A 140,000-nucleotide genomic window follows, 5' to 3' on the forward strand; every position below is an offset into this window, starting at 1 on the left:
GAGGTCTCACAGCACAAGGTTGTTTCTACAGACTCCATGAAAGAGGTCTCACAGCACAAGGTTGTTTCTACAGACTCCATGAAAGAGGTCTCACAGCACAAGGTTGTTTCTACAGACTCCATGAAAGAGGTCTCACAGCACAAGGTTGTTTCTACAGACTCCATGAAAGAGGTCTCACAGCACAAGGTTGTTTCTACAGACTCCATGAAAGAGGTCTCACAGCACAAGGTTGTTTCTACAGACTCCATGAAAGAGGTCTCACAGCACATGGTTGTTTCTACAGACTCCATGAAAGAGGTCTCACAGCACAAGGTTGTTTCTACAGACTCCATGAAAGAGGTCTCACAGCACAAGGTTGTTTCTACAGACTCCATGAAAGAGGTCTCACAGCACAAGGTTGTTTCTACAGACTCCATGAAAGAGGTCTCACAGCACAAGGTTGTTTCTACAGACTCCATGAAAGAGGTCTCACAGCACAAGGTTGTTTCTACAGACTCCATGAAAGAGGTCTCACAGCACATGGTTGTTTCTACAGACTCCATGAAAGAGGTCTCACAGCACAAGGTTGTTTCTACAGACTCCATGAAAGAGGTCTCACAGCACAAGGTTGTTTCTACAGACTCCATGAAAGAGGTCTCACAGCACAAGGTTGTTTCTACAGACTCCATGAAAGAGGTCTCACAGCACAAGGTTGTTTCTACAGACTCCATGAAAGAGGTCTCACAGCACAAGGTTGTTTCTACAGACTCCATGAAAGAGGTCTCACAGCACAAGGTTGTTTCTACAGACTCCATGAAAGAGGTCTCACAGCACAAGGTTGTTTCTACAGACTCCATGAAAGAGGTCTCACAGCACAAGGTTGTTTCTACAGACTCCATGAAAGAGGTCTCACAGCACAAGGTTGTTTCTACAGACTCCATGAAAGAGGTCTCACAGCACATGGTTGTTTCTACAGACTCCATGAATGAGGTCTCACAGCACACGGGTGTTTCTACAGACTCCAACTCTCGCACACGGACAGCTCAGATCTTTGCCTACGTTCTTAACTACTTCCCCTACGGTTACTGCACTTTTCAGTAGAACCGCCGATCCAACCAATATGCCCATAAAAGGGTCCAAGGACTGAGAGATACAAAGATCTCCATATATGGGCACAGATCCGTTTTACATCACACTGACACGCATGGACTTGGTCCTACTGATACTGTTCTCCATATATCAGGGATCTCCATATATGGGTATAAAAGGGAAAAGGACAGAATTAATTTGCAAGTGTGACCATTGATGACATCAGGTATGTCCATATATGGGCATAAAGGGGATTGTATGATGTCAGACGTCAGACTTTTCACATAAATTATGATCGAATCAAATAACATATGAACATCACGAGCACATTAGCTTCAAGAGGACCTACATGTTGATTACAGACACACCCATTGGGTATGGCAGGGGTATGCAGCTGCCATACCCTGGGTCCAGGGGGGGAAATAAAAGTGACTTTTAAATATAAATCCATGAATGTCTCTTTGTCTATCTGTGCTGGTTATTATGTTGTTAAATTACAGTACAATAACTACAAATGCAACATTTAACATTAAAGCTGCAAGCAGCGATGACCGGGCCCTCGCAGCTCTACCCACGTCACAATGGGCAGCAGCCAATCAGAAGAGGGGGAGGGGCTAGTTTAACCAATTAAGCTGAAGGACTCTTAATAAAGCCATATGACGCCACCCACACGTCTGTACGACAAACAGTTCATGAGATAAAGAGGCACTTCCTGTTTGGCGAAGGGCACTTCCTGTTTGGCGAAGGAAGCGCCTATTATGGTTAAGGACTCTTAATGAAGTCATATGACTGACACAAGCCACGAGTCTGTACGACAAACAGTTCATGATTTATAGAGGCACTTCCTGTTTGGCGAAGGGCACTTCCTGTTTGGCGAAGGAAGTGCCAATTAAGGTTAAGGACTCTTAATCAAGTCATAGGATGCCACTCATGCGTCTGTACGACAAACGGTTCATGATTTATAGAGGCACTTCCTGTTTGGCGAAGGGCACTTCCTGTTTGGCGAAGGAAGTTTGATGCTTCGCCACGGGCACGCCGTTTTACGAAAACTCACGATTCGCACAACTTTTCATCTTTAAGGTGTCTTGAGTATGCCGAGCGAACTTGAAGTTGATCCGATTAACCCCCTAGGAGGAGTTCGTTAAAGTGCGACCTGTGAAAACGGCCAAAAATGCGCCAAAACGCCACTAATTAGTCAAAACGGCTGACTTCCTGTTTGGTTTCGGACATGGCGCCAAGACACTTTTTTGTGAGTCCGGACATGATACAGATGTGTACCAATTTTCGTACTTGTAGGTGAAACCGTATAGTGGGGCTGTTGCGTTGAAATTGTGTAGGGGGCGCTGTTGCGCCATTAGGCCACGCCCCCTTTAATTTTTTTTTAAATACGTAATTTCTTGCCACTTGTGATGTGTTTGCAAAGTTGCGCAACTTTTGGAGTACATTTTGCGCCTCAAAAACGCGATTCTTTAGGGGGAAGAATAATAATAAGAATCTTTGCAATTACAATAGGGTCCTCACACACTGTGTGCTCGGGCCCTAATAATGGTCACTTTAACAAGGTATCAGTAGGAGCGAGATCATTCAGCGACCGGGTCGCTAAATCAACCGACCGTGCCGCTAAAGCGACCGACCGGGTCGCTAAATCACCGACCGTGCCGCTAAAACGACCGAAGGGGTCGCTAAATCACCGACCGTGCCGCTAAAGCGACGGACCGGGTCGCTAAATCACCGACCGTGCCGCTAAAGCGACCGAAGGGGTCGCTAAATCACCGACCGTGCCGCTAAAGCGACCGAAGGGGTCGCTAAATCACCGACCGTGCCGCTAAAACGACCGAAGGGGTCGCTAAATCACCGACCGTGCCGCTAAAACGACCGAAGGGGTCGCTAAATCACCGACCGTGCCGCTAAAGCGACCGAAGGGGTCGCTAAATCACCGACCGTGCCGCTAAAACGACCGAAGGGGTCGCTAAATCACCGACCGTGCCGCTAAAGCGACCGACCGGGTCGCTAAATCACCGACCGTGCCGCTAAAGCGACCGACCGGGTCGCTAAATCAACCGACCGTGCCGCTAAAACGACCGAAGGGGTCGCTAAATCACCGACCGTGCCGCTAAAGCGACCGACCGGGTCGCTAAATCTACCGGCCTGCAGTTTTAGGTCGGTAGATTTAGCGACCCGGTCGGAAGATTTTGCGCCCCGGTCGACCGACCCGGTCGGTCGCTTTAGCGACATGGTCGGTGATTTAGTGACCCGGTCGGGAAGTTGCGTCGGCAGGTTAGTTTAAGGTTACTGAGGTTAAGTTTAGGGTTAGGGTTAGGGTTAGTAGCCCGGTGGTCGGTGGATAAGCGACCCCGGTCGGTGGATTTACCTACCCGGTCGCTGGATTTAGCGACCCGGTCTGTGGATTTACCTACCCGGTCGGTGGATTTAGCGTCCCGGTCGCTGGATTTAGCGACCCGGTCTGTGGATTTACCTACCCGGTCTGTGGATTTAGCGACCCGGTCTGTGGATTTAGCGTCCCGGTCGGTGGATTTAGCGACCCGGTCCGTGGATTTAGCGTCCCGGTCGCGCTGCGAGGCATTGTGAGCATGTAGATCTTCTATTTTCACAATAGAACCGTGTTATACAAAATGTAATGCCTCTTTTCCATGAGGACTCCCATCTTTGCCATACCCTAGCTTTTGCTGAACTGACGCCACTGGTCCCAGACGCTCACATTGAGCAACACCTCACTGTTTCTATGTCCCAGACGCTCACATTGAGCAACACTTCACTGTTTCTATGTCCCAGACGCTCACATTGAGCAACACTTCACTGTTTCTATGTCCCAGACGCTCACATTGAGCAACACCTCACTGTTTCTATGTCCCAGATGCTCACATTGAGCAACACCTCACTGTTTCTATGTCCCAGATGCTCACATTGAGCAACACCTCACTGTTTCTATGTCCCAGACGCTCACATTGAGCAACACTTCACTGTTTCTATGTCCCAGACGCTCACATTGAGCAACACTTCACTGTTTCTATGTCCCAGACGCTCACATTGAGCAACACTTCACTGTTTCTATGTCCCAGACGCTCACATTGAGCAACACTTCACTGTTTCTATGTCCCAGACGCTCACATTGAGCAACACCTCACTGTTTCTATGTCCCAGACGCTCACATTGAGCAACACTTCACTGTTTCTATGTCCCAGACGCTCACATTGAGCAACACTTCACTGTTTCTATGTCCCAGACGCTCACATTGAGCAACACTTCACTGTTTCTATGTCCCAGACGCTCACATTGAGCAACACTTCACTGTTTCTATGTCCCAGACGCTCACATTGAGCAACACTTCACTGTTTCTATGTCCCAGACGCTCACATTGAGCAACACCTCACTGTTTCTATGTCCCAGATGCTCACATTGAGCAACACCTCACTGTTTCTATGTCCCAGATGCTCACATTGAGCAACACTTCACTGTTTCTATGTCCCAGACGCTCACATTGAGCAACACCTCACTGTTTCTATGTCCCAGATGCTCACATTGAGCAACACTTCACTGTTTCTATGTCCCAGACGCTCACATTGAGCAACACCTCACTGTTTCTATGTCCCAGATGCTCACATTGAGCAACACCTCACTGTTTCTATGTCCCAGACGCTCACATTGAGCAACACTTCACTGTTTCTATGTCCCAGACGCTCACATTGAGCAACACCTCACTGTTTCTATGTCCCAGATGCTCACATTGAGCAACACTTCACTGTTTCTATGTCCCAGACGCTCACATTGAGCAACACTTCACTGTTTCTATGTCCCAGACGCTCACATTGAGCAACACCTCACTGTTTCTATGTCCCAGATGCTCACATTGCGGTGCCTTTGTACGGAAAGAGGAGCGAAAGGGATTCTGCTGCAATTCCGAGAAGATTGACCTTACAGATGACCCCGAAAATCACAGACCAGGCTCAATCCCACCAAAGCCTCCACAAGCTGTTATGGACCTTTCCCTTGACCAGAAATGTGTGACTTCTCATAAGTACTTCGGTAGGCCTTTTTGTTTTGATTCTCAGTTAAACTGGGCCAAACAAGTGGATTCTCTTTGTTCCCTGTCTTAATCTGCGCATGCACTTCCTGAGAAGGATAGATACCTTTATTATCCCAAGGGAGAAATTCAGTTGTCCAGTTGTAGCATATCAGTATACAGTATTTACAAAGTTACAGAGAAGTAAGAAAAAAGATAGATAAGAGGAAAAAAAGAGCAGTGCAGTACCAATAAAGAGAAGGTGCATCAATAGAGGGGGCGAATAATATATAAGTATATATACATAAAGTGTCTTACAAAAAGAGACCGTAGCAGTCAATGATAGTTAGTGCAACAAGTATCTCACTGACATTGTTAAACAAAGCAGAAAGAAACTACCAACACAACCTAATAGTGCAAAGTCAAAAATCAGTGCGAAAGAACAAAAAAAAAAAAGCAGCTCAGAGAAGAAGAAAAACTAGGGAGCGCGTGTCACTGCAAGACGCACATGAGCATTGAGCACTCTCCCTGGAAGGTCCTTAGGGGTCAAAGTCAATACAGCAATAGTTCCGTCAGTCTAGGTTAGGAAGGAAGTCCTTTTCAATCGTCCGTTATGTGTCTCGTTGTACAGCTTAAGGGCAGCCGGTACAAAAGATTTTCCTAATCTCTCACATCTCCGTCCTGGGTAGGTAAAGCGGTCGTTTCCTCTCTTACTCCAGTAACTGGTGATCTCTAGATGGAGGGGGTGAGAGGAGTTCTCCAAGATGGAATCTAGCTTCCTCACTGTACGCACCCTGGTTACTTCCTCCACCCCCTGCAGAGAGGACCCAACGACAGAGCCTGCTTTCCTGCTTTCAAGGCTCAGGGTCCATGGGGTGTTGCTGTTCTATAAGGCAAACATGGAATCTGTCATCCAATTATCACCACCTGGTTTGTTAATCTGTCCGTCAAACTCAAATCCCAACTGCAAAACCTAGTCAAGAGAGAGGGCTGGTAAAATCATTTGCATGCAGCCCCCACGTTCTCTCAAGGAAATTTTTGAGAGGACAGCGATGATCCACATAGCATCCTCCAAACAGAATATGAGTTGCTGCCATCCGGTAGACGGTGCAGATAACAGATCATCAAATTGCAAGCGCAACAGATATAAATTCTTTGTTCCACTGCACTCAATAACAGATAATGAATTACTGGGGGACGGGAAACCTGTATGCTAGGAGAGTGCAACACTGTGACACTCTGTATGCTAGGAGAGTGCAACACTGTAACACTAGACTGTATGCTAGGAGAGTGCAACACTGTAACACTAGACTGTATGCTAGGAGAGTGCAACACTGTAACACTAGACTGTATGCTAGGAGAGTGCAACACTGTAACACTAGACTGTATGCTAGGAGAGTGCAACACTGTAACACTAGACTGAGAGTGCAACACTGTAACACTAGACTGTATGCTAGGAGAGTGCAACACTGTAACACTAGACTGTATGCTAGGAGAGTGCAACACTGTAACACTAGACTGTATGCTAGGAGAGTGCAACACTGTAACACTAGACTGTATGCTAGGAGAGTGCAACACTGTAACACTAGACTGTATGCTAGGAGAGTGCAACACTGTAACACTCTGTATGCTAGGAGAGTGCAACACTGTGACACTCTGTATGCTAGGAGAGTGCAACACTAACACTCTGTATGCTAGGAGAGTGCAACACTAACACTCTGTATGCTAGGAGAGTGCAACACTGTGACACTCTGTATGCTAGGAGAGTGCAACACTGTAACACTAGACTGTATGCTAGGAGAGTGCAACACTAACACTCTGTATGCTAGGAGAGTGCAACACTAACACTCTGTATGCTAGGAGAGTGCAACACTGTAACACTAGACTGTATGCTAGGAGAGTGCAACACTAACACTCTGTATGCTAGGAGAGTGCAACACTAACACTCTGTATGCTAGGAGAGTGCAACACTGTAACACTAGACTGTATGCTAGGAGAGTGCAACACTAACACTCTGTATGCTAGGAGAGTGCAACACTGTGACACTCTGTATGCTAGGAGAGTGCAACACTGTAACACTAGACTGTATGCTAGGAGAGTGCAACACTAACACTCTGTATGCTAGGAGAGTGCAACACTGTAACACTAGACTGTATGCTAGGAGAGTGCAACACTAACACTCTGTATGCTAGGAGAGTGCAACACTAACACTCTGTATGCTAGGAGAGTGCAACACTGTAACACTAGACTGTATGCTAGGAGAGTGCAACACTAACACTCTGTATGCTAGGAGAGTGCAACACTGTAACACTAGACTGTATGCTAGGAGAGTGCAACACTAACACTCTGTATGCTAGGAGAGTGCAACACTAACACTCTGTATGCTAGGAGAGTGCAACACTAACACTCTGTATGCTAGGAGAGTGCAACACTGTGACACTCTGTATGCTAGGAGAGTGCAACACTGTGACACTCTGTATGCTAGGAGAGTGCAACACTGTGACACTCTGTATGCTAGGAGAGTGCAACACTGTAACACTAGACTGTATGCTAGGAGAGTGCAACACTGTAACACTAGACTGTATGCTAGGAGAGTGCAACACTAACACTCTGTATGCTAGGAGAGTGCAACACTGTAACACTAGACTGTATGCTAGGAGAGTGCAACACTGTGACACTCTGTATGCTAGGAGAGTGCAACACTAACACTCTGTATGCTAGGAGAGTGCAACACTAACACTCTGTATGCTAGGAGAGTGCAACACTGTAACACTAGACTGTATGCTAGGAGAGTGCAACACTGTGACATTCCGTATGCTAGGAGAGTGCAACACTAACACTCTGTATGCTAGGAGAGTGCAACACTAACACTCTGTATGCTAGGAGAGTGCAACACTGTAACACTGGACTGGAGGCTCTTGATAGCTCGTAGCTCAGGGGTAGAGAAACTGTTATTATAGCACAAGGGTTCGGGTTAGGGTTAGGGTTAGGGTTAGTCAGTGGCACGGACACATACAGAGATCTCCATACGGGCATAAGAGGGACAGATACAGAGATCTCCATATACGGGCATAAGAGGGACAGATACAGAGATCTCCATATATGGGCATAAGAGGGACAGATACAGAGATCTCCATAATGGGCATAAAAGGGACACAGACAGACAGACAGATACAGAAATCTCCATATACGGGCATAAAAGGGACGCAGACGACAGATACAGATATCGCCATGCAGTAGCCTATATGGGCATAAATGCACACAGGCAAACAGATGGTCAAAACGGGTTCTATGACAACAGGTATAATGGGCAAAGCATTGCGAATGACATTTATTTCCTGAAATATTTCCCTTAAATCACGCTCAGTTTAGTTATCCAGACCAGCATATGGCCTGACATGTAGTGATTTTCATCTCTGTGGACGCTCGTATCGTCATCTTTAAAATAGTGCATTATATTTGTAAAAGAAAGACGATCGCTCACGGAGTTCTTCTGAAGTGCAATAATCTGCCGGGCAGACAGGGGGCAGTAGCTACTTCCGAGGTAACCGCAAGCTCAACCAATCACAGACGTCAATTTCACCGGATGTCTATTTTTATCAGTATGGGTACTGCAGTTCTTCTTTGTGCGATCTTTATTAAAACGTGTTTTTACTAAAACTAGAGTGATTGCATACATACTCGGGGGTTCTACAGGAGCATATAGAACCATTTTACAACCACCAGCCTAGTGGTAAGTGTTCATTGAATTGTTACGACTTCGGGGCTGATAATAAAATCCCCTATGGTGAAAATGAATGGGCATTTTATTTCCGACACCCTATAAAAGCTTCACTTTTTTTCTTCAATTACGAGTTAATAATCCCTTCGGAAAGGATTCTTTTTTGGTTTAGTTGTAGTTTTGTTGTTGCTAGGTTAAGTTAATTGTTGTTGCTTCCGTCATTTATAATTCATCAATTTCAGTTTTATGTGTATTGGAGTTTACCCAACTAGTATTTATGTGTATTGGAGTTTACCCAACTAGTATGTATGTGTATTGGAGTTTACCCAACTAGTATTTTTATGGTAAATATTGAAAGTACGGTTTAAGTGGCTTGTTGTTGATTCTGTTTTTCTTTTCTTAATTTTTTTGTGTACATTTTCTTAAGTGTGTGTGTTTGTAATACAGACAGATAATAATTATAATTAATTATTATTATATTATTATAATAATAACCTCTGACAAAAAAAAAAAAGGAGCTGGGAAGATTTGAAGGAAATCAGGAGGCAGATGGATGGATGGATGGATGGATGGATGGATGGTGTAATGTCATTACACCACATGTGCGACGCCAGTAAAACAATGCGAACATGCATCACCGTTTTTTTTTTTTTTTTTGCTAAAGGCCTCATTCCATAGAAAAGGTGGACGATTATATATATTTTTTATTTAGCCACTGAGAAATCGACATTGTGTTTTACAATACATAATGCTGTTTCATGGCTGGTTATGAATATCACTCCTCACACGATCATAACACGGTTTAAACTGGAGCTGCACTTCTGTCCGGGCGCCGGCAGAGGGTGCCGTTAATTATATCAGAAAATCGCACTTGTTGATGGCGACGTCACCAGGAATGCTGGTTGGTCCCTCTTGGCTTGTCGATGGCGACGTCAAGTGGAACGCTGCTCCGTGATTGGCTACGGGCGCAGTATTGCCCGATCTGCTGGCGCAGGTAATCGACACGTACACGGTAATCGCTCAGCGTGTGTTTGGATGATTATTTATTACCATAAAAAGCCTTCTGTTAAACTAAGGTGACATCGAACCCTCCACACACACACACACACACACACACACACACTACTGTTGGTTTTGGTGGGTGGTTCAGAGGACTGTTTTAGTTGTGGATCTTGATTGCCTTCTCCAACAAGGTGTAGCGACTTTTCTTTGGAGCCTTGTTGCAGTGGTCCAACCCCAGCCAGGGGACAAATTGATAGGAGGAATAGTACGTCTTTGGCTGAGCCTCAAAGTCCTTCAGGTCGATCTGGTAGTCGTCCCCAGTGATGTACTTCAGAGTAGCACAGTAGCCCATGATCGCAAACTTGAACTTCTCAAACTCTTTCTGGTGGACGTCCAACGTGGTCTGAATCCTCGCCATAACCTCGCGGAACGACTCGCCCTGTCTGATCTTCAGCAGGAAGGGGACTCCGAAAGTCTCGTAGCTTAACTTGTTGAAGTGAGCGACTCGAATCAACATCTCCTTGTCCTTGTCCAGGTCTGTCTGGTCTACTGGGATCTCCTCGATTCTGAGGATTTGAAAAGAGTAGTGGTAATAGTTGTTCAACTCTGGATCATCTAGCCGTTTGTCCTCCTGGTACACTTTGTCAATCTTATGATGACATATCTCCAACAGTCTGAGTTTCCCAGAGCCTTTGTCTGAGAGATCAACCGATGTTTTACACTGGTTCAGCAGGTCCCTCACACAGCCGTCCTTGTGAGGGTAGAGGCTGATCTCCTCCTCTCTGAACTGGCTGTCCAGCCAGGTGGCCTTGAAACGCCTCCTGTTCTCAAAGTCTGCGATGTTCACCTTCAACCGCTGGTAGTAGAGTTTGTTTGGCTGTCGTAGGTTGAAGGACTGTTGTTGCAGCATTGCTTGCAGCATTCCCTCAGGGTTATATTTGATGGGGCTGTACCCGTCCATACAGAGTGTGAATAACTGTAGCATCATGCCGTCTGTGTTCAACTTCTGAGCTACTGTCTTCACCATCGTCATTTGGTTCATACGCTTGGAGAGAGTGACCACCAAGCCGGGGTCACTGGGGTTGGTCTTGTCACAGAAGGTAATGTCCACCCGGTTGTAGACGTCCTGGAAGTAGTCCTTAGCCGTGGGCAGATCGCTGCTGTCATTCTCGGGGTCGTCCTTCTGGAAGACGATGATGACTGTGTCTTTTTCCACAGCCTTTTCCACAGCCTTGTCAAGAGAAGAATCATATTTCTGTATCTGCTTTGTTAGGCCGGGCCTCACTTCCTCATTGACGATGAGGCTCGTCTCCTCCGGAAATCCTGCTCTCTCACACATGAAGGGGAAAAGCTCTCGTATTTTGCAGGATTTAGGTGTGCAGACATGTCCACAATAAGTTATGCTTCTGGTCTGGGGATCATACATCTTCAAGAACACCATGTAGTAACACCCTTTGTCAAACTTGGGTAACGTGGCCCCACAAATCTCTGGATCCACCGTCTCCAGAAATATTGTCCAGGTCTCATTGGAGCTATGATGATAATAATCGCTATCGCGGTCACTCAAGGATTCCATCGACCTGTTGAAGTCGTTCTTGTCTAGCAGTGCAGGACGTCTGGTTTGGGACATCATCTTCTTCATGGACCACAGCCTCATCTGGTCCTGAGGAAAACCATTTGTCTGGGAAAGGAGCTCAAGGAACTCCTGCAGCTTGGAGCTCTTCTGCACCCTCAACCTTTTGTAGTTCACCTTACTGCCGTCATACATGTCATGACCCTGATGACCGTAGAACTGGTCCTCTGTCACCATCTGGACCTGCATGTAGAGATGAGCCTCCTGCAACTCCTTCCTCCTCTGCTCCTCCACCCTCATCTCCTCCTGCAGACGTTCCACCAGCTGCTGGGGGATGTCTGAATCCGTCACCGGCTGGAGAACCTCGGCGAGCTTGGACTCGCGGATGTACACCAACATGTAGGCGCTGGTGCAGTGGCGAACCGAAAGGTCTTCGTCATGAAAGCCGTAGTTGCGTTCTGTGGCTTTCTCTGTGCTGCACTGAGACACCACATCGTCATCAAACTTATACCATTTCCCGTCTCCTTTGGGGTTGAGATAAACCACATAGTGTCCTCCGTGGTTGTCCCCGCTGTGCACCAGCACCGCGTGCAGGATGTAGTTTGCCGGGTCCTTGCAGTCGGCCTTCTGGAGAAACTCATCCAGAGGCAGCCGCTCCGGGAACCCAAACCTGTCGTTTATCTTTTGGTTTTGGTCGGTCTGCGGGTCGTACATGAACCTCATCAGCTGCAGGTGCAGAATGGGAGGGAAGGTCAGGAACTTCACCCCCTTCTCTGCTTCCTGAAGGCCGTGCTCTCCTGCATCATATTTGTTGTCTCCATCCAACTGTTCTGTCGCTACGTAGTCTTTGAACGACTCAAAGATGTTCTTCTTTCCTTTGATGCTGAGCTGGATATCATAGTAGTCCTCTATCCTCTCTGAACCGTAGTCCACATGCTTACACTGGATGAAAGAAACCATCTTTCCTCTGAAGAGCTTGGGGATGGTCCCCTCAACACAAGTGCCTTTCATTGTGTTCTCTACGTTGTCCAGGAGCACCCTGCACAACTCCTGGACGTCATGTTGCAAGAAGCTGTCTATTGTGTCCCACCCAAAGGACTTGGTGAGTTTTTTGGTGCTGACGGGCTTGTCGCTGTGCTGCAGCTCATAGAAGACCCTCTGCAGGGCAAGAGGAATGCTCTTGGACGAGTCATCCCCCTCTGTGGGCATCAGGTACACGGCCCGTCTTAGCTGGTTGCTGAAGAACAGCGTCTCCAACAGGCTGTTCATGTAGCAGGTTGCTCCCTGGTTCTTCAGACCCACGTAGCCTGTGTGTTTCTTGGAGTCCCAGCCAACTCCGTGAGGGGCCTCTGCCTGGAAAGAGACTTCAAAAGTGACTCTGTCATCCTCAATCAAGCCCTTCGCGGGGCGAAAATTCTCCAAGTAGAAATGAACGCCAACCTTCTTAAGTTTGTTGGAGAACCGAAAGTCTACGGTGTAACTGAGGGACTCCTTCTCGTCTTTGTGGTTGACGATCTTAAACGTGGCCTGGACTTGGCACGACCAAAACTTTGAATCAGGCTCAGCACAATGCAGCCAGACACTGACCTTGGGTTTATTAGACCAGCAAGACGGCGGCTCCAACACCAGGTTCCAGCCAAGGTTTCTGACCGAGACGGCCGGGCCGCTTCGCTCTTCCTCACCGTTGCGGAATTGGCTGAAACGCTCCACCACCAGGTGGAGCGTCGCCTCCGACCGCCAGCTGGTGTCCTCCTCCTCCTCCACCCCTACCTCCATGGCCTGCTCCTCCACCGGGCTTCCGTCGTGTGCGTCGCCATCGCCTCCCGCCACAGTCGCATTCCCACCGTTGACAATCGCCTGGCCGACCGGGACCGCCGGCGGTGCCTCGGGGTCGTCGACCGACACGTTCACGGCCATATCCTCAGCGTTGCTGAGCCGCTGCTGCTGCTGTTCGGGATGCCGGTTGTCGCTAGCGGATGGCGGCGAGGCTGCTGTGGTATCGCTGATGTCCTCGACCGTGTGGTCCAGGGTTGCTGCTTCACTGGGCTGATGATGCTGTGGACAGAGCGGTGTGTGGCGACAGGGCGGCATGCAACTCCAAATGAGGGCCTGCATTTCGGCGGCACACTTTATGGGCCGACGAACAACGGGACGTCATAATAAGTAAACCGTGTGATGTGGCGTTATGTCACGGCCCGACGCCCAAATATGGCTCCATCTCCGTCTGTCGACACACACTCCCCACAGCCAGGGTTGGCGCCTTATTTGGGCATGACTTGGGGGATGGATGTCAGCCGGGTGGACCTGTGTATTTGGGCAAGACTCCACTGTGACAATCGGCATACAACAAGAGATGGACAAATCTACGGCCATATATGGACGAAGCAACGCCCATAGACGGTAAATGAAACCTGTTTAGCAAGCTTGTTTATGCCGCCATCTTTCTACATCCTGTCCTGAAGATGGAAATGGAACCGGGATTTTTTCAGCATTCTATTGGTTGGGACAGAGGGGGGGGGGGGGGGGGGGGTCAATACATGGACAATGCGAAAAACACTGATCCACGCGTTTGTCTTTTCTCGACTAGACTACTGCAGTGCACTTTCCTCCTTTTATCTGGCCTGTGGAAGAAAGAAAAGCGGCAGAATACAACTTGTCCAAAATGCAGCAGCCAGAGTTTTAACTAAAACTAAGATGAGTGTTACTCATCTTAGTGTTGCACTTTTAGTGCACTTTGACTGGATTGATTTAAAAATGATTTTACTTGTTTATAAAGCTCTCAGCGGCCAGGCTTCGTCGCACTTCTACGACTGCCTGTCTAGAAAACACCCCTTCAGGTCTTCAAGCGTAATCCTGCTCCATGTGCCAAAAATTACATACAAAAAAATACGGTGAAGCAGCATTCTGTTTTTACGGGCCGACCGCCTGGAATAAACCCAGGTGCACCTTAGACAGGCCGTCTCTGTAGACAGCTTCATAGCACAGCTCAATACTTATTTCTTCACTTTTTTGCCGATTTTAAATCCCTATGTTTTTGAGTGGTGGTAAACCGCTCCATAGAGTGGCTGTGCGTGTGTCTGTAGCCACTTTTCCTCAGCGTTTTGCCATAGCAATGTGTTTTCCTCAGCATTTTGCCATAGCAATATGTGTGTGTAGCCATATTACATCACATTACATCACCAGTTACATCCTAGACCTATCTGTTGCCACTTTTCCTCAGCGTTTTGCCATAACAATGTGTTTTCCTCACCAATTACATCCTAGACCTATATCCTAGTCTTTTTCCTCAGCGTTTTGCCATAGCAATGTGTGTGTATCCTGTATTACATCACCAATTACCAATTGAAGACGTTATGCAAGCACGACCACCGCTCACTTCACATTGGGTGTGATTTTTATTTTATTTTGTTATCCATATCCGCAATGTTTGGAAAATGTTCTGTTCTCAGCCTCTGGTGATAAAGCCGCCACATATTTGCATACTGGGCCCCGATTGGTCCCTCACCGCTTCGGACATCTCGAAGCGGTGAGGGACATACAAGGAGTTCCCAATGAAGCTACGTCCACCTAAACCTAACCCTAACCTCAGTACGCTGGTGAATGCTAACCTGGTGAATGCTAACCTGGTGAAATGCTAACCTGCAGACGCTGGTGAATGCTAACCTGGTTTCAGAATGGGGATGTTTCGGAAAGGAAACGCGTCTGTGTTGTCTAAACTCAACGTGTCGTCATGGCGTCAGAACAGACAAATCACAGTCAGCTGCACAAAAGGGGGCATGCCCATATATGGGCATATACTGATGACATCAGGGATACACAGATCTCAATAGTATGAGCATAAAAGGTACTCTCCATATATGGGCATAAAAAGGACAAGAACTGACAGGTACAGAGATCTCCACGTATGGGCATATCAACATGTCCACCTACCGTATGGGCATGTAATGATTTCAAGGATCTCCATATATGGGCATAAAAGGAACAAGAACTGACTGATAGAGATCTCCATATATGGGCATAAAGGGACAAGGACTGATAGAGATCTCCATATATGGGCATATCAGTCAGATCGCCCGTGTAAAGTCGGTGTGAGGCCGAGCCTCTAGTCGTTGAGCGGTGCTAACCGCCCCTACATCTGGCTCTGTGTGTTTGTCCTGTGGCTGTCCAGACTGCGATTGGTCAATACATTGATGGGGTCACACTGGCAGAGTAGTCTACATCTTAGACTCTAAACAAGGAACACACTAAACAAAGTCCTACTGATAACGTGGATCCACTCGCACGTTCCTCCACGGCATCAGTCTGGACGTCGGCCAATGGGGAGCGAGTAATCAGGAAATGAACAGGCCAATCGGTGACGGCGGTTCACTGTGGAGGAAGGCGTGAGTGAATCCAGAGCGTTGTATGGAGAGTGGCGACACTTGCATTGCACGACAATGCATTTTATTGTTAATTGTGGCACGTTTACTAACATGCCAAGTTTAGCTGCACTTGAACAATCGTTCCAGGCTGCCATATCCAGCCCAAGAAACCATAGAAACCTGGGTAAAAAAATTACAAAACTTGTTTTTTTCAGACATTGTGAAAATAGCAGATCTACATAGCATGTAGATCTGATATTTTCACAATAGAACCGTGTTATAAAAATCAAACCTCGGTTCGAAGTGAAGCGGTGAACTTTTATTCTATATGTTCTAGAGTTATGAACTCTGTGATCTATACATTCTTTATATTCTGAATGAATTAATGATTTTATCTGGAGGGCCGAATTGTCATGTGAAGCTTGACCAATCCTCAAAGTATCCAATCATCAGACCGGGACGGACACTACACACATACATATGGACGGACGGACGTACGTACGGACGTACGTACGTACGGACGGACGGACGGACGGACTGACGGACGGGACAGGACAGATAAAACCTATTCATTCTGAACTGAAATGGCCATATATGGACATGGGACACACATTTTGCTTTTTGAAAAAGCCTATTCATTCTGGACTGATATTCTGGACGTACAGGACAGAAAAAACCTGTTCATTCTTGACTGGAATGACCATATATGGACATGAGGTGACAGACATTTTGTTTTTGATAAAAACCTGTTCATTCTGGACTGGGATGACCATATATGGACATGAAACACACATTTTGTTTTTGAAAAAACCTGTTCATTCTGGACTGAAATTACCATATATGGGCGTGGGACACACAAAGCCACTCATTGGAAGCGGCTTTCACCGCTTCAAAAATGTAATACTTCTTTTCCATGAGGACCACCATCTTTGCCATACCCTAGCTTTTGCTGAACTGACGCCACTGCACTCACATGGTCACACCCAATAGCCTTGACACCATAATTGGACACGGTTGGTGACCACGGCGTCACCAACGCTCCACAACAAATATTTATAATATTCAGAATTTCGGCTCTCACGGATTCTGACACTCAGATTGTTCTCCATTAGGCTCTTCAACCATCGTCTAATCCCCCTTCCAACCTCACCACCTTCACAACCTTACCACCCAACCACGGCATCCAGAGAGGCAGTGAGCAGCAGCTCAGCCATGGAGCGAGGAGGGGACACGGATCAGACCCCAAGAAACCCAGCCGTCGTCCGGGCGACCGCCATGGGAGAGGACGGTCGTCACGGCGGCCAGCAGCAGCGGCTCAGCAACGCTGAGGATATGGCGGTGAACGTGTCGGTCGACGACCCCGAGGAACCGCCGACGGTCCCGGTCGGCCAGGCCATCGTCAACGGTGGGAATGCGACCGCGGCGGGAGGCGATGGCGACGCACACGACGGAAGCCCGGAGGAAGAGGAGGCCATGGAGGAGGAGGAGGAGGAGGAGGAGGAGGAGGAGGAGGACACCAGCTGGCGGTCGGAGGCGACGCTCCGCCTGGTGGTGGAGCGTTTCAGCCAATTCCGCAACGGTGAGGAAGAGCGAAGCGGCCCGGCCGTCTCGGTCAGGAACCTTCGCTGGAACGTGGTGTTGGAGCCGCCGCCGTCACCTTACTTGTCTTTTAAACCGAAGGTCAGCCTCTGGCTGCAATGCGCAGAGCCCGGTTCAACGTTGTGGTCGTGCCAAGTCCAGGCCACGTTTAAGATCGTCAACCACAAAGACGAGAAGGAGTCCCTCAGTCACACCGTAGACTTTCGGTTCTCCAACAAAGATAAGAAGCGTGGCGTTCATTTCTACTTGGATAATTTTCGCCTCGTGGAGGGCTTGATTGAGGATGACAGAGTCACTTTTGAAGTCTCTTTCCAGGCAGAGGCCCCTCATGGAGTTGGCTGGGACTCCAAGAAACACACGGGCTACGTGGGTCTGGGTAGGGTGGAGGGGCAGTGGAGGAAGGAGTTGCAGGAGGCTCATCTCTACATGCAGCTCAACATAGTGACAGAGAAGCAGTTCTCTGGTCATCAGGGTCATGACATGTATGACAGCAGTAAGGTGGACTACCAAAGGTTCAGGGTGCAGAAGAGCTCCAAGCTGCAGGAGTTCCTTGAGCTCCTTTCCCAGACAACAGGTTTTCCTCAGGACCAGATGAGGCTGTGGTCCATGAAGATGAGGATGTCCCAAACCAGACGTCCTGCACTGCTAGACAAGAACGACTTCAACAGGTCGATGGAAAACTTGAGTGACCGCGATAGCGACTATTATCATCATAGCTCCAATGAGACCTGGACAATATTTCTGGAGACGGTGGATCCAGAGTTTTGTGGGGCCACGTTACCCAAGTTTGACAAAAGGTGTGACTTCATGGTGTTCTTGAAGATGTATGATCCCCAAACCAGAAGCATAACTTATTGTGGACATTTCTGCACACCTAAATCCTGCAAAATACGAGAGCTTTTCCCCTTCATGTGTGAGAGAGCAGGATTTCCGGAGGAGACAAGCCTCATCGTCTATGAGGAAGTGAGGCCCGGCCTAACAAAGCAGATACAGAACTATGATTCTTCTCTTGACAAGGCTGTGGAAAAGGCTGTGGAAAAAGACACAGTCATCATCGTCTTCCAGAAGGACGACCCCGAGAATGACAGCAGCGATCTGCCCACGGCTAAGGACTACTTCCAGGACGTCTACAACCGAGTGGACGTCACCTTCTGTGACAAGACCAACCCCAGTGACCCCGGCTTGGTGGTCACTCTCTCCAAGCGTATGAACCAAATGAAGGTGGTGAAGACAGTAGCTCAGAAGTTGAACACAGACGGCATGATGCTACAGTTATTCACACTCTGTATGGACGGGTACAGCCCCATCAAATATAACCCTGAGGGAACGCTGCATGCAATGCTGCAACAACGACAGCAAAACAAATTCTACTACCAGCGGTTGAAGGTGAACATCGCAGACTTCGTTTAGGTTTAGGTTTAGGTTAGTTTATTTTGGTACCATTTCAGACAATTTATACAATGCATACAGTAGTTATTAAGCACATTCAGAACAGTCCAAAAAGGTCCAAAAAGGTATAGGCGGAAGCCGTAGCTTATATTGCCTACCCCATTTAAATTAAAATATCAAATGTTAATATTATTTGAATTTACAAAACTGAAAAACAGAAACAAAAACTTTTAGTAATTCCATTAGATTTTTTTAGTCCATAAAATGAAAAAAAAGAACAAAACAGTTCAGTTTGGCGCTATATCATGTGGCGATATGGAAATATAGCCACGATTTAACGCCAAAATCTGCCACTTAAATAGTTATAAATAATAAATAGACACAATGCCATATGATAAGTACACTTACACAAAACATACATACAATGCACATGTATATGCAATATATATATGTGCATCACTAAGACTCTGACCCACTATTGTACCAATGTTATTTTAAGTTTATGCATTTATTACTGTTTTATAATAAATGCATTAGTATATATTTTAAGATATTTTCATATTAACTTATCACTGTTTTTATATATCTATTTTTTCTTTATAATTTGTTACTTATTTTGCAATATTTCTATAATGTTTTGTATGTATTTATTATCTTGGTTTTAAACATTTTTTTGAATTTGATCACTGATGTACACATTTTCAATTCTTTATCTAAACTATTCCATGTACTTACCCCCACTACAGATATACATCTTGCTTTTGTGTTGGTTCTTGGTGTTGATCCCTCAAATATACAAGTCCCCCTAAGTTGGTACTTGGTATCTCGCACTTTGAACAGCCTCTGCATGCAGGGTGGGAGTTCTTTATGGTGGGCTTTATACATAATGATGGCAATCTTTAGATCAACTAGATCTTCAAATTTGAGTATTTGTGAATTAATAAATAATGGGTTGGTTGGTGCTAGGTAGTCAGATTTATTTATTATTCTTATGGCTTTTTTTTGCAATATGAAGATTGGGTTGGTTATGGTTTTGTATGCATTCCCCCATACTTCCACACAATAAGTAAAGTATGGAAGCATGAGGGAGCAGTAGAGTAAGTATAGTGAATTATTATTTATAATAGGTTTCAATTTATATAATATTGCAATGGTTTTTGATAATTTAGACTTTATATTTGTTATATGTGGTTTCCAACAGAGTTTATTGTCTATGGTGATGCCCAGAAATTTATGTTCATTTACTTGTTCAATTTCCACGTTATGTATTTTTAGTTTCACTGGTATATCAACTTTCCGATTACAAAAAAGAATATATTTTGTTTTACTAAGATTTAATGATAACTTATTGACGTCAAACCACTTTTTGAGAATCTGTAATTCTTTTTCCACTACACACAGAAGCTGTTCAAGATCTCCACCCGATTTATATAGGCTAGTGTTGTCTGCAAATAATACATATTTAAGCTGAGTCAATACCTCACCGATGTCATTTATATACATAATAAACAATTTAGGACCAAGTACGGAACCCTGAGGGACTCCATGTGTGATATATAGTGGGTCTGAGTCAACATTATTTGCATGCACATACTGTCTTCTGTCATTCAGGTAGCTTTCTAGCCACTTGCTGGCGACTCCTCTAAAGCCATACCTCTCCATTTTTTTAATAAGTATTTTGTGATCAATAGTGTCGAAAGCTTTTTTTAGATCGATAAAAACCCCCACAGTGTACTCCCTGTTTTCAATGCCAGTTGAAATAGCCTCTACAAGTTCCGTTACTGCCATCAAGGTGGACCTATTTGACCTAAAACCATACTGGTGATTGCTTAATAGTTGGTGCTTGTCAATGAAGTGATCAAGTCTTGCAACAAATAATTTTTCTAATATCTTTGAAAATTGAGAGAGCAGGGAGATGGGTCTGTAGTTTGTAAATTGATGCCTGTCACCAGTTTTATAGATGGGAATGACTTTAGCCGTTTTCATTTTATTGGGAAATATACCTGCAAGAAATGACTGATTACATATATGTGTTAATGGTGCAACTATGTTTTGTATTATATTCTTAATTAGTATCATGTCAATATCTGTGCTATCAGTGGATTTTTTACTTTTAAGATTCTTAACAATATTTATTATTTCATTTTGATCTACACTTTTGATGAAAATTGAATGTTGATTTTGATTGACTAGCCTATCCTTCAGGCCATCCCCATCCCCCGGCTCTTTTATATCATTTGCAAGACTTGGTCCTACATTAAAAATTCATTAAATCCATTTGCAATATCTTTACTTTTGTTGATAGTTTGTGTGTCTTTAATAAAGTAACTTGGATACTCACCTTTTCCCTTACCTTTTTTTATTATGTTATTTAATATTTTCCACGTAGCTTGGATGTTTCCTTTATGCTGTTCAAGTTGCTTTTGGTAATAATTCTTTTTATTTACTCTTATTATATTTACTAATTTATTTTTATAGGTCTTATATCTATTTTCTGCATCCATTGTTCTATATTTTATAAATAATTTGTATAGTGTATTTTTCTTTTTACAAGCATTTTCTATTCCTTTGGTTATCCAAGGTTTCTCGTTTCTGTAGATATGCGTGTTTTGAGATTTCCTAAGAGGACAATGTTTATTATATAATTCAGTTACAGTTGACAAAAAAGACTCATAGCATTCATTTGTATCATTTGTATCATAGACCTCATTCCAGGTCTGTCTGTCTAGGTCCTCCTTGAGGGCAGTGATGGCTTCTGGTGTTCTGTGTCTTGTTAAGGTGTAAGTGTTTTTCGTTTTAGTTGGTACATTTAGTAGATTATGTAAATTGGCAAAAACAGGAAGGTCATCGCTAGTGTCATTTATTAATAGTCCAGCTGTTATTTGGCTTTCAAAGTTGTTTGTGAAGATATTATCAATCAGTGTTGCTGTATTTGGAGTTATTCTTGTTGGCTTGGAGATAACAGGGAATAGACCGTTTCCGTATATGGTGTCGATAAAAGCTGTTATTTTATTATTATCATATGGGTTGAAAAGATCAACATTAAAGTCGCCACACACACAGTGCATCTTATTATTATTTAGTTTGCTAAGAATATTGTCTAGGTTGTGGTTAAATGTGTCTAAACAGGATCCGGGTGTTCTGTACATACAACTTACAACAATATTTCTAGATTTTTCCATGACAATTTCTACTGTGAGACATTCAAAGGTATCATCTAAGTTTGTTGTCATACTCTGCACCATACTGCATCTAAGATCATTGTTCACATACAAAGCGACTCCTCCTCTGGATTTGTTGGTCCTATGTGATGTGAACATTTCATACCCAACTAGCTCCATGTTTTGATCATTTTCATCATTCAGCCAAGTCTCTGAGACTGCGATGACGCTGAATTTTTGGTATTTAGACAGTACTCGCTTTATTTTGCCAAAATTTTTGTTTAAACTCCTACTATTAAAATGCATAAAACCTTCCATTTTTACATGTTTATATTGTTCTTCAGTGTAGTACTCACATGTGTTATTTAAATTATTATAAAAGTTATTTTCAGGGTCAATATTATGGCCAATTTCATAAAGTTTGTGTTCAGTATGCTCAAAATTTGTAAATGTATACTGTTCATACTGTCCATTTTTTACTGTACTGTCATCAAAAAATTCTTCGTCATCAATATTGGCAAATGGGAGCATTGGGTTATCCTCAAGATCTGTCATGAGGTAGTTAGAAAATTCTTACACTTCATAATGATCTCACAATGATAGTCCATGTATTCACACACCCATGTACATGAGTAGTCCATAGAATGCAGGGTGGAATTAAACTTATGTTCAAACACACACTCACACCAGCACACAGTCAGACTCCAACACTCACACCCACCAATCACACATGTAGACCTATACTTCCACACTCTTTATCAAGGCCACGTGGCTGGACAGCCAGTTCAGAGAGGAGGAGATCAGCCTCTACCCTCACAAGGACGGCTGTGTGAGGGACCTGCTGAACCAGTGTAAAACATCGGTTGATCTCTCGGACAAAGGCTCTGGGAAACTCAGACTGTTGGAGATATGGCATCATAAGATTGACAAAGTGTACCAGGAGGACAAACGGCTAGATGATCCAGAGTTGAACAACTATTACCACTACTCTTTTCACAGCTTCAGAATAGAGGAGATCCCAGTAGACCAGACAGACCTGGACAAGGACAAGGAGATGTTGATTCGAGTCGCTCACTTCAACAAGGCAAGCTACGAGACTTTCGGAGTCCCCTTCCTGCTCAAGATCAGACAGGGCGAGTCGTTCCGCGAGGTGACGGCGAGGATTCAGACCACGTTGGACGTCCACCAGAAAGAGTTTGAGAAGTTCAAGTTTGCGATCGCGCAGGGCTACTGTGCTACTCTGAAGTACATCACTGTGGACGACTACCAGATCGACCTGAAGGACTTTGAGGCTCAGACAAAGACGTAATATTCCTCCTATCAATACGTCCCCTGGCTGGGGTTGGACCACTGCAACAAGGCTCCAAGGAGAAGTCGCTACACCTTGTTGGACCACTGAGAAGTTGCTACACCTTGTTGGACCACTGAGAAGTTGCTACACCTTGTTGGACCACTGAGAAGTCGTTACACCTTGTTGGACCACTGAGAAGTTGCTACACCTTGTTGGACCACTAAGAAGTTGCTACACCTTGTTGGACCACTAAGAAGTTGCTACACCTTGTTGGACCACTGAGAAGTTGCTACACCTTGTTGGACCACTGAGAAGTTGCTACACCTTGTTGGACCACTAAGAAGTCACTACACCTTGTTGGACCACTAAGAAGTTGCTACACCTTGTTGGACCACTGAGAAGTTGCTACACCTTGTTGGACCACTAAGAAGTTGCTACACCTTGTTGGACCACTGAGAAGTCACTACACCTTGTTGGACCACTGAGAAGTTGCTACACCTTGTTGGACCACTAAGAAGTTGCTACACCTTGTTGGACCACTGAGAAGTCACTACACCTTGTTGGACCACTGAGAAGTTGCTACACCTTGTTGGACCACTAAGAAGTCACTACACCTTGTTGGACCACTGAGAAGTCACTACACCTTGTTGGACCACTAAGAAGTTGCTACACCTTGTTGGACCACTGAGAAGTCACTACACCTTGTTGGACCACTGAGAAGTTGCTACACCTTGTTGGACCACTAAGAAGTTGCTACACCTTGTTGGACCACTGAGAAGTCGCTACACCTTGTTGGACCACTGAGAAGTCGCTACACCTTGTTGGACCACTAAGAAGTTGCTACACCTTGTTGGACCACTAAGAAGTTGCTACACCTTGTTGGACCACTGAGAAGTTGCTACACCTTGTTGGACCACTGAGAAGTTGCTACACCTTGTTGGACCACTGAGAAGTTGCTACACCTTGTTGGACCACTGAGAAGTCACTACACCTTGTTGGACCACTGAGAAGTTGCTACACCTTGTTGGACCACTGAGAAGTTGCTACACCTTGTTGGACCACTGAGAAGTCACTACACCTTGTTGGACCACTGAGAAGTTGCTACACCTTGTTGGACCACTGAGAAGTCACTACACCTTGTTGGACCACTGAGAAGTCGCTACACCTTGTTGGACCACTAAGAAGTTGCTACACCTTGTTGGACCACTGAGAAGTCGCTACACCTTGTTGGACCACTGAGAAGTCGCTACACCTTGTTGGACCACTAAGAAGTCGCTACACCTTGTTGGACCACTAAGAAGTTGCTACACCTTGTTGGACCACTGAGAAGTCGCTACACCTTGTTGGACCACTGAGAAGTCGCTACACCTTGTTGGACCACTGAGAAGTCACTACACCTTGTTGGACCACTGAGAAGTTGCTACACCTTGTTGGACCACTGAGAAGTTGCTACACCTTGTTGGACCACTGAGAAGTCACTACACCTTGTTGGACCACTGAGAAGTTGCTACACCTTGTTGGACCACTGAGAAGTTGCTACACCTTGTTGGACCACTGAGAAGTCGCTACACCTTGTTGGACCACTGAGAAGTTGCTACACCTTGTTGGACCACTGAGAAGTTGCTACACCTTGTTGGACCACTGAGAAGTCGCTACACCTTGTTGGACCACTGAGAAGTTGCTACACCTTGTTGGACCACTGAGAAGTTGCTACACCTTGTTGGACCACTGAGAAGTCGCTACACCTTGTTGGACCACTGAGAAGTTGCTACACCTTGTTGGACCACTGAGAAGTCGCTACACCTTGTTGGACCACTGAGAAGTTGCTACACCTTGTTGGACCACTGAGAAGTCGCTACACCTTGTTGGACCACTGAGAAGTTGCTACACCTTGTTGGACCACTGAGAAGTCACTACACCTTGTTGGACCACTGAGAAGTTGCTACACCTTGTTGGACCACTAAGAAGTCACTACACCTTGTTGGACCACTGAGAAGTTGCTACACCTTGTTGGACCACTAAGAAGTCACTACACCTTGTTGGACCACTGAGAAGTTGCTACACCTTGTTGGACCACTAAGAAGTTGCTACACCTTGTTGGACCACTAAGAAGTTGCTACACCTTGTTGGACCACTGAGAAGTTGCTACACCTTGTTGGACCACTAAGAAGTTACTACACCTTGTTGGACCACTAAGAAGTTGCTACACCTTGTTGGACCACTGAGAAGTTGCTACACCTTGTTGGACCACTAAGAAGTCACTACACCTTGTTGGACCACTGAGAAGTTGCTACACCTTGTTGGACCACTGAGAAGTCGCTACACCTTGTTGGACCACTGAGAAGTCGCTGCTAGGGATGGGAGGATATGAAAACGTCATGCCACGATTATTGTGGCCAAAGACTCTGTGATTTACGATATTATCGCGATAATCAAAATATCCCCAACATCCATTATCCTGGGGCGGAACATTTACCAAAAAATAAAAAATACATTTTATATACTATATATATATATATATATATATATATATATATATATACACACAACTTTCCAACATCCCATCGTGCATTGCGCAGAAGTTGCACGTAGCTTCCGGCGCCGCAGCCGAGTGTGATCTACAAGCTCACAACGGGTTTCATCTGCGACGCGAGGTGAGTTTGTATGTCTGCAAAAAAAAGTCTCCAGTAAAATTCCCGCGGAAAGAGGTGGATACATATATATATATATATATATATATATATATATATATACAGGGGTGCACACAACTTTTTTGGCCTAGTACTCAGGGGAGACCCTGGAACTGTTACTTGGTCCTCATCAAGCTCGCTAGTCGTGACCCGTCCCACAGGATGGATACAAGAGGGATACATCATGGATAACTTACAGCAAAATGACATTTATTCATAAATAAAGATGAATTAACACATTATGGTGTGTGTTAGTCTGTAGAATCAGTAGTGTAGGTGAGTGGATGTGTGCAAGTATGGTGTGGGGTGTTGGATGCAAAACAAAAGAAACAAATGCTAAATCAAATGACTGCTCTCTAAGCATGAATGTCTGTACTGTACTGTATGTCTGTTCTGTAAACAACAAAACTGTACGTCTGTTTAGTAAACAACAAAACTGTATGTCTGTTCTGTAAACAACACAACTGTATGTTCTGTAACAACCAAAATATGAACTGACATCTCTTAAAACACTGTGACTGTATGTCTGTTCTGTAAACTACAAAGACAACCTCTTAAAGCACTGTCTGTAAACATTGAACCATTTATGCATCTCTTAAAGCACTGTCTGTAAACATTGAACCATTTATGCATCTCTTAAAGCACTGTCTGTAAACATTGAAGCATTTATGCAGCAGTGATATTGATACTGTAGCATAATTATTCTACAAGCTGGATATCCTCCTCATCACTGCTCTCTTGACTGCTGTCACTGCTGTCCTCATCCTGTCTTTCAACCATGTAGGCCTACTCCTCCCCCCCACCATGGCAGAGGATGTAGGCCTACTCCTCCCCCATGGCAGAGGATGTAGGCCTACTCCTCCCCCCACCATGGCAGAGGATGTAGGCCTACTCCTCCCCCCTGGCAGAGGATGTAGGCCTACTCCTCCCCCATGGCAGAGGATGTAGGCCTACTCCTCCCCCCCTGGTTGAGCCTGCGATCAGCTGTTTTCATCCAAAGTTCAACAGCTGGCTTTGGGTTAAAGGTCTCTGTTGTCATTTTAGACAGGTGGATGTGCATCAGGGCTGAGAGGCCAGAGTCTGACAGGCGGGATCTGTACTTGTTTTTTATTAAGTGTGCCTGCTATGCAATAGCAGAACACTTATTGTAATCCGCCATACTTAAGTCAGTCAGTAAGTAAGTAATGTTCTTGCAAATTTCTGCTCGTAATAACTGCCGCACAATTTACGCCACCGCCGCAATATATACATCAAAACGTGCGGCTCGGCCGGGAATGGTGTGCTATTACTTTTCTTTCCGATCCGCGTTACCATTGCGATGTAATTCGCAAAAAACGACGCCCAAAAACCCCATTGACTTAGAATGGGGGAAATTTCGGCACGTAATAACTGCCGCACGATTTACGCCACCCCCGCAATATACACATCAAAACGTGCGGCTCGGCCGGGAATGGTGTGCTATTACTTTTCTTTCCGATCCGCGATACAATTGCGATGTAATTCGCAAAAAACGACGCCCAAAAACCCCATTGACTTAGAATGGGGGACTCCGAAAAAAAACCAGAAACTTTGGCGCCACATAACTCTGCCATACTTTTGCCTAGCAACGTGATTTAAACTTTAAAATGCACACACAACTTTGGTCTTTTTCCGGCCAATAGGGATGAGCTGTAATTGATTAAGCCCCGCCCCCTCTGTAACAGGAAGTGCCTCTATAACTCATGAACCGTTTGTCGTACAGACTCGCGGCTGGTGTCATAATTTTTTTTTTTCTCAAATTTTTTTTTTCTCAAATTTTTTTTTTCTCAAAAAATTTTTTTTCTCAAAAAATTTTTTTTCTCAAAAATTTTTTTTTCTCAAATTTTTTTTTCTCAAAAATGTTTTTTTCTCAAAAATGTTTTTTTCTCAAAATTTTTTTTTTCTCAAATTTTTTTTTCTCAATTTTTTTTTTCTCAAAACATTTTTTTTCTCAAAATTTTTTTTTCTCAATTTTTTTTCTCACATTTTTTTTTCTCAATTTTTTTTTTCTCAAATTTTTTTTTTTCCTCAAAAAAATGTTTTTTTCTCAAAAAACTTTTTTTTTTCTCAAAAAACTTTTTTTTTCTCACAAAACTGTCGTTAAAGTGCGACCCGTGATAACGGCCAAAAATGCGCCAAAACGCCACTAATTAGTCGAAATGGCTGACTTCCTGTTTGGTTTCTGATTGGCTGCTGGCCTTGTGACGTGGGTAGAGCTGCGAGGGCCCGGTCATCGCTGCTTGCAGCTTTAATTCATTAATCGTCCATGACCTTAATTGGGGCCTATTTCGCCAAACAGGAAGTGCCCCTCACCAAACAGGAAGTGACCCGTTTTCTCGTGAACCGTTTGTCGTACAGACATGTGGGTGGTGTCATATGAAGAACAATAATGTTAACGTTTATGCAAAAAAATGCTAATGTTAATAACGCTAATGCTAACACCAACCGCTACACAAGGTTGCACAGACTTAGCGAGCTGCAGGCACACTTAAAATTTCTTAGAAATTTTCTTTTCTAGTTATATTTAGGTGTGAGAATCCTCTCTCACATGCAGCACTGCTCAAAGGCAGGGTAAGGGACAACAGAATGACTTTCCAAATGTTGGAGTAGGTCTCTGGGTTGCTTATCCTCACTATGTTGACCAAGTTATACACAGAGGAGGCTGCTAAGCGCTTTGCTGATTGCTTTAAACGCATCCATTCTCTTAGAGTGGAGTCTCTGTCAACGGACATGCTGGCCTCATAATTAAGTGTGCCTGCCATGCAAAGCAATGGCAAAACACTTATTGTAATCCGCCATACTTAAGTAAATAAGTAAGTAATGTCGCCACAAAATTTCGGCACGTAATAAGTGCCGCACGATTTACGCCACCGCCGCAATATATACATCAAAACGTGCGGCTCGGCCGGGAATGGGGTGCTATTACTTTTCTTTCCGATCCGCGTTACCATTGCGACGTAATTCGCAAAAAACTACGCCAAAAAACCCCATTGACTTAGAATGGGGGAAACTTCGGCACGCAATAACTGCCGCACGATTTACGCCACCCCCGCAATATATACATCAAAATGTGCGGCTCGGCCGGGAAAGGTGTGCTATTACTTTTCTTTCCGATCCGCGATACGATTGCGATGTAATTCGCAAAAAACGACGCCCAAAAACCCCATTGACTTAGAATGGGAGACTCCGAAAAAAAACCAGAAACTTTGGCGCCACATAACTCTGCCATACTTTTGCCTAGCAACGTGATTTAAACTTTAAAATGCACACACAACGTTGGTCTTTTTCCGACCAATAGGGATGAGCTGTAATTGATTAAGCCCCGCCCCCTCTATAACAGGAAGTGCCCTTCACCAAACAGGAAGTGCCTCTATAACTCATGAACCGTTTGTCGTACAGACTCTGTCATACATTTTTTTTTTCTCAAAAAATTTTTTTTCTCAAAAAAATTTTTTTCTCAATTTTTTTTTTCTCAAATTTTTTTTTCTCAATTTTTTTTTCCTCAAATTTTTTTTTTTCTCAAATTTTTTTTTTCTCAAAAATTTTTTTTTCTCAAATTTTTTTTCTCAAATTTTTTTTTTCTCAATTTTTTTTTTCTCAAAAAATTTTTTTCTCAAATTTTTTTTTTCTCAAAATTTTTTTTTCTCAAAAATTTTTTTTTCTCAATTTTTTTTTCTCAAAATTTTTTTCTCAATTTTTTTTTCCTCAAAAACATTTTTTTCTCAATTTTTTTTTTTCTCAAAATTTTTTTTTTCTCAAATTTTTTTTTCTCAAATTTTTTGTTCTCAATTTTTTTTTCCTCAAAAAACTTTTTTTTTTCCTTAAAAAACTTTTTTTTTTCTCAAAAAACTTTTTTTTTTCTCAAAACTTTTTTTTTTCTCACAAAACAATTTTTTCTCAAAAAACTGTCGTTAAAGTGCGACCCGTGATAACGGCCAAAAATGCGCCAAAACGCCACTAATTAGTCGAAATGGCTGACTTCCTGTTTGGTTTCTGATTGGCTGCTGGCCTTGTGACGTGGGTAGAGCTGCGAGGGCCCGGTCATCGCTGCTTGCAGCTTTAATTCATTAATCGTCCATGACCTTAATTGGGGCCTATTTCGCCAAACAGGAAGTGACCCTTGATCTCGTGAACCGTTTGTCATACAGACACGCGGGTTGCGTCAAATGACAAGATTAAGAGTCCTTAAACTTAATTGGGGCCTATTTCGCCAAACAGGAAGTGCCCCTCACCAAACAGGAAGTGACCCGTTTTCTCGTGAACCGTTTGTCGTACAGACATGTGGGTGGTGTCATATGAAGAACAATAATGTTAAAGTTTATGCAAAAAATGCTAATGTTAATAACGCTAATGCTAACACCAACCGCTACACAAGGTTGCACAGACTTAGCGAGCTGCAGGCACACTTAAAATTTCTTAGAAATTTTTCTTTTCTAGTTCTGGAGGATGTCACCAAGTGTGGTGTTGCAAAACTGTGGAGGTCTTTGATTTCACGAGGCCAAGTTGAAGGATCAAAAATGAGAAACTGATCACATGACTTGAGGGATTCATATCTGGTTTCAAACTCCTGAATTAGACCTCTGAGCACATCAATGTTGTCCCTGTCAGCATCCACATGTGCAACAGTCTCTTCCCTGTACGTGTCATCACTGTCAATCATAAGTGTCAACTGTCCAATAGCTACCATGAGCTCATCTTTGCATTCACCAATAGTCAGCTTATCTTGCTGGAACTTGAGGGAGAGAAACTGAAGGATCTTTCCAGTGTCAAGCATGTTGGCTAGGAAACATTGAAAACGCTGTGTGCAGACATGTTTCAGGTCACTGTCATCACTTGTAGCCAACTGAATTTGAATGGCTGGTAACAGTCTCCATATTTTCAATAGAGTCTTGTGTCTCCATTCAGACCATCTAATGTTGTGAAACTTTCCTATCTTAACATAGGCAATGCCATTCTCAACACACAGTTTCTGTAGTTGCGGGTTTAAATCAAGGGTTATCTTTTAATCCGGTTGCACCAACTTTAAACCTAGTTTTCAATAATCAGGTTTAGTTTTAAATCATCCTTTTAATCTTGGTTTTAATTTTCACTGTAAACCTGGATTAATGTTAATCCTGTTGTACCACTAGTACTTTAAACTTCGATTTAAAGGGACTACACCATGAATTTTCATTTTTCCAATTTTTATGTATTTTCTTGGTGTCCCACCAGCAACTTCTATCCTCACAAAGTCCTATTTCTGACCATTGTGTCTTTCTCAGTTTATGGGCAGATCTATGTTAGCATGTCTCAGAACGGTCCTGATTGTGAAATGTCAGATTTGTGATGTCACAAGGCCTGAGAAGGAGGCAGGAGGAGCTGGGAGAGGGTTGGGGAGGGGTGGGCAGGCCTGCTGAGCAGGAGGTGGGGAGGAGTGTGGGGCCAAAACTGGCTCAATAGCGCAGTCCTCCCACTCAGGACAAGGTGGTACTGCAGCTGAAAATGCTCTGAAAGCCAGGCAGAAATGACAGGGGCTCTGTATTCAGGAGTGGTAATTTAGCCTCAAACCTTTTCAAAAACGTTTTTGGGACACAAACAGTGTTATATAAATTATTTTTAAATGCATGGTGTAGGACCTTTAAACATCAGTAAAGGATTAATTTTAAACCTGCAGGAGAGGTTAGCCGCAAATTGCAACACTAGATTTTATTTTAATCGGATGAATCTAGGGTTGCAATACCTCCCATAGGGATCCAATGCATCAAAACAGTTTTTTGCTATCTGATTGTAATAAACAACTTCAAATTCACCTATATTGGGGCTCTATGGAAAGCTCAGAGTATCCTCTTTCTATCTGCAAAGTGTTTGTTTCATAAAACTCCACCGTAGACATGTTATGAGCTACTTTCTGTCAAGAAATCTGAGCAGACATGGTAAGTGTTGAACTTTGGAAGCGCTTGTCTTCTATAACGCCACGTCCCGCTGCCTCCTGCATTATGCGACATTTAGAACCAGGTGGCCACAGGACCGCTGAGTGACTTCCCACGAGCGCTTCTAAACTCCAGCACTTAGAAAAAATAATCACCTGAACTGAATTTCTTGATAGAAAGTAGCTCAAAACATGTCTATGGTGGATTTTTCTCAAACAAACACTTTGCAGACAGAAAGAGGATACTCAGAGCTTTCCATACAGCCCCAATATTGGTGAGTTTGATGTTGTTTATTACAATCAGATAGCAAAAAAACTGTTTTGATGCATTGGCTGCCTATGGGAGGTATTGCAACCCTAGAGGGGGGGGGGGGGGGGGGGGGGGGGGGGGGTTGGGGGTTAGATCTATAAGACTATCATACTTTGCATCAGGGAGTGATGCGCTGTGAGCTTACACATCTGTTTTGTTTTAAAGAGCGTCATAATCGTGTAAAACGGAGGTTTATAAAATGATGTATTTCAGATGAATCTGAAGGAAGATATCCCCTTGTTCACAGCACATACTGTACACATGCATGCAGCTTTTACATCACCAAGTAAACTAAATATAAGAGCAGTTAAGGTGAGACACTACAGGTGAATAGGGTAAAAAGGTTAACTAATAGCTATCACAATGAAACTTCTCCAGTTGATTACTTACATTAAGACTAAGACTTTTTATATTACAAGTTTTCTGAGATTACATCATTAGATATGCAAATTAGGCATTATATGCGCTAATAATGGCTAATTTGCATACTTTTCAGGTACATAAATCTGAAGATTGGATACAACCAGGTTCAAAATTATTGTTTCATTTTCTTGACATATTAGAGACTTAACAAATTACAGAGGGGATTTTTGATATCTATTTGTATCATTCCATAAATCAGAAAATAGTGTCAACAGGCATAAAAACCCAATTTTCGCCATGTTTTTAGTGACAAAATGTGATGTAAAACAGGCTATGAATGATATATCAACAAACCCCTCTGTAAATATCTCCAGGATATAGATAAGAATAGAACTGGAAGGTTTGGTGTATGTGGGTGCAACTGAAGTGGAGATTTATGTTCCTAAGTATGAGGAAAAACACATTTTGAGAAAACAGCCTTTAAAGATCGGACACACCTCCATCCCATTGAAACCAATTGTAACTTCAAACTCCATTTTAATCATGTTAGATTCATCAAAAATACCTGTCCTCGGTTCTGGTGACTCATACTGCCCACCTAATACGTGAGGGGGCCATGTTTCTTTGATTTATCTTTTATTTATTTTTTATTGTCTATATATATCTATATTTTATGAAAAATGTATGAAAACAAATGCTGTTAACTCGGCACCTTCACATATGAAATGAACATCTATATGAGTATTTTTGAACGTTAATTTTGCATTAGTTTGAAAGAAGGCATGTTTAGGAAGCAAAATATTAAATAATCAAATTTTTTTAAATTTTGAATTTTTACATGTTTTCACCTGCCATGTCTCACCTTAAATAATAAACACGCACACGCACACGCACACACACACACACACACACACACACACACACACACACACACACACACACACACACTTTCAACTGTCACGATCCATTTGGTTCCATTTGTACACTCTTAGGCCGGACTCACATATTATGCGTGAAACATCTTCTCCGTATCGTATGAGAATGAGGGGGGAGGGGAGATCCAATGCATTGTCAATGGAAGGTTGTTTGGTGCTTTGTCGTTGCCGTGTCTCTAGCTCAACCACAGCCTGTCTTTTGGCCAAGAGACACACGGCAACAACAACAAAAAAACAACCTTCCATTGACAATGCATTGGATCAGCCCCTCCCCCCCTCAATCTCATAAAACACGGACACGATAGCTATCGCAACTGTCTGTAGGGCGCCACAGAGTTACACTCATTCAGGGCTATCTCTCTCTCTATGTGTTTGTCAACACAGCTCCACACCAAAGCAACCTGCAGTCGCAACTCCTTGCAACAAAACCGTTGCATGCAACAACTTGCAAGGAGTTGCATGCAACTGGCCTCGCGTTTGAATTATAATTTATACGTTGTTAATTTAACTGTTTTACTTACAAACATGAGGCAGCTCCTATCACCTGTTGTCTCTGTCTCCTGTGTGTGTGTGTGTGTGTGTGTGTGTGTGTGTGTGTGTGTGTGTGTGTGTGTGTGTGTGTGTGTGTGTGTGTGTGCGCGCGTGTGTGCGTGTGTGTGTGCGTGTGTGTGTGTGTGTGTGTGTGTGTGTGTGTGTGCGCGTGCTGTGTGGGGGGAGGGGCAAAGTTGCCAGACTCTTTTGCGTGACATACAAGCAACCCAGCTTTGAATCAAAGTCAAGCCCCAAAGAAGTGACTTATTGGTCACATGATCACTCTAACCCTACATGTTATGCATTTGATGTTTAAAAATAGCCGATCTACAAGCTCTCAACACATTGTGAGCTTGTAGATAAATATTATAACAGACAAGGCTGCATATTGGACAGCCCTGGACTAACTGCTCCTCGAGTGCAGGGGAATCCAACGTCTGCTTAGTTATAATCTCATGTTAACTTTATGAACTTAAATACAAATAAATACATTGAAAAAATAAAAAACACATTTTAATACTAGTCGCTACTGATATAGACTGAAGGAATTAAAGCAGGTCATGTTTAGTTAGATTTTAACTGCTGAAATCAATAATAATATATCCAGTATTAACCTGCGGGCCACACTATAAGTGAAGGTGGGGGCCTGCATGTGGCCCCCGGGCCGCCAGTTGCCCATGTATTTGTCTACTCTACAGGGTGAAAAATGTAAGGGTTTCCAGGGCATTTTTCTAAACATGACCTGCTTTAATTCCTTCGGTCTATATCAGTAGCGACTATTAAAATGTGTTTTTTTTTTTGTTTTTTTTTGTCCAATGTATTTATGTGTTAAGTTCATAAAGTTAACATGAGTATATAACTAAATGTGTTTGAGATTAATTCAAAATGTTACATTTCAGGATTCCAATTCAAAAATAACAAAATATAATTCAGGATTCCTATTCAAAAGAAGCAAAAATAGCAGATCTACAAGCTCAAAACGCATCGCAGCGCGATGCGTTTTGAGCTTGTAGATCTGCTACTTTTGCTTCTTTTGTATGAGACACTAGATTGACAAAGTAGGACGTAGCAATATGCAATGTGGCCCTCTGGAGTGAAGATGGAAATATAGTGGCCCTCTGGAGTGAAGGTGGAAATATAGTGGCCCTCTGGAGTGAAGGTGTAAATATAGTGGCCCTCTGGAGTGAAGGTGGAAATATAGTGGCCCTCTGGAGTAAAGGTGGAAATATAGTGGCCCTCTGGAGTGAAGGTGGAAATATAGTGGCCCTCTGGAGTGAAGGTGGAAATATAGTGGCCCTCTGGAGTGAAGGTGGAAATATAGTGGCCCTCTGGAGTGAAGGTGTAAATATAGTGGCCCTCTGGAGTGAAGGTGGCACAGACTTAGCAGCTCGCTAAGTCTGTGCAACCTTGTGTAGCGGTTGGTGTTAGCATTAGCGTTACATTTTTTAACATTAGCATTTTTTGCATAAGCTTTAACATTATGGTTCTTCATATGACACCACCCACAGCCATTTCGACTAATTAGTGGCGTTTTGGCGCATTTTTGGCCGTTATCACGGGTCGCACTTTAACGACAGTTTTTTGAGAAAAAATTGTTTTGTGAGAAAAAAAAGTAAAAAAAAATTGAGAAAAAAATTTTTTTTTGAGAAAAAAAAATTTGAGAAAAAAAAATTGAGAAAAAAAATTTTTTTGAGAAAAAAAAATTTGAGAAAAAAAAATTTGAGAAAAAAAAATTTTTGAGAAAAAAAAATGTTTTGAGAAAAAAATTTTGTGAAAAAAAAAATGTTTGAGAAAAAAAAGATTTTGAGAAAAAAAAAAATTTGAGAAAAAGAAAATTGAGAAAAAAAAAATTTTGAGAAAAAAAAATTTTTGAGAAAAAAAAAATTGAAAAAAAAAATTGAGAAAAAAATTTTTTTGAGAAAAAAAACATTTTTGAGAAAAAAAAAAATTATGACACCAGCCGCGAGTCTGTACGACAAACGGTTCATGAGTTATTGAGGCACTTCCTGTTTGGCGAAGGACACTTCCTGTTACAGAGGGGGCGGGGCTTAATCAATTACAGCTCATCCCTATTGGCCGGAAAAAGACCAAAGTTGTGTGTGCATTTTAAAGTTTAAATCACGTTGCTAGGCAAAAGTATGGCAGAGTTATGTGGCGCCAAAGTTTCTGGTTTTTTTTCGGAGTCCCCCATTCTAAGTCAATGGGGTTTTTGGGCGTCGTTTTTTGCGAATTACATCGCAATCGTATCGCGGATCGGAAAGAAAAGTAATAGCACACCATTCCCGGCCGAACCGCACATTTTGATGTATATATTGCGGGGGTGGCGTAAATCGTGCGGCAGTTATTACGTGGCGAAATTTCCCCCATTCTAAGTGAATGGGGTTTTTTGGCGTCGTTTTTTGCGAATTACGTCGCAATCGTATCGCGGATCGGAAAGAAAAGTAATAGCACACCATTCCCGGCCGAGCCGCACGTTTTGATGTATATATTGCGGCGGTGGCGTAAATCGTGCGGCACTTATTACGTGCCGAAATTTGCAAGAACATTACTGACTTACTTACTTACTTAAGTATGGCGGATTACAATAAGTGTTCTGCTATTGCATAGCAGGCACACTTAAATATAGTGGCCCTCTGGAGTGAAGATGTAAATATAGTGGCCCTCTGGAGTGAAGGTGGAAATATAGTGGCCCTCTGGAGTGAAGGTGGAAATATAGTGGCCCTCTGGAGTGAAGGTGGAAATATAGTGGCCCTCTGGAAGTAAAGGTGGAAATATAGTGGCCCTCTGGAGTGAAGGTGGAAATATAGTGGCCCTCTGGAGTGAAGGTGGAAACATAGTGGCCCTCTGGAGTGAAGGTGGAAATATAGTGGTCCTCTGGAGTGAAGGTGGAAACATAGTGGCCCTCTGGAGTGAAGGTGGAAATATAGTGGCCCTCTGGAGTGAAGGTGGAAATATAGTGGCCCTCTGGAGTGAAGGTGGAAATATAGTGGCCCTCTGGAGTGAAGGTGGAAATATAGGGCCCTCTGGAGTGAAGGTGGAAATATAGTGGCCCTCTGGAGTGAAGGTGGAAATATAGTGGCCCTCTGGAGTGAAGGTGGAAATATAGTGGCCCTCTGGAGTGAAGGTGGAAATATAGTGGCCCTCTGGAGTGAAGGTGGAAATATAGTGGCCCTCTGGAGTGAAGGTGGAAATATAGTGGCCCTCTGGAGTGAAGGTGGAAATATAGTGGCCCTCTGGAGTGAAGGTGGAAATATAGTGGCCCTCTGGAGTGAAGGTGGAAATATAGTGGCCCTCTGGAGTGAAGGTGGAAATATAGTGGCCCTCTGGAGTGAAGGTGGAAATATAGTGGTCCTCTGGAGTGAAGGTGGAAATATAGTGGCCCTCTGGAGTGAAGGTGTAAATATAGTGGCCCTCTGGAGTGAAGGTGTAAATATAGTGGCCCTCTGGAGTGAAGGTGGAAATATAGTGGCCCTCTGGAGTGAAGGTGGAAATATAGTGGTCCTCTGGAGTGAAGGTGGAAATATAGTGGCCCTCTGGAGTGAAGGTGGAAATATAGTGGCCCTCTGGAGTGAAGGTGTAAATATAGTGGCCCTCTGGAGTGAAGGTGGAAATATAGTGGCCCTCTGGAGTGAAGGTGGAAATATAGTGGCCCTCTGGAGTGAAGGTGGAAATATAGTGGCCCTCTGGAGTGAAGGTGGAAATATAGTGGCCCTCTGGAGTGAAGGTGGAAATATAGTGGCCCTCTGGAGTGAAGGTGGAAATATAGTGGCCCTCACCATCATCAAAGTTGCCCACCCCTGCTGTAGACAATATGCCTTCCGGTTGGTTCCAACATTTCTAGCGGAGATGCTGCGTTTAACGGAAGTTACGTTAGGGGAAAACCAGGGAAGCTCACTTCCGGGGAAGCTCACACAGCGGAAGTTGAACGCTTTCTGCCTTATGTTTATTGTCACCAGGCTTTTCTCATGGCAGAGGAGTAAAGCTACTTTCTCAATGCTTTGACTTCATTTTCGTTGCTATGACTCCTCATAAAGAGCCCATTGATTTGACTCATTGAATACTTAATATTGCTACATATTGTGATATATAGGCCAAGTGGTTAATGTGTGTTAATGTTTTATAATAATAATCAAAATCTACAAAGTAACTAAATGTTCAAATATTTGTTGTGGAGTAAAAATGAATCTCTGAGATGCAGTGAAGTAGAATACTCCAGTTAAGTATAAAGAAGAAAAATCTCAGTTATACTCAAGTACTTGAGTAAATGTACTTAGTTACTTTACACTGCATGTCTGTAGTTCTCTCAAGAAGAGATGGATAGTCTTAAAGGGATAGTTCACTAAAAAAAAATATATATATATATATATATATATATATATATATATATATATATATACCTTGTTTGATTACCATGTCCCATTTCTGAAATAGTACATGGGTATCTTAGTGGTGTAGTGTATCTTGTACACCAGTATTTAGTCAGGTACATGGGTATCTTAGTGGTGTAGTGTATCTTGTACACCAGTATTTAGTCAGGTACATGGGTATCTTAGTGGTGTAGTGTATCTTGTACACCAGTATTTAGTCAGGTACATGGGTATCTTAGTGGTGTAGTGTATCTTGTACACCAGTATTTAGTCAGGTACATGGGTATCTTAGTGGTGTAGTGTATCTTGTACACCAGTATTTAGTCAGGTACATGGGTATCTTAGTGGTGTAGTGTATCTTGTACACCAGTATTTAGTCAGGTACATGGGTATCTTAGTGGTGTAGTGTATCTTGTACGCCAGTATTTAGTCAGGTACATGGGTATCTTAGTGGTGTAGTGTATCTTGTAGACCAGTATTTAGTCAGGTACATGGGTATCTTAGTGGTGTAGTGTATCTTGTACACCAGTATTTAGTCAGGTACATGGGTATCTTAGTGGTGTAGTGTATCTTGTACACCAGTATTTAGTCAGGTACATGGGTATCTTAGTGGTGTAGTGCAGGGGTGAGATGCCGTGGGCTCGGTTGGGCTCTGCGAGCCCACACTTCTTTTTTTCAAGCTGCACGTACGCACGCCCCACATGCCCCCACACGACCCGCGCGTGCACGCACGTCGTCAAGTTGTGTGACGCCGCGGTCAGCACAAACATTTCAGTCCCACTACCTGGTTAGCTGCTTTGCCTTTGCATAACAATACTCGGGTAGGCAGTTCTCACCTACGTCCTCATTTACACTTGTACACGGCCAGCAGCACGTTCGCCTTGCATTCTTTGCAGACAAAACGTCTCCTTTTTTGTCTCATCTGTTTACTTCACAAGAGTGGAAGAAAAACGAAGCAGTTTGTTGTTTTGTCAGAGCTGCATGCATAGCGGAGGGAGAGTTCCAAAAGTGTAAAGTCTATGTAATATGTAAAGTTATTTTATATTTTATATAAAAAAAATACATTAATTGAAACTAATTAACAATGTAACTAAAGAATAAGAAACATAGTTAGGCTACATAAAAAATGTTGTGATGTTGAATACAGTATTTCAACTACGAGCGGCAGGCATGCGTGCCATAGCATGCGTGCACACATGCGCGTGCACGCGCGCGCATACGTGACGTGCACGTGACGTCATGAATTTAGAGGGGTACCACTTCTAAAATCCATATCACACCACTGGTGTAGTGTATCTTGTAGACCAGTATTTAGTCAGGTACATGGGTATCTTGGAGGTGTAGTGTATCTTGTACACCAGTATTTAGTCAGGTTCATGGGTATCTTAGTGGTGTAGTGTATCTTGTAGTGTATCTTGTAGACCAGTATTTAGTCAGGTACATGGGTATCTTAGTGGTGTAGTGTATCTTGTAGACCAGGCCCATTGCAAGATGCTGTACTCTGTCAGCTACCGTGAGCCACCCCACGCTAATATAAATGGTAAATGGTGCATTTATATAGCGCTTTTAATCCAAAGCGCTTTACATAGATTGTGCATTACATTCACCCATTCACACACACATTCATACACCGGTGGCGGAGGAAGCCATGCAAGGCACCAACCTACTCACCGGAGGCAATTAGGGGTTCAGAGTCTTGCCCAAGGACCCTTCGACATTAACTCAGGGGGAGCCCGGATTCGAACTGGGAACCCTTCGGGATTTATACCCTTCGTGCTCTAATACCAGTTTCTCTACCCCTGAGCTATGCCACCCCTGAGCTATGTAGTGATGAGGTGAGGTGAGCCTGAGAAGGAAGGCCTAATCAGTTTGTTTTGGACTGTTTGGTGCTTTAACTTTAAGGCTATTGGGGCATCGTGATACCATACAAGGATTCCATAGTCAAGGAGGGACAGAATAAGTGCACCTCCTTGAGACTTTCGTGTTTTGCTATTGATTAGCGGGCGACCCTCTGCAAGATCAACTATTTTCACTATTCATTTGGTGGCGAAAAGAGAAAATGTTTGAAAATGTTTGCTTATAATGACGAGTTCTCAATGGGCCTGAAAATGAAGGCCAGAGGCCCTTAACTGGGCTCTAACTGGGCCCTGACTGGGCCCTGACTGGGCTCTAACTGGGCCCTGACTGGGCCCTGACTGGGCCCTGACTGGGGCCCTGACTGGGCCCTGACTGGGGCCCTGACTGGGCTCTAACTGGGCTCTAACTGGGCCCTGACTGGGCCCTGACTGGGCTCTAACTGGGCCCTGACTGGGCTCTAACTGGGCCCTGACTGGGCCCTGACTGGGCAGTGACTGGGCCCTGACTGGGCACTGACTGGGCTCTAACTGGGCCCTGACTGGGCCCTGACTGGGCAGTGACTGGGCCCTGACTGGGCTCTAACTGGGCCCTGACTGGGGCCCTGACTGGGCCCTGACTGGGCTCTAACTGGGCCCTGACTGGGCTCTGACTGGGCCCTGACTGGGCCGGCCCGAGGCCCTATCCGGCCCAACTAGTTGGCATTCATTTTAGGCCCTAACCAGTCCGAAAACGTCGGGTCAAGTATGGTCGGTTCGGGCAGAATTTGAGAACTCACATGCTTAACACAGGATTAATAAGTGGTTAATATATTACTGGTTGCATTAAACAATAAAAGGCTTGTATAAACCATAACCATAACTCACAAGCATCAATTGAAATGAATCTGTTAAAACAGTTCACAGTTGAGAACAATATGCATGAACGAAGTGGATTTGAGGTTAAATGTCAACACATTTCAGACAATCTGATAATGGTGATTATCTCTCCAATAAATGTGACGTTCTGTTGGATAGGTGGTGCGTTGAACCTCTGTCCTCATAAAGTCTTCACCAAGTCTTGTTTACACAGTGTTAAATACTGAGTTTGTGCTCTTTGGCTTCTAAACGGTTGTTGACTCAACTATCATGACATTAGTTTTGTAATGGGCGGGATTAGAATTTAAGAAGCCAGGGAAATCATTGAAGTACTAAATGTGAATGTAAAACGTAGGTAATAAATACATTATACTGAGTGTGTAGTAGTAACTCCAACCAACATTTCATGGCATGTGGGGCTACCACATGCCATGAAATCCATCTAAATGAAAAAAACCTGTAGGATTTTCTGGAAGTTGGCAGCCCTGCTCCTACGTCTGGCTTTGTGTGTACGTCCCTATGTCCCTACGTCTGTAGTATGAGACTAACATACAGTTAGTACAGAAAGTACGCAGAGACATCACAGCTGATGTCACGAACATAACCGCCCATACAAGGAGATCTGCATGTGTGTCGTGTTTGGCCTTGCAATTCAATTCAATTCAATTTTCAATTCAAAGGGCTTTATTGGCATGAGAAAACATACTTTTACATTGCCAAAGCATAAGTGTACACCATGCCATGCACAGGTGCCTTCTTTTTGTATCGAAATCCCCACAGGAGAATCTTTGATTGCCTCATATAAGAACATTGATCCAAAAATGAACGCACCACGTCTGAGATTTTTACTGAATATGGATATGAATCATCCTCGATTAAAGGTGGAAATGTACAGATTTACCCAAAGAGCAACACAATAAAAAAGAAAAGAAACCCAGCAACTACATTTCCCATGAACGCAGCTGGTAGGGAAAAGTTCAAGGACAATTTCAAACCCAAGTGTAATTTAACCCTTAAAGGAGTAGTTCACCCCCAAAATGACTTTTCTTCTATTGATTACTCGCACCATGGAGACTTGAGTTCAATAATATTTTTAGTTTTTTGTCACTTTCCAGAATCAATGGGGGTAAATTTACTATAATCACATTTATGTCTTGGGAATGTGATGAATACAAAAACATACCAGTAAGACTCCCTCATCGGGAGATAAGCGACCGTCAGGTCGCAGCGTGATTTTAGGGCAAAATGTGTAGGAGCAGTGTCCAAAAATGTGGTTGAAAAAAATCGGCCGGCCCCGGCTCTCCCGGTCGCTCCTAGCCCGAGTGACGGCATTTTATGTGCGCTGCAGTGGCAGGGGGTCCTCCACTGGGGGCGCCACCACTTTTGCATCCGTTCTGGAGCACCAGGAGTCGGTGGTCCCCGGGAATTCCCCGTGAGCAGCCCCGTTGGGGTGGTCATTTGGTCCTTTTGGCGCATTTGGTCATTTTTTACATCTGGGGGTCCCCCAGGGACCTGGAGGTCCCTGGAGCTCCGGGGGTCCTTGGAGGTTGTAGTTTGGCAGCCAAGGAACGTGTGTGCAAAATTTGGCATGGATCGGGGCAACGGTTGCGGAGATATAAGCAGGGAAAAAGTGTGACATGTTACGTGTGACAGACGGACTGACGGATGGACTTACACTTTGTGGAGGTTTTGATAGTAAGTGCGACCTGACGGTCGCAATTATTGAACTCAAGCCTCCATGGCGTGAGTAATCAATAGAAACATTTTCATTTTGGGGGTGAACTACTCCTTTAAGTGTCTGACTTTTTCCGATTAATTATATTTTCTACAGAAACGTAGGAGGGGCCCAGACAGAGCCTGGTCCTTCCATACACCAGATTCCCTCTCCCAGTCTAGGCAGAGTAGTTCCAGAGTGGTGGAGTGAATGGTCCTGTCTTTCCCTGATGGGACTGATCGTGGGAAGCTACTGGGACGTAAAGTCGGGACTTGATCAACTGGGTCACCTGAGTGAGGGGTATGATGTTGATCCACTGGGTCACCTGAGTGAGGGGTATGATGTTGAGACCCCAAAACCCTGATGAGCTTAGGCTGCATTACTGAGGATACGTCCCAGGTGCATCCATGACATGTTTCTTTGTTTTTGTTTTTTTGTTTCTGACATGTCAGGGGTTCCCAAACCTTTTTGTCTCAGGGCACCCCATGAATATTTCTTTTAATCCGAGGCACCCCTACATTATAATTTTCACTCCCAGCACCTTAAATTTATAGCATATCGTCGTTGTGGGTGGAAACCTTGTATGTCCACTGACTGAAAATAACTTTGTACTTCAAGTTTAAAATGATACTAAATATTTTTTCAAGTGTCCAAATAAATTCCAAATATTATCAAATGATCTCGCGGCACCCCTGGACTGCCGTTGCGGCACCCCAGGGTGCCCCGTCACCCACTTTGAAAACCCCTGTATTATGTTGTGCTGTCTTTGCCAAGTCGCTCTGGGTTAAGAGCATCTGCTAAATGGCTACATTGTAAATTGTTTACATCCAGGAAGCAAGCACGACTCCAAATCTCTTCACTTCTGAGCATTTTTACCGGGTGCACGGTCGAGGAAGTAACTTTGAAAAAGAGCATCTCTAAAAGAGAATACCAGCACTCACGGAACTGTCATTTAAGGCACTTTTATTAAAGTGTGTAAGTTGGCATGGCACGCCACAGAGCAAACAAACAGCGAACATTTCGGCGTCAAGCCTTCATCAGCGTTGTCTAAAGCAGTCACCGGAAGTGTCACATTTTATATTGTCCACAAGAAAGACAACTTCCCATGTCTGTGTAGGCGCATAACTTCAGACCAACTTATACCACAAGTGCAGTCATAATGCAGATTTATACAGCTCAAAATCAATTATACACACATTTCATAGAATTAGATACCAGATCATATACTATAAGAGTTCTTTGTGAAATATATAGGGGTCCACTTCAAGAAACAAACAAATTTAATTACTACAGTTCTATATCCACCACTGAGGCATATTTTGTAAATTGTTAATTGTATTTCTGATTTGAATTAAAATATTTCAAAAGAAGAAGAAAATAATAATATTATTACATGTTGCTACGGTATATACCCCCTATATATCCCCTATCCTGTACACAGTGTTTTTATAACTGATATTATTAAATGTTTTCTTTGCTTGCTATTTATTATTTATTATGTTAAATACGAAGGACTTCCAACGTAAAAAAAGACCGTAAAAGGACTTATTTGGGATGTTCCTTTTAGGCAGGCTGTTTAACTGTACTTGTACTGTGCTACATTTATATTGTATTGACTATACTTGCACTGTTCTCAATTTTTGTCTAATAAAAAAATCAATCAATCAATGTGAATATGGCCAGTCAAAACAAAATGATGCAGCGGACCAGAGGGACAAGAGACTAGTTCGGGGACGATCACGTGGCGCGCGCGCCGCCGCGGGGGCCGGGACCCGTGTCCCTCCCCCTTACCCAGGGTACATTTAGGACCTGTGTCCCTCCCCCTCACCCAGGGTACATTTAGGACCTGTGTCCCTCCCCCCTTACCCAGGGTACATTTAGGACCTGTGTCCCTCCCCCTCACCCAGGGTACATTTAGGACCTGTGTCCCTCCCCCCTTACCCAGGGTACTTTTAGGACCTGTGTCCCTCCCCCCTTACCCAGGGTACTTTTAGGACCTGTGTCCCTCCCCCCTTACCCAGGGTACATTTAGGACCTGTGTCCCTCCCCCTTACCCAGGGTACATTTAGGACCTGTGTCCCTCCCCCTTACCCAGGGTACTTTTAGGACCTGTGTCCCTCCCCCCTCACCCAGGGTACATTTAGGACCTGTGTCCCTCCCCCTTACCCAGGGTACTTTTAGGACCTGTGTCCCTCCCCCCTTACCCAGGGTACATTTAGGACCTGTGTCCCTCCCCCTCACCCAGGGTACATTTAGGACCTGTGTCCCTCCCCCCTTACCCAGGGTACATTTAGGACCTGTGTCCCTCCCCCCTCACCCAGGGTACATTTAGGACCTGTGTCCCTCCCCCCTTACCCAGGGTACTTTTAGGACCTGTGTCCCTCCCCCCTCACCCAGGGTACTTTTAGGACCTGTGTCCCTCCCCCTTACCCAGGGTACATTTAGGACCTGTGTCCCTCCCCCTCACCCAGGGTACTTTTAGGACCTGTGTCCCTCCCCCTCACCCAGGGTACATTTAGGTATGTCTGCTAGGAGACCAGTCATGTCGCACTAACTGCTGCCCCGCCACCGCCACCACCCCAGCTCCACCGTTAGGTTCTGCCCAGTGGCGTCAGTTCAGAAAAAGGTAAGGTATGGCAACATGACCGGTGTCTTGCACGCGCGCGAACAGCAGTCATGTTGCCATACCTTAGCAACAGGCATGTCATGGCATTTATTTTAAGAAGTACATTCTATTTTTTCCCCCCCAAAATGGTTTCTTGGGCTGGATATGGCAGTCTGGAACAGTTGTTCAAGTGCAGCTCAACTTGACTTAATATAGTAAACGTGCCGCAATTAACAATAATGAGCAGCTGACCTGCGGAACCTGGGAATATACTATTCTGTCAAGATGGGGAGAATAAAAGTGTGGAGAATATAATTATATCACCTTGTTAAATTTTGCATTTGTAGTTATTTTAAGGTAATTTAACAACATGACCAGCACAGATAGACAAAGAGACATTCATGGATTTATATTTTAAAGTAACTTGTATTCTCCCCCCTGGATCCAGGGTATGGCAGCTGCATACCCCTGCCATACCCAATTGACGCTCCTGGTTCTGCCTCAGACCCCGCGGGGGGTCTCGGGTCATCGATCGCTGTTACAGGTTATGCCCTCGATACACATGGTAACATGTTATAGGTTTATGCCCCCGATACACATGGTAACATGTGATCGTGGGTCAGCGAGAAATGACCCGAGGCAGAATCCACGCCATACTACTGCTCTTGCTTATAGGATATGTAGGAGCCTCTATAGATGTTATGTTGCTTCTTAGTGTAGTGAGCACCATATGTCATGCTGTACAAAGCTCTCCTGCTGCCCCCCTTCTGTCAATAAAGCCTATTCAAACCTAGTGATCGTCTCCTGAATTATATTTTAATGGCGTAAAAAAAAAAAAAAAAGGTTCTCCGACCCCTGGCCTGGTGTCCTCACAGTCAGGCTGTGATGAATCTAACAATGATTAATCTATCAAGGAAGGATCAATAGGCAGAGTTGTGACTGTGACAACAAGACCTCGGCTGCTCTTTGCTGTTTGACCGCCGATGCTGCAGAAAATCCTCCTCTTAAGGTCTGAGCACCGACCAGCAGCTACACTTCAGTGTTCTCCTCCTCTTCTGAAGATCTGACCACCAGCTACACTTCTTCCTCCTGTGAAGATCTGACCTCCACCTCCAGTGTCCTCCTGTGAAGATCTGACCTCCATCTTCAGTGAGTGCTCATGTGCGTCTTGTGGTGACACGCTCCCTAGTTTTTCTTCTTCTCTGAGCTGCTTTTTTTGTTAGTTTTTTCGCACTGATTTTTGACTTTGCACTATTAGGTTGTGTTGGTAGTTTCTGAGTATTCTGCTTTGTTTAACAATGACAGTGAGATACTTGTTGCACTAACTAGCATTGACTGTTACGGTCTCTTTTTGTAAGACACTTTATGTATATATACTTATATATTATTCGCCCCCTCTATTGATGCACCTTCTCTTTATTGGTACTGTACTGCTCTTGTTTTTTCCTTTTCCTCTTATCTATCTTTTTTCTTACTTCTCTGTAACTTTGTAAATAACGGTATACTGCTGTGCTACAACTGGACAACTGAATTTCCCCCTTGGGATAATAAAGGCAGCAAGAGCCGTTAGCCACCGCGTCCAAGTCCATGAACGCGTCCACGAAAAAAAATGGCGATGGACGCAAGGTCGCGTCCATGGACGCAAACGGCCGGCCGCTGGGACGCGGGACGCAAAATTGAACGTGGGACGCGTCCCGTGGGACGGGGGACGCAAAAGTGAACGCAACGCGGGACGCGTTTTTATGGAACGGCTGGCCGCTCGCGTCCTTGGACTCAAAAGAGGACGGGGACGCAAAAGTGAACGCAACGCGGGACGCGTTTTTCTGGAACGGCTGGCCGCTCGCGTCCCCGCCCTCGTCGTCCTCGTACATGGACGCTGCCAGGTGTCAGACGCGGGACGCGGAAATGGGACGTGGGACGGGGGACAAGGCCGTGGGACTCACTTGTAGGACGCGGGACGAGGCTGTGGGAAAGAGCATGTGGGACGCATTTTTCTGGAACGGCTGGCCGCTGGACGCAAAAGTGCTGCTCGCGTCCTTTTGGACGTCTATTGTATGTATTTTTTTTATGGAGAATTCAAATATGACCTTCTTTTTTGGATCAATGTCCGAGGGACAGCGAATGCACACCTGCCGACAACAGCCGCGGCAATGATTCCTATGCCGTGGCAATTATACCTAATCCGTGGCAACGCTGGACACACCGACTATGGAGCTGCGTCAGCCGCTGTTGCCGAACCTATCCCCCCCCCCCCACACACACACACGCGCACGCAGGCACACACACGCACGCACCATGATCAGCAGCACGCACGCATCATGACGCATGCACACACACACACGCACACACCATGATCAGCAGTGGACCAGCGTGCTCATATCAATAATGTATAAATAAATGAATAAAGTATTAAACAGTCATGTCTGCTCCGGTGGTCGCTTACCGACCTTCCGGGGCCTCCCGGTAGCCCCCGGAGCCGCCGGTAGCCTCCGCCTCCCGGAGCCGCCGGTAGCCGCCGTCACCTGCCGCTTCTATACCCGATCCGCTGGTCCATCTGCCGGTGCATCGGCGGCGGCCGCAGTGCTGCCAGAGATGGGTCTGTCTGTCTGTCTGTCTGTCTGTCTGTCTGTCTGTCTGTCTGTCTGTACCACCCTTTCCTTAGTAGCCTAGTAGTAGACCTAATATTAATAATCTGTGTCTATCATGTGTCATGTCCCTCCCTCCACCTCGCCTGCCCTCTCCACTTCTATCTATCCATTTTACGCACAGCTGTTTTGCGCACGCATCTATCTATCTATTGTTACAATTCCCCCCCCCCCCCCCCCCCCAATGTCCATCTTTTCCCTTCGTTTTTACCCCTCCCTACCCAAATATGTATAGGCTTATGCCTTATTGTATTCATTTCATTGTAGGCTATAATAGTTAACGGATTGGCGCCTCGCCTCTTATACGGCCAGAGCTACAGAGTGTCTCCTTTATTAAATAAAATAAACGTTTTCATCTGTATGTCTCATATGTGCCGGGGAGTGTATTCGCTCCTTCTGTTTTTCTTTGCAGCTAAATTAACTAAAGGTTCACCTTAATCGAATTCATCATAGATATGTTTATGTTTCAACACATGTTCTTCATTATTATTATTTAGGCATATGGTTTCTCCGCGCTTGTCATGCGTAAAATCTTTGGATTCATTGGTGTGTGTGTGTGTGTGTGTGTGTGTGTGTGTGTGTGTGTGTGTGTGTGTGTGTGTGTGTGTGTGTGTGTGTGTGCGTGCGTGCGCCGCGCATGTCGTGCAGCCTATGTTTTGGCCGACGATTTTGACCCCAGAACCCCCGCAGTGTTTTCCACAGTGAGAGAGTGTAAAATGAAACCAAACGTTACGGGTCCATTTGGTTTCATTTTAGGCCTACCCGCACAATAATTAAAATGTCCATAAGGGTCCATTATATTCCAGGCGATTGCCTGACCTGGCCAAATCAATCTATCTATCTATCTATCTATCTATCTATCTATCTATCTATCTATCTATCTATCTATCTATCTATCTATCTATCTATCTATCTATCTCCATTACATTCTCAATTAATTAAAGTCCTGCATTTTTAAGTGATGCTCTGCTCATTTAATATGTAAAATAAAAGAGGAAACTCATTATTGTCATGTTGTGAATCTCTGCTCATTTATTCACATTTAGATTATAATTTCAAAGCGATAGCAAATATGTATTCATCTCCTGTATTTGTGTCTGCCGGTATCTGCCAGAGCCGGGTCCACCTCTTAGTCGTCACTGCTCGCATCTATCTGTATTTCTGTTACAACTTCCTTTTTTTTTTATTTTTCTTATTCTTTTTTTAGCGGCCCACGGCGCCTCCGCAGGTTTTCTTTATGCGTAATAAGACATGCAATAGCCTACTAGCTCTAAAGGACCAGGTGATAGGCCTACAGTTAATAAAATAAATATATAAAGTGAATATGAAGTGTAGGCTATTGTCTGACTATATCACCATTGACAGCTGCAAGGACTCCCTGCTGTGCGTTCAAACAAACAATTAGGTTACAAAAACCGAATGGCCCAATTTTGACTTCAAAGGAGTGCATGACGGGATCAACCGCAGACAATTAAGTGGCCAATTGGGCCACTTTCTCTGTCTGTCTGTCTGTCTGTCTGTCTGTCTGTCTGTCTGTCTACGTCTGTCTGTCTACGTACCACCCTTTCCTTCCTTAGTGTAGCCTTGTAGTAGACCTAATCATAATAATCAATGTCTATCAGTCCCTCTGACCCTCTCCACCTATTTCTTTTATGCACACCTGTTTTGCACCTGCTCGCATCTTTGTAAAATAAAAAAAAAAAGGAAACTCACTTTTGTCATGTTGTGAATATCTGCCCTTAACATTTATTCACATTTATATAATAACTTCAAAGCGATAGTAACAAATATAATGTGTACATATTCATCTACTGTATTTGTGGTTGACGAGCAGGGCTTAACTGTAAATACATAAGCATGTATTTGTGGCGTTTTGCCGGGCACTGACTCCAGTGAGGCGAGACAGTGGAACGATAATTCAGCACCATGGACAGCGCCTTCGCCTATTCCATTCCCACACTGTGCCAGATTGGCATATGTGGAGATTTCTGGATTTCTGTTGTCATCAATCCCAGGCCGTAACTGGCCCAAGAGCCAGTTTTACTCTGACTTTTAGCTGGCAATACACTACAAGATAATCGGGCCCGACTGAATCGGGTAGAATTAAACACTACAGGATAATTTTTTCAGATTCTCTGACCAGATAATCTAAACACAGCAATAATAAATATTATAATTAATACAAAATGCCACGGGGTTCTGATAGCTTCGCCTTGCAACACGCACGCGCACGCATGTATGTATGTCGCAGGGACGCACGCACTGACATGCGTGCGTTTTGCAAGGCGTATTGCATTAAAAAGGATAGGCCTATTAGGCCTGTATCCATTGTGTTTATTTTATGTCCGCTCCAGTTTTATCATTGTCAGTTTTGATAAAGTCATTTTATTGTATAATATTTAAGGTAACGCGCATATTTTCTAAACCTGCTGTCTGTGAAAATAGCCTACTTGTGTGTGCGAAACGCCTGGCTACTACGGGCGCGCTGTGTGCGTCGGAGTTGTTAACCCAGCTGGTAGATCAAACAACGAGTTGATGATGGCCCATTAATTAAGCTACACCGCCAATTGGAACTTGAAAGGAGTATGCTAGAGATTACATAACTGCATGGACCATCAGAGAAAGTGACTGACGTGGGGTGAGCAGCTGCTGTTTAGCCTAATAGGCCTATAGTCACGGACGGTTCAAGTTCAAGACAGCCATGGCCTAGGCTTTCAATCATAGATAGATAGATAGATAGATAGATAGATAGATAGATAGATTGATTGATTTGGCCAGGTCAGGCAATCGCCTGGAATATAATGGACCCTTATGGACATTTTAATTATTGTGCGGGTAGGCCTAAAATGAAACCAAATGGACCCGTAACGTTTGGTTTCATTTTACACTCTCTCACTGTGGAAAACACTGCGGGGGTTCTGGGGTCAAAATCGTCGGCCAAAACATAGGCTGCACGACATGCGCGGCGCACGCACACACACACACACACACACACACACACACACACACGCAGCTCCATAGTCGGTGTGTCCAGCGTTGCCACGGATTAGGTATAATTGCCACGGCATAGGAATCATTGCCGCGGCTGTTGTCGGCAGGTGTGCATTCGCTGTCCCTCGGACATTGATCCAAAAAAGAAGGTCATATTTGAATTCTCCATAAAAAAATACATACAATAGACGTCCAAAAGGACGCGAGCAGCACTTTTGCGTCCAGCGGCCAGCCGTTCCAGAAAAATGCGTCCCACATGCTCTTTCCCACAGCCTCGTCCCGCGTCCTACAAGTGAGTCCCACGGCCTTGTCCCCCGTCCCACGTCCCATTTCCGCGTCCCGCGTCTGACACCTGGCAGCGTCCATGTACGAGGACGACGAGGGCGGGGACGCGAGCGGCCAGCCGTTTCAGAAAAACGCGTCCCGCGTTCCCTTTTGCGTCCCCCGTCCCACGGGACGCGTCCCACGTTAAATTTTGCGTCCCGCGTCCCAGCGGCCGGCCGTTTGCGTCCATGGACGCGACCTTACGTCCATGGACGCGACCTTGCGTCCATCGCCATTTTTTTCGCATCTGTCTATCTATCTGTATCTATCTGTATCTATCTATCTATCTATCTATCTGTATCTATCTATCTATCTATCTATCTATCTATCTATCTATCTATCTCTCCAGGAGAAGATGAGGAGACTGGTGGTGTCCACGTTGTTGTTCCTGTCTGCTGCGCTCAGCCTGGCAGCAGAACTGAAGCACAACAACTACTACTGGCTGGACAAGAAGGTCAAGAAGTTCGTGGATCAGGCGATCGCGACAGCGAACGGACAACTGAACTACGGCCATCTGAACTACGAAGGAATTGGTCTAATAGCAGAGGTAACGTTGTTGTATATATCGTCGTTGACGGGTGGAAACCTCGTATCTCCAAGTTTCAAATTTGTACGTTCTATCGCAAAGTAAAGCCCTGCTTCATCGTACAAGGCCGTCGCACAAAAGTAGTGAAAACAGCAGATCTACAAGCACACTGTGTGCTTGTAGATCGGCTGTTTTCACTAGTTAAATCATTTTAAAATGATAAATGCAAAACAAACGGTTTTGGACATACAAGGTTTCCACCCGACAACGACGATATGCTATATCAGGGGTGTCTATAGTGCGGCCAAATACGGCCAAGGACAAACAAGAAGATTTTTCCAGAGTATATTTCTTTTCAGGATTCCTTATTCCCTGTCGTCTCATCCTGAAGAGGTCAAAGAAAGGATATTTTATTGTATTCTTTTACCTTTCACATCAGGTTACATTTGGTAATGTGAGATAATAAGGCTGAGTTATTTGTGTTTTGTTCTGAGAACACACCTGACAAAAGGAATTAAATATTGATGATGATGGTTAAATACAATGGTTTAACCCTCTAGAGCCCAGTTTGTATTTTATCCAAAAAAAGGTTTCAATCATTTTATTTTAGCTCCCCCTACCACCTAAACATCACCATTGGATTCTATTGTTTAGTATTACAATGCCATTGGCCACACTATTTGCATATAAATACCCCCCACAGGGGCTGACATTCACACCCGCCACACCCGCTGACATTCCAGAGTTTTGACAAACAACATCTCACTTTTTCATGGAAGCTATTCCTCACAAAAACATAACTAAAATGCCTGTACTATTTTTTTGGTGATCATTAAAATGTCTAGAACATGTACATATGTTATTATTGTGAAAAATATCCCCCATATGTAAATTAGAGCATGATTTATGATTTATGGCTATAAAACCTTACAAAAACATTTTTTTTTAAAACATTACATTTTCCTCTGATTAAGACTCCTACAACACCATCTGATTTTTTAATTTTTTTTATTTCAAGTATTTCTATTTTTGGGTCTTAGAGGGTTAAATGTGATGCATGTGTACTGTATGTGACTTAGTTACGGTCCGACCAAATGTACTTTATGTCAGGAGGTGTAGTCGGCCCTTTGGTGTTTTAATATGTTCTAATGTGGCCTCCTTTGAAAAAAGGTTTGGACACCCCTGTCCTGTATTATTGTATTGATGTGTTTTTTTCTTTGCGTTGCAAGCTGGGTTGTTTTCATGGATGCAGCTTTCTTCCACAACAGATCAGAGCCTTTATTTTTTTAAATATAATATATTTATTTACTATGGACTGTGGTGGACACGGACGACAAATATTTGTAGAGCAAAGACAGATAAGAACGACATGCCATGTGTGCGTGACTGAGTGCGTGCGTACGCGTGTGTGTGCTTGAGTGCGTGTGTGCGTGTGTGCTTGCGTGCGTGTGGTGTGTGCACACCACACTTTGTGTGTAGTGTGTAGTCCTGGTCTTATAGTTAATAATAACCATAATTCATATTTTTGAGGTATTCAGGAAAGAAGAAATGAAAACATAAAAAAATAAAAAGATTGTCTGCCTCTCATTGAAAATGTCAACCTCTTCCGTCTGAAAGGCGATTTAGGCATCAATAAAATTATAATATTAATACATATTAACTCTCCCCACGCTTTGAACGTTAACGTTCGCCCCATTTTTTACAGAACCTCGATGCCAATACGGCGCTCGTTCGGTTCGTTCGTCTGATGACTGTAAGCTGATGAGGGGTCGCGCGGCCGTCTACTGTAAACACATTTTCCGCGGTGATGGTGTAAAAAATCCATTATGCGTTAGATCAACGGAGAACAATTCACTTCCTTGTTGATTTCCTCTGGCTGTAAGGCTCTGTGGCCAGTGACTGGTCTTCTTCTTCTTCAACACATAACAGGCAAATTCACATTCATTCTCGCATGACGCCGCCCTCTGCTGCCTGGCAGACCAAAGTGCACTATTGCACAATAAAAAATAATAAAAAAAATAAAAAAAATAAATGTCTGTCTATCTACTATAACGTCGCAAAGGTAAGCCGCTTTTTGATGGCACCAGACCCAATAAATAAATAAATAATCTGGCAGTAGGAGAGTTAAATGCTTTAGTAATGTTTATCTGCTATGTATTTAAACTCTGTTCACCGTCAGAGTCAGAATGTTTGTTACATCCAAAAAATATTACTGCTAAAGTCAAAAAAGTTGACTTTCTTTGAAAACATTCACTTTCTGCCTTAGTCATTTTGGAATGTAACAAGCATTCTGACTGTTCTGTTTCTTTTCTCAAATGTACAATTAGTTTGTCAATTTGCTCAAAAGGTATGTAGGCTATTATACTATGACTATGAGGTTAACAAAATGTTGGAAGACATTATCACACATCCATACGTAGCACTATGTCCATGCCATGTCCATCATGGTCAGAGATCTGACAGCAGTTCTAGGGCGTCCCACACACAGCTGCGTGAAACATCTTCTCCGTATCGGCTGAGAATGGCCACTGGGGGCGCCGTACTAATGCATTGTCAATGGAAGGTTGTTTGGTGTTTTGTCGTTGCCGTGTCTCTTGGCCAAAAGACAGGCTGCGGTTGAGCTAGAGACACGGCAACGACAAAACACCAAACAACCTTCCATTGACAATGCATTAGTACGGCGCCCCCAGTGGCCATTCTCAGGCGATAAGGAGAAGATGTTTCACGCAGCTGTGTGAGTCCAGCCTAAGAGAGAGAAGGAGATGAAAACCACATGAATGTGTTGTTGATGTTCTGTTTCATGTCCTGTTCTCTTGCAGGTCTCCTCACGCCAGGTGAGAATAGACGTGCGTTTGAGAGCAACGACCTGCAGAAAGGATCCTGGTAAAAGCCATCGCCCTGAGTGTGCTTTCAAACAGGTAAGTGTGGAAGACTGCAGAATGAAGCATGAAGCAGCAAGCTGTGATCAATGTTGGTTGTTATAAAACTACAATTTACATCTTAGGCATTTATCAGATGCTCTTAAGCTAGAGAGATTTACAGTAAGCAAGGGCAACACAAGGTGATCCACCAAATGCATATATTATAGGCTAATCTAGTAAACAAAGAACAAATAAAGTTGTTGTACCTCGAAAGTGCTGGTGGTTGTGCCACTTTAGCACCACTGTGGCACCAGCTCATTTTGAGGTGCCACTTTGTTACAAGCCATTACAAGCCACAACCACTAGGTGGTGTCAGAGAGCAACTAATGCCCAGACAGGCAAATGAGACAGGTTTGTTGCTTACCTTGGTAGATTATTACATTTTCAATAATGAGATTAAGTCATTTTGAGCCAGAAACAAGCTTTCAGTCAACAGCAATAGTTGATAGCAAGAGATAGTAGGCTAATCTAGTAAACCAAGGACATAATAGCATCAGTCTAGTAAACAGTGTAGGCCTGATCTGAAAGATCAATATTCTGTACATTTAAACTATACTCACACTATAGGATGTCAGATCTACAAATGAATGCCATCAGTTTACATACCATATAACATATCTATCTAAATTACATGTTAACCTTTGCATAAGCCTACAAGGTCTTCAAGCCCAGGACAAGAGCTACCCGGAGATGTGTGCACAACTTTGTGTCATGCACAGTGCATGGAACTAGCAATAATGAACTAAACATACTAAACATATAACCAGTAAGACGCCTAAGGGCTTGGCCATATATGGATTCTGTTAGTGTGGATCTCCATATATGGGCATACAATGGATTCTATTAGTGTGGTTCCCCTGACATCACAGTGGTGTCACAGTGTGATGTCAGAGCATAACAGTAACCATACATATTGAGGTGTTACAAAGATACATACTAACAAGATGTGACAGTTCTCATACTTAACTGCGACCTACGGTCGCAACCACACTCCTGTCAGGTTTTTAGATCATGCTATTAATTATTTTACATGAAATAATGATGACATCACTGGAAGAAGTAATCAACCAGACCGGTGCCCGTTGAGCAGAACAGTCACCATCCATGTCCAGCTGTGCAATACCCGTTGTATCCATCTGGCTGGCTGGCACTCTTTTATGCCCATATATGGTGTTCCGTGTCCAGGCCAGTCTGTGATGTCATCTCCAAATGTGGGCACTGTAGTGATGTCAGTCAGTGATGTCAGTTGGAGATTGTTACCATGGTGATGACACTGTTTAGTATCAGTGATGTCAGCATGCAGACAGACAACGGACGGATTAATAGTCAGATATTATCTCCCATCTAATTGCTAAATGTTCGTCTGTCTGTCCGTCTGTCCGTCTGTCCGTCTGTCTGTCTGTCTGTCAGCTCAAGGTTCGATGCATGGTGTGTGGCCGGTGTCCAGACTTCTTTCATCCTTCCATCGACTGTGTTCGCAGAAAGGACGAACAGACGGTAAACACCTTTTACCTGTCTGTCTGTCTGTCTGTCTGTCTGTCTGTCTGTCTGTCTGTCTGTCTGTCTGTCTGTCTGTCTGTCTGTCTGTCTGTCTGTCTGTCTGTCTTGTTACTTAGCCAACTCCATTTTCAGGTTTTAGATTTCTTCCATGAATCAGTCCTATTGAACACGCTTTATGGCTGTGTGTTGGTTAAAATAATATTGAACCAAAAAAAATAAAAGTAGTCAAAATTACTAGGAACGATTATTTCTATTATTATAACATGTTGTACTTTAAACTTATATAACACGTTTACATCTTGTTTTCTTTCAGCGTCACGCCGTGTGGGACAGACAGTGTAAGCCTGCACCCCCTCTCGGTGGATCTTATTCACTGTTAAGCAGCGGCGGATTGGAATGTCCACGTCAAAATCGCATCATGTCACACGCGTCACTAGGTTATGCTGATGCACCTGAAGCAATCATGTATCAATCAATAATCATACATGATGAGCCTCCATATTATGATTATGAGATTCAGTCGATTCAAGTCGTCCACGATGGTTTGCCAACTATCAGTGTCTCCCCCTCCATAAACGGGGTTTCTGAGGGCCGGCAGCAGGGGCGCCAGGTGTTCCACGGTTCCAACTTCACCATCAGCTGCTCCCAGTACATGATGGAACCAATATTGATGATGGAACCATTATTGGTTCCAGTTACTAATACTTCAAACAGCACCGAGCTCCTACAAGGCTTCTATCTCACATTTGATTCTGGATCCAACACAACAGACAGACACGCCCAGTCTTATTTTGACGACAGAAAGCCTGGCCCTGCCGACTTCCTGTTTCCTGCAGCAGACCACACCCACCAAGGGATATACAGGTGTGTTTATGGCGTCACTCTAAATGGTCAGGTCTACGGCGAAGAGCAGCAGAGCTGGCCGCTCTCTCTCAGTGTCGTAGTTACAGATAAGGTGCCAGCTATCAGTGTCTTCCCGTCCATGGAAGAGGTTCCTGAGTACTGGTTGCAGCAGGAGGAGGAGGTGGGGGAGCGGCTGCTGGTGTTGGTGAGTTCAAGCTTCACCATCATCTGCTCCATCCAGGACCATCGTCCTCACAGCTCCTTCCTCCTCACCGTCTCTTCTGGATCCAACGTTGAACACAGTCACACTCAGCCATGTGTCAACGGCTCTGCCACCCTCCTGTTTCCTGTAGCAGACCACACCCACCAAGGCTTCTACACATGTGTTTATAGCGTCACTATAGATGGTCATGTCTACAGCAGACACAGTGAGCCACTCTCTCTCAGTGTCGTAGCTACAGATAAGGTGCCAGCTATCAGTGTCTTCCCGTCCATAAGACGGTTTCGCTACTACGGGTCGCTGCAGGAGCGGCAGGTGGTTGAGGGTTCCATCTTCACCATCAGCTGCTCCATCCAGGACCAACATCCTCACAGCTCCTTCCTCCTCACCGTCTCTTCTGGATCCAACGTTGAACACAGTCACACTCAGCCATGTGTCAACGGCTCTGCCACCTTCCTGTTTCCTGTAGCAGACCACACCCACCAAGGCTTCTACACATGTGTTTATAACGTCACTATAGACGGTCATGTCTACACCAGACCGAGTGAGACGCTCTCTCTCAGCGTCACGCTTACAGATCTGACGCCAGCTATCAGTGTCTCCCCCTCCATAAACAGGGTTTCTGAGGGTCAGCAGCAGGGGCAGCAGGTGCTCCACGGTTCCAGCTTCACCATCAGCTGCTCCTTAATGTGGAGGGAACCGATACCGGTTCAAGTTACTGATAGGCTCCTAGAAGGCTTCTATCTCACATTTGATTCTGGATCCAACACAACAGACAGACACGCACAGGCTGGCTCTGACGACTTCCTGTTCCTTGCAGCAGACCACACCCACCAAGGGAACTACACATGTTTTTATGGTGTCACCATAAATGGTCAGGTCTACGGCGAACAGTGGCGCAGTGAGCTGCTCTCTCTCAGTGTCATAGTTACAGATAAGGTGCCAGCTATCAGTGTCTTCCCGTCCATAAAAGGAGTTCCTGAGCATCGGGAGGAGGAGGAGGAGGAGGAGGAGGTGGTGGTGTGGTGGCAGCAGGAGTCCAGAAACAGGCTTCCTGAGGACTGGAAGCAGGAACGGTGGCAGGTGTTGGAGGAGGGTTCCGTCTTCACCATCAGCTGCTCCATCCAGGACCAACGTCCTCACAGCTCCTTCCACCTCACAGTCTCTTCTGGATCCAACATTGAACACAGTCACACTCAGCCATGTGTCAACGGCTCTGCCCACTTCCTGTTTCCTGTAGCAGACCACACCCACCAAGGCGTCTACACATGTGTTTATAGCGTCACTATAGACGGTCATGTCTACACCAGACACAGCAAGCCACTCCCCCTCAGCGTCTTTCCGACGCCAGCTATCAGAGTCTCCTCCATAAACGGGGTCTCAGAGGGCCGGCAGCAGGGGCAGCAGCAGGTGTTGGAGGAGGGTTCCATCTTCACCATCAGCTGCTCTGTCCAGGAAGAACTCCCACACAGCTCCTTCCACCTCACCTTCCGTTCTGGAGCCGACGCCAAACACAGCTCCTTCCACCTCACCTTCCGTTCTGGTGCCGACGCCAAACACAGCATCAAGCAGCCAAATGTCAATGGTTCTGCTGACTTCCCGTTTCCCACGGCAGAATACACCCACCAAGGCATCTACGAATGTGTTCATGATGTCACCGTAGACGGTTACGTCTACACCAGACGCAGCGAGCCGCTCTCTCTCGCCGTCAGAGAGAGAGAGAGGATCACCAAAGGTCTGAGTCGTCCGACTATCAGCGTCTTCCCGTCCATAAACGGGCAGGTGTTGGAGGGCCTCAGCTTCACCATCACCTGCTCCACCCAACAACACCACCCTAACAGCTCCTTCTACCTCACATTTGGTAGGGAAATAAAAGAAGAAAAGCCATGCGTCAGTCGTTCTGTCAGCTTCCTGTTCCCTGAGGCAGACCACACCCACCAAGGCGACTACAGATGTGTGTACGTCGTCCGTGTCGACGGTCGCATCTCCCGCATCTGGAGCGAGTGCCTCACTCTCGCCGTCACGGCTGCGACCGTTGATTCTTTCCATGACGATTACGTTGAGCCCCCCGTTGCTCCCGATGACGATTACGTTGAATATGATAATTGAGACGATTTATTTTTCTTTCTCCTATGAAATCCATTGACGTCTTGAACCCCATCATCCTTATAGACGGTTTAAAATGATCTCTGGCTAATAAACCAAATATGCCTTAAAGAGGTGGTGCCATAGTTATCTTATTTTTTCTGGTTTTCATTTGTCCATGAGGTTGACTTCATTAGACCCCCTGGTGTGGTTGTTATGAGCGCTTGTGTATTCCCTTTGTATTTTGTGTTTCTTCCAAGAGGCTGAAACCTTGAGGGCCAAAAGTGCAGATCCAAAAACAGTGATTTAATCACACTCTGTGCCACTGTTTGGGCACAGAAGATAGAGCTAGTTGATGGGACGTGTTTTTGAATAGCCTAATACAGGCAACACTTATTAGCTATGGACATGAAGTACTCTAAGGTGAATATAAATATTTTCAAGGAAATGGATGGAGATGGCTCCAATGAATGTTCACAATGAGAGCACAGCCTATATCCCATAGGCTACAGGTCGTAGGTGTTGATCGAGTGCCTTATCAAACAATCTAAAATATAATTTATAAAGAGCGTCAGAGCTGTTCTAGACCAGTTGTTCTCAAACCTCATGTCAACTACAACCAAATTAAAATGTAGTTGTAAGTAAAACAAGAAAAAGAAAATTATTCCCAAAGATGATTTGAAAACAGTGAAACCAGTTTAATCCATGTATGCATTTGAAAATAGCAGATCTACACGTGTGTCACATGAGCTTGTAGATCTGCTATTGTCAAATAGCCAGTGGTGGACATTACTCAAATACATTTACCTGACTTTCTAGATTCTGAGGATTTGTACTTTACTTGAGTATTAGACTTCTTTGATACATAATACTCTTACTCAAATACATTTCCAAGACAAAGATTTGTAATCTTACTTAAGTACATTTCTGGGAAAAATATGCAAGATTGTGTGTACACAAAAACATCCCCCCCCCCCCCTCCCCCTCTATGACAGGCATCAAACAGGTAGTTTTCTTTGACGCTTTCATTGATTAAAGAGATCACTAACGAGGACTTGACACTTTTATGGCCCAATCAATTACCTGAGCTCCCCCTGACAAAAAACCTCCCTAACCTTCCATAAAGAGTAGAACAGAACAGAAATACAACCAGGGGATGAAACACCCCAGCACAATAATATAGTTACTGATGAAGGGAAATGACTCCTAAAAATATATATACATATAAAATGTTTTAATAGTCTTAAAGTTACATATAATTCCTTTAAGGTTTTCTGTTTGTTTTTTTTGTTTCTTTTTCTCCCTCTAAAATGCTATTGGCCACAAGCTGTGTCCGTCAAAGAAGGAAGCCTATCACTGTATACATCCCATGCCCATATAAGGATAACGCCAATAGAGTAGTGAAGTGTGACGTAATTTACACATCCTACCTGGTTTGCGGTTTTCTTCCCCCATTCTGAATTCCCATAGACCTTTTTCATATGGCGTCATATAAGAACTGTGTTCCAATTATAAACATAATATGATCTCAGCAGTTTGACTCATATGGATATGAAGAATCAACTGATGGTGAGAAAACGCTAATGTTACTGTCGCCGAATTAGTTACATTTTCACCAGAAACAGACTTTATCACTTATGAGTGACTGACTGTCATAAACCATACAGAGCCTCCTCGCCGACAAAGACCGTTTGTTTATTTTTGGACCACAATGCTTATATGAGAGGATTTAAGATGACTCAATGTTATTCTCCATAGAGAATTACTTCCGTGGAACCGGGGGATGAGCGAGTCACGTCATGACTTCACTGTTCTATAGCCACGCTCTCTCGTGATTAAATGATTGTTTACTTGATGAAAGAATTGTTATTTTGATGAGCGTTGCCTGTCATCTGCTATGATCCACCCACATCAATAGTAATAAACATGAATGATAAAAGCTCACAGTGGTTCCACAAGCAAGCACATCTGTGTTTCTCTGAAACAAGAGTTACAAGGTCCTATCAATTAAATGTGATAAAAAATACAGTATTTGTGACAAATTGGGAATTTACTCGTACGTTTTATTTAAGTACCTTTAAAAGCATGTACTCTTGACTACTTAAAGGAATATTTCACTTTCAAAAAAACTTTTGGTCATTTTATCATCTAATCAGGCTTTTATGAACACCCTGAACAGTTTTTAATTTGCTTGATTCAATATTTAGATATTTGATGTAAATGTTACCAGGCCCTCCAGGCCCAGGGCCTGGAAGTAATGGGTGTTTTTTAATGAATCTATCACGGTTAAAATGGAGTTTGAAGTTACAATGGGTGTGTGGGGAGAGAGGCCCTTCCACTGCTCCCTGTTGAAAGTGGAATATCCCTTTAAGTACATTTAAAAGCAAGTACTTTTTCACTCTTACTCAAGTAACATTTTGACTGAGGTACTTTTAGTCGCATTGGAGTGAATCTTGACCAGTAATATTTGTACTCTAACTCAAGGGCCTGGGGTCAAGTACTCGGTCCATCTCTGCAAATAGCCAATGTAGTACTATAGTCTACTATAGTCTACTATAGTCTACTATAGTCTACTATAGTCTACTATAGTCTACTATAGTCTACTGTCTACTATAGTCTACTATAGTCTACTATAGTCTACTATAGTCTACTATAGTCGGGGGCGTTAGGGATATTTCACACTATATTAGTGTAAAAGCGCCACCTTTTGCACAGATGTAGCCCGGGGCATGCTCTAATGATTTAGCTAGGGCGCCCGAGTCGGCGACCTTCGGGGTCACCACAGCAACCAAATCAAGTTGGGCTCCCATCGACTTTCTATACAGGAGGAAAATACCCACGCAACACCTAGCCGTGCTGCGTTAGATTTGATCAACTTTGACCATTATTTTATGTTTTAACTATTGGAAAATAAAACCTCGGTTCGAAGTGAAGCTGTGAATGTTTATTCTCTGTGTTCTCGATCTATACTTTATATGTGCTTTAGTTCTATACTTTTATGAATTCTGAATTCTGAATGATTTTGTCTGGAGGGCCAAATTGTCTTGGGAAGCTTGACCAATCCTCAATTCTGCATGCACGGGACATGTACGGGACAGACATTCTCACTCCTTGAGAATCTATGGGAATCCTCAAAAAAACATGTACGGGACAGACAAAGCCACTCCTTGGAAGCGGCTTTCACCGCTTCAAAAATAGTAGATCTACAAGATCTGCTATTTTTTGAATATCTTTGACCCGATCTTTCACCCAACTTCTAAATCCTTCCTCTAAATCAGTGGTTCTCAAACTTTTTCATGTCAAGGATCCCCGAAATTACATGTATTTGGCCACGGACCCCCATCTCAAAATATGTTGTTCCAGGGACCACCCCAGAAGCAAATATTTGAGTTAAAAATGTTCGCTTTTAAATAGATATATTCAAAGACTTGCAAAAACAAATCATGTTTTTTTTCAAAAATAGCAGATCTACAAGCTCGCAATATCTGCTATTGTTCAATAGTTAAAGCATTCAATAATCCCAGGCATAATTAATGTCAATATTTCACTCCACTTATGTATTTGTTCTTGTTTTTGGGAGACTCCTCTGTCTACCACCAGAGGGGGCTCAAGTACCACCGGTTGAGAACCACTGCTCTAGATCAGGGGTCTTCAACAGGGGGTCCGGGACCCCTAGGGGATCCTCAGAGTTACTACAGGGGGGCCTCCAAATCTTTGAGTGATAGAAACTTTTTTTCTCCCTTTTTATATGAACAACTTGAACCCTAGCGTCCATATTCTGAGAACTTTAGCCAAAAATAGCCGATCTACAAGCTCACAACGCCTCGCACTGTGAGGCGTGAGCTTGTAGATCGGCTATTTTTGGCAAAGAGCTTTGGTGTGTGAGAAAAAAAGCAGACTAACTACAGAGTGAAAGGTCAAGTTTATTATCAGTTCAAGTGGTTAAATATCTGAAAACACAAATTGACACAGATCCAAAATACACTGATGATTGTGCTGTCAAACAATAAGACTATATGGAATCTGGGGGTCCCTGCTTCATCTCTCTCTCAACTAAGGGGTCCCTGCTTCATCTCTCTCTGAACTAAGGGGTCCCTGCTTCATCTCTCTCTCAACTAAGGGGTCCCTGCTTCATCTCTCTCTCAGCTAAGGGGTCCCTGCTTCATCTCTCTCTCAGCTAAGGGGTCCCTGCTTCATCTCTCTCTCAACTAAGGGGTCCCTGCTTCATCTCTCTCTCAGCTAAGGGGTCCCTGCTTCATCTCTCTCTCAGCTAAGGGGTCCCTGCTTCATCTCTCTCTCAACTAAGGGGTCCCTGCTTCATCTCTCTCTCAGCTAAGGGGTCCCTGCTTCATCTCTCTCTCAACTAGGGGGTCCCTGCTTCATCTCTCTCAACTAAGGGGTCCCTGCTTCATCTCTCTCTCTAAACTAAGGGGTCCCTGCTTCATCTCTCTCTCAACTAAGGGGTCCCTGCTTCATCTCTCTCTCAACTAAGGGGTCCCTGCTTCATCTCTCTCAACTAAGGGGTCCCTGCTTCATCTCTCTCTCAACTAAGGGGTCCCTGCTTCATCTCCCTCTACAACTAAGGGGTCCCTGCTTCATCTCTCTCTCAACTAAGGGGTCCCTGCTTCATCTCCCTCTACAACTAAGGGGTCCCTGCTTCATCTCTCTCTCAACTAAGGGGTCCCTGCTTCATCTCTCTCTCAACTAAGGGGTCCCTGCTTCATCTCTCTCTCAGCTAAGGGGTCCCTGCTTCATCTTTCTCTCAGCTAAGGGGTCCCTGCTTCATCTCTCTCTCAGCTAAGGGGTCCCTGCTTCATCTCTCTCAACTAAGGGGTCCCTGCTTCATCTCTCTCTCAACTAAGGGGTCCCTGCTTCATCTCCCTCTACAACTAAGGGGTCCCTGCTTCATCTCTCTCTCTCAACTAAGGGGTCCCTGCTTCATCTCCCTCTACAACTAAGGGGTCCCTGCTTCATCTCTCTCTCAACTAAGGGGTCCCTGCTTCATCTCTCTCTCAACTAAGGGGTCCCTGCTTCATCTCTCTCTCAGCTAAGGGGTCCCTGCTTCATCTTTCTCTCAGCTAAGGGGTCCCTGCTTCATCTCTCTCTACAACTAAGGTGTCCCTGCTTCATCTCCCTCTACAACTAAGGGGTCCCTGCTTCATCTCTCTCTCAGCTAAGGGGTCCCTGCTTCATCTCTCTCTCAACTAAGGGGTCCCTGCTTCATCTCTCTCTCAGCTAAGGGGTCCCTGCTTCATCTCTCTCTCAACTAAGGGGTCCCTGCTTCATCCCTCTCTCAGCTAAGGGGTCCCTGCTTCATCTCTCTCTCAGCTAAGGGGTCCCTGCTTCATCTCCCTCTACAGCTAAGGGGTCCCTGCTTCATCTCCCTCTACAGCTAAGGGGTCCTTGGCCTGAAAACGTTGAAGACCCCTGCTCTAGATGATCACATGGTGTCTTCCAGTCACTTATCAGTAAACATGTTGAACCAAGACGTTCAGGACTGCTGGTGACCTTTGACCCTAAAACACTTGATTGTGTGTCAGACAGATAGTTTTAAATGATTGCATTTCATTATATTGAATAAAAACGTTCTATTAAAGATAGTTTTAAATGATTGTATTGCATTATATTGAATACATACCTTCTATTAAAGAGTTTTAAATGAGTGTATTACATTATATTGAAAAAATATCTTCTATTAAAGATACTTTTAAATGTGTTTATTACATTATATTGAATAAATATCTTCTATTGCGGTTTTCAATTATTTCGTTTTGACACCTGCAGAATCAATTCTGTCAAATAAATATGTTCAGAAAGCTTTATTGGGAAAAAACTAAAATCTATAGGTTTCCAAACCTGTGCTGCTATGGCCTTCTATCCGGTTTAGGCCTATATTGAGAGATGGGGGTCCGCGGCCAAATACATGTCATTCTAGGGGGTCCTTGACATGAAAGTTTGAGAACCACTGACATAGAAATATGTGTTAGTTTGTTTTTTCCTTCAAAGAAACGCATACCTAAGGATTTAGGGGACATTTATAGAATCGTGTGGAAATTTTCAAAGAGTTTCTTTTTAAATAGCATATCTGCAATCTTTTGATAGTTAAAGCATAAAACAATGTTTAAAGCAGGGGTCTTCAACGTTTTCAGGCCAAGGACCCCTTAGTTGAGAGAGAGAGATGAAGCAGGGACCCCTTAGTTGAGAGAGAGATGAAGCAGGGACCCCTTAGTTGAGAGATGAAGCAGGGACCCCTTAGTTGAGAGAGAGATGAAGCAGGGACCCCTTAGCTGAGAGAGAGATGAAGCAGGGACCCCTTAGTTGAGAGAGAGATGAAGCAGGGACCCCTTAGCAGAGAGAGAGATGAAGCAGGGACCCCCACAACCTGTTCATAGATTCCATAGTTTCATTGTTTGACAGCACAATCATCAGTGTATTTTGGATTCATGTCAATTTGTGTTTTCAGATATTTAACCACTTGAACCGTCAATACTTAATAAACTTGACCTTTCACTCTGTACTTAGTCTGCTCTTTTTCTCCTCTACGCCAAACCTCTTTGCCGAAAATAGCAGATCTACAAGCTCACAACGCCTCACAGCGTGAGGCATTGTAGATCTGTTGTAGAGCTTGTAGATCTGCTATTTTTGGCTACAGAATATGGACCCTATAGGGTTCAAGTTGTTAATATAAAAAGGATTGGAAGATTTGGAGGACCCCCTGTAGTAACTCTGAGGACCCCCTAAGGGTCCTGGATCCCCTGTTGAAGACCCCTGGTTTAAAGTGATAATGGGTTCCAGGCATATCGTCATTTTAGGGGCGTGGCCACTTGGCCTTTCGTCTCCATTGGGTCCAGATCAAGTCAACCCATGACTAGTCAGATCTGGTCTAGAATATCACCTGATTTCAACCAACATAAATCCTGCCCACCAAAACGGACGTCCTGGATTAATCAGAGAGGGTCTGATCGAGGCCAGATAAATATCATAACTAGTCAGATATGTACCAGAATATAACCTTATATGTGCTCATATTTCAACTAACATTACAAACAACAATAACCCAATAGTCCAGGGGTTCCCAAACTTTTTTGGCTCGGGGCTCCCCTATAAATATTTTTTTCTTCCGATGCACCCCTACATTAATATATTCATAATTTTCACTCCCATGTATAGCATATTTTAGCGAATATGTAGCAAAGAAAGCGAGATAATAGCAATTTTGGTTAGAACTGAATGAAAATAACTTTGTACTTCAAGTTTTGAATGATACTAAATGTATTTTTAAATGTCCAAATGCATTCCAAATATTATCAAATGATCTCGCGGCACCCCTGGACTGCCGTCGCGGCACCCCAGGGTGCCCCGTCACCCACTTTGAAAACCCCTGCTACCTTCACTTAATTCTAATCTTAACCCTAACCTCAGTAAAACTATGCCTAAACCTAATCTTAACCCTAACCTCAGTAAAACTATGCCTAAACCTAATCTTAACCCTAACCTCAGTAAAACTATGCCTAAACCTAATCTTAACCCTAACCTCAGTAAAACTATGCCTAAAACCTAATCTTAACCTCAGTAAAACTAACCCTAGTGAGTAGCTAACCTGCCGACGGGGATGAAAACGAGCGGCTCCACCCAGAACTCATGTGCGATTCCAAATTGCGCGCGTGAGCGACCAAAACTGGCTGGACTAGAGGAAGAAAAGGAAATAAAAGACATCATGTTGTACACGGTCATTTCAGTTTCTTTTTTATTTATTATTATTATTATTATTTGAAGTTTAATGTTAATTCCATGCTGTGTTTTCAGTGAGAATACAGATGGTTTGGAGTGTGTGTGTGTGTGTGTGTGTGTGTGTGTGTGTGTGTGTGTGTGTGTGTGTGTGTGTGTATGTGTATGTATGTGTGTGTGTGGTTTCCGGGTCATAATATCCAGTAGTATAAATTTGATTCACATTAATTACACATACTGAATGCAAGAGAGAGAGAGAGAGAGAGAGAGAGAGAGAGAGAGAGACAGAGAGAGAGAGAGAGAGAGAGAGAGAGAGAGAGAGAGAGAGAGAGAGAGAGAGAGAGAGAGAGAGAGAGAGAGAGAGACAGAGAGAGAGAGAGAGAGAGAGAGAGACAGAGAGAGAGAGAGAGAGAGAGAGAGAGACAGAGAGAGAGACATGGACAGACAGTGCAGGAGGATAAGAATAAGGAGAATTAGTTCCACAAACAGCAGGCTTTGAATATTTTTTTCCCAAACACTTGTTTTTTTTTTGTTCTTAGTAAAAAACCTAACATGAGGTTTTAATACAATCAGAGGCAAGGAGAGGAAAGGGATTGGTATCTAAAGAGTCCATTTAGACCCCCATAAAGGAACCAGCCTCGTTTCCACTGTAGGGCCAAACCAGAACTAGAACCAGAACTTTTCCAGAACCAAGAACTTTCAAGAACCCGTGACGTTCCGGGACCAAGTTCTGCTTCCATATAACCAGAACCAGGGACGTGCTGGGCCCCTGATTCAGCCTGGGAAAAAGAGTTGGAGAGGCCCTCATTGTGCGCTATAGAGAGAGATCTCTCTCTATAGCGCTGCTGCTACTCAAAGATTTGCCATTTCAGATCATGACAAGTGACAAGCCAGTGGGCCAATTACGTGAGTTATATTTCGTTGTTGTCGGGTGGAAACCTTATATGTCCAAAACCGTTTGTTTTGTATTTATCATTTTAAAAATGATTGAAACTAGTGAAAACAGCCGATCTACAAGCACACAACGCCTCGCACCGCGAGGCATTGTGTGCTTGTAGATCTGCTGTTTTCACTACTTTTGTGCAAACAGTTAATTTTTTTTACTTTTGTGCAAACAGTTTATTTTTTTCCTAAATGGCCGGCCTGGAATGAACCGGCCGTTCGGGAGTTGTCCTGCTTTTCCCAATGGCCAGCACGTCCCTGACCAGAACTAACCGTGAAGGTCCCCAAAAAAAAAAGATCAGCATCGCTGCTGGCCCCGCCCACATCGCTGCTGGCCCCGCCCACATCGCTGCTGGCCCCGCCCACAGGGTCCCAGAACTCTGGTTTAGTTCTGCCTCAGGAGCAGGACCTGAAATAAAGGTTCCTGGAACCTCGTCTGGAACCGGGCCGTACGCTAGGACATTAACCACTTGTGATTTTTGCAAGTCGACTCGACTAAGTAAAAAAGTTGAGTTGAAGTCGACTTTATCGTTTGATGACGTCATCACGTCACACACGGCCCCCCCAATTATTTTGGGGGGGGTCCCCAGATGATTAACTTAATGTGCAACATTGTTTTCTCACTCAACTGTAAACAAACCAACATAAAGTTTAAGTGTATAGAGGGTATCTGCACATTTCTAAAGTGATAATTTAAAGACTTTTTAATGCATCTAAAATTAAACATTGTCCAAATTGTCAAATATTAGAGGCAGATTTTTTTTTTTTTTTTCCAACTTCGACTTTCTCTGGTGGGAGTCGACTTGTGTAATGAAGTCGACTGAGTCGACTTTTTCGTTAATGCCATAGTGTGTACACTATGTAAACAAAACCCGAACCAAAAAATAAATAAAATGGTTCTGGAAAGTACTGGTTCCACCTTGCAGTGGAAAGGGGGCTTTAGAGGGTCCCTGAAATCCAGAGAAAAGAAAACGTAATCACAAAAACGTAATGAACTAAAACAACGTCCCTTTTGTGGTCTTGACTTCCCCCAGAGACGTAAAGATGTTAAGATGCTAAAACCAGAATGTATTTTAGAACGTAAGCTTGGCTACAGGCCAGGGCCGTCCGGACGCAGAACCACGTCTTTAAACCGTAACCAGTAAAATGTAGTCCTCGTTGTTTTTTTTAAAATAAAAATCGTTCCAACTCCTGCGGATATGGGCGGAGCTTTCACGCCGGCAGCCATTTGATCGGACGAACGGCGGTAAAAACGCAGACCAACCGGCTGACCAATAAAAAAACGCGATTCGAAATTCACGGGCCGCCGCCCCACCCCCGGGAAAAGGGATGGTTTGTGCGTCGTGGCGAGAAACGCTAGCGTCAACCAACCGTTACGTTTACGGAGCTAGCTAGCGTCAACCAAACCGTTACGTTTACGGAGCTAGCTAGCGTCAACCAACCGTTACGTTTCCGGGCTAGCTAGCGTCAACCAACCGTTACGGTTACGGAGCTAGCTAGCGTCAACCAACCGTTACGGTTACGGAGCTAGCTAGCGTCAACCAACCGTTACGGTTACGGAGCTAGCGTCAACCAACCGTTACGGTTACGGAGCTAGCTAGCGTCAACCAAACATTACGTTTACGGAGCTAGCTAGCGTCAGCGACGGCCCTGGAGACGCATGGCAACGGGTAGAGTGACGTGCACGGGCGCACGCACCTAAACAACAACAACACAACTAAACAAAACAACAAACTTACAAACAATGAAAGTTTGACAGAATCATCCTGTAAAAAATATTTATAAACCAACTTCCATTGTGGCTGTGCACGAGTGTGTGTGTGTGTGTGTGTGTGTGTGTGTGTGTGTGTGTGTCAAGTATACTTGGCAACAGATAACGCAGCTCTTCAGTTGGAGGCAGCAACAGTAAACTAAATGACGGGGGGTCTAGAGATCAGATATGTCAGGGAAAAGTTAAAGTTTACTTCTAGGGTCAGATTCTCTCCCCCCCCCCCCCCGCACCGAGAAACCAAATGGACCCTTACAGCTCTGTAACTCTGAGGGGCCTTTTTCCACCAAAAGAACTGTGTTTCAAGAACCAGTGCCGGTTAGTCTCGCGAGGCCAGACTGTTGACTCCGCGATTTGCAAATGCTCCCGGCATACAGTCTGGGAGATGGAAATGATAACAATGCGTGTGAGATAAAGCGGATGTGACACAACCGCTCCCTTGGTGCAGTAGCAATAACAAGTCCTACTGGAAGCGTTATGTCTCCTTTCAACATTTTTGGGGGCGTTATTTCATCTTTCTCTGGTGTTGTTGGTGTTACTTCCATGTTTTTTTCAGATGTTTTCTTAAACTATACACCCATAACAAGAATATGCTGTTCAAATGACTCTGTCTGTGTGAGTGTTTCTGTTATGTTTCCAATGGGACTACAGTTCAGTGCAGCAGTGGCTACTTCCGAAACTCGCCGTTCAGGAGCTGTAGTTCCAGACTCTATACAGCATTTGGAGATTGTGTAATAGTTGTCTGGCTACGCGAGACTAATGTCGTTCAACTTTCTTGGAACCTTGGTTCGTTCTTGCGAACCAGCTTGCGTTTCCACCAGATTGAACGAGATTGAACCAGAGGAACCAAGGATTTTGTGGTTCCTGTTCTGAACCAACTTTTACAGTTCAGAACCAACTCTGGTTCTCGGTGGAAAAGCACACCTCTGGTTCATCCCATAGGTGGGAGAAAGAACCAGAACCAGTTCTTTGCCGGTGGAAAAGCGCCCTGAGAGGGTAATAAATGAACCCTGAGAGGGTAATAAATGAACCCTGAGAGGGTAAAACATCAAACCAAAAGGTTGGTTCCATTCCTTACACTCTCAGAGATAAGTTAAGTTAATGCTTGGGGGCATTTTGGCCGATGCAGTTTAGCTAACGAGGGCAAAACACCAGAACCTGAAACAGACGAGAAGGAGAAGAAAAGGAAAGAAAGAACGAACAAAAGGAAGGAAGAAAGAAAGAAAGAAAGAAAGAAAGGATGAATGAAACGGAAGAAAAAAATGGAGTGAGTTGTTGGAGTTTAAAAGAGAGAGAGAGAGAGAGAGAGAGAGAGAGAGAGAGAGAGAGAGAGAGAGAGAGAGAGAGAGAGAGAGAGAGAGAGGAGGGGGGGGTGGGAGAGGGGTTGGCGCAGGAAGTGATGTAATAGGAAGGGGTTGGTCTTGGCGGACAGGAAGGGGAGGAGTTACTGGACAGGAAGTGATGTAAGAGGACAGGAAGGGGAAGTGATGTCACTGGGCTGCTTCCTCTTCGGGGTCTTGTGGAGGCGGGGCTTCTTTGCTCTGCTGTTCTTCACCCGAAGCTGAGGAAACAACGACCTTATACGGTTAAATACCTCTAAATATCGTTAAATACCTTAACGTTACATCGTTAAATACGTTAAGGAGCTGAGGACACAATGACCTTAACGTTAAATACCGTTAACACAACGACCTTATCGTTAAATACCGTTAAATACCGTTAACACAACAACCTTACCGTTAAATACTGTTAACACAACGACCTTACCGTTAAATACCGTTAACACAACAACCTTACCGTTAAATACTGTTAAGAGGCTGAGGACACAACAAACTTAACATTACATCGTTAAATACCGTTAAGAGGCTGAGCACACAACGAACTTAACATTACATCGTTAAATACCGTTAACACAACGACTCATAAGATTTGACAAAAATAGATTTGGTGTAAACTGAAAGTTGGGTCCCCATTTATTCCAGAGGTTTTGAGGAGGCCAGGTGACGAGGTAGCCTGCAGCTAGCGTTAGCCAATCATAATATAGTCTTCTGATATATTTTTCTTGGCTGTCAATGTTTCTATCTATATATATTCCAGACTGTGATAGACAGACGGCCCCATCCAATCACATGCTAAAGAACTTGAAAAAAGGGCCGCCCCTTACATCGGGTCTGCCCGAGCAATTCCAGATTGTAAAAGTAGTGCGGTAGATGCAGTAGTTAACTCCATGGGGAAGAGGAGAGCTGTTTGTTTTCCCCCACGCTAAAACAGATGCGGCGTTTATGGGCGTTCCTTTCTAGCTCTGTGTGTATGTATAGAGTTAGGTTGTCTCACCATCTCCCTGCATGTCAGAGGTCCATAGTGTTAGGTTGTCTCGTAAAAGCTGCATGATGAGCGTAGAATCCTTGTAGCTCTCCTCGCTCAGCGTGTCCAGCTCCGCGATGGCGTCGTCGAACGCCGCCTTCGCCAACCTGTCCACCGGAGGGTGACAAAAACACACAAAGTTATTCCATGTTAGTTACCATGGAGATGAAGCTGTGAAGTTAGCCTAGGCTAATTTCATTTGTTTCATGCAAGGGCCCGTTTCACCAAAGCAGAATAAAAAAAAAAAGAAAAAAAAAAAGAGTAAAAGTACCTGCATGCTCGGTCAGTTAGAACAGAGTATAAATACTTCAGAGTAAAAGTACCTGCATGCGCGGTCCGGTAGAACAGAGTATAAATACTTCAGAGTAAAAGTACCTGCATGCGCGGTCCAGTAGAACAGAGTATAAATACTTCAGAGTAAAAGTACCTGCATGCACGGTCCGGCGAGTTGAGGATTTCGTAGTAAAACACGGAGAAGTTGAGCGCCAGGCCGAGGCGGATGGGATGCGTAGGAGGAAGTTCCATCATAGCGATGTCACTGGCAGCTTTATATGCAACCAGACTGTTCTCTGCTGCCTCCTTCCTGTCGTTACCGGTAGCGAACTCTGCTAGGTAGCGGTGGTAGTCTCCCTTCCTGGAACATGAATAATATAATAACACTGTTAACACAGGAACATGTATACTAATATAACCCTGCTAGGTAGCAGTGGTAGTCCCCCTTCCTGGAACATGTATAATATAATAACACTGTTAACACAGGAACATGAATAATATAATAACACCATGTTAACACAGGAACATGTATACTAATATAACTCTGCTAGGTAGCAGTGGTAGTCCCCCTTCCTGGAACATGTATAATATAATAACACTGTTAACACAGGAACATGAATAATATAATAACACCATGTTGAATAGTATACATGTTGAACATGTATACTAATATAACTCTGCTAGGTAGCGGTGGTAGCCATGCTTCCTGGAATATGAATAATATAATATAATAACACTATGTTAACACAGTATCATGACCCAAAGTATAAGGTCGCGGGTGCAAGCGGCCGACATGAGTTTCCTCAGACGGGTGGCTGGTATCTCCCTTAGAGATAGGGTGAGAAGTTCAGTCACCCGAGAGAGACTTGGAGTAGAACCGCTGCTCCTACACTTGTAAAGGAGTCATCTTAGGTGGTTGGGGCATCTAGTACGGATGCCCCCCGAGCGCCTTCCTAGGAGGTCCTCGATGCACGTCCCACTGGGAGGAGACCCCGTGGCAGACCTAAGACCAGATGGAAGGATTACATCTCCACTGGGAGGAGACCCCGTGGCAGACCAAAGACCAGATGGAGGCTCAGGATCCCCCAGGATGATGTTGCTAATGTTGCTCTGGAGAGGGAAGTTTGAAGCTCTCTGTTGGAGCTGTTGCCCCCGCGACCCGACTCCGGATAAGCGGTTGAAGATGGATGGATGGATGTTAACACAGGAGCATGCATAATATAATAACACAACTCTTTGCCTCTGGAACTAAACGTGTTCAGATGTGGGCCGCCAAATACATCTCATTCTGGGGGTCCTTATGAAAAGGTTTGAACACCACTGATGTATGATGTAGAAACATAATAGGGGTGCCATGGTTCGTTTAGATCACGGTTCGGTTCGTACCTCGGTTTTGGGGTCACGGTTTCGGTACAAAACCGTGGTACAAAGAAGTTTGACTTTCCAAAAATTCATGCTGTAAGGCTCATTGAAAGCATCTCCTATGGTGGACTGTTGTTGTTTTTTTGCGGCGGTTACCTGTGCTGTCCTGCTCTGAGAGAGCGACAGATGACGGCTGTTAGATGGGCGCCCAAGTGTTTCCATTTGCGTAACGGAATGTGTTAAAGCAATGCTTGCACATTGTGTTAGTTCGGTCCACTGTTTTCTCTCCTGCATCATCATACTCAACAGGGAACTGTCCCCACACCGCTCCGCTAACTTAAAGGAAGCCGGTGCTTCTATAAACTTTGGTCTCTCCTCCCAACCTCCGTCCTCCGCTTGACATGCTTTGTCTCGACTGGCTTCGTTTGTTTTTTCCGTCTCTGTGAGGACTCTCTACTGCTCTGCTCTGCAGAGAGTGTGAATGTCGGCTCTTGTTACAGAGTAGGTGGGGCTGAGGGCTATGGTGATTGGACATTATTTACTCGCGGGGCGGGGTTTTGTGCAGCACTGTTGTGGAGATTGTCTAGTGCACGATGCACAGTGGCTGCCCAGCTGTAAAACAAATAATAATAATTGCAAAACCGAAAGTCTGCGGTTCATAAAGGCGTATTGAACCGTGCAGGGCGTACCGCACGGTTGGGTTTTATACCGTGAACCATAGAACCCCTAAAACATACGTTGTTACAGAAAACGGTTGGGATTTAGAAATACATTTGTAGAATGAGCTTCAGGAGTTTTTAAAGCAGAATAATCTTGGATTCCTACAGAGTCAGCGGTTTGGGAGGGAGGCCTTTTAAAGTGCTTTTCATATCAACATTTAGAATGCATTTAGAGCCCTCTACATGCACTCTGCTACAGTCATTACATGCACTCTGCTGTTACAGTCTGAACAGCAATACTTAGATGTTATAATAGAAAACCTGGATTCTGAGGGCTGTATTTTGATTGTTTTAAGTAGCAGCTCTTATGCCTTAACTTAAAGGTCTGTCCATGCTGTCTCCGACCAGCAAACCTTTGATCTGAAAGGTTCGGTTCAACTACAAAATTACGTCACTCTCATCGTCTGAAAAGCATTAGGCTACACCGAATTAAGAGTTCAGAAAGCTGAACGTCGGAAAGTCTGAACTCTCAGACGAAAGGTTCAGTGGTCTGAGACAGTATGTTTAAGTTAAGGTATAAGAGCTGCTACTTAACACTTTGCAAGCCACGGGGAGCCCCTTAATATTAAAACCGGAATATACCGCACATCTGAGCAAGGATGTCTCTGCCACGCCGTCTTTTACCGTATTGGGTCATTAAAAACTAAATAAATGATTTTTATCCGAAAATCGGCGATCGCCTAACCTTCCCTCGTCACCACTCGTCCATCGATAGCGCATGGCTCGTCTGACATGAAGCAGAAGTGACGTCAGGTCCATTCCTTCCAGAGGCTCCCAGCAGCCGTTCATTTTCTGTTTATATGTTAGTGCTCGCATAGCAGGAGTGCTGCGGGCTATGCGAGCGAAAATGCTCATATCTACTCTTGAGTCATCCGTGGATTATTTGAGCCGACGTTTACGTGAACGGATCGCGCACGCGAAACGCACAGGGATAAGATGTGTCGGCCGAAACCCCCACTCTAAGCCAATGCAGATTGAAGAATTTCACTGGGAACTGTGGTGAGTATACAACGGGGATCGCGGTATGGTAATGTGGGATGAAGACCACGTGATATAGCGCTGGATGTCTGGTAAAATGAATGCGGTTCAGATCATAATATAATAATAGAAATTTCACGGCTAATCTACAACAAGCCATTCTATTTTGGCTAGCAAAGTGTTAAGACAATCAAAATACATCCTGAATACGTACATTTTATAATAGAAAACCTTGGACTCTATAAAACTTACATTTTATAATAGAAAACCTTGGACTCAATAAAACTTACATTTTATAATAGAAAACCTTGGACTCTATAAAACTTACATTTTATAATAGAAAACCTTGGACTCAATAAAACTTACATTTTATAATAGAAAACCTTGGACTCAATAAAACTTACATTTTATAATAGAAAACCTTGGACTCAATAAAACTTACATTTTATAATAGAAAACCTTGGACTCAATAAAACTTACATTTTATAATAGAAAACCTTGGACTCTATAAAACTTACATTTTATAATAGAAAACCTTGGACTCAATAAACTTACATTTTATAATAGAAAACCTTGGACTCAATAAACTTACATTTTATAATAGAAAACCTTGGACTCTATAAAACTTACATTTTATAATAGAAAACCTTGGACTCAATAAAACTTACATTTTATAATAGAAAACCTTGATAAAACTTACATTTTATAATAGAAAACCTTGGACTCAATAAAACTTACATTTTATAATAGAAAACCTTGGACTCTATAAAACTTACATTTTATAATAGAAAACCTTGATAAAACTTACATTTTATAATAGAAAACCTTGGACTCAATAAACTTACATTTTATAATAGAAAACCTTGGACTCTCCCGTCTTGGCGGCTGGGATCAGATGTTTGTCCAGAACATCCAGAATGTCGTTGCAGATTGATTTGAGCTCATTCTCCACCTGGTGGCGACAGACAGTACTGACATCAATACACTGTAAAGGTAGCCTAGTTCCAGACCCTGAATCGCTAGCCACACCCCTTTACATTTTTTGTTTTGGCGATTCAGGGGTCTAGAAGTGCTCTCATTGAAGAGGCCTTCCTCGTTTGAAAATCCGTACGGCGAATCAGCGTCTTGTGACCAGCGTGGGGGGGGGGGGGGGGGGGGGGGGGTTTCCCAGAACTCATGTGTGTTTCCAAGTACCAGCGCCGCCACCACCGTAACGTACCACGCATCGCGTCGCGGTAAAATGCGGTAAAATGCGGTAAATTGCGGTAAAATGCGATCGTATCGATCTCGCTATGAAACACCAGTAGCAGGCATGTTATGTTGTGTTTGATTACTAGTTCGTAGTGCTCCTATTCTGACTGTTTCTTTGGTTAGAAAGTAGCACTAGCAAGCAACAGGCTAGCCACTTGCCAGCCACACATAACAACACTACGAACCAATCGCAGAAGGCTGCCTCTTTGGCAACGCCCATCCTTGAAATTGCCTTAGATCAGAGCAAGTTCAGACTGAATAATGGAGTGAAACGAAATGTTAATTCAGGCTGAGTGTCAGGCTACTGTAAAGGGGAACACACACTGGACGCTTAGCCCCAGATAGAAGCTCAAACTTACAATGTGTCTATATTCTCGGATCATCTTCAGCTTGTCCTCTCTGTGTAGTGTGTATAGTGTGTAGTGTGTGTGTAATGTATTGTTTATGTGCAGTGTGTACTTACAGTTTGTCTGTACTCTCGGATCATCTTCAGCTTGTCTTCTCTGTGTGTGTAGTGTGTGTGTATGTAATGTATTGTTTATGTGTAGTGTGTATATAATGTATTGTCTATGTGCAGTGTGTATATAATGTATTGTTTATGTGCAGTGTGTACTTACAGTTTGTCTGTACTCTCGTATCATCTTCAGCTTGTCCTCTCTGTGTGTAGTGTGTGTAGTGTGTGTAGTGTGTGTGTATGTAATGTATTGTTTGTGTGTAGTGTGTATGTAATGTATTGTCTATGTGCAGTGTGTACTTACAGTTTGTCTGTACTCTCGTATCATCTTCAGCTTGTCCTCTCCTCCTTTGCTCTCCTCCTTCTGCTCCAAAGAGGAGATGATTCTCCACGAGGCTCTCCTGGCTCCGATCACGTTCTTATAGGCCACCGAGAGGAGGTTACGTTCTTCTACCGTCAGCTCCATATCCATCCCTGCTACGGTCTTCATGCACTCTACCATCTCTGTTAGGATAGGGAGAGAGACATAGGGTTAGTACAGAGAGAGAGAAGCTCCATCTCTGCAGTGTGCCACCCATAGCAGTGTGCCACCCATAGCAGGGTGCCACCAATAGCAGTGTGCCACCCATAGCGCCGTGCCACCCATAGCAGTGTGCCACCCATAGCAGTGTGCCACCCATAGCAGTGTGCCACCCATAGCAGGGTGCCACCCATAGCAGTGTGCCACCAATAGCAGTGTGCCACCCATAGCAGTGTGCCACCCATAGCAGGGTGCCACCCATAGCAGTGTGCCACCCATAGCAGGGTGCCACCAATAGCAGTGTGCCACCCATAGCGCCGTGCCACCCATAGCAGTGTGCCACCCATAGCAGGGTGCCACCCATAGCAGTGTGCCACCCATAGCAGTGTGCCACCAATAGCAGTGTGCCACCCATAGCAGTGTGCCACCCATAGCAGGGTGCCACCAATAGCAGTGTGCCACCCATAGCACCGTGCCACCCATAGCAGTGTGCCACCCATATCAGGGTGCCACCAATAGCAGTGTGCCACCCATAGCAGTGTGCCACCCATAGCAGGGTGCCACCCATAGCAGTGTGCCACCCATAGCAGTGTGCCACCCATAGCAGGGTGCCACCAATAGCAGTGTGCCACCCATAGCAGGGTGCCACCCATAGCAGTGTGCCACCCATAGCGCCGTGCCACCCATAGCAGGGTGCCACCCATAGCAGCGTGCCACCCATAGCAGGGTGCCATCCATAGCAGGGTGCCACCCATAGCAGCCTGCCACCCATAGCAGCGTGCCACCCATAGCAGCGTGCCACCCATAGCAGCGTGCCACCCATAGCAGGGTGCCACCCATAGCAGGGTGCCACCCATAGCAGCGTGCCACCCATAGCAGCGTGCCACCCATAGCAGGGTGCCACCCATAGCAGCGTGCCACCCATAGCAGCGTGCCACCCATAGCAGGGTGCCACCCATAGCAGCGTGCCACCCATAGCAGTGTGCCACCCATAGCAGTGTGCCACCCATAGTGCCACCCATAGCAGCGTGCCACCCATAGCAGCGTGCCACCCATAACAGAGGACCACCCATAGCAGAGTGCCACACATAGCAGCGTGCCACCCATAGCAGCGTGCCACCCATAGCAGTGTGCCACCCATAGCAGTGTGCCACCCATGCGGTACAGCAGCCTGTAAGAAGCGGAGCGGAGGCCTAAATATACCCAGCAGCCAACAGTGGGTGTCGCCCCTTAAAAGCATTGCTGGTTGAAACCCGATCCGTGTGCCTGGCAGAGTCCGGAGCCGGGGCACAGTGATGGCCGGCCTTCCCATCAGCACTGCAACACCCAACGACCTCAAGTTACCCCTGATACAACCCTTTAATTAACCCTTAACCCAGGGGACCCCTAGGGGGTCCTCAGAGTTACTACAGGGGGTCCTCCAAATCTTCCAATCCTTTTCATATTAACAACTTGATCGCTAGTGTCCATATTCTGAGAACTGTAGCCAAAAATAGCAGATCTACAAGCTCACAACGCCTCACGATGCGAGGCGTTGTGTGCTTGTAGATCGTATATTTTCACTATTTTAAATCATTTTTAAAATAATAACACAAAAAGAGAAGGTTTTGGACGTACAAGGTTTCCACCCGACAACAACGATATAATGTAGGGGCGCCTCAGATGAAAATAAATATATTCATGGGTGCCCTGAGACCAAACAGTTTGGGAACCCCTGACCATGTATGACCTAGAACATAACTAACCCTTGGATCTACCATGATGCCTTACTCTCTAGTTCAGGGGTCTTCACCTGTGGACCGGGGACCCCTAGGGGGGTCCTCAGAGTTACTACAAGGGGGTCCCCCAAAGATCTTTGTGTGATAGGATTTTTTTTCTCTTTTTCATTTTTATATATTATTAAGAACATCTGCAGAAAACAGCAGATCTACAATCTGCGATTTTCAGCCAAAGGTTTGATAATAGGGGAAAAAAGAGCAGCAAATTATTGTCAATTCAAGTCACCATGGCATGGGGTGAGAAATCAAAAGAACAAATAAAATCAAACCTCGGTTCGAAGTGGAGCGGTGAATTTGAGCAGTTCCAGGTAAAAAAAAAAAACTTTGCCCGTGGCTCATATTGACATGTGTCAATTCTTGTTTGCCCGTGGCTCGCTACGGTGGCTGCATGCTTCGTGAGCCTCCACTCTAGCGGCTATCACGGGTGTGTGTGTGTGTGTGTGTGTGTGTGTGTGTGTGTGTGTGTGGTAAAGTGAAGTCGCACATGCGCAGATCCTGTTCAAACTCAACCGGACAGTTGTGGGACACTGGACAGACATTGCTGCTCATAGCGGAGCTGTGCTTCACACCGCTCCAAAAAAGCGGTTCTCGGTAAGGCTGGCCCATATTGGGGAAACCTTCGATATTCAATAACGTTGTTGAATATCTCGATACAAACTATTGCTTTAGATCCACTGCCTGCCTAACCCAGATAATGAATATCATATCCATGCATGCACACTGCACAGTACACATAGAATAACCCAGATAATGAATATCATATCCATGCATGCACACTGCACAGTACACATAGAATAAAGACATTAAATGAATATCATATCCATGCATGCACATTGCACACTGCACAGTACACATAGAATAACCCAGATAATGAATATCATATCCATGCATGCACACTGCACAGTACACATAGAATAACCCAGATAATGAATATCATATCCATGCATGCACACTGCACAGTACACATAGAATAAAGACATTAAATGAATATCATATCCATGCATGCACACTGCACAGTACACATAGAATAACCCAGATAATGAATATCATATCCATGCATGCACACTGCACAGTACACATAGAATGAAGACATTAAATGAATATCATATCCATGCATGCACACTGCACAGTACACATAGTATAACCCAGATAATGAATATCATATCCATGCATGCACACTGCACAGTACACATAGAATAACCCAGATAATGAATATCATATCCATGCATGCACAGATTGCACACTGCACAGTACACATAGAATAACCCAGATAATGAATAGCATATCCATGCATGCACACTGCACAGTACACATAGAATAACCCAGATAATGAATATCATATCCAAGCATTCACACTGCACAGTACACATAGAATAACCCAGATAATGAATATCATATCCATGCATGCACACTGCACAGTACACATAGAATAACCCAGATAATGAATATCATATCCAAGCATTCACACTGCACAGTACACATAGAATAACCCAGATAATGAATATCATATCTATCCATGCATGCACACTGCACAGTACACATAGAATAACCCAGATAATGAATATCATATCTATCCATGCATGCACACTGCACACTGTGCACAGTACACATAGCATAACCCAGATAATGAATATCATATCCATGCATGTACACTGCACAGTACTCATAGCAGGGTTAGGTAGGTTTTATTGAAATAACCACACCTGGTTACAGATGGACTGCTTTTGTGCATGTGCTACGTGCATGCATAGTTTGTGTGTTCATTTCAAGCTGTCTTCATCGATATGTAAACCTTGCATGTTGATACCTCCATATCGATACATTTAACAGGGTTCCCAACTCCCACACATTTTTACCAATTCATTTCCTAAACTTTTCCAGAATATTGAACCCAATTTCCAGGACTATATAACAATAATTCAGCTCAATAACGAGTCGCTTACTCCTATGCGCAATGCCCAAAGACAGACAGTGTATGCCAGTGGTTCTCAACCTTTTCAGGCCGTGACCCCCGATATAATCATATTTGAACTGGGGACCCCCCACCCTGACGAGCACTAAGAGTAGAGGAATTTTGTATAACACGGTTTTATTGTGAAAATAGCCAATCTACATGTAGATCTGCTGTTTTCACAATTTCTGCCTCTAATATTTGACAATTTGGCCAATGTTTAATTTGTCATTTCAGAGGTATTAACACAATCAACAACCAAAGACAATGCATAGCTATTTTTCCCAGGACCTTCCAGGACCCTTGATCAATTCCAAAACTTTTCCAGTACTGGAAAAATATTTTTCTAATTTCAAAATATTTCCAGGAATTTCATGACCGTGGGAACCCTGGATATTTTACCCAGTCTTAGTTCTCGATGATCAAAGCGTTTTTGGAAGTAGATTCTCAGATAAAGCAGATTCTTTGCAGCAGCAACGAATAGCAGCCTATGGAGAATACACACTTCCTGATGCTGGCAGCCCAGTTGTATCATGGGATATGAAGTTTCTTTTTCCCGCTCACCAGCGGCCGCAGCAGCGCCTGTTTACCTGGTCACCATGGTAACCAGGTAACATTCTGTTTACCTGGTCAACATGGTAACCAGGTAACATTCTGTTTACCTGGTCACCATGGTAACCAGGTAACATTCTGTTTACCTGGTCACCATGGTAACCAGGTAACATTCTGTTTACCTGGTCAACATGGTAACCAGGTAACATTCTGTTTACCTGGTCAACATGGTAACCAGGTAACATTCTGTTTACCTGGTCACCATGGTAACCAGGTAACATTCTGTTTACCTGGTCACCATGGTAACCAGGTAACATTCTGTTTACCTGGTCACCATGGTAACCAGGTAACATTCTGTTTACCTGGTCAACATGGTAACCAGGTAACATTCTGTTTACCTGGTCAACATGGTAACCAGGTAACATTCTGTTTACCTGGTCACCATGGTAACCAGTTAACATTCTGTTTACCTGGTCACCATGGTAACCAGGTAACATTCTCTGGACGTGATTCACATGTCGTCGTTGTCGGGCGGAAACCTTGTATCTCCAAGTTTCAAATGTGTATGTTTTTTGTTTTGTTTTTTCGCAAAGTAAAGTCCTGCTGGCCGTTGCACAAAAGTAGTGAAAACAGCCGATCTACTAGCTGTAGATCTGTAGATTTAAATCATTTTTAAAATGATAATGAAAAACGAACGGTTTTGGACATACAAGGTTTCCGCCCGACAACGACAATATGTTGGTGTCATAGAATTAATTCATCCCCATGTTTGTGCCACATCTGGGGGGAACGGGGTCAGGGCGGAGGCGGGGGACTGCTTGTGCTTGCCACTCTTTTCGGGGGTCCCCAGTTCTAATGTGATTATTTTCAGGGGTCCTCCTCTCTGGGACCCCCCCTCAAGGACGCCTGGGGGGTCCCCGGGGGGGCACCTGGACCCCACTTTGAGAAGCACTGGCGTACAGAAGGACCCCGCCTACCAACCAACCCACACAACCCCAGAGTCACTGCAGGGAGAGACATGGAGAGGCTAGGCTAGGCTAGGCTAGGCTATGCTATGCTAGGCTAGGCTAGGCTAGGCTAGGCTAACGGCTAACTCTCCAGACACTGGCAGTGGTGGAGAAAGTACTCGAATGCGTTACTTGAGTAAAAGTATCAACACTGCAATGTAGAAATACTCAAGTTACAAGTAGAAGTCTGGAATTCTAATTCTAGTACTTGAGTAAAAGTACAAAGGTTTTGGCATCAAAATGTACTTAAAATACCCAAAGTATAAAGTAGGTCTACTCGTTGTGCAGAATGGTTTGGTTTCAAGTTTTCAAATGTATAAAAAAATCTTTTGAAAATAGCAGATCTACAAGCTCACACTGTGTCGCAACGCAACGCATTGTGAGCTTGTAGATCTGACAAAATGTAGCGCTGAAGTTAATGTATGTTTTTGTCATAATAATCTGAAATCTACAAAGTAACAGTAAACAAATAAACGTACAGAGTAAAAAAATATATACAATATTTGGATCCGAGATGTACAGTGGAGTAGAAGTAAAAGTATAAAGTATTGGACATTGGAAATACTCAATTAACGCACAAATAACTCAAAATTACACTTACAGCACAGTACTTAAGTACATCTACTTAGTTACTTTACCCCCGGTACTGTGGACATGAGCGTGGCCGGGAAGGGAAACCCTCAAAGCGGATCCAACTCACAGAGAGAGTCGGTGTTTGAGTCAGCTGGAAGAACCAAGTCTGGCTTCATAAATGATAATAAATACTTAAAGTGCATTAAACATCAACACATTGCTGCATATTAATCAATGTGGATCCACTCTATAGCCAGCTCCTCCCTCTTTATGTCAAACCACTCATTAATACATGATTTATCACGTTTCCAAATGAATCAACATCTATTATAGACTATCACTAATCAGCCTGTTATCAATAACTAATATTCTGTTCCTTTTTAAACGTTCAATCTGAAGCCAGAAGACTGAATACAAACCAAGCCAGAAACACCAGACATACTGTCCTCAATGACTCATACATTCAATCATTAACACACTAATTATTAATATTAATATTATTTATCTTTCAAAAACCACCAAAACAACATAACAATCAATCCTCGGCCATTTTGACTCCCAGCCCCAGCCATCCCCACGGTCCTCCTGCCCGTCTCTCTGCGGGGACAGGGGACCAGGGAGGCGGGGAGCGCTGGGGACCGATAGCACCACCGGCCTGCTGCCGCTGCGCCGGGGACAGGGGACCAGGGCAGCGGGGAGGAGAGGAGGGGAGCACCGGGGATTGTGGACCACCGGCCCGGGGGCCGGGGCTGCTGCCGCTGCGGGGACAGGGGACCAGGGCAGCGGGGAAGAGAGGAGGGGAGGCCCGGGGGCCGGGCCGGGCCGGAGCAGCTGCCGCTGCGGAGATAGGGGACCAGGGCGGCGGGACGGCCTCTCCCTCCCACGCCGCCCTGGTCCCCTGTCATATAGCGGACCACCACGGACCACCAGAGGGAAGGGGTGGGGGAGGTCTCTTACCGTCGTATCTCTCCGCCTGCTCGGCCAGCTTGGCCTGGTACACGGAGTGCTCTCTGTCCGCCATGGTGTGGTGTCTGCTGGTCTCTGGATGATCCTCTTCTCCCCGGGGTGGGGGGGTGTCTGCTGGCCGGGACGGGGGCTCTGGAGGTCGGGCTGGGGAGCGGCAGAGGGCTCGGTGCGGTGCGGTGGGTAGGGTGGTGTTCTGGTGGATGATCTGTAGCAGTAGGTAGGGGTTATGGTAAGGTAGGCTCTTCTACACAGCAGCCTCCACTGCTCTTCTCTCTCTAGACCCGGTAGCAGTTTGGTTTGGTTTGCGGGGCGGAAAAAACAAAGATGGCGCAGCAGAGGGAAGGAGGAACTCCATCCGGGGTCTTCGTGCCAACCCCACCTTCAATCCTTTACTTTCCTTTCCTTGTGTCTCCGTCAGGCCGAAAGGCGTGGCCGAGAGTATGTTTTCGCCCCTGTCTGTCCGTCCGTCCGTCCGTCCGTCCGTCCGTCCGTCTGTGTGTCCGTTGGGCGAGTAGCGTTATTCCACCGTTCGACAGTCCGGCGTCGCATTAGTCTGTCGCTGGTGAATGCTAACCTGGACCTGGTGAAATGCTAAACCTGCCGACGCTGGTGAATGCTATAAACCTGGTGAATATGGAGATTTCCCCCCCGTCCGTCCGTGTGTTACCAGCCACGGTCGCTCGCTGCCAAACTGGGCACGTGCACTCCCTGGATGCCAGTTCAGAACCTCTGCCCCACATTTCACACCACCATGAGTCTGCAAAACACATTGTTGGACCGTACCGACCGTACCCCTACAGATTTTGTCCAGAAATTATGCAAATCGATAGACAATATCTCTGCAGTCTAGTGATCGTCAATTTTGAACAACATAACTCAAATCGTCAGCATGCCATCTTGGTGAAATTGGCCACTATTGTCAATCAAAATAGTGCTGTTTGGTCATTTATGTTTTCATCCTTCCAAACTGAGTCCTTTTTGGCTGCAGCATTTTGCTTTACTTTATATGTTCATGTTTTTGTTCAATTTCTTGTAATTTTTCTGATGTGGCGCTTCATAGGTGACAGTGAAACACAATATACAAACTATGTACACACATATGGTGTCATAGAATTTTGTTAACAATACAAATATATATATAAATGTAAATTGTTGCGCGTGCAACAGTTTACGCACACAGTCCGTGCGAGTGCAGCCTGGGATCCGGCACCTATTCAATGACAAATTAAGCACTGTGCAAACTTAACACAAATTACAACAACAACAAGCACATTATGGGACAAGGTGTACGTTTAAAAAGTGTATTTTATTGATCAAATAATAAAATAAAAAGTGAAAAGAGAGCGTCCGTTAGGTTAGTGTTCCCCCGTCCTCAGACAGGGGGGAGGAGTCAGTGACCACCAGGATGATCCTACGTGAAGGTTGGGAAAACGGTGAAATGCTCCTTTAAGGGGTCAGGGAGAAAGAAGGATTTGGCAGCAAAACATTTCTTAAAACAAAGAAAAAGGAAAAAGCATAAAAACTAAACAACAGTTAAGCGGTCAAGGGTGAATGATTTGGCAGAAAAAACATGTCTTTACCCAACATTTAGACTGCGGAAGCATTATTTTATGCTTTAACTATTACACAATAGCAGATATACAAGCTCACAGCTGCGAGCTTGTAGATCTGCCATTTTGAAAAACCGTGAAAATTTGTGCAATATTTTCACCCGACTATTAGTGTCTTCTAGGATCCTTCTAAGGTGTTTAAAAAAAAAATGCATGTTTCCATGTCAGTGGTGTTCATACTTTTTCAGGTCAAGGACCCCGAAAATGATATGCATTTGGCCACGGACCCCCATCTCAACATATCCCCCCCCCCCCCCCCCCAAGAAGCAAAATTTGAGTTATAAACGTTCTTAAAAAAAAAAAAAAAAAAAAAAACATGTATTCAAAGATTTTCACAAATATTCAAAGATTTTCACAAATCTTCACCACTTTTCAAAAATAGCAGATCTACAAGCTCGCAGCGCACACTGCGAGCTTGTAGATCTGCTATTTTTCCAACAGCTAAAGCGTCAAATAATTCTGGGCCTAAATGGAGTTAAAAACAACAAGGTTAAAAGTAAACAGTTTTTAAATACTGGAGGTTTCCTCTAGATGGCGCTGTAGTGTCTTTACAATGTGTTGAGGAGGTAAGGAGGACCAGGTCACTTCCTTCCCAGTGACATCACATCCTGTTTTGTTATAAAAGCGTCACGGTGGGAGTGGTCAACACTAGTGGTTCTCAACCTGTGACCAGGGGGGTCCCCAGATGATTAACTCAATGTGAAACATTGTTTTCTCTCTCAACAGTAAACAAACCAACATAAAGGGGGTCGCGTCCTGAAAAGGTTGAGAACCATTGGTCAGCATCACGGTGGGCGTGGCCAACGACTGCCATGCAACGACGAATGGAACGATAATCGATGTCTTCACAAAAAAAAAAAAAAAAAAAAAACAACAAAACAACACAATGTGATGGCAGAGATTTAACTCATCCTTTTGTTCACGAGATGATGCAACCCCCCCTCCCCCCCCCCCGTGGTTAAACAAAAGTGGATTTTCTATAAGACGCTCTAAGCATATTTTTGATTATCGTGACAATACCGTTAATCGCAATTATTTTTAACCACCATAATAGATTATTATTATAATAGACGTGGACGTGGAATTTTCATATCGTCCCTTCCCCATCGAAACATTTTTTCTGTCAGTCCCCGACAAGCTAGCCTCGAAGCTAATAGCCTCGATGCTAACAGCCTGGAAGCTAATAGCCTCGATGCTAACAGCCTCGATTCTAACAGCCTCGATGCTAAGAGCCTGGAAGCTAATAGCCTCGATGCTAATAGCCTCGATGCTAACAGCCTGGATGCTAAGAGCCTGTTAGCTTAGTCGTAGCGGTGAACGTCAGCGTGTGAAAGCAGCCAGCCGACGCTCGCGCCGTTGTCAAGTACTTATGTGCCATCTGGAAAGCAGCCAATCAGCTCCGCCCTCTGTGGTTCGCTAGTGCCTATTGGCCAGTGGCGGACAGTAACTCCTCCCCCTATTGGCCAGTGGCGGACAGTAACTCCTCCCCCTATTGGCCAGTGATGGACAGTAACTCCTCCCCCTATTGGCCGGTGATGGACAGTAACTCCTCCCCCTATTGGCCAGTGATGGACAGTAACTCCTCCCCCTATTGGCCAGTGATGGACAGTAAGTCGGTATGTTTTTGTATTAATTAAAACATTTCGAATACCTTTTTTTTAGGATCTACCAGCTTGTAGTTGGTCTATTTTCACAGTTAGTGATATCTTGTGGTGCTCGGTCCTCTGCTGCCTTTTTGTCCAGTGATACAAAAAGGTCTCCAACATGGAGCTTTGGGTTGGGGGTTTATTAATTAATGGAGGTGTTGGGGTTCGCTAAATTTGCCTGCAGGGGAAAAAACGGAAAAAGGCACAGGAGTATTGATGTGTTCACGATTCGAATCACAAGAATGAATTGCCAACGACTCGTTCATTTCCTTCAACTGTAGTGTTTGTTTTTCACGGGACTATCACGCAAACTGAACGGTGAACGCGAACGAATCGTTACCGCGAACAAAACGATTCGTTCCCTGAAAAACGGCAACCGGTTTGGCCCACCGCTACACACAGGCGAAATGATAGCGACGACAACATCAGGGACACAAACAACGAGACTACAGAAGGCGTGTTGTGTGTCTGTCAAAAGTTTAGACCCGTTTTAACGTTCTGGGAAGGAGAGACCGGTCCATACTTTGACCCAAACCGGGCTTTTCAGGGTCAAAAAGGTCCGGTTCGACTACAAAATGACGTCACTCGCGACCCGAAAAGCATTAGACCGAACTTGAGAGTTAAGGCTATTTGCAGTTTGCACGTCGGAAAGTCCAACTCACCGATAATTTCGGAGATATTATGGGCAGGCCTTAAAGGACAACTCCGCCCTAAATCACTTCTAGGCAAATTGTCCTACTCATATTGATCCATAATGACTGTCCATGGGGTCTATTGGGCAGACATGCCCCTGTTGTCCAGTTTCCCCAGCAGCTCTCATAGCAGAGTGGAGCCTATAAACCTATCACTTTTACACTATTTATTGGGATCAAAAGTGTTACTATTTTTCATGAATGATACTAGTTGTCATTACTAACACATCCATGCCTTGCTTGTCCCACAATCGCATAAATAATGTTTTGGGGTGAGCATTCGGCACAAGTGCCAATCAAAGTGACTGAGCTGGCCAATCACAAGGCATCTTTTCCGGGACTTGGCAAAACACATAAAAGCATAACATCTGTTCATGACCATAGGTGAGAGTAGGAAGGAAGATTGCTCGGTAGACAGAGAGCTTTGCCTTGAGGCTCAACTCTTTTTTTCTTCACCACAATGCGATTTATCGACTGCAAAACCAGAAGGCTCTAGGCAGGGACGTGCTGGCCATTGGGAAAAGCGGGACAACTCCCGAACGGCCGGTTCATTCCCAGTCCAGGCCGACCATTAGGAAAAAAATAAAAATAAAATGTCGGCCTTCGTTCGATTTTGGGGGCTGGGCGGCCAACAAAGTAAATCGTCACTGTCAGACACAACGCCCCACCCTGACTCTGTTTGAGCAGAATGGAACAGAGCCTTCATTAGTATCAAACTACATAACGTTGTGTTGCAGGTTAAACCATCTGAGAGGCATCTTGGTAGGCTTAGCGTTACGTTGGGTTCACCTTGACGTGGTGTAGGCTTAGCGTTACGTTGGGTTCACCTTGACGTGGTGTAGGCTTAGCGTTACGTTGGATTCACCTTGACGTGGTGTAGGCTTAGCGTTACGTTGGATTCACCTTGACGTGGTGTAGGCTTAGCGTTACGTTGGGTTCACCTTGACGTGGTGTAGGCTTAGCGTTACGTTGGGTTCACCTTGACGTGGTGTAGGCTTAGCGTTACGTTGGATTCACCTTGACGTGGTGTAGGCTTAGCGTTACGTTGGATTCACCTTGACGTGGTGTAGGCTTAGCGTTACGTTGGATTCACCTTGACGTGGTGTAGGCTTAGCGTTACGTTGGATTCACCTTGACGTGGTGTAGGCTTAGCGTTACGTTGGATTCACCTTGACGTGGTGTAGGCTTAGCGTTACGTTGGGTTCACCTTGACGTGGTGTAGGCTTAGCGTTACGTTGGGTTCACCTTGACGTGGTGTAGGCTTAGCGTTACGTTGGATTCACCTTGACGTGGTGTAGGCTTAGCGTTACGTTGGGTTCACCTTGACGTGGTGTAGGCTTAGCGTTACGTTGGATTCACCTTGACGTGGTGTAGGCTTAGCGTTACGTTGGATTCACCTTGACGTGGTGTAGGCTTAGCGTTACGTTGGATTCACCTTGACGTGGTGTAGGCTTAGCGTTACGTTGGATTCACCTTGACGTGGTGTAGGCTTAGCGTTACGTTGGATTCACCTTGACGTGGTGTAGGCTTAGCGTTACGTTGGGTTCACCTTGACGTGGTGTAGGCTTAGCGTTACGTTGGGTTCACCTTGACGTGGTGTAGGCTTAGCGTTACGTTGGATTCACCTTGACGTGGTGTAGGCTTAGCGTTACGTTGGGTTCACCTTGACGTGGTGTAGGCTTAGCGTTACGTTGGATTCACCTTGACGTGGTGTAGGCTTAGCGTTACGTTGGATTCACCTTGACGTGGTGTAGGCTTAGCGTTACGTTGGATTCACCTTGACGTGGTGTATTTTCTGATCTTTTTAACTCAACCTCTGCCAAAAAAATACCCCTTTGTACCCCTTCCCTGCCATGCCCGAGGAACCCGAAGATTTAATAAGCTTTAATTTAAAAAAAAGATTTTTATCGAGACGGAACTAAAATAGGCCGGAACTAATGCTCCGTGATCGGTTTCTACACGGACACATTATTGAGCGGACCAGTTAACATTGAGACCGTAAACCGGAAGCGGCTGTCCGTCATCAATCCTCTATTCGTCGGCTTTCTGTGTAAACACGGCAGCTTAAAGACGGAGAACTTATTGATCAATTGAAAAAAAATAAAAGGATTTGAGAAGCTGATGGAATACGCGAACACACCATGCATAGCAGTGTTCGATCACGCACGATGGGAACTGGATTAGCGGCCGCTTCAACAGGTAGGAGAAGCCAGCAGTGAAAGACATAGAAAAAAACTTGGGGCTCCTCGGCCGTTAACTACGAATGACAGACATTTGAAGCATTTGAAGGGAGATTTGGGAGCCGACGCATTCGCCACTTTTAGAGACCAATTTATTGCCGAACGGCCAAATTCATTAATGATTGCATTCTTAGGTTTTCATATAAAGTAATAAATTATGTCTCCAATGTAAGTCGAGTACGGTACGCGCAGGCCCCAAGACGACTCCCAACCCCGTTTAAAATTGCTCGTTTTCCTCAACTGAAGGAGAATGGCGATGATTAGTGTTTTTTTAAAGACGAGCACATGGAAAACGGCCACCACGGTCCTTGCTAAGACATAAAAAAAAAAAAAAAAAAATCTAAATGATAAAAAGGAGGAGAAAATGTTTACCATATTTAAGCATGTAATGGTATATATAATTATATATATACTATATATAGACAATTCTATTATAATATTTACCACTTTTTAGTACAAAAGGGAACTTGGCTTGTAGTGTAATTATGGTGGGTGTAGAAAGCAGGCTTAAAGGACAACTCCGCCCTCTAAGGTTCTCAACCTGTGGGTGGGGACCCCCAGGGCGGGTCGTACAGATCCCTGTCCTCTTTCTGCACAGACACTCTCGTTTCGCCGAGCGGTCGACCGCGGGTTGTTTGTTTAAAAGAGAAGCTGTGCAGCTGTGGGTGCGCATCGCGCCCCCGTCTTCTCCCCACGTTACATCTGAACATTAACTAAAGAGAAATGACCTTCTATTGAGCCTTAAGGGGAGACAATACTCATTTGCTTGTGCAAATCGGTCTAAAAGCGCCAAATGTTGCCCAGATGTATCCAGATGTAGCCCAGGGCTTGCTCTAATGGTTTAGCTAGGGCGCCCGAGTCGGCGACCTTCGGGGTCGCCACAGCGGCCAAATCAAGTTGGACTCCCATGCTCTAAGTAGCATGTGAGGGGTCTAACTAGGGGTTTGTCATGATGCTGAATCCATTGCAAGCATTTGTTTTGCATGAAAAACATTCCTTGGGCTAAACATGGCCTAACAAAAACTGTGAAAAGTGATTATTCGTCACTAAACCATCGTTTTGTTAGGCCATTTGTAGCCCAAGGAAGGTTTTTTGTGCAAAACAAATGATTCAGCATCATGACAAACCCCTAGTTAGACCCCTCACATCCTACTTAAAGCAGATCTTTTTTCTGGGTATTTTCCTCCTGTATAGAAAGTCGATGGGAGCCCAACTTGAGGCATTACATTTTGTATAACACGGTTTTTGTATAACACGGTAGATCTGCTATTTTCACAATTTCTGCCTTTTCTGCCAATGTTTAATTTGTCATTTTAGAGGTATTAAAAAGTCCTTAAATGGTCTCTTTAGAAAGATACCCTCTGTACACTTAAACTTTATGTTGGTTTGTTTACTGTTGAGAGAGAAAACAATGTTGCACATTAAGTTAATCATCTGGGGACCCCCCCCCCCCCCCCCCAAATAATTTGACCCCCTGGGGGGTCCCGACCCACAGGTTGAGAGAACCACTGATTTTTTAAACCAATCAGATTCCAGTCTGGATGTTGCTGCTGCTGGGGGCCTTTATAGACGAGGTCCAATCACAGCGTCTGGTCTTTATAGACGAGGTCCAATCACAGCGTCTGGTCTTGAGTTCAGACGTCTCAGCGTTCCTTTCTAGACCAGCGGGGGGGCGGGGGGGTGGGTAGGTGGGGTACATCGGTGGGGTCCCCCCCCCCCCCCCAGGCGGTGTGACAACGTGTCGTGCGGTGAGGGAGGAGCAGTTGAGTACATTTTGACAAAACAACAAACAACGTTGGTTGGGTGAATAGGCTCTATGCATATACGCCATGTTGTTCTACTTCCGGGTGTCTTTGGACTTCCTTCACAGGTGTTACTGATGATACTAATGAAGGCTCTGTTTGATTTATTGTACAGTGGTTCTTTCATTTCAAGCACCACTTGAAATGCACCCCATAACTCAGTACAAATGGAATCAACAAATGGAAGCAAATGGACCCTTGCGGGTCCATTTGCTTCCATTTGTACACTCTGAGAGTTACACACCTGTATGGGGACATTTGGAACCCTCTCAAGGTCACTTTGAGACCCACTGGTGTAGCAGAGTGTTTCCAGTGAGCCAACATGCACAATATCAGCACCCTGACTCTGTTTGAGCAGAATGGAACAGAGCCTTCATTAGTATCATTGGTAACACTGACTCTGTTTGAGCAGAATGGAACAGAGCCTTCATTAGTATCATCAGAAACCCTGACTCTGTTTGAGCAGAATGGAACAGAGCCTTCATTAGTATCATCAGAAACACTGACTCTGTTTGAGCAGAATGGAACAGAGCCTTCATTAGTATCATCGGTAACACCTCTGAAGGAAGTCGAAAGACACCCGAAGTAGAACAAAATGGCGTAAATGCATATAGCTTATAAACGGCAGAAAGTCATGGGAGATTCGACGCACTGGGGGGGGGGGGGGGTGCTTTTCTCGTGCGTGTGTGTGGTGTGTAGTGTTTTCCATGGGTGTGTGTGTGGTGTGTAGTGTTTTCCATGGGTGTGTGTGTGGTGTGTAGTGTTTTCCATGGGTGTGTGTGTGGTGTGTAGTGTTTTCCATGGGTGTGTGTGTGGTGGGGCATTCACCAAATATTCCAATATCCGAATATCAAAGTCACTATTCGCCAGTTGTTCACCGAAGTCGAAAAATCGCTTTTCTTTTTTTTTTTCTTTTTTTTTCTCTCTTGAGTTGTCAATGCCCCTGGTGGATGAATTTGTTAATGCTCTATTTTACCAGGGGTTCTCAAACCTTTTTAGGCCGTGACCCCCCAAAATAAACATATTTGAACTGGGACCCCCAAAATAAACATATTTGAACTGGGGACCCCCAAAATAAACATATTTGAACTGGGGACCCCCACCCTGACAAGCACTTGGAATTAGCCAGTAGCTATGCCCCCGCCCCTAAAAGCTTTTGTCCAATGCTAGCTTAGCAACCGGCAGGCAGGAAGTTATTCTAAGCTAGCACATTGGACAAAAGCTTTTTGGGAGGGGCATAGCTACTGGCTAATTGTAGGTATTACAATTAATGTGACTCGGTTCCGCAGATAAACTTTGCAAGGCGTTGTGAGCTTGTAGATCTGCTATTTTCACAATGTTCGCCTCTTGCTTACTTAATATTTGACAGTTGCGCCTGTCCTGTCCAATATTCAACTATTGGAATACTTTGAGATCGAATAATTAGAATACTAAAAAATCGAACCTCTGTTCGAAGTGGAGCTGTGTGTGTGTGTGTGTGTGTGTGTGTGTGTGTGTGTGTGTGTGTATGTGTGTGTGTGTGTGTGTGTGTGTGTGTGTGTGTGTGTGTGTGTGTGTGTGTGTGTGTGTGTGTGTATTGCAGTTGATGCTCAGGGCAGGCTAGACTCAACAGCACCTCTCTGGTCACCCAGGGTACTCAGGCTACACCAGAGGCTACATACAGACAGACAGACAGACAGACAGACAGACAGACAGACAGACACACACCGCCACGTATAGGGAGCTTGTGTTCCACACAGCTCCAAAAAATCACTATTCGTGAATGCCCTAGTGTGTATGTGTGTGTGTGTGTGTGTGTGTGTGTGTGTGTGTGTGGGGGGGGGGGGGGGGGGAGTCTTCCGTGGATGGTGTGGTGAGCTGAGGCGATGGCTCTCTCTCTCTGCGTGTCAGTGTCTCTCTCTCAGCTGTCGTCCTCTCTCTCTCTCTCTCTCTCTCTGTGTCAGTGTCTCTCTCTCAGCTGTCGTCCTCTGCGGCATGCGACTGCTCCAACAGGCGAACGTGCGTGAAGGGGAAGTGTCCGCGGCGGCCTTTACACTCTCCCTCCCACTGGCCGTTCACGTTGATCTTTGTCACCTTCACCGTGTCTCCCACCTGATGACACACACACACACACACACACACACACACACACACACACACACACACACACACACACACACACACACACACACACACACACACACACACACACACAGGTCAACAGGGTAGCCTTCGTACAGCGAGGCGGCGTGCGTTCCCTTACGCAGTTTACTGTTCAGGCATTTAGCAGACGCTTTTAATCCAAAGCGACTTACAATAAGCAGGTAATACATCACTATAATAAACAAGATAATATGTCAGTACATCAACAGCAATATAACAAATGCATATGAATATCAATCTAGAAAACAATATTAGAGAGGAAACGACCGCTTTGCCTACCCAGGACGGAGATGTGAGAGATTAGGAAAATCTTTTGTACCGGCTGCCCTTAAGCTGTACAACGAGACACATAACGGACGCTTGAAAAGGTCTCCCTTCCTAACTTAGACTGACGGAACTATTGCTGTATTGACTTTGACCTCTAAGGACCTTCCAGGGAGAGTGCTCATGTGCGTCTTGCGGTGACACGCTTCCTAGTTTCTTCTTCTCTGAGCTGTCTTCTTTTTTTTTTTTTCGCACTGATTTTTGACATTGCACTATTAGGTTGTGTTGGTCGTTTCTGAGTATTTTGCTTTGTTTAACAATGACAGTGAGATACTTGTTGCACTAACTAGCATTGACTGCTTTGGTCTCTTTTTGTAAGACACTTTATGTATATATACTTATATATTATTCGCCCCCTCTATTGATGCACCTTCTCTTTATTGGTACTGTACTGCTCTTGTTTTTTGTTTTTTCCCTCTTATCTATATTTTTTCTTACGTCTCTGTAACTTTGTAAATAACTGTATACTGCTATGCTACAACTGGACAACTGAATTTCCCCCTTGAGATAATAAAGGTATCTATCTATCTATCTATCTATCTATCCATCCATCTATCTAAAGGAGAAAAAAAAGGGATTCTAAAAACCTAAAAACAAATGCTAACTAGCTTCCTGTATGGTCATTGAGTGTTACTGTAGTGCTATGGGTTTAGGTGGAGTCTGAAAAGGTGAGTCTTCAGTCCACGGCGAAAGCTAGCGAGTGAGTCCGTTGTTCTGAGTGCGACAGGGAGTTTATTCCACAACTTTGGGGCCAGGAGGGCAAACTGTCTCGGACGAGTGGATTTTTGTCCTGGGGTTTTTAGCGAGGGTTCTGTCAGCATCCCTGTGTTGGCTGATCTAAGTGAACGCAGTGTTTCTCAAACTTTATTGCACGGCTTGGTTGAATGCTTGATTCTGATTGGTCGAGCGCTGAAATCAGCGGTGAATTATGGGCGCATAAATAATGACCGCTCCGCTCTATAATTCACCGCTGCTCATCAACGTCTCAGAGCAGCTGCTGCAGTCAAGCTGCACTGTGAGAATTTAGTGCCGTATCCAACATGTCAGCCATGTAAACAAACACACAGCGTCATTTACAACTAAACGTTGCTCTCAAGAATGTTTTTAGAAACATTTGAAGTGAGAAATAGACGACGCAGTATCAGAATATGGATTCTATTTGATCAACACTTCCTTGTTTGCGTGGAGGAGACGTTGTGCTCTGTGGACGACCAGTGCAACACTTTTACTGCTGTAAGCAAGGACATATTATGTTGTTTTTTACTTGGGTAGATGTATTAATGTATTTAGTAAGTAACCGTGCAATAAGCGGGAGGTGGAATATCAGGTTTAGGGATGTGAAGAAAAAAAAACGAAAATCGACTCATGCTCACCGCAACTCAAAAAGTATGAGTCGAAAAATCGCTTGTTCAAAAACGTTATAAGCGTTAAGGTTTTCCAAATGTGAGAGGACCGGTGTGTGTGTCTGTGTCTGAGACGAGTGCATGTCTGTGTTGTGCATGCATGCATCGTAGATTCGCATGCATGCAGCGCTAGTCAGGTCCGCGGACTACTGGTTGAGGAACACTGCTGGACTGGTCTGATGCACGCGTCATAGCAGTGACTACTGGTTGAGGAACACTGCTGGACTGGTCTGATGTACGCGTCATAGCAGTGACTACTGGTTGAGGAACACTGCTGGACTGGTCTGATGCACGCGTCATAGAAGTGACTACTGGTTGAGGAACACTGCTGGACTGGTCTGATGCACGCGTCATAGCAGTGACTACTGGTTGAGGAACACTGCTGGACTGGTCTGATGTACGCGTCATAGCAGTGACTACTGGTTGAGGAACACTGCTGGACTGGTCTGATGCACGCGTCATAGCAGTGACTACTGGTTGAGGAACACTGCTGGACTGGTCTGATGCACGCGTCATAGCAGTGACTACTGGTTGAGGAACACTGCTGGACTGGTCTGATGTACGCGTCATAGCAGTGACTACTGGTTGAGGAACACTGCTGGACTGGTCTGATGCACGCGTCATAGCAGTACGCGCTGACTGGATGTGTTTAGTTTTCCTCCTGCCTCTGCATGCATTCTTGACACGAAAGCTCGCTTGTTATGGCAGCGTCGCCGTTGTGTGCAGTGATTTTGTCAAGATTGACAATAAAACACAACACAAAATACACTACTCGACGTTAATGCGACACACCCGTGGACGCGGTCGGGGAGGGAGAGCGAGGCAGACCAAAGCTCCACATTTGATACACTAGCCTGGGGTGCCAGCCAGAGCGCTCCCACTACGTTCCATGGACTTTGTCACTCCGCTTCTAGTCTCTAGAGAACAGACTCCATGCTAACGCAAGGAAGAGCAATTATTTATTATAATTATTATTAGGGCTTTGATGCAAGTTCTGATGGGTGCAGCTGCATAAGTTGTGTTGCTTAAAGTAATGCGCCGTTGTGCTCTCCTCTCAGCTGCTGCTTAGCGGAGAAAAGAAAGTGAAACAAGTCGATCGACGCCGTTGATTTTCGGCCTCGACACGTCGATTCGCAAATAATGCGTCGATTAACATCCCTACTATAGACTATATAGTCTATAGGAGATGGTAGAGTTAACAGACCTATAGACCAGGGGTTCCCACAGTTTTTTATCTCAGGTCACCCCATATATATTGTTTTAATCCGAGGCACCCCTACATTATAATTTTCACTCCCAGCACCTTATATTTATAACATATCGTCGTTGTAGGGTGGAAACCTTGTATGTCCAAAACCGTTGGTTTTGTATTTATCATCTATAAAATGTACTAAACTAGTGAAAACAGCAGATCTAAAAGCACACAACGCCTCGCATCTGTGCTTGTAGATCTGCTGTTTTCACTAGTTTTGTGCGACAGTCTTGTATGATGAAGCAGGGCTTTGCTTTACCAAAATACGTACACATTTGAAACTTGAAGATACGAGGTTTCTGCCCAACAGTGACGATATTTTAGTGATTATGTTGCGAGGAAAACGTTGAGATAATAGCCATTTTGGTTAGAACTTACTGGAAATAACTTTATACTTCAAGTTTAAAATTATACTAAATATATTTTCAAGTGTCCAAATGAATTCCAAATATTACCCAATGATCTCGCGGCACCCCTGGACTGCCGTCACGGCACCCCAGGGTGCCCCGTCACCCACTTTGAAAACTCCTGCTGTAGACTATAGTAGATGGTAGAGTTAACAGACCTATAGTAGATGGTAGAGTTAACAGACCTATAGAGCAGTGAGGAACACAGTGGGTTCATACAGTGTTTGATAAGCAGACACACACAGCTCTGTGTTCACACTGAATGAATGGAGAGCAGGCATTCTGTGCATGTACATGTGTGTGTGTGTGTGTGTGTGTGTGTGTGTGTTCTCACACCCATGAGTAAGCAGTTCCATCCACAGGACATTGTGGCTGAGAATCACACACATGTAGGACTGGGCAGAATGGATTTATAGTTATTGCAGTATTAAGTCAATGCTTACCGACGGTATGGCGGTATCTCAATAATAGTCTTAAAAGACAAAGAAGCGGCCGCACACACTGTAACCAAAGTGCCAATATTTATTTGGGGCGCAGAGTAAAGTGTCGCGGTATCTCCCCAAAAAGTTGTTTGAATGGAAAAAATACATTTAAATAAAACAAATATATATTATATATTCGCAGTTATAAACTCGACACGCGGTATGCATTACACATATGCGGTATGCATTATTGCACCCAGCCCTAAACACATGTAGGCCTTATTACATAATCCTCTAATCGCTATTATTTTGTCATAATCGTGTCCATATTGAAAAACTTTCATTCATTTTCAAAAACAGTGGAATCTACAAGCTCACAACATGATCTTGTGAGCTTGCAGTTCTCCTATTTCCACTAACAAAGATTTAAGTATGATGTTATATATATATTTGACAACTTCATGACACAAGTTACTACTACTACTACTACTTATGTAGAACATGAAAACATGACACTTCATTTCAGAAAGGTTGCTGACTGACCCCTGCTCTAAAGGTTCTTAAAGGTTTAAAGGGTCAAACTTGTTCTTCTGCTATAAAACCAAAATGTGGAACGCCCTACCGAAGGCCTTAAAGGAGTGTGGTTCCCTAGCATCCTTTAAAATCACCCTATAAAACCACTTACAGGCGGCAGCCATTCACAACTGGCAATAACAAACCTAGCCCAGCCTCCCCTGACCCTTCTCTGTATTTACCTACTGTATATATTTTTTGCACTGTTTTTTTTTTTTTTTATTTACTTTTCTTTTTTGAGCGGTGGTCACAACGCTCCTATACGTGGCCGTGTGTGTGGGTCTGTCTGTCTGTCTGTCTGTAGCCTGCAGTAACCTTTTCTGACCACACATGTTAACACAACTAGTGCCTCTTAATCTGAAGGTTGCTTGGTGCCTCGGTGCCACGCAGTTTCCTCCATAGGCCGCCGCTATTATTTTGAAGGGCTGGAAGGGGGTTGTTTTTGTTTTTTTGGATTATCACTTGACGGCAACGATTACGTCATCTAGTCACATGACAGTGTGGGACAAGAAGAGGAAAGATGGCTGCGCCCTGCCTTGTGCCTTGTTTACATTTAGATCTGCTGCAAAATGTCTCAAAATGGCTATTTTGTTTAAATGAAGTTTCTTTATGGGCCTCTCCATTGACTTAACATTGAGGAGCTTCACTTCGCGTGCACGCCCAACGTGCGTTGTAAACAAATCGCCGACATTACCGATGCGGGCGGGACCGGAGCGACGTACAGTAAGTAATCATATCTTTACTGTATATACAGTAAGATTCAGTCCTCACCGTCAACGGCGCCATGGTATTAACCCTTTCAATGACGGTGAGGACTGTCAACGGCAGCAGAACAGTTAAGGGAGGGGCGCAGGGCGCTGTTGCACACACACACACACACACACACACACACACACACACACACACACACACACACACAAGTGTGATTTTTTCTACTATATCTACTGCATAGTACTGTGTTCTATCCGTCTGTCATTCAATGTTATATGAGGTACTTCAATGGTTTCCTATGGAAATAAGCTTAGTCTTTTTATGGATCTCCTTTTAGTAGACCTTGTACCAGTGAACTGTACCGTCATGAAACTGTACCTTTATAATAAGTTATAATGTATTATAATAAGTTATAATGTCTTATAATAAGTTATAATGTCTTATAATAAGTTATAATGTATTGTAAAGGTTTCTCTACCTCCAGTGCCAGGGCGGTCTTGTCGTAGGCGTTAGGAACCCTCTTCTGGATGGCGCGGGCGAACACGGGTCCGTTCTGCAGGTTGGGCAGCTGGGTGTTGGCCACCACGGGCTGGGCGTACTGCCCCGGGTCCCCCGGCAGGGCCCCGGGCCCCGGGGGGCCCGCCGAGCCGTCCGGGGCCAGCAGGGGCCCCCCCGGGCCCCCCGCCCCGGGCGTACCGGGGGGACCCCCCGCCCCTCCGGAGGTGGGCGAGGCCGGACGGTACTTCTCCACGTAGGGCACGGGGATCATGCCCGCTCTGCCCTCCTGGTTGGCAGCGTTCCACCACTGTTCCTCTGGCTTCTCCAAGACTCGTAGGATGTCACCTGAAGATTAGAATAATATATTATATTATATTATATTATATTATATTATATTATATTACTACTACTATTATTATTATAATTATTATGGTTCCACCACTGCTCCTCTGGCTTCTCCAAGACTCGTAGGATGTCACCTGAAGATTAGAATAATATATTATATTATATTATATTATAATATATTATATTATATTATATTATTATCATTATAATTATAATTATTATGGTTCCACCACTGTTCCTCTGGCTTCTCCAAGACTCGTAGGATGTCACCTGAAGATTATTATATTATATTATTACTATTATTACTACTATTACTACTACTACTACTACTACTACTACTATGTGTATTTTTAAAGCGAACGTTTGTAAGAAATTTGTCTTCTGGGTGGTCCTTGGACCAACATATTTTGAGATGGGGGTCCGTGGCCAAATACATGTCATTTTGGGGGTCCTTCACATGAAAAAGTTTGAGAACCACTGACATAGTAGTCTCTCAAGAACAGACTAACTGAGCTCCAGTTGAGTGAAAAGGATCTTTTCTTTGACGATGGCTGACATAGAAACGTGTTTTTAAAAAAAAAGAAAAAACATAGAAGGATTCAAAAGACACATATAGAATTGGGTCAAAATTGTGTGAAAAATTTTCAAGATCTTTTTCAAAAATAGCAGATCTACAAGCTCATAGCGCGGCACTCGGGTGCCGCATTGCAAGCTTGTAGATCTGCTGTTTTCTTATTTTTTGGGTAGTAAATTACTTCATACTGATGGATCCATCCCTGTGATAAAATGACCTCATACCGATGGATCCATCCCTCAGATAAACTCACCCTTGCGGAAGGGCAGGTCCTCCTCGTCGTTGCCGGGGAAGTCGAAGAGGGCCCGCACGAACTCCGCCTCGTCCGAGGGCCCCGGGGCCACGGCCGACGCCCCCGACACGAAGCCCGCGTTCTTGGCCTTGGAGACGGGCTCGATGAGCGTAGTGGTGTCCAGGTAGTGGATCTTATAGAACTCTAGGAGGGACGGGAGCGCCTCGAACTCCTGGTCCCCGATACGGAACCTGGGGGGAGGCAGACCTGAGACAATATATAGTGTTAATTATAGTGTTAATTATAGTGTTAATTTGATCTTATAGAACTCTAGGAGGGACGGGAGCGCCTCGAACTCCTGGTCCCCGATACGGAACCTGGGGGGAGGAAGACCTGAAAGAATAGACAATATATAGTGTTAATTATAGTGTTAATTATCTATCTATAAATGCGAGAAGTCTCTGCGTGTGTGTCTGTCTGTCTGTCTGTGTGTCTGTAATCCGCGTATCTCGAGAACCGTTCGTCCCACCGGCTTCAGATTCGGCACGCGCGTTCCCCGCCGCGGCACGGAGTGCAGTGCCGGGTCTCGACCCGACCCGACGCACGGTTTTCCCGAACCGGCGCGAAACTTTCGGAATCTCCTTATGCGGGGTTGATTGTTGACATCAGCTGTTCCGGAGGAAATCGGCGAAAGCTCTGACTCATTGTGACATCACTTCATAAAAGGCTCTGACATCACGTACGCCACATGAGTCAACAAAAAATCTCTGTGAGTGTGTATGCATGTATGTAATCCGCGTATCTCGAGAACCGTTCATCCCACGGGCACGCGCGTTCTCCATATATGGGCGTTCGTCCCACGGGCACGCGCGTTCTCCATATATGGGCATAAAATGAATGCCCCCATATATGGGCATAAAATGGATTGCAGACAGACAGATACAGATATCTCCATATATGGACATAAATGGACAGAGGCAAACAGATGGTCAAAGATCTCCATATATGGGCATAAAATGGACGCAGACAGACAGATACAGATATCTCCATATATGGGCATAAATGGACACAGGCAAACAGATGTTCAAAACGGGTCCTATGACAACAGGTATAATGAGGTTTGCATTAAAGGGGGAACCAGCACTGTGTCTGCAACACAGTTGGAGGCACAGACAGATACTCCATATATGGGCATAAAATGGACGCAGATAGACAGATATCTCCATATATGGGCATAAAATGGACCCAGAACTATAACTGCAGTGATCTCCATATATGGACATAAAATGGACACCGACAGACAGACAGACAGACAGACAGATACAGATATCTCCATATATGGGCATAAATGGACACAGGCAGACAGATGGTCAAAACGGGTCCTATGAAAACAGGTATAATGGGGTTTGCATTAAAGGGCGGGGCATTCATTCCCTATTTACATTGTTCCGAGTTGGCCAGGTCGCCGACTAGACGCTGCTTCTAGTATAGACAATAATACAATCAATAAAAAACACCTATAGTCTTGTTCTATGTCTGTCCAGTCCCAAGAGATGATCATGTCATCATGACAATGACCTTTTTAACCCCCAAACCATCTCTTTAGAGCAGTTGTTTTATTTGTGTTTGTTATGTGAAAAGTGGGCTTATGTGTTTGTTATGCCTCAATGTGATATCAGTCCAACGTGTCATACAAAATGTAACGTCATTGTGAAGTACAGTATAACATGAGAAAAAAAAAGTGTAATTATTTGTCAAAAACAGTCAACATCTATCTATAAATGCGAGAAGTCTCTGCGTGTGTGTCTGTCTGTCTGTCTGTCTGTCTGTCTGTGTGTCTGTAATCCGCGTATCTCGAGAACCGTTCGTCCCACCGGCTTCAGATTCGGCACGCGCGTTCCCCGCCGCGGCACGGAGTGCAGTGCCGGGCCTCGACCCGACCCGACGCGCGGTTTTCCGAAACCGGCCCGAAACGTTCGGAATATCCTTATGCGGAGCTGATTGTTGACATCAGGCTGTTCCGGAGGAAATCGGCGCAAGCGCTGACTCATTGTGACTCACTCATAAAAGGCTCCGACATCACGTACGTGACATGAGTCAACAAAAAATCTCTGAATATCTCCATATATAGCATATATGGGCATAAAATGGACGCAGAATCACAAAGATCTCCATATACGGGCATAAAGGGACACAGACGGATACAGAGATCTCCATAAATGGGCATAAAATGGACGCAAATGGCATATATGGGCATAAAATTTACGCAGAATCACAAAGATCTCCATATACGGGCATACAGGGACACAGACAGACAGATTCAGAGATCTCCATATATGGGCGTGAAATGGACGGGAACTCCTGTCCTGGTCCCTGATACAGAACCTGGGGGGAGGCAGACCAGAGAGAATATAGGGTTAATTAAACCTGTTAATCAAAGCTTAATGTTAATTAGATCTTATAGAACTCCTGGTCACAGAGACCTGTAAGGAATAAGGTTAATAATAATGAATCAATTTAACCCATTAGAAACCTGAGTCAGATTGTACAAAGTGTCTTCTAAAGCTAAACGGCTTTCTGAGGGGGGGGGAAGTAAAATACATATTTTAGTTCCAGGGTCCCCCAGAATCAACGATTTCACTGTGTTTCAAAAAGTCTCTAGATATGGCCAGCCTTTAACTTTTCGTCTTTCAAGCTGCACGTGGCAGATATGACACATGACCTAAACATACCAAAAGATTACTGCCATATTTGACAACTTTATACTTAAAAAAAATAAATAGTGGAAATAGCAGATCTACCAGCTCACAGTGCGCTGCATCGCGATGTGCAGTGAGCTTGTAGATCTGCTATTTCCACTGTTTTTGAAAATGTCTGAAAATATATGAACATTTTTCAACATGTAACTGACTATGACCGTTATGAGTAAATAACAGTGATCATAGGGGTGTGTAATGAGTGAGACAGGCCTGTACAACCAGCAGCATTAATAGTGATCATAGGGGTGTGTAATGAGTGAGACAGGCCTGTACAACCAGCAGCATTAATAGTGATCATAGGGGTGTGTAATGAGTGAGACAGGCCTGTACAACCAGCAGCATTAAATATTAAACCAACACACAAAGACCAGGAGTTGTGTAACCTTCTGCAATAAAAGGACAAGCAGCCTGTGTGTGTGTGTGTGTGTGTGTGTGTGTGTGTGTGTGTGTGTGTGTGTGTGTGTGTGTGTGTGTGTGTGTGTGTGTGAGACACACATTCCAAAGACACCATTCTACATCGTCAGTCCAGCTGTGACAGCTTGTTAGCCAATAGCAGCACTCATTCATTCATTCATTCATTCATTCATTCAGTTCTATTTGTTGATTCATTTCTACTGTTTTAAATCAGGGGTTCCCAAACTGTTTGGTCTCAGGGCACCACATGAATATTTATTTTTCATCCGAGGCACCCCTACATTATATTGTCGTTGTCGGGTGGAAACCTTGTATGTCCAAAACCTTCTCTTTTTGTGTTATTATTTTTTGAAAAAAATCACACCCAATGTGAAGTGAGTGGTGGTCGTGCTTGCATAACATCTTCAGACTAGGATTTGAGTCTAGGATGTACAGGCTATGCTACACACACACGTTTTGCTACGGCAAAACGCTGAGGAAAAAGGCTACAGACACACACACAGCCACTCTATGGAGCGGTTTACCACCACTCAATGATTTAAAATAGTGAAAATAGCCGATCTACAAGCACACAACGCCTCGCGATGTGTGCTTGTAGATCTGCTATTTTCACTACTTGTGTGACACTTTTGTATGATGAAGTAGGGCTTTTATTTTACCAAAAAAAACATACACATTTGAACCTCGGAGACACAGGGTTTTTGCCTGACAGTGACAATATTGATCATTTTCACTCCCAGCACCTCGTTATATTTATAGCATATTTTAGTGATTATGTTGCGAGGAAAACGTTGAGATAACAGCCATTTTGGTTAGAACTGACTGAAAATAACTTTGTACTTAAAGTTTAAAATGATACTAAATATTTTTTTAAGTGTCCAAATAAATTCCAAATATTATCAAATGATCTCGCGGCACCCCAGGGTGCCCCGTCAAACCCCTGCTTTAAAGCATTCATTCATTCATTCATTCAAGTATTGATAGTTTTCCTTCATAATACTGATTCCCATATCCATAACTTGCTGTATCGGTACATAGATACAGATATGTAACTCTGAGTGTACAAATGGAACCAAGGGGTCCCTGCTTCATCTCTCTCTCAGCTAAGGGGTACCCTGCTTCATCTCTCTCTCAGCTAAGGGGTCCCTGCTTCATCTCTCTCTCAGCTAAGGGGTCCCTGCTTCATCTCTCTCTCAACTAAGGGGTCCCTGCTTCATCTCTCTCTCAGCTAAGGGGTCCCTGCTTCATCTCTCTCTCAGCTAAGGGGTACCCTGCTTCATCTCTCTCTCAGCTAAGGGGTCCCTGCTTCATCTCTCTCTCAGCTAAGGGGTCCCTGCTTCATCTCTCTCTCAGCTAAGGGGTCCCTGCTTCATCTCTCTCTCAGCTAAGGGGTCCCTGCTTCATCTCTCTCTCAGCTAAGGGGTCCCTGCTTCATCTCTCTCTCAACTAAGGGGTCCCTGCTTCATCTCTCTCTCAACTAAGGGGTCCCTGCTTCATCTCTCTCTCAACTAAGGGGTCCCTGCTTCATCTCTCTCTCAACTAAGGGGTCCCTGCTTCATCTCTCTCTCAGCTAAGGGGTCCCTGCTTCATCTCTCTCTCAGCTAAGGGGTCCCTGCTTCATCTCTCTCTCAGCTAAGGGGTCCCTGCTTCATCTCTCTCTCAGCTAAGGGGTCCCTGCTTCATCTCTCTCTCAGCTAAGGGGTCCCTGCTTCATCTCTCTCAGCTAAGGGGTCCCTGCTTCATCTCTCTCTCAGCTAAGGGTTCCCTGCTTCATCTCTCTCTCAACTAAGGGGTCCCTGCTTCATCTCTCTCTCAGCTAAGGGGTCCCTGCTTCATCTCTCTCAGCTAAGGGGTCCCTGCTTCATCTCTCTCTCAGCTAAGGGGTCCCTGCTTCATCTCTCTCAGCTAAGGGGTCCCTGCTTCATCGCTCTCAGCTAAGGGTTCCCTGCTTCATCTCTCTCAGCTAAGGGGTCCCTGCTTCATCTCTCTCAGCTAAGGGGTCCAGCCTATGGTTACTGATGATGTTGGTATTGTTTTTTTTATAATAGTTATAAACAGTGATATGAGGTATAAATTAAACATTGTTTTGCTGTTGGTATTTATAACAAGACAGATAAAACCTAGTCTCCATGATAGGAGTGTAGTGCTTTATAGAGTTATGAACAGTTAAACACGCCTGTCATGTTTCAGGGCTAAAGAAAAATGATAAAGTATTATTTAATTTACCTCCTGTAGACTGCCTGACAGTGTCTGTTAGCTGTGCTGTTGATAATGTAATGTTTTATACAGTAATAACATTATAAATATTGATATAATGATATATTTACCTCCAGTAGACTGTCTGTTGTTAGCTATACTGTTGATAATGTAGTGGGACACCTTGCTGTTCCCGCTAACGGACAGTACATTACTGTGTTTATAGTGTTGATAACAGTAATTTAATGTTATTTACAGTATTATAGTGTTATATTAAGGTATATTTACCTCCAGTAGACTGTCTGTTGTTAGCTATACTGTTGATAATGTAGTGAGACACCTTGGAGTTCTCGCTAACGGACAGTACATTAATGTGTTTACAGGGCTATAAACAGTAATTTAATGTTATTTACAGTATTATAGTGTTATATAAGTATATATTTACCTCCAGTAGACTGTCTGTTGTTAGCTATACTGTTGATAATATAGTGGGACACCTTGGAGTTCTCGCTAACGGACAGAACGTAGTCTCCCGGGCTGGTGATGGAGTCTTTATAATGTTATAAACAGTATTATAATGATATATAATGTTATATAATGATATATTTACCTCCAGTAGACTGTCTGTTGTTAGCTATACTGTTGATAATGTAGTGGGAGACCTTGGAGTTCTCGCTAACGGACAGAACGTAGTCTCCCGGGCTGGTGATGGAGTCTTTATAATGTTTTACAGTATTATAATGATAATAACAGTATTATAGTGTTATATAAGTGTATATTTACCTCCAGTAGACTGTCTGTTGTTAGCTATACTGTTGATAATGTAGTGGGACACCTTGGAGTTCTCGCTAACGGACAGAACGTAGTCTCCCGGGCTGGTGATGGAGTCTTTATAATGTTTTACAGTATTATAATGATAATAACAGTATTATAGTGTTATATAAGTGTATATTTACCTCCAGTAGACTGTCTGTTGTTAGCTATACTGTTGATAATGTAGTGGGACACCTTGGAGTTCTCGCTAACGGACAGAACGTAGTCTCCAGGGCTGGTGATGGAGTCGCGGACCAGGAACACGCCGTGCCGCTGGCCCTGCAGAAGCCCCACGGCCTCCTGGCGGCTCAGGCGGCCCCAGAACCACCCCGCCCGGTCCTCGGCGTCGAAGTTCCCGGCCATGACGGCCCCGACGGCGGCTACGACGGGCGGCCGAGCGCTACAACTCCAGCCCGAGGAGGCTTCAGGACGGCGGCGCGGAGTGGGAAGAAGAAGGCCTCAGTGAAACTCATGCAACAACAAAAAAACAACCAAAAAACTACTACTTTTCTTTAAAAACAAAGTTTGTTTTTTATCGCCGTCGCCGCTGCTTGTTGTTGGCGCGGCTCCGCGGCATAGCAACGCAACGGCGGCGAGGATTGAGGGATGAAACGGCGATAAACGGCTGGAAAAAAGGCTGTTTTTTGAGGCTTATTGCTGGCCGTTAAAGTGCAGATTTGATCCCAGCACTGGAGAAAGAAAGTCTGGGAGGGAAATGGCGGAAATCTGGGAGGACAGGAGGGATGGACGATGTGCTGTGACGGGGGTTTTCCCCAACGGGTCTCGGGGCCTTAAGCTGGATGCAGAATAGAACCGAATTCAAAGGGAAACATTTTTTTAAACTCAAATGTTTGCTGTTCTGGGGGTCCCTGGGACAAAATGTTTTGAGATGGGGGTCCGCGGCCAAATGCATATCATTGTGGGGGTCCTTGACATGAAAAAGTTATAGAACACACGTTTTATTCATAAAACTGTTAGGATTTAGCAGATATTTGTAGAATCGGCCTATATCAGTGGTTTAAGGACACCCAAAATGACATCCGCGGACCCCCATCTCAAAATATGTTGTTCCAGGCCCCCCCCCCCCCCCCCCCCCCCGAAGCAAAGATGTGAGTTAAAACCGTTCCCTCTGCATGTTGGTTCTTGCCTTAACCTGGATGTAGAATGGAAACACGCAGCTCAAACCCGTTGGTAAACCAGAGGTGGAGGGTTGGACAGCGGGGTCAGGTCGCTTTGGGAGTTGCTCATCCGGTTCTGGGTCTCATACCGGATACGGAAACGTCGCATGCAATGTAATGTGTGCGTGTCAATGACCGGATACGGTAGGCGGGCTCTAGACCGGATCTCACTGCTTGGTTCAACAATGGACACCAGGCTTCCCGCGGGTGCTGCGGAAAGCCTGGAAAAAAAAAGGGGGGGGGGGTTGCCAGGTTTCAGAGAAACAAGTAAAACTGCCTGAGTTTTTGAAAAATGGATACAGCCAGCGGTGGTGTGAAGTAACTAAGTACATTTACACAGTTCTGAGGTATTTGTACTTTGCTTGAGTATTTCCAGTTTCCAATTCTTTACTTCTACTCCACTACATCTCAGATCAGAATAGGTGTACTTTTACTCCACTACATTTATTTGAGCACTTTAGTTAGTTACTTTGAAGATATAAACGATTACATTATAAATCATACATGAATCCTGTTTTAGCCCTGTACATTTTGATGCCAAATACTTTCATACTTATTTATAGGCTACATATAAGTATATTATATATATATATATATATATATATACATTTGTAACATTTTATTGTATTTTGTGTTAAATTCCTTGCTTTGTTTCATTCATTCTCAGCTATCAGACTTTCTTTCCTAGTTGAAATGCACTTCTGTGAATCAACACTAGATGTCGCAAAGATACTGCATTGTTATGTTTGCACTGTGTAACACTGCAGACTCCCGTGGAAATGTTATTCTCCTCTACATACAACGTAGAATAAATACAACGGTACAGTGAACTGTAGTGTACCGTCATGAAACTGTACCTTTTCCTATGCAAACTTCTAATAAAGTCTTCAATCAATCAATCAAACATGACTTGTCATAAATGTCATCCTTGTGTCTTGCAGTGTTGTGCTTGTTATGTGAGGTTGACTATTATTGTCTGGGTAGCCAAATTGTCATGAGAAGCTCGACCAATCCTCAAGCAAACACCACTCCCCCATTGACTCAATGGACCTAAGTCACCATTATCGATAAGTCCATTGAGCATGGACAGATCCATGTTGATGACAGGACTCTAGACATACTGTGTGCCGCTTTGCGTGAGTTTAGGGCAAACTCAGCACGAGTAGTGTCCAAAAATGTGTTTTGCAAGAATTGGCCTCATGGTGGCGCTAGAAGGCTAGAATTGATTGACTTCATTAGAAGTTTGTGTAGCACCCCACAGTTAGTATCAGCCATGAACCAGCGACAACAGCCCTGCTAATCGGGCTCAGCCCTATTAGCACGACTGGTTGTGCGTTGGACTGGCGAGTGGGAGTCCCGGGTTCAATCCCCGCTTCCGCGTATCACTACAATCTGGCGTTGTCGGCAGGATGAGGAGCGTAATGTCCTCGTGAGGAGGAACAGTGGCACGTCGTGTGCGGCGGTCTACGGCGTGAACTGTGAAGCGCGAGGGCGCGCTCCAAAAGACCTGGGGGGTGAATGTAGCACCCCACAGTTAGTACCAGCCATGAACCAGCGACAACAGCCCTGCTAATCGGGCTCAGCCCTATTAGCACGACTGGTTGTGCGCTGGACTGGCGAGTGGGAGTCCCGGGTTCAAACCCCGCTTCCGCGTATCACTACATTTGCATAGGAAAAGGTACAGTTTCATGACGGTACAGTTCACTGGTACAAGGTCTACTAAAAGGAGATCCATGAAAAGACTAAGCTTATTTCCACAGGAAACCATTAATTAAAGTATCTCATATAACATTGAATGACGAATAGAACACAGTAGGCCTACTATGCAGTATATGTAAAGAAAAGAAAATGAGAGAACACAAAAAAAAGAAAACAGTAAGTCTAAACAAACAGTAAGTATATGGGTGGGTGACGTGACGTAGCGTTTTCGCTGTCCTCGGTGTCAAACATGTATAAATAAAAAATATATTTGTCAAAAACCTTCTGAATATTGTGCAGGACATTAAGCTTTATGTGACCTTACTCAAGATTAAAACATTTCATTCCTCATTTCTTCAGAATCTTCAACCAAACATGGTAAATGTCATCTGGTGTGACTGTCCCGACCTTGTTTCTCAAAGTGGGAACTTGAATAAAACTAAGAAAAATAATTGCTAAAATTCATTTAAAAATGAATTTAGGCAAAAAAAAAGTGTCTATTTGTGAGCCTATATCTTTTCAAAGTCCAAGCATAATGTTTTCAGTCATTTCTGATCAAAAAGATTTTGTCCCCCAAACCAAAATCATCTGGTGTGACACTAGTTTGGAAAAATTAAACAGGCAATAATTTGGACACCTACTGGGCTAGAGAGGTCCTTCTTCTGTAAGGCACTCCCAGCACAACTGCAAGACAGGTGTCTGAGGTGAGTTATGATTTTAACATTTTCATGAGTGAAAAGTGTGGCACTTCTGGATGTCATCTGGTGTGACACCTTTTTCATTAATAAAGCAAAAGTTATTTGAAACTTTGGTCATAATTACATGTAAATCTAGGTTGTTTTGTTATAGCTAGCATGTTGTTAGCATGCTAATGTGTACCTGGTAGCCTCAAGGTAGTCCTAAATGCAGAAAACGTCATCTGGTGTGACACTTCGTCATCTGGTGTGACATATCTGCTTGTCACGCCAGATGACTTGATTGTCACACCAGATGATATATACTGTATTTTCCTACAGACATAACAATAAATAACAAGTCCCATGTTTCTTTTGTCCATTTAAAACATTTTAACATGTTTAAAACAACGTTTTAAACATTTTTACATAATTTAATTTAGCTTCATTCGGTGATACAGCAAATTCATCAGACAGAGCAGAAACCCCTTCACAGAAACCTAAACCTTATATTGTGGTAACACTTTATAATAACTATCCGTTATAAGCAGTTAATATAAGACACTTGACAACAGAAAATGGGTGGTACAGAAAATGTGATTTTATTATTTCCAAAATACACAAACATGGAGAACTCACTGATGTGTTCAACCAGAGGCTCAGTGCGATTGCAAGTCATCAGCTCAACTGGCTTCATCAGGTGAAGCAGTTCAGACACATCAAGGAGAGCATCCAACCCAATGAAATGGTCTATAGACTTTTCTGAGAACTATGCATGTAAACTAAACACAGAGATTCAGGCGTTTCATTTTGGTGGCAATAGGCCGCAGGCAACAGTGCATACCGGAGTTGCCTACTCAGTCAGTGGCTCCCAGTGCTATGCCACCATTTCACAGTCCTTACGCCATGATGAGCGTGCTGTGTGGGCACACATCAAGCCAGTTATTGATGATTTCCGAGGAAAACAAGACAATGCAATTGACACCCTGCATGTCCTCAGTGATGGGCCAGCAACCCAGTACCGGAATCGCACAAACTGCTTCCTCATGAGCAGCATTCCTTATACATGGGGATTCAAGAGGGTCACCTGGAACTTTTCAGAGCGTTCCCATGGAAAGGGCGCACCTGATGGTGTGGGAGGGGTGCTGAAGCGTAAGGCAGACATGTATGTCCTCGGAGGCAGTGACCTACAAACACTGAGGGATCTGTGTGAGTATTTACAGAAGTCCTCTGAAAAAGTCACTGTCATGTGGATCGAAGAAGAGAAGATATCCAACATGGATGAAATGGTCCCTCCATCAGTGCGTCCAGTGACTGGCATCAGCACTACGCACCAGGTTCTTTCTATCTTCCCAGGAAAGATAGTTTACAGAGACCTGAGTTGTTTCTGCCAGTTTCCTCAGATCTGCACCTGTCACAACCCACGGAAATTACAGTTCGACCAAGTCTCCAGGGCTGAGGTGCCAGGTGACAAGACAAGTGATGAGTAAGTATAACTAAATCATTCTCTTTGCCAATTTTATGATACCTGTAATTGTACCTGTTTAATGACAATAAAGTAACTTATGTCATCCATTCATTCCTTTTCTTCCTTAACTAAGTGGTGGCCCATCTGCGGAACTGCCCCCTTCCCAGGTCAGCTGCAGGCCCAAAACAGCTTCCGGAGCTCAGTGAGTATAACATACTTGGCAAACTTGAGGACTTGCTAGTAATTACATTTTACTACTAAAAACAATCTACCTGACAAATAAATTACATTTAAATGTCTCCTCCTGAAGGTCTTCTACTCAGGTGCTGGACACAAGTGCATCTATTGGAGAGGCCCAAGCTGAGGATTCAGACACCTCCTCAGATGAATACACACAAGGACAGTTTGTCATAATCAAATATGAGGGAAAGCCATATGTGGGGCAGATTGTTACCATTAATAAGGAGGGGCTAGAGATAAACTGCATGAATCAACTTGGAAAAATTAAAAATGGTTTTGTCTGGCCAAAGGGGCGAGACTGCATTTTCTACAAAGAGCAGGAAGTTGTCTGTGGCATAGCAGAACCGCAACAGGGCAAACGGTTTGCTACCCTCACCAAATGTGACTGGCTGATGTACAATGCAGTCTAAATGTCTATACCCTCACCAAATGTGACTGGCTGATGTACAATGCAGTCTAAATGTCTATCCTAATCTAATCTAATACTTTTGTACTTTCACTCACTGGACTGGACAATGAGGTAAGGTAGGACCCGAGACAAACATAGCGAAAATAGCTGATCTACAAGCTCTCAACGCATTGTGCTGCGAGAGCTTGTAGATCAGCTATTTTCGGAGTTGCACAACCCAGCACTCTTTAGCTAGTGGAGATGTGGTGTAACGACATGATTCGTAAATAAATTTGTTCAACTCAAAATGCTGTGTTCAAGTTCAGGAGACTTCGGAAAAAAGTAATACACCTGAATGCTGAGTTGTTTCCAATAATTGGTGTTAATAAAATGTTGCCTTGGCTCCCAGTGTGGCTATGCACCTTATTGTCTCTTTAAGATCCTTCTGCCGTGGGCCGGCAGAAGACTTAGGTGTGCGTAGCATTCCTGTGCACATCCTCATCATCCATCTACTACTACAATTATTTGTTATCCTATGTTAAGGCCCAACAATACTATCCTGTTCAGAAATATTAAGGCCATGTTATTTAATGTTAAAGCAATTTTACTGTTGCTGTTTTTCCTGGGTAATTGTTTAATCAATCAGTAAAGTTCAGTACTCACTAATAGGTAGGTTAAAACACAGTTTGCTTTGACACATGAAGATATGGTCATCTGGTGTGACACTAAGTCATCTGGTGTGACATTCCAAATAGTGAGAAATCATACCTTTATTAATGATGAAACCGAAAAAATGTGTATGGTTTACATAGAAAATAGTATCAGGAAGAGTCACAAATATTTGTGTAATTTTAAAGAAAGTTTTTGTCAGAATAAAATTAAAATATGTTGAAAGATCGACAACATGGGCCTCACACAGAGTGTTGATTATGAAAAAAATATACAGATTCAATTAATTTTCATAAAACTATAGTGGATCACAGGTTAGTTATGATAAAGGACTTTGATAAAGTGAGTGACTTAAGAAAGGTGTACTCCATTTTCATTTTATGAACAATTATTGTCATGTCACACCAGATGACGGTTTTAGGCACAAGTACAACAAACTGCTCAATAAAGTCTGATTCCAATAAAATATCTAAAAACAAAATGTGTTTCCATAAAGTTGAGAGTGAGTAGAACAAAAGTAAATAATTTTTATGCCTGCTATTTAAAGTTTTTTAAAAAACATGTTTTTTGGGGCGTCACGTCACTGACCCACATACAAAGAAGGGGCAGGGGAGGGGAGGGTTGGGCTAGGTTAGTTTTTTTTAACCAGTTGCGAACGGCTGCTGCCTGTAAGTGGTTTTTCAGGGCAATTTTAAAGGATGCTAGAAATGTGAGAAATGAGGGGGTGGAGGTTGTGGTTTGTCAGCCAAGGAGTGTGTGTGCAAAGTTTGGCATGGATAGGGGCAGCGGTGGCGGAGATATGAGTAGGGGAAACGTGTGACGTGTGACGTGTGACATGTGACGTGACTGAGGAGGTTTTGCTTGTAACTGTGACCTGACGGTTGCAATCAATACAATAAGCAAGGTAACATCAACATCAATACATCAAATGCAATCCCTATGACATCATTCTCCCACCACTATGACGTCATTTCTCCCATCTCTATAAGACATCACGAACACAACGTACGCGACGGAAATGTCGAAGGAGATTCGATTTTGGAAGTTTAGAACTTTAGAGGTGAATTTGACTTTTGGGTGGATTTTCCACATTGGACGAATTACGTTGTGACTTCAGAAAACAAGAACAACGCTGGAATAAATAACCCCAGAGGAGGAGCCTTTAGGAAGAGAACACCGTCCGTCCGGACCATGGAATCCGGCGGCGGCAGCGGCGACGGCGACAAGTCGGTGCTGTTCGTGTGCCTGGGGAACATCTGCCGCTCGCCCATCGCCGAGGCCGTCTTCAGGAAGATGGCGGCCGAGGCGGGCGTGGCGGGCGAGTGGCGCGTGGACAGCGCCGCCACCTCCAACCTGCAGACGGGCAACAAGCCCGACCCGCGCGCCCTCTCCTGCCTGCTGGCGCACGACGTCCCTGCCGTGACCAAGCACGTGGCGCGGCAGGTCAGCAAGGAGGACTTCACCTCCTTCCAGAACATCCTCTGCATGGACAAGAGCAACCTGAGCTTCCTGAAGAAGAAGGCCAAGACGCTGAAGGAGTGCAGGGCCAGGGTGGAGCTGCTGGGTTCCTACGACCCTCTGAAGCAGACCATCATTCAGGACCCCTACGGAGGAAGCCAGGAGGACTTTGAGACCGTCTATAAGCAGTGTGTGAGGAGCTGCAGGGTGTTCCTGGACAGGAATAAGTAGCGCAGGGGTCTTCCAGCATTTTCAGGCCAGGGACCCCTTAGCTGTGAGAGAGATGAAGCAGGGACCCCCACAACCTGTTCATATATTCCATATAGTTTCATTGTTTGACAGCACAATCATCAGAGTATTTTGGATTCATGTCAATTTGTGTTTTCAGATATTCAACCACTTGAACCGTCAATACTTAATAAAATTGACCTAACCCTTTGTACTTAGTCTGCTCTTTTTCCCCTCTACACCAAAGCTCTTTGCCAAAAATAGCCGATCTACAAGCTCACAAGGCCTCGCAGCGCGAGGCGTTGTGAGCTTGTAGATCTGCTATTTTTGGCTAAAGTTCTCAGAATATGGACACTAGGGTTCAAGTGGTTAAAAAATAGAAGAAAAAAAGTTTGTTACCACTCAAAGATTTGGAGGACCCCCTGTAGTAACTCTGAGGACCCCCTAGGGGTCCTGGACCCCCTGTTGAAGACCCATGAAGTAGCGACTTTAAGCTCGATGATTTTCAGGACGGCAACGCCAAGCGGACTATGACGTAATCGCGTAGCGGTCAAAATGGTTAAGCAATAAGCCTCGGTGGAGACGGGTTCCCACCCCTTTCACCGAACTCTTTGGTTCCCATGGCGACGCGTACACGCAGCAGACGGAGTAGGCGCTACGTGGGAAGGGACCTTCTGCCATAGTAGTAGTAGGCTGTGGCGACGGCAGGTTGATCTATCGAGCGTGGATCATTTCCGGTTGTCATCTGCCGTTGCCGTAGCGTTGCTTAAGGTCGCTATTGATGGATGGCTGCGCGGATGGAGCACTCTTTCTTTCTTTCTTTCTTTCTTTCTTTCTTTCTTTCTTTCTTTCTTTTTTTCTTTATCGTCTATCGCAGTGTTTCTCGACCACTGTGCCTGGGGACCTTTGGTGTGCCCCTGAGAAGGGTCAAGTGTGCCCCTTGAAACTGCGTGAAAGCCAGTATTGTATTTATCATTTTAAAAAATGATTTAAACTAGTGAAAACAGCCGATCTACAAGCACACAATGTGTGCGTAGATCCGCTGTTTTCACTACTGTTGTGCGACAGCCTTGTGTGATGAAGCATATTTACACCCCCGTATTATGTTGGTGTGACCATGGATTCTTGGGACATGAAGAGTGTGTCCATGCAGAACAAAGGTTGAGGAACACTGTTCTATCGTCGTCTTCAGATGTCGTCCAGCTAAATGTCGCGCTGCCACTCCCTCGTCTCAGAGATTGTTCTCCGATGGTAAATGGTGCATGTATACAGTGCCTTTATCCAAGGCGCTTTACATAGATTGTGCATTACATTCACCCATTCACACACACATTGATTACATTCACACGTTCATACACCGATGGCAGAGGAAACCATGCAAGGCACCAACCTGCTCACCAGGAGCAACTAAGGGTTCAGAGTCTTGCTCAAGGACTCTTCCACACTAACTCTGGGGGAGCCCACAGGGATCGAACTGGGAACCTTCCGGGTTGCCGAGCAGCTCTACCTCCTGAGCCCCTCCTGAGTCTGGCCTCAGACCTCATTTCTTCATGTGTTGTAGCAGCGAATGATTAGAGGTCTTGGGGCCTGAAACCTATTCTCACTGAGGCCCGGCTCAGCTCGCCGACTCGGAGCCGGGCGTGGAATGCGAGCGCCCGGTGGGCCACTTTTGGTAAGCAGAACTGGCCCTGTGGGATGAACCGAACACCGGGGTAAGATAAGGTGTCCGATGCCCTGCGGTTCACACTGGCCCAGCACGTCCCTGCCCCTTGTGGTCATGGGAGCGACCTGAGATGGAGCCCACCGTTTCTCAATGCCCGGTCCGGGGACCACCTGGACCCTTACAGGGACTGTAACTCAGAGTGTACAAAAACGGAACCAAATGGACGGATCCTTATGGGCGTTTGGTTCCGTTTGTAGACTTGATTTTAGGAATTGTAGATTGGGGTCCCCGCGATTACGTCTCAAAAGTCTATGGATTAACGCATATTGAACGGGGGGTCCTTGGAATTAAACCAAAGCTCTTCACTATGTCTCATCTTATATTTTTGATACATTTCTTATTTATATTTCTATTGTTACATTCAGTATTATTATTTGTTATTTGTGTCCCACCAATCAATGTTTTTATTTGTTCATGAAAGACCAAAATCATGTGTAAATTTTAACACAAATGAGTATAAAAGTGGTATTGGAAAATGGGACATTTGAATCACCATTTTTAGTGAAACACAAAAAATAAATAAGAATAGAGTGCACTCTGTTGAGGTGCTAACCTGCGCCTGTGCACTCATAGTCACTTACTAAGTGCGACCAGAACAGGGGCATAGTTCTGCCGATTTAAAATGACTCCAATACGGAACTAAAACTTCCTATGATTGCCCGCTAGTTGCGCTGTCGTCCCCCCCCCCCCCCCCCCCCCCCCGGCCGATTGCAAAAAGAATTGTTCTCCATTGGATCCCATTCATTTTCCCCTTTCGTTTTCTAACCTTAATTAACATTTTCATGAATACTGTATGGTTCCTATCGCTAGTTAAAGATTGCCTTTCAATCACCATCATATTCGTTTTGTCGAAATGTGGTCCAATGTATTTTAAAATAAATTATAAATTCGCAGGGGGCGTGGCCAACTAAGCTGATACCAGCCGGCTGTGTTCTTCTCCGTGTGCTGTATTTCGGGGGGCTCCGACCACATTCTCCCATGTATCCCTGCGGTTGCACGTGACCGTTGGCAGCCAATAGCATCCTCTGATGCCTTTACAATTCTATGATGGCGACACCCATTCCAAGGGGTAGAAAGGGCCATTTGCGCTGCATAGAAACAAATGGCTTCGCTTTGTCCATATTTTTCTACAGTCTATGGACCAGAAGAGCGCAAATAAGGTGATGAGTGTTGTGTGTGTGTGTGTGTGTGTGTGTGTGTGTGTGTGTGTGTGTGTGTGTGTGTGTGTGTGTGTGTGTGTGTGTAGGTTGGCACTCTGTCCAGGTGTCAACCTGCACCTTGTTATTTAGGTCAGGTCACGTGTTGGTGATGATATCACCAAGAGTCATAGTTACTCCCGCCGCACTTGATTGAATTTCCTCACTTAGACATTCAGAGCACTGGACAGAAATCACATCGCGTCAAAACAACCATCGAGGGCCATCGCAATGCTCTGTTGTAATTAATATAACCTTTCCCAGGGACGTGCTGGCCATTGGGAGAAGCGGGACAACTCCCGAACGGCCGGTTCATTCCTGGCCCGTCCAGGCCGGCCATTAGGGGGAAAAAAAGAAACTAAAATGTCGTCCTTTGTTCCATTTTGGAGGCTGGGCGGCCAACAAAGTAAATCGTCACTGTCGGGCAGAAACCTTGTATCTCCGAGTTTCAAATTTGTACATTCTTTCGCAAAGCAAAGCCCTGCTTCATCATACAAGGCCGTCACACAAAAGTAGTGAAAACAGCAGATCTACAAGCACACAACGCCTCGCGGTGGTTGCGAGGCGTTGTGTGCTTGTAGATCGGCTGTTTTCACTAGTTTAAATCATTTTTATAATGATGAATACAAAACAAACGGTTTTGGATATACAAGGTTTCCACCTGACAGCGACGAAATATAACTCATGTAATTGGCCCACTGGCTTGTCACTTGTCATGATCTGAAATGGCAAATCTTTGAGTAGCAGCAGCGCTATAGAGAGAGATCTCTCTCTATAGCGCACAATGAGGGCCTCTACAACTCTTTTTCCCGGGCTGAATCAGGGGCCCAGCACGTCCCTGACAAGAACACTCAACTGGAAGAGGGTCAGGGCGTTGAGGCAGCGTTTATTCCGGCATCACGACGCCAAACGTCATGACTCCTGCAGGCTGAAGTACAATAAAACACAACTTCAGTGGGCTGAAAAGATGATAGTTAGGTAAAATGCAAAACAAATGCTTGCAATGGATTCAGAATAATTAAAAACCCCTAGTTTGACCCCTCACATCCCACTTAAAGCTGTTTTTTGGGGAGTCATTTTTCCTTTATAGTGTAGTGTATAGTAAGTCAATGAGACAGAAAATTACCCTAGCTGTCAAACATTTTCCCGGCCATTTAAAAAAAAGACACCCCGGCCAAATTCGTTTAATAACCCTCCTAGATGACAAATCCATTGAGAAACGGACCTTTGCTTCCACGGTCACGGAACTGCCATTTTTTACTCTACTATGAAAGCACCCCACACAGATGACCCAGAAACCCACAGGTTCCCCCGTCAGAGCACTAGAAATGAACCCTCTTCAAATGAGACATGCTTCCTCTGTGGCAAATCTGAGGTAGGAGATTCTTTTCATAATGCATCCACATTTGAACTGGACTTTGGGATGAGGCAGTTTGCCCACACATTACAGGACAAACCCCTCCTGTAGCCAAACTCAGTGCTGGAGACCTCATTGCCCAAGGGGCTTTCAGTGTTTGGTCTCACGGCACAATAAAGCAAGGGACAAGAGGAAAACACAAGATTCTGGATGTAGTGTAGAGCACGGGTTTTCAAAGTGGGTGACAGGGCACCCTGGGGTGCCGTGACGGCAGTCCAGGGGTGCCACGAGATCATTGGATAATATTTGGAATTTATTTGGACACTTGAAAAAATATTTAGTATCATTTGAAGTACACAGTTATTTTCAGTCAGTTCTAACCAAAATGGCTTTTATCTCAACGCTTTCCTCGCAACATAATCACTAAAATATCTTCACTGTCGGGCAGAAACCTCGTATCTCCAAGTTTCAAAAGTGTATGTCTTTTTCCCTGCTTCATCATACAAGACTGTCGCACAAAACTAGTGAAAACAGCCGATCTACAAGCACACAACGCCTCGCGATGTGAGGCGTTGTGTGCTTGTAGATCGGCTGTTTTCACTAGTTTAGTACATTTTATAGATGATAAATACAAAACGAACCGTTTTGGACATACAAGGTTTCCACCAGACAACGACGATATGCTATAAATATAAGGTGTTGGGAGTGAAAACTATGCCTCGGATAAAACAAATATTTATGGGGTGCCCTGAGACAAAACAGTTTGGGAACCCCTGGTGCAGACAACGATATGACCATATATGGTATTGCTTTCGCTGAACTTGTGTCTTATATTGAAGAAGTGTGCGTTGGTCAATGATGTTGCACCAGTGTTCAAGCTAGCAGACCTGGTGCATCTGTACAATACCAGGCTGAAACAACTCGGAACGCATGTGACAGAGCGTGTACACTCCACCAGACTCTAAATAGTCTAGTAAATCTAGGGAAAAAATACACTCAGGTTGGACAAAATTGTATTATTTAGTTTTTCAACTGATTCTGTTAGGAAATTAGGTCTACTAGCCAGGATAAAAAATCTACCATAATCTGCTCACTGCAAATACCCACAGTGGCCAAATCAAGTTGGGCTCCCATCGACTTTCTATACAGGAGGAAAATACCCAGAAAAAGCTTAAGTAGGATGTGAGGGGTCTAACCAGGGGTTTGTCATGATGCTGAATCCATTGCAAGCATTTGTTTTGCACAAAACATATTCCTTGGGCTAAAAATGGCCCCAGAAAATGATGGTTTAGTGATGAAAAGTGATGAGTCATCAAAGAAATCTTCTTTTGATGGCGTTTTCTGGGGCCAATGAATGTTTTTTTTGTGCAAAACAAAGGCTTGCAATTGATTCAGCATCAGGACAAACCCCTGGTGGGCTTCATGGAGGCCCGTTGTGAGTCTGGGGTCTCTCAGCACACGGTTGGTTCTACAGACTCCAACCTTTGCACACGGAGAGCTCAGCTGCTTCCCCTGCCGTTACCGTACTTGCACAATGTGCAGCTGTATGAAACCTTTTTTTGTAGAACCGCCGATCCAACCAATATGTCCATATCTCCATGTATGGATACCCATATATGGTTAAATGGTCCGACATATATTAATAGGCCTAATGAATTCTGTCGTGCACGACCTCGCCCCTTTTCGCCCTTAGGCGTCTTACTGGTAAGAATAATAAAGAAAATAATAATAATAATGCAAAAAATAAGGAAAACATACAATAAACAGACGTCACTGCTTTTGAATGAGTTTATTCACCAAATGAATGACATATGAGCATTATACAATACACTGTATAAAGTAATGGTACAGTAACAGTGTTACATAGAATACACTGTATAAAGTAATGGTACAGTAACAGTGTTACATAGAATAGACTGTATAAAGTAATGGTACAGTAACAGTGTTACATAGAATACACTGTATAAAGTAATGGTACAGTAACAGTGTTACATAGAATACACTGTATAAAGTAATGGTACAGTAACAGTGTTACATAGAATACACTGTATAAAGTAATGGTACAGTAACAGTGTTACATAGAATAGACTGTATAAAGTAATGGTACAGTAACAGTGTTACATAGAATAGACTGTATAAAGTGATGGTACAGTAACAGTGTTACATAGAATACACTGTATAAAGTAATGGTACAGTAACAGTGTTACATAGAATACACTGTATAAAGTAATGGTACAGTAACAGTGTTACATAGAATAGACTGTATAAAGTGATGGTACAGTAACAGTGTTACATAGAATAGACTGTATAAAGTGATGGTACAGTAATAGTAGGGCAGGAGAGAGGGGTCTACCAGCACCCCAATGACATGTTTTCGAAACCTGTTTTTTTAGGACCGTTATGATGTCTAGTTATGATTTCTGCTTGTTGCCGTGGTCAACTAATGTCCCATGGGGTTCATTTTTAACCTTTTCTTACAACTATTCCCAATCTGAACCATACAATGGTCATAACAGAAAATGCCATAACTCTTGATGTAAACAACCTACAGGGACAAATGAACACACTTTTCTATATGATTTTGACCCAGGGAATTCATTAAAGTGGTTATTTTTTACATTTAAGCACATCTTGACCCTATTTCAGGACAGAAACGGCGAAAAATAACCCAAAAATGTTCAAAACACGTCTATACTTCTCTTTGTACAGATAAATTAAGGTGTATTCTTTTTATACCACAGGTTTTTTAGGACCCTTATGATGTCTAGTTATGATTTCTGCTTGTTGCCGTGGTCAACTATGTCCCATGGGGTTCATTTTTAACCTTTTCTCACAACTATCCGCAATCTCAACCATACAATGGACATAACAGAAAATGCCATCACTCTTGATGTAAACAACCTACAGGGACAAATGAACACACTTTTCTATATGATTTTGACACAAGGAATTCATTTCCGGCATCATTTTTAACATTAAAGCACATCTTGACCCTATTTCAGGACAGAAACAGCGAAAAACAACCAGAAATGTTCAAAACACATCTATATTTCTCTTTGTACAAATACATTAACGTGTATTCTTTTTATACCACATGTTTTTTAGGACCCTTATGGTGTCTAGTTATGATTTCTTCTTGTTCCCGTGGTCAACTAATGTCCCATGGGGTTCATTTTTAACCTTTTCTTACATCTATCCCCAATCTGGACCATACAATGGACATAACAAAATGCCTTAACTCTTTAAGTAAACAACCTACAGGGACAAATTAACACATTTTTCTATATGATTTTGACACAAGGAATTTATTTACGTCATCATTTTTAACATTCAAGCACATCTTGACCCTATTTCAGGACAGAAACAGCGAAAAACTACCAGAAAATCTTCAAAAACATCTATATTTCTCTTTGTACATATAAATATTAAGGTGTATTTTTTTTATACCACTTGTTTTTTGAACCCTAATGGTGTCTAGACAATATTGCTTCTTGTTGCCATGGTCAATCAACGTGGCTTGGGATTCATTTTAACCCTTTCTTACACCTATCCCCAAAACAAAACATAAGATGGAGATAATAGAAAATACCATAACTCTTGAAGTAAACAACATACAGAGACAAATCAACACATTTTCCCACATCATTTGCACCCAAGGAACTCATTAACGTGGTTATTATTAAGATTCAAGCACATTTTGACACTACTTCATGGCAGAAACTGCAAAAGATTTTCAGAAAATATTCAAATCACATCTATATTTCTCTTTGTACAACATTTCTAAGGTCACACGTCATGTTTCTTAGTACCCTAATGGTGTCTAGTGTCAAGATTTAGTAGTGTTGCCCAACTCATGAGTCATGTCCCATGGAGTTCATGTTTTTTCCCCAGAATTGTTTTTGGGCTTTTATGCCTTTATTGACAGGACAGTAGACTGAAAGGAAACGGGGAGAGAGAGTGACACGCAGCAAATCTGGGCGGGCTCGGGGATCGAAACAGCGACCCGCTGCAGGCTACACAAAGCCTACTGTATGTGGGATGCGCCCAGACCATTTTGAATCGATGTCCGTAAGTTATCAAAGAACAATTTCACTGGTCAGTGTCTTCCATCTCATCAGACTCCACCTCATCCTCTTCCTTATCATCATCATTGTCATTACTGAGGACAGCCAACAGGTCAATGAGAGATTGGGGAAGAATTGGCCCACAAGACCAGACAGGCTCCAAAGTCCATCCTTCCGTCTTCTGCCACCCCCGACCTTCGTCATAGGTTTAGGCCCCCACAAGATTGGCTCAGCTGCTGGCTTGTAACAGGCCACTCACTCTATAGTTCACCCGCTGGATGTGGGGGATGAGCATATTGGCAGAGGGGCAGGCAGGCAAAATGCACTCTAGACCTGATGCAGAGGGTCTCGTCTTCACCCACCAGTTCATTCAGCATCTTGTTCCTAGCCTGGTCGACTGATGTCTCGCGTGCTTGATTTTACATCACACACGTGAAAGCTTCCAGCTGTTCCTGCACTTCCGGCTTCAACTTACGATTCAAAATGGTCTGGGCGCATCCCACATACAGTAGGCTTTGTGTAGCCTGCAGCGGGTCGCTGTTTCGATCCCCGAGCCCGTCCAGATTTGCTGTGTGTCACTCTCTCTCCCCGTTTCCTGTCAGTCTACTGTCCTGTCAATAAAGGCATAAAAGCCCAAAAACATATCTGTGGAAAAAACATGAACCCCATGGGACATGAGTTGGGCAACACTACTAAATCTTGACACTAGACACCATTAGGGTACTAAGAAACATGACGTGTGACCTTAGAAATGTTGTACAAAAAGAAATATAGATGTGATTTGAATATTTTCTGAAAATCATTTGCAGTTTCTGCCATGAAGTAGTGTCAAGATGTGCTTGAATCTTAATAATAACCACGTTAATGAGTTCCATGGGTGCAAATGATGTGGGAAAATGTGTTGATTTGTCTCTGTATGTTGTTTACTTCAAGAGTTAGGGTATTTTCTATTATCTCTCCATCTTATGTTTTGTTTTGGGGATAGGTGTAAGAAAGGGTTAAAATGAACCCCAAGCCACATTGATTGACCATGGCAACAAGAAGCAATATTGTCTAGACACCATAAGGGTTCAAAAAACAAGTGGTATAAAAAGAATACACCTTAATATTTATATAGAAATATAGATGTTTTTGAACATTTTCTGGTAGTTTTTCTGCTGTTTCTGTCCTGAAAATAGGGTCAAGATGTGCTTGAATGTTAAAAATGATGACGTAAATAAATTCCTTGTGTCAAAATCATATAGAAAAATGTGTTAATTTGTCCCTGTAGGTTGTTTACTTCAAGGCATTTTGTTATGTCCATTGTATGGTCCAGATTGGGGATAGATGTAAGAAAAGGTTAAAAATGAACCCCATGGGACATTAGTTGACCACGGCAACAAGAACAAATCATAACTAGACACCATAAGGGTCCTAAAAACATGTGGTATAAAAAGAATACACGTTAATGTATTTGTACAAAGAGAAATATAGATGTGTTTTGAACATTTCTGGTAGTTTTTCGCTGTTTCTGTCCTGAAATAGGGTCAAGATGTGCTTTAATGTTAAAAATGATGCCGGAAATGAATTCCTTGTGTCAAAATCATATAGAAAAGTGTGTTCATTTGTCCCTGTAGGTTGTTTACATCAAGAGTGATGGCATTTTCTGTTATGTCCATTGTATGGTTGAGATTGGGGATAGTTGTGAGAAAAGGTTAAAAATGAACCCCATGGGACATAGTTGACCACGGCAACAAGCAGAAATCATAACTAGACATCATAAGGGTCCTAAAAAACCTGTGGTATAAAAAGAATACACCTTAATTTATCTGTACAAAGAGAAGTATAGACGTGTTTTGAACATTTTTGGGTTCTTTTTTGCCGTTTCTGTCCTGAAATAGGGTCAAGATGTGCTTAAATGTAAAAAATAACCACTTTAATGAATTCCCTGGGTCAAAATCATATAGAAAAGTGTGTTCATTTGTCCCTGTAGGTTGTTTACATCAAGAGTTATGGCATTTTCTGTTAAGACCATTGTATGGTTCAGATTGGGAATAGTTGTGAGAAAAGGTTAAAAATTAACCCCATGGGACATTAGTTGACCACGGCAACAAGCAGAAATCATAACTAGACATCATAACGGTCCTAAAAAAACAGGTTTCGAAAACATGTCATTGGGGTGCTGGTAGACCCCTCTCTCCTGCCCTACTATAACAGTGTTACATAGAATACACTGTATAAAGTAATGGTACAGTAACAGTGTTACATAGAATACACTGTATAAAGTAATGGTACAGTAACAGTGTTACATAGAATACACTGTATAAAGTGATGGTACAGTAACAGTGTTACATAGAATACACTGTATAAAGTGATGGTACAGTAACAGTGTTACATAGAATACACTGTATAAAGTAATGGTACAGTAACAGTGTTACATAGAATACACTGTATAAAGTAATGGTACAGTAACAGTGTTACATAGAATACACTGTATTAAGTGATGGTACAGTAACAGTGTTACATAGAATACACTGTATAAAGTAATGGTACAGTAACAGTGTTACATAGAATACACTGTATAAAGTGATGGTACAGTAACAGTGTTACATAGAATAGACCAGAACACCACTCCACATGTTGCGGTTGTCAGAGGGATTGTCATAGAGCCTGTAGGTACCATGAGGTAATCTCATGTAAACCCTGTCTCTCTGCTCCAGCTCTAGGATCATTCCATTAGAAATGGTTTCAGTGTTTCGATGATTATTCCATCCCCAGTTCCACATGATTCTCTGATCATTTTTATACATCATGACAGTCACATACTCGTCTGATTTCCCCCAGACAGATGCAGTGTAGGTGAAGTGATAAACTCCTTTAACAGGAGCTGTGAAGATACCTGTCACACACAATAAATAAACAAACAAACAAACAAACAAACAAACAAACACATAAACAGATTAATGAGACCATTCCTGCATCCAAGTATTCATCAAACTATAAAAACTGGTCAAACATGAATCAGCCTTGGTGTCAAATGATTTAAGAAAGTTTCAAACATTGTGATAATAGCTGATCTACAAGCTCACAACGCCTTGTCTTGTGAGCTTGTAGATCAGCTATTTTCACTATATTGATCTGTGTGGAACAGAGTCAAGCTAAATGTAACACCTGACTACTGTGTGTGTGTGTGTGTGTGTGGGGGGGGGGGGGGGGGGGGGGGTAGTGGTTTCCGCGCTTTAGGCGGAAACCAAACGGCCTGTTGTGAACGAACACCTGGCGTTATTTCAATATGTACAAGGTAGGGGAAACAAGGGGGTGGGCTAAGGTAAGCTCACTTCTGGCCTGTCTATGGGAGAAGTGATAACTACCTCCTTCTCTGGCCTCCTGAAAGGTGAGTTTTCACCTGTCTATGGGAGAAGTGATAACTACCTCCTTCTCTGGCCTCCTGAAAGGTGAGTTTTCACCTGTCTATGGGAGAAGTGATAACTACCTCCTTCTCTGGCCTCCTGAAAGGTGAGTTTTCACCTGTCTATGGGAGAAGTGATAACTACCTCCTTCTCTGGCCTCCTGAAAGGTGAGTTTTCACCTGTCTATGGAGAAGTGATAACTACCTCCTTCTCTGGCCTCCTGAAAGGTGAGTTTTCACCTGTCTATGGAGAAGTGATAACTACCTCCTTCTCTGGCCTCCTGAAAGGTGAGTTTTCACCTGTCTATGGAGAAGTGATAACTACCTCCTTCTCTGGCCTCCTGAAAGGTGAGTTTTCACCTGTCTATGGAGAAGTGATAACTACCTCCTTCTCTGGCCTCCTGAAAGGTGAGTTTTCACCTGTCTATGGGAGAAGTGATAACTACCTCCTTCTCTGGCCTCCTGAAAGGTGAGTTTTCACCTGTCTATGGGAGAAGTGATAACTACCTCCTTCTCTGGCCTCCTGAAAGGTGAGTTTTCACCTGTCTATGGGAGAAGTGATAACTACCTCCTTCTCTGGCCTCCTGAAAGGTGAGTTTTCACCTGTCTATGGGAGAAGTGATAACTACCTCCTTCTCTGGCCTCCTGAAAGGTGAGTTTTCACCTGTCTATGGGAGAAGTGATAACTACCTCCTTCTCTGGCCTCCTGAAAGGTGAGTTTTCACCTGTCTATGGGAGAAGTGATAACTACCTCCTTCTCTGGCCTCCTGAAAGGTGAGTTTTCACCTGTCTATGGGAGAAGTGATAACTACCTCCTTCTCTGGCCTCCTGAAAGGTGAGTTTTCACCTGTCTATGGGAGAAGTGATAACTACCTCCTTCTCTGGCCTCCTGAAAGGTGAGTTTTCACCTGTCTATGGGAGAAGTGATAATTACCTCCTTCTCTGGCCTCCTGAAAGGTGAGTTTTCACCTGTCTATGGGAGAAGTGATAACTACCTCCTTCTCTGGCCTCCTGAAAGGTGAGTTTTCACCTGTCTATGGGAGAAGTGATAACTACCTCCTTCTCTGGCCTCCTGAAAGGTGAGTTTTCACCTGTCTATGGGAGAAGTGATAACTACCTCCTTCTCTGGCCTCCTGAAAGGAGAGTTTTCACCTGTCTATGGGAGAAGTGATAACTACCTCCTTCTCTGGCCTCCTGAAAGGTGAGTTTTCACCTGTCTATGGGAGAAGTGATAACTACCTCCTTCTCTGGCCTCCTGAAAGGTGAGTTTTCACCTGTCTATGGGAGAAGTGATAACCACCTCCTTCTCTGGCCCCCTGAAAGGTGAGTTTTAACCTGTCTATGGGAGAAGTGATAACCACCTCCTTCTCTGGCCTCCTGAAAGGTGAGTTTTCACCTGTCTATGGGAGAAGTGATAACTATCTCTGGCCTCCTGAAAGGTGAGTTTTCACCTGTCTATGGGAGAAGTGATAACTACCTCCTTCTCTGGCCTCCTGAAAGGTGAGTTTTCACCTGTCTATGGGAGAAGTGATACCTACCTCCTTCTCTGGTCTCCTGAAAGGTGAGTTTTCACCTGTCTATGGAGAAGTGATACCTACCTCCTTCTCTGGCCTCCTGAAAGGTGAGTTTTCACCTGTCTATGGGAGAAGTGATAACTACCTCCTTCTCTGGCCTCCTGAAAGGTGAGTTTTCACCTGTCTATGGAGAAGTGATAACTACCTCCTTCTCTGGTCTCCTGAAAGGTGAGTTTTCACCTGTCTATGGGAGAAGTGATAACTACCTCCTTCTCTGGCCTCCTGAAAGGTGAGTTTTCACCTGTCTATGGGAGAAGTGATAACTACCTCCTTCTCTGGCCTCCTGAAAGGTGAGTTTTCACCTGTCTATGGGAGAAGTGATAACTACCTCCTTCTCTGGCCTCCTGAAAGGTGAGTTTTCACCTGTCTATGGGAGAAGTGATAACTACCTCCTTCTCTGGCCTCCTGAAAGGTGAGTTTTCACCTGTCTATGGGAGAAGTGATAACTACCTCCTTCTCTGGCCTCCTGAAAGGTGAGTTTTCACCTGTCTATGGGAGAAGTGATAACTACCTCCTTCTCTGGCCTCCTGAAAGGTGAGTTTTCACCTGTCTATGGGAGAAGTGATAACTACCTCCTTCTCTGGCCTCCTGAAAGGTGAGTTTTCACCTGTCTAAGGGAGAAGTGATAACTACCTCCTTCTCTGGCCTCCTGAAAGGTGAGTTTTCACCTGTCTATGGGAGAAGTGATAACTACCTCCTTCTCTGGCCTCCTGAAAGGTGAGTTTTCACCTGTCTATGGGAGAAGTGATAACTACCTCCTTCTCTGGCCTCCTGAAAGGTGAGTTTTCACCTGTCTATGGGAGAAGTGATAACTACCTCCTTCTCTGGCCTCCTGAAAGGTGAGTTTTCACCTGTCTATGGGAGAAGTGATAACTACCTCCTTCTCTGGCCTCCTGAAAGGTGAGTTTTCACCTGTCTATGGGAGAAGTGATAACTACCTCCTTCTCTGGCCTCCTGGAAGGTGAGTTTTCACCTGTCTATGGGAGAAGTGATAACTACCTCCTTCTCTGGCCTCCTGAAAGGTGAGTTTTCACCTGTCTATGGGAGAAGTGATAACTACCTCCTTCTCTGGCCTCCTGAAAGGTGAGTTTTCACCTGTCTATGGAGAAGTGATAACTACCTCCTTCTCTGGTCTCCTGAAAGGTGAGTTTTCACCTGTCTATGGGAGAAGTGATAACTACCTCCTTCTCTGGCCTCCTGAAAGGTGAGTTTTCACCTGTCTATGGGAGAAGTGATAACTACCTCCTTCTCTGGTCTCCTGAAAGGTGAGTTTTCACCTGTCTATCATGGGAGAAGTGATAACCACCTCCTTCTCTGGCCTCCTGAAAGGTGAGTTTTCACCTGTCTATGGAGAAGTGATAACTACCTCCTTCTCTGGCCTCCTGAAAGGTGAGTTTTCACCTGTCTATGGAGAAGTGATAACTGCCTCCTTCTCTGGCCTCCTGAAAGGTGAGTTGTCACCTGTCTATGGGATAACTACCTCCTTCTCTGGCCTCCTGAAAGGTGAGTTTTCACCTGTCTATGGGAGAAGTGATAACTACCTCCTTCTCTGGCCTCCTGAAAGGTGAGTTTTCACCTGTCTATGGGAGAAGTGATAACTACCTCCTTCTCTGGCCTCCTGAAAGGTGAGTTTTCACCTGTCTATGGGAGAAGTGATAACTACCTCCTTCTCTGGCCTCCTGAAAGGTGAGTTTTCACCTGTCTATGGGAGAAGTGATAACCACCTCCTTCTCTGGTCTCCTGAAAGGTGAGTTTTCACCTGTCTATGGGAGAAGTGATAACCACCTCCTTCTCTGGTCTCCTGAAAGGTGAGTTTCACCTGATCTGAACATGAGTTGACAAACAAGAACAAATGTTTTTGAGTTGTTCTCTGGTGCCACGAAATAAAATAATCATCAATTTTCCATAGAACTTGGCAAAAAATGGGCGACCCCATCGCTCCCCTCGGCCTGAATTGTCATCCTGGAACAGAAAATAATTATGTGTCTCAGCCAGTGTGACAATGCACGTATTAGAGCATACATGGGCAACTGGTGGCCCGGGGGCCACATGCGGTCCCCACCTTCACTTCATAGGCCCGCAGGTTAATACTGGAATGCTGATATATTATTGATTTCAGCTGTTACAATTACAAACATGACCTGCTTTAATTCCTTCAGTCTATATTAGTAGCTTAATGACTAGTATAGTAGTATTATGTCCAATGTATTTGTATTTAGGTTCATAAAGTTAACATGCGTATATAACTAAATGCGTTTGAAATTAAATCAAATTGTTACAAGGATTCCAATTAAAAAAGAACAAAAAATAATTCAGGATTCCAATTCAAAAGAAGCAAAAATAGCCGATCTACAAGCTCAAAACAAAGGTCGTCAGGATCGGGACTCGAACCTGCGACGCTGCAATACTGGTCTGGATTACCAGCCTGAATGCCTGGACCCACTACCCTGTGGCCCGGGCAAAACATAACGCTTCTTTTGGAAAACCAAAAATCAACTGCTGGAACATCATTTTCATGACCAAACATATACTTTTTTAAAAGGCAGGAAAGACGTTTTTTCCCCCGAAATCCTCCTTTAAATGAAGGTTAAAATCACACCTACCTGTAGATGGATGCTATGATTATATGAAGATAAGGTTAAAATCACACCTACCTGTAGATGGATGCTATGATTATATGAAGATAAGGTTAAAATCACACCTACCTGTAGATGGATGCTATGATTATATGAAGATAAGGTTAAAATCACACCTACCTGTAGATGGATGCTATGATTATATGAAGATAAGGTTAAAATCACACCTACCTGTAGATGGATGCTATGATTATATGAAGATAAGGTTAAAATCACACCTACCTGTAGATGGATGCTATGATTATATGAAGATAAGGTTAAAATCACACCTACCTGTAGATGGATGCTATGATTATATGAAGATAAGGTTAAAATCACACCTACCTGTAGATGGATGCTATGATTATATGAAGATAAGGTTAAAATCAGACCTACCTGTAGATGGATGCTATGATTATATGAAGATAAGGTTAAAATCACACCTACCTGTAGATGGATGCTATGATTATATGAAGATAAGGTTAAAATCAGACCTACCTGTAGATGGATGCTATGATTATATGAAGATAAGGTTAAAATCACACCTACCTGTAGATGGATGCTATGATTATATGAAGATAAGGTTAAAATCACACCTACCTGTAGATGGATGCTATGATTATATGAAGATAAGGTTAAATCACACCTACCTGTAGATGGATGCTATGATTATATGAAGATAAGGTTAAAATCACACCTACCTGTAGATGGATGCTATGATTATATGAAGATAAGGTTAAAATCACACCTACCTGTAGATGGATGCTATGATTATATGAAGATAAGGTTAAAATCACACCTACCTGTAGATGGATCGTAGGCGGTGCCGATGTTGGTGAAGACTTTCTTATAGACCACAGTGGTGTCAGAACTAAATGGTCCAAGCTGTGTAGCATCACTAAAACCCAGCCCAGCAGAGAAGGCCACCTGTGGTTTGTCTGTCAACACAGGAACATGAAACAACTGTTAATAATACAAAACTATTCATTATGAGAAACACTCAAACCTTACAGTATATTATACTTTATCGTACCAAAAATAGCAGATCTACAAGCTCACAACACGTTGCAGTGCAACACATTACAGCATTGTAGATCTGCTCATTTTGCCACTGTAAAACATGTTGTGTTGCTTTACATTATAGACAGTACAACTATCATATCTATCCTCCTGTTTCCACAAGACTTTACTGTAGCATATCTGCGGGACACTTCCGGTTAACAGCAGACATACAAGCTCACGTCGTGTCGCAGATGCAACCGTTGTGAGCTTGTAGATCACTCTCGGCTGCGACGCTCGCCTTCTGCGCAATGCATGATGGGATGTTGGAAAGTTGTGGATACACAGTGGTAGAAAGTAACTAAGTACATTTACTTGAGTAAAATTCTGAGCTATTTGTAATATACTTGAGTATTTCCAATGTCCTTTACTTTTACTAACCCTAAAACAAATATTGTACTTTTACTCCACTACTTCTATTTGAAAAACTTAAGTTACAATTTTTTTTTTCCTAGATTTTGGTTATTATTACAAAACATACATTAACCACTTCAGCCCTGGATACATTTCGGCCATTTGAGAATAGTCGATCTACAAGCCCACAATGTGCCGCGATGCAACGCATTGTGAGCTTGTAGATCTACATTTAAAGTATATTTACCAATATTTTGAACTTTTTTAAATTCCAGGCTTCATGAATATTCAGTAGGCCTACAGTAGGATATTGTTACATTCAATTGTTATCACTTAATGAATATTCAGTAGGCCTACAGTAGGATATTGTTACATTCTATTGTTATCACTTCATGAATATTCAGTAGGCCTACAGTAGGATCTATTGTTATCAGTGATTCATGAATATTCAGTAGGCCTACAGTAGGCTATAGACAGACATTGTGAGATACAAGAGGAGGCTGAACATTCAAACTGTGTTCTTTAAATAAAACACATAAAGATCTGATCTGATCTCTGAGTTGCTTTTTAAAGCTGTAGCATTTATGTCTCTGTTGACCAGCATAAATATCATTATAATAGTTTAATCTACGTTTAATCAAGACATGAATTGACCTTTCAATAAAAGTAAAAATGGAGTTTGAAGTTACAATGGGTGTGTATGTGGAGAGGGCCTGGGCGTGTTGGAGCTGGTAACATTTACATCAAATATCTAAATACTGAATGAAGCAAATTAAAAACTGTTCAGGGTGTTCATACAAGCCTGATTAGACCATACAATGACCAAAAGTTTTTTGAAAGTGTAATATCCCTTTAAGTCCAACTGATCCAAAATGCCGCGGCACGACTGGTCTTCAACCAGACAAAATTCTCACATGTCTCCCCCTTCTCCACTCCCTCCACTGGCTCCCGGTTGCGGCCCGCACTGAATACAAAACACTGATGCTGACCTTCAAAGTAGCCAAAGGTATGGCTCCTCCATACCTCCAAAACCTGATCAACCCCTACAACCCCAACTGTATACTCAGATCAGCCAACACAGGGATGCTGACAGAACCCTTGCTAAAAAAAACAGGACAAAAATCCTTCCATTAGAACTACAGACTCACTCCCTAGCTTCCATTAGAACTACAGACTCACTCCCTAGCTTCCATTAGAACTACAGACTCACTCCCTAGCTTCCATTAGAACTACAGACTCACTCCCTAGCTTCCATTAGAACTACAGATTCACTCCATAGCTTCCACCGTGGACTGAAGACTCACCTATTCAGACTTCACCAAGGCCCATAGCACTTACTATAGCACTCGCCTTCCCCCAATGACCATTTTATTTTTAGGTTTTTATATAAAGCTTTTTTATTCATTAGGTGCTCTGTCTAACTAACGTTACGTTATGTTGATGTATTGATGTATTAGCTTGCTTCTTGTTTTGATGTTTTACCTTACTTATTGTAAGTCGCTCTGGATTAAGAGCATCTGTTAAATGCCTAAATTGTAAATTGTATGTATATAAACATACAGTACTTACTCCTCAGTTCCTCTACTCGGGTCTGTACGGTGTCCACTTGGGTCTGTAGACTCTGTACGGTGGACACTTGGGTTTGTACGGTGGACACTTGTCTCTTTAGGGTGGACACTTGGGTCTGTACAGTGGACACTTGGGTCTGTACGGTGGACACTTGGGTTTGTAAGGTGTCCACTTGGGGCTGTAGACTCTGTACGGTGTCCACTTGTGTCTTTAAGGTGTCCACTTGGGTCTGTACGGTGGACACTTGGGTCTGTAGATTCTGCACTGGGGCCACCTGAGTCTGTACGGTAGAAACCTGGGTCCATAAGGTGGACACTTGGGTTTGTATGGTGGACACCTGGGTCTGTGTGGTGGACAGCTGAGCATGATAGGCTGAAATCAATACAACATACGTATGAAATAATTCATAAATACTCACAGAGGTAATGAACATTACATTAAGTTATTTTTCAACATGGTTTTAAGTGAGTAGCCTTCTAGAAGCTTACTACACTAGAAGCGTACGTTATCTTATCATTCATACATACTACTGGATTCTAGCGATCAACAGACTAACTATTATATTCTTTTGCTGCTATTCTTTTTGTTTTATTTATAACACAATGCCTTGTTGTGTAAAATGGCTGTAATAACTCCAGGACAAAGACTTATTTGCGCTAAAGAACCTTTAACTATATATACTGATTCAAATGAACTTAGTTTAGTACTTTTAACATGTTTTACCTGTTTAACATGTGTATCTGAGGAATATCATTGTTGACAGGATCACTTCAGACCTTTTAGACTGTTGGTGTTTTGTAGAATATTTTCAAATACCTGATTTATGACGTTGAAGTTCCTCAACAAGCTTCTCACTCTCACTCAGTCTGGTCTGGAGAGCTTCTATCTTGGTTTCACTCGCAGACAGTCTGGTCTGGAGAGCTTCTATCTTGGTTTCACTCGCAGACAGTCTGGTCTGGAGAGCTTCTACCTTGGTTTCACTCGCAGACAGTCTGGAAGCCATATCTGAAACAATATATAATCACAGAGAAAACTGATATGTGAGATTCAGTGGTGGAAAAAAGTACATGTGCTACTTACTTAATACCACCATGTAGAAATATTCTGATAAAAGTAAAAGATCGGTATTCAGAATCTCTCAAAGTCAACGTCTCTGCTTCTGGTGACTGATATTTTTCTTCTAATGTGTGTCTATTTTTTATTTTATTTCATTTTCTCCAGACAATTTACAAAACAAATACAAAAGGGAATTGAAAAAAAAAAAAAAAAAACACAGTGCATAACTATTGAAAGAACACTCATGGTTGAAAGGTGAACATCCTAACCTGCATCTTGTTCTTTATGAAAGGTGAACATCCTAACCTGCATCTTGTTCTTTATGAAAGGTGAACATTCTAACCTGCATCTTGTTCTTTATGAAAGGTGAACATTCTAACCTGCATCTTGTTCTTTATGAAAGGTGAACATCCTAACCTGCATCTTGTTCTTTATGAAAGGTGAACATTCTAACCTGCATCTTGTTCTTTATGGTTGAAAGGTGAACATCCTAACCTGCATCTTGTTCTTTATGGTTGAAAGGTGAACATCCTAACCTGCATCTTGTTCTTTATGAAAGGTGAACATCCTAACCTGCATCTTGTTCTTTATGAAAGGTGAACATTCTAACCTGCATCTTGTTCTTTATGGTTGAAAGGTGAACATCCTAACCTGCATCTTGTTCTTTATGGTTGAAAGGTGAACATCCTAACCTGCATCTTGTTCTTTATGAAAGGTGAACATCCTAACCTGCATCTTGTTCTTTATGAAAGGTGAACATTCTAACCTGCATCTTGTTCTTTATGAAAGGTGAACATCCTAACCTGCATCTTGTTCGTTATGAAAGGTGAACATCCTAACCTGCATCTTGTTCTTTATGAAAGGTGAACATCCTAACCTGCATCTTGTTCTTTATGAAAGGTGAACATCCTAACCTGCATCTTGTTCTTTATGAAAGGTGAACATTCTAACCTGCATCTTGTTCTTTATGAAAGGTGAACATTCTAACCTGCATCTTGTTCTTTATGGTTGAAAGGTGAACATCCTAACCTGCATCTTGTTCTTTATGGTTGAAAGGTGAACATCTCAACCTGCATCTTGTTCTTTATGAAAGTTGAACATTCTAACCTGCATCTTGTTCTTTATGAAAGGTGAACATCCTAACCTGCATCTTGTTCTTTATGAAAGGTGAACATCCTAACCTGCATCTTGTTCTTTATGAAAGGTGAACATTCTAACCTGCATCTTGTTCTTTATGAAAGGTGAACATCCTAACCTGCATCTTGTTCTTTATGAAAGGTGAACATCCTAACCTGCATCTTGTTCTTTATGAAAGGTGAACATCCTAACCTGCATCTTGTTCTTTATGAAAGGTGAACATCCTAACCTGCATCTTGTTCTTTATGAAAGGTGAACATCCTAACCTGCATCTTGTTCTTTATGGTTGAAAGGTGAACATCCTAACCTGCATCTTGTTATTTATGAAAGGTGAACATTCTAACCTGCATCTTGTTCTTTATGAAAGGTGAACATCCTAACCTGCATCTTGTTCTTTATGAAAGGTGAACATCCTAACCTGCATCTTGTTCTTTATGGTTGAAAGGTGAACATCCTAACCTGCATCTTGTTATTTATGAAAGGTGAACATTCTAACCTGCATCTTGTTCTTTATGAAAGGTGAACATCCTAACCTGCATCTTGTTCTTTATGAAAGGTGAACATCCTAACCTGCATCTTGTTCTTTATGGTTGAAAGGTGAACATCCTAACCTGCATCTTGTTCTTTATGAAAGGTGAACATTCTAACCTGCATCTTGTTCTTTATGAAAGGTGAACACTCTAACCTGCATCTTGTTCTTTATGAAAGGTGAACATTCTAACTAGGGATGGTCCGATCAGGTTTTTTGGAACCGATCACCGAGCACCGATCACAAAAGTTTGATCACCCGATACCGATCAATCACCGATCCGATCAAGTCATTATTTATATTTTCTAAATGTTAATGTTTTAACTTAAATTCATTCATTCACTCATGAATTCATTTATATATTTGCCTTATAGTTATTTACCAGCATTACTATGTATTTATTATCATAGCAGTAACTAATTATTCCTTCAGTACTGTGGAAATCAATACCCCAAAATGGCCTCAAGTGGGCATACTGAACGGCTGGTTGATCGGATGCACCGAGCCGAACGGATCGGTGAATTTACCTTTTGATCTAAACCACCGATTATCGCCGATCACGCTTTGATCGGCCCGATCCGATCCATTGCCGATTGATCGGTAACATCTCTAATTCTAACCTGCATCTTGTCCTCCCTGGCTGCTCTTCAGTTGTTCTTCCAGGAGTTCACCTTGTCCTGCAGTGCATGGACTGTCCTGTAGAGGTCATCAGCCTCAGCCAGACAGACGAGGAGCAGCAGCAAAGCAGCCTTCATGGTGACTCTGTAATACAACAAGCAAAACGCCTTGTATTTACTGGATGTTCAGACATTGATTGGTTACAAATGGAGATTTCCCAGGGGCGGCTGCTCAGGAGGTTGCGCCTCATGGGAAATGTTCTTCTCTGATTCGAGTCTGATTCCGGAGCCACCTTATTCACACCGCGGCCATCTTGGATCACATGACTTCCTGGGATAGCAGCCTGCATTACAAACCATTGTGAACAATGGAGCGATGGTCCAAAATATGACTTCTATTCAAACCATTTTCTTTTGACCAAATCGACAAATGGGCAGGAAACTAGTCCAGATGTGCTCTAGGAGTTGGCTTAGCCTGCAGTGTTTACACGTGTACAGCCTGCTCTATCTGCCCAATATGTTCAGAGAGATATGACTCAGGCTGATATCAGGCTGTATTAATCAGGGCAATGGGTGTTTTATTGGTCAATCTGGGATGTGCCAAGAGAGCATGAAGATGAGCTGCCACTTGCATCATATGCAAGTGCAACACATTTGCATCCATAAGTCACATCTGCCCATGAAGGATTGCGGTGCATCTTGGGAATTATTATGTCTAAAAAGACATATTTAGCCACTTGCATGCATGCCCCAACTGGGGGCATGCATGCAAATATAAATCGTTTAAAATCACTAAAATGATAGAAATAAGTAAATTAAAGCGTTTTAATCTTTTCTTTTTCTCCAATGGCTATCTAAAATATGAACCCTTGTTGTAAAAAAAGCAAAGTTGTCCTTTTAATGACAGTGATTTTTGTCATGGTATACATGTCTACAAGAGTTAGAAAATACAGTATGTGATAGCCTTGCACCAGTGGTAGCTTTATGGGTGCTATCATGCATTTCATTTTATAACAATGGACGAAAATGACAAAATATATGAAAACATACTACTTAACCCCCCAAAAGAAGTATACACAAGGTTTTTCAACTAGTTCTGGTACCTCTAGGCTGCTACGCATGCTTAAGAACATGTCTTGAACATGTCTTGTAAAATCATCATTTTCAAGATGGCTATTTTAAGAAAGTAAATAGCTTTAAGATACTGTTCAACCTAGAAAGGTGGTATTGGTGTCTAGCCCTACAGGTTTTAGGGTTCAGGGAATATGTCTAAATGAGTGAAATTGCCATCAGTTAACAAAGACAAAGACATCGAACATTTTAAAAGACTGAAAAATCAAAATGAAAGACGCTTTCATCTGTGCGTGTGTCTGACAAAGCACAAGAGATTAGTTTTCTCGTGGCCGAACTAGTTGCCAAAACAAAAAAGCCACATACCATCGCTGATATCATATTGCCATATTACTCATATTACCAGCATGTAAGATAATGGTTGGAAAGATTTTCGGGTCAGATGCTGTCACGGAAGGGGAAAATTAATAACAAATATCTAAATCCTGAATGAAGAAATTCAACAACTCTCCTGGGTGTTCCCCAAAGCCTGATTATACCATAAAAAGACCAAGAGTTTTTTTTAAAGTGAAATATCCCTTTAAGGCCCTTTCCCACTGGGCCAGATAAACAGATAAAACAAATCTCTTTCTCCATTCAAGTGGATGGTAAGAGCATCAGTATCTTAAGCCTCTATCAGAGTCCAGGGTGAAGAGCTATTCACTTCACCGTGGTGTAAAAAATACATAACAAAGCCTAGGTGATAGCTAGGAAACTACAACGAGGTGAAGTGAATAGCCCTTCACCCTGGACTCTGATAGAGGCTTTACCATCCACTTGAATGGAGACAGATAAGTTTTTATCTGTTAATCTGGCCCAGTGGGAAAGGGCCTTTACATTCCCTGACAAAAATAGCAGATCTACAAGCTCACAAGATGGTAGGACTTGACGCGTTGTGAGCTTGTAGATCTACAGTAAGCTATTCATGGTGTGCTGCACCATTGTGCGACAAAGTATAAATTAGGCTTTTAAAGTGACAGCGCATTCATTGCCTTGTCTGCAAGAAGTTCTGTTAAT

The 140,000-nt window shown here is 43.9% G+C and overlaps 5 protein-coding genes across 6 annotated transcripts; 2 read left to right on the forward strand and 3 right to left on the reverse strand.

Moving 5' to 3' along the window:
• Positions 1 to 9,969: 9,969 nt before the first annotated feature.
• Positions 9,970 to 13,500, reverse strand: LOC308304968 (ubiquitin carboxyl-terminal hydrolase 7-like; the record flags this gene model as incomplete). Its single annotated transcript, XM_080749591.1, has 1 exon — positions 9,970 to 13,500. One exon carries the CDS (start codon positions 13,498 to 13,500, stop codon positions 9,970 to 9,972), a length of 3,531 nt encoding a protein of 1,176 aa, XP_080605717.1.
• Positions 13,501 to 46,286: 32,786 nt separating this feature from the next.
• On the forward strand, positions 46,287 to 63,170 carry LOC308304317 (uncharacterized protein). 2 transcript variants are annotated; one of them, XM_080748898.1, is made up of 5 exons: positions 46,287 to 46,499; positions 51,648 to 51,845; positions 54,644 to 54,742; positions 56,156 to 56,242; positions 56,559 to 63,170. In XM_080748898.1, exons 2-5 carry the CDS (start codon positions 51,654 to 51,656, stop codon positions 59,415 to 59,417), a joined length of 3,237 nt encoding a protein of 1,078 aa, XP_080605024.1. In that variant the 5' UTR covers positions 46,287 to 46,499; positions 51,648 to 51,653; the 3' UTR covers positions 59,418 to 63,170. The 2 variants fall into 2 exon arrangements, with proteins under 2 accessions (XP_080605024.1, XP_080605023.1); XM_080748897.1 differs by having other exon boundaries at positions 46,287 to 46,487.
• Positions 63,171 to 67,558: 4,388 nt separating this feature from the next.
• On the reverse strand, positions 67,559 to 84,845 carry LOC308304307 (14-3-3 protein epsilon-like). Its single transcript, XM_080748885.1, has 6 exons — positions 84,571 to 84,845; positions 77,537 to 77,736; positions 76,373 to 76,479; positions 72,623 to 72,829; positions 72,166 to 72,302; positions 67,559 to 71,392 (listed from the first exon to the last, which is right to left on the reverse strand). The coding sequence occupies exons 1-6, from the start codon at positions 84,632 to 84,634 to the stop codon at positions 71,322 to 71,324; spliced, it is 786 nt and encodes a 261-aa protein (XP_080605011.1). The 5' UTR covers positions 84,635 to 84,845; the 3' UTR covers positions 67,559 to 71,321.
• Positions 84,846 to 94,284: 9,439 nt separating this feature from the next.
• On the reverse strand, positions 94,285 to 107,997 carry crk (v-crk avian sarcoma virus CT10 oncogene homolog; the record flags this gene model as incomplete). The annotated part of the gene is made up of 4 exons (XM_080748514.1): positions 94,285 to 94,660; positions 100,282 to 100,646; positions 101,474 to 101,719; positions 107,778 to 107,997. 4 exons carry the CDS (start codon positions 107,995 to 107,997, stop codon positions 94,523 to 94,525), a joined length of 969 nt encoding a protein of 322 aa, XP_080604640.1. The 3' UTR covers positions 94,285 to 94,522.
• A 7,143-nt stretch (positions 107,998 to 115,140) lies between these two features.
• LOC308304969 (low molecular weight phosphotyrosine protein phosphatase-like) lies at positions 115,141 to 115,638 on the forward strand (the record flags this gene model as incomplete). The annotated part of the gene is made up of 1 exon (XM_080749592.1): positions 115,141 to 115,638. One exon carries the CDS (start codon positions 115,141 to 115,143, stop codon positions 115,636 to 115,638), a length of 498 nt encoding a protein of 165 aa, XP_080605718.1.
• Between the last annotated feature and the right edge of the window lie 24,362 nt (positions 115,639 to 140,000).

Source organism: Nannobrachium achirus (assembly GCF_963921795.1).
Source record: "Nannobrachium achirus genome assembly, chromosome: 19".
Lineage (NCBI taxonomy): Eukaryota > Metazoa > Chordata > Actinopteri > Myctophiformes > Myctophidae > Nannobrachium > Nannobrachium achirus.

Bases quoted from the DNA above. Each gene is read 5' to 3' on its own strand.
- LOC308304317 (XM_080748898.1), top strand. From the start codon at position 51,654: ATGAGGAGACTGGTGGTGTCCACGTTGTTGTTCCTGTCTGCTGCGCTC. The intron at 51,846-54,643 runs GTAACGTTGTTG...GTTCTCTTGCAG, and splicing joins GAATTGGTCTAATAGCAGAG to GTCTCCTCACGCCAGGTGAG. The intron at 56,243-56,558 runs GTAAACACCTTT...GTTTTCTTTCAG, and splicing joins GCAGAAAGGACGAACAGACG to CGTCACGCCGTGTGGGACAG.
- LOC308304307 (XM_080748885.1), bottom strand. From the start codon at position 84,634: ATGGCGGACAGAGAGCACTCCGTGTACCAGGCCAAGCTGGCCGAGCAG. The intron at 72,830-76,372 runs GTAAGTTTATTG...TTCATGTTCCAG, and splicing joins AAGGTTTTCTATTATAAAAT to GAAGGGAGACTACCACCGCT. The intron at 71,393-72,165 runs GTGAGACAACCT...TTGTTTCCTCAG, and splicing joins CTCTGACATGCAGGGAGATG to CTTCGGGTGAAGAACAGCAG.